The sequence below is a fragment of the Lepus europaeus genome, chromosome 5 (genome assembly GCF_033115175.1).
Source record: "Lepus europaeus isolate LE1 chromosome 5, mLepTim1.pri, whole genome shotgun sequence".
Classification (NCBI taxonomy): Eukaryota; Metazoa; Chordata; class Mammalia; order Lagomorpha; family Leporidae; genus Lepus; species Lepus europaeus.
The window spans coordinates 99,502,122-99,646,300 of NC_084831.1; the positions used below are offsets into that span (position 1 = coordinate 99,502,122).

Below are 144,179 nucleotides of genomic sequence, written 5' to 3' on the forward strand. Positions count from 1 at the left end.
TATTTTTTTTTTTCTTTTGAAAGGCAGAGTTAGACAGTGAGAGAGAGAGAGACAGAGAGAAAGGTCTTCCTTTCCGTTGGTTCACCCCCCAAATGGCTGCTAAAGCCAGCGCGCTACGCCAATCCGAAACCAAGAGCCAGGTGCTTCCTCCTGGTCTACTATGCGGGTGCAGGGCCCAAGCACTTGGGCCATCCTCCACTGCCCTCCCGGGGCACAGCAGAGAGCTGGACTGGAAAAGGAGCAACCAGACAGAATCTGGCGCCTCAACCGGGACTAGAACCCAGGATGCTGGCATCGCAGGTGGATGATTAGCCAGGTGAGCCATGGCGGTGGACGGCCTACTGATTATAAAATTTAAAATATTCTTGTCAGTTAGACGGGCAGAGTAAGACATAAATGGCATAATGTCCAGGGTTTACATTAAATATTACAGGTAATAAGAACTTTAAACTTGTGTAGCTGTTGTGGTGACATGAAGGAGAGATGGGTAAATAGTAAGATTACCAAAACACTTGTAATTGCTGAAGCTGGATGATGGGTAACTGGGAACTCATCATTTTATATATGTTGCAATACATTTTAAAAGTTTCACAGTAAAAAGAGACAAATAACTCTCAGTAACTATATTTTCCAGATATCAAAGTATTTATTGAAATATTACCTAATATAAAATCCCTGGGAAATAATCATTATTCTAAGATACTTTCCTTTTAGAGAATTATTAAATTCAATAAAGAAAATAACTTAGTAAATTTATAATTTAAAAATAGATTTTGTTGCTTAAAATGTAAATGATGCCTTGGCATTTGGTACAGTGGTTAAGATGTCTCTTGAGAAACCTGTATTCCATCTCAGAGTGCCTGAGTTTCAGTTGCCCCACTGCTTCCAATCCAGCTTAAGGATAATGTACATCTTGTACATCTGGTAACAGGTGATGGTTCAAGTACTTCGGTCCCTGCCACCCACATGGGAGACCTGGATGGAATACTGGGCTCCTGGTTTTGATCTAATTATAGCTGTTTCTCAAGGTAGTTGGGGGCATAAACCAGTAGATAATGGCCCATTCCCTCTTTCCGTCTATCTCTCTCTCTCCCTGATTCTGTCACTCTGCCTTTCATATAAATACAAATAAATAAATATAACTTTTTAAAAACTCAGAAAATAAAAAATAAGATTATTAGAATGGAATGGGAAGGGTTTGGTAAGGAAAACAAATCATAATTACACAAGTCATTTAAATTGTGTTAATGGGAATTAAAATATTATTAAATTAAAGTGTTAATTTAATGATCACAGAGACAGAAGGATAATGCATAATTTTTATATCTAATAGAAAAGAACATCAAGTAGAATTGAAAGAAGGAATAACAGAAAAAATATTAATTGCATTGATCTGGATGGAACACAAAAGGAAAGGATTAAACTTTAAACATGGTAAGGGAAAATAAGAAAGCCAAAATGAATAGAGATGTTTCACAAATTACAATAAAAATGAATAGGATAAATGCACAACTTAAATACAGAATTTCCAATTGAAAAAAAATTCAGAGTCAATTTACAACACACAAACCTAGAAAGAAAGTACACAGATGTTTTGAAAGTAATGGTGCGAGAGAGACATACCAAAACAACTTCTAGGATCTGCCAATTTTATATAAATAACCTATGAAAAATTAATCTACTTTGCAGTATATGTTACAAGAGATAATAATCTGCAATCAGAATCCACTTGTATTACTTTCTGTAAAATCTCTGGTTCATTGAGAATTTAATTCTGTGCATTTTACTAGGAAGAAGAGGTTTCCACGTGTGCCCAATTTTCCATCTGAAATTGAAAATGATTGAATCCATTATCAGGATTATTTTCTTTAATCTAAGTAGCATTTGAAGTGTATATTACTCTATAAGTTTCTACTCTCTTTCTTTCCCCTCCTCTCCTTTTCTGTGGACTCTTTTTCTCTCCCCTATTGTCTCTCCCCTGTCTTATCATCATCAAAATGTACTGCGAACCAATAAACACGGTAGACCAGCAATGTAATCAGAATCATATAGACACCGTTTATTCTAAAGTGTGACCTGACAATGTGGGCAGGAGGGAGGGTAGGTTGAAAGTATCAATATGTCCCTAAGTCTCTATAAATGAAATAAATGAAACTTGTATGACTTGAAAAAGATTTTTAAAATAAAAACTGCGACCTGGCTCCCTTTCTTTTGTTATTCTTCACTCCTCTCTCTTATTATTAGGGAAGGAGGCTCTGCAATAAAAATATTGGGACAAACATTTTCAAAGTTGAGAGGTATTTGCTTTTCATTTGACACTATAACTCTAAATTGACAAATTTGAAGACATAGGCTGCACCATGTTGTGCAATCATGGAGAGCTTTTCTTTTTTTCTTTTTTTGCATTTACATGTTTTATTTTATTTTTTTTTAATTTAGTAAATATAAATTTCCAAAGTACAGTTTATGGATTACCATGGCTTCCCCTCCCATAATTTCCCTCCCACTCGCACCCCTCCCATCTCCCGCTCCCTCTCTCATTCCATTCACATCAAGATTCATTTTCAATTATCTTTATATACAGAAGATCGATTTAGTATATATTAAGTAAAGATTTCAACAGTTTGCACCCACACAGAAACACAAAGTGTAAAATACTGTTTCAGTACTAGTTATAGCATTACTTCACATTGGACAACACATTAAGGACAGATCCCACCTGAGAAGTAAGTACACAGTGACTGCTATTGTTGACTTAATTTGATACTCTTGTTTATGGCGTCAGTAATCTCCCTAGGCTCTAGTCATGAGTTGCCTAGGCTATGGAAGCCTTTTGAGTTCGCCAACTTAGATCTTATTCCAACAGGGTCATAGTCAAAGTGGAAGTTCTCTTCTCCCTTCAGAGAAAGGTACCTCCTTCTTTGAGGGCCCCGTTCTTTCCACTGGGATCTCACTCGCAGAGACCTTTCATTTAGGACTTTTTTTTTTTTTTTTTTCCAGAGTGTCTTGGGTTTCCATGCCTAAAATACTCTCATGGGCTCTCAGCCATATCCGAATGCCTTAAGGGCTGATTCTGAGGCCAGAGAGCTATTTAGGACATCTGCCATTCTATGAGTCTGCTGTGTATCCCACTTCCCTTGATGGATCGTTCTCTCGCTTTTATGCTGAGTGAATTAAGCCAGTCCCAAAGGGACAAATATCATATGTTCTACCTGATCAGTGACACCTAACTGAGCACCAAAGGGGAAACTTGTTGAAGTGAAATGGACACTATGAGAAACAGTGACTTGATCAGCTCTTGTCCTGATTTTTGATGTACAATGTAATACTTTATCCATTTTAGTATTTTTTTTTGTTTTGCTCTAGTACTATTGGTTGAACTCTGTAATTAAGACACAATTATTCTTAGGTGTTTAAATTTTAACTTAAAAGTGATCCCTGTTAAATATAAGAGTGGGAATAAGAGAGGGAGGAGATGTACAATTTGGGACATGCTCAATCGGATTTTCCCCAAATGGTGGAGTTAGAAACGTGCCAGGGGATTCCAATACAATCCCATCAAGGTGGCATGTACCAATGCCATCTCACCAGTCCATGGAGAGCTTTTCTAAAGAGGCAATTCAATGGATTCATCCCTTGTGAGGTGAAAAAAATATATACTCCTTTAAATGCAACAACTGCATTAGTCAACTTTTCACTACTTCAACAAAATATCCAGGGAAACTATCTTAGTAATAAAAGATTTACTTAGCTCAAAGTTTTGGAGGTACAAGTCCAAGATTGAGTTGCCCCATTAGTTTGCTGTCTGATGAGAGTGATGTGTGCAATGGTAGAACTCTTGCAGATCAAAGATTACATGTCCAACACGGGATCATAGAGAGTGGTTGGGGCCTCACTGGCATTTATAGCCAGATCTCTTGAAAGAATTACCTTTGAAGAACATGCCCCCAACGACCTAAGGGCCTCCCACTAGACATACCCCCTAAACACCATAACTGGATTGTTTCTGCTCTCTTATTCCAGCTAACTTATACTTCTGTGGATTATATTTCAGCATGGGTTTGGAAGTAAAATCATGTTTATACCATAATATTCGACCTCTGGATCCCCAAAACACATGTTTTTCCTCACAGCATAAAATCATTCTATTCCAAATCGTTCAGAATTATTAATTCAAAAGTCCAGAGTCTCATGTGAGGCTCAAGGCAAATGTTTTCCACAGTAAGTCTGTAAAATCCAAGCTACATACTTCTCAGATACAATAATGGATCAGGCACAAGGTACATATCCCTATTACAGAACAGGGTAACACTTAGACTAAAGCAATACCAAAACCCAGCAGAGCAAACATTAAACCCTAAAGCTTTGTGGCTGGTATCTGGGAAATACTATAGTGGAGTCTGGCCTTCTACAGACTTAAGCAGTCCCAGTCCTATGATTTTGCTAATCCCAGCCCATATAGTTGTTCTCTTAGATTGTTTTCCACACTGTTATTTGTGGCTTTCCATGGCTTGAGTGGCACCTTAATTGTAGCTTCCCTCAGTGGTGTATAATGTGTGAGGAGCAAAAACATTTAGTTCAGTTTCAAAGTAAAGTGTTCAGCTGTGAGTAGAAAATTACTAACAACTAGCTAGCATAACAGCTTGCTGATGTGCGGAGAGTTACAAGTAGCTAGCTAGCATAACAGGTTACAAAACGCAAAATACAAGCACCTGGGAAGTCCTGAAGCAAACAGGGTACTGAACAAACAGAACATTATGGGTGGTTAACTTAGCAAAACTAAAACAGATGAAGATAATAAATCTTAGGCGACATCTGGGAAGATGGTAACCCCCTAGTAGTCAGCCAGTGAGGATCTAGAGGAGGGACCTGGATGCTAGGGTATGAATATCTGTAACTGCTGAGTGTGCCTTCCTACCAGATGCCTGATCTTGCAAGACTGCTATTAAAGTCTCACCTTTGCTACACTTCCCAAGTCCAAGTCCATCCTTTGAATGTGCAGGTGAGGATATTTCCCAAATAATGTTGCTGGTAACTGACATTCTGGAGTTCCCACTGTAACTTCTATCCCATAGCTCCATTAACTCTTACTCCATCAGAGGTTCCATATAGTGGCTCTGCCTCTGTAGCACCACTCTGCCTGGGCACCATTGTGCCTGGCTTTTTCTGAACTGTCAGTGGAAGTCACCATGACCTCATAACGCTTGCATTCTATATTCAGCAAAACCAGCAACATGTGAACGAACCCAAGCTCTGTCACCTGGGCCTGCTGGAACCACAGCTCCAGAAGCCTGGGAGCTCTTCATCAGCCAGTCAGGGTCCAGAGCTAGCCCTGGTCAAGCAGAGTACCCCAGGGCTCTCTCCTGAAAGAATTCAGCCCTGGAAAATCTTTGAAAGAAATTTATGCTTCAAAACCCCTGATCCTATGATGGTAGAAGTAGTCTTAGAGATTTCAGACATCATTCAAATACTTCCCCCACCATTTTCTATTAGCACATGTATCATTTTACTTGCACTTGTCGTCATAGCAAGTAGTCCCTCCATCAAAACTTTGGTAGAGAATTTTCCTGTCTCAATTATGTGTTTTTGTATTATTTCTCTGCACAGGGTGCAAATTTTCTAAATATTTCAATTTTCCCATTTTTGCTCTTAATTCTTAATGTGAGCCTTATTTATATTAGCTAAGAACAACTATTTCACAACCTGAACATTTTGGTGATTTGAAATATCTTTTTCCAAATAAAAGAGTTTATCATCTTTAAGTTTGTCCTCCCACAAAGTATCATGGACTGGATATGATAAAGACAGGTTCTTTTCCATGGCATAACAGGTGGCCTTTTTAGTCAGTTACCAGTATAATCCTCACTTCCATCTAAAACTTCATCATCATACTGTCCACACTTCTGTCAACCTTCTAGTCTTTTAAACTTTCACAGGAATCGCTCATGAACCTCCACTAAAATATTCTAGCTTTCTCTAGTTTGCTGCTCCTGCATTTTTCAAATTTTCTGGTAAATCAATTCCAAAGGGTCCTTCACATCTTCACGTATCATTACAGTAATTATCCCCTTCCTCAAATACCAGCTTTCTGTACTAGCCAACTTTTCATTACTACAATGAAATACTTGAGACAACTAACTTTACAAAAGGAAGAGGCTTGTTCGGTTCATAGTTTTGGTGGGTCAGGTCCAAAATTGGGTGGTTACATTGGTTGGGCATCTGGTGAGGGTGGTAGATGCCAATATCAAAGTACATGCAGTGGGAAACAGTGAGCCAGGAAACAGAGTGAAGTGGTCCACCTTGATTTTTATAATCAACCCTCTCAGGAGAACTATCTTTTGAGGATTTGCTCCCAATAACCAAAGAATCTCTCAGGAGGCCAATTTCTAAGCACCATCATTGGATTAAATTTATACCCTCTTGCTCCTATTAAGGACTCAGCCTGAGTTGATAAGCCAAATCACAAAACAGATCAAATCATAGCAATAACGTTCTGCTTCTTATAACGCATAAGGAAATGGCACATTTTCTTCCTAAATATTTTTTAAACTGAAGCAGAGGGACAGAGAAAGATGTTCAAGGAGAAAGTGCTCGTTCACTGGCTTACTCCCCATCTGGCCACAATGACTGGGGCTGGTCCAGGGCCAGGCTGAAGCCCGGAAGTGAGAATGCAATCAAGGTCTCCTACAGCTGTTGCAGGCACTCAATTTTTGAGTCATCACCACTGCCCTCTAGGATCTGCATTGGTAGGATGTTGAAGTCAGGAAACAGAGCTGGAAATTGAACAAAGGCATTTCAATGCAGGGGACAAATGTCTTAGTCACTGGGCTAAATGCCAACTCTCCATATCGATCTTTTTATTATTTAGTTTCAATATTTAACAATTATTTAACATTTTGCCACATTTCCTTAAAATGTAGACATCATAATACACATTTATTTTTCTTAAAAAGCAGAGATATTAATGTCACAAAGTGAGGGACTGACGACAATATTCATTACATGGAGAAAGAAGGGTATATTGTCATATACGTATTACGATTCAGTGAAGCAATATTTATATCTATTTCTCACTCAAGATATTTCCCTAAGAAATCATGGCACTAGGTGTGAATCTAGTATATTATGTCTAATTTGTAATTATTTAAATAGCCTTTTGTCCATCTGTCCTTGATTTCTCCTATACTATTTTAATTAGTTTAAATGTCATTTGTTCTCTACCTAAGTTTAATAAACTTGAAGCCTTCTTCTGTTTCTTTAACATAGATTAAGTAAGAAAAGCAGCTAAGCAATTCCAAAGTCTCCCAGTTTATAGTAATTCTTCTAGAACTAACATCACCAAAGATTTAATAATATTAATTTAATAGTACTGAATATTTAAATCGCATTGCTTTATTAACTAATATTTATTAGGAGCACATTTTATACCAGGCATTTTGCTAAGCACTTAACGTACATTAATCTAATTTAAACTTTACAATAATCCTACAATTATCATTACCTTCCTTTCAAAGATGAGGACATTGAGCTGATAGGTAATTAACTTGCCTCAGGCTACTCAGGTTAAAAGTGGTAGAGCCAAGCTTTGAATTTGGACAGAGTAAGATTATTCTGCATTCTAAGATGGCTTGTGTTATCTTCTTAAAATAAATTAGCAGGCTATTTAACATATAGCAGAACCCTCTGATGCTAGAATGACTAAAATCTAATTTATGTAAGATTTTTGAAAATATTTTACTGTAAAAAATGGAATTATGCATGTGTATTTAAAATAGAATTAAAATGTTTTCTCTGGCTAATGCCCTTTGAAATAATTGGATCATGCTTAAGCCAAAATTTCTAATAACAAAATTGAAACACCTAATACTGAACAAGTTAGGAAATTTAAAAAAAATAAAATTATATATAAATATATATAAATGACCTTGCCTTTTAAAATTTATAGATATACAACTTGTTTATGCATGTCAATCATGTTTTTCCACCTTAAGTAATTTTTAGTTCTATTTTGTAGTGAATTCTAATAATTATACACACATATATATATATATATATACGAATGACCATGCCATCAGTAAAAAAAAAAAGATATTCTTAATTTACTTTTTAAGAAAAAAAAATTAAAGAATTATTTTATTTATGTGAAAGGCAGAGCTAGAAAGAGAGGCAGAGACGGAGAGAGAGCGAGATCTTCTATCTGCTGGTTTACTCCCCAAATGGCCACCACAGCAGCAGTTGGGCCAGACCAAAACCAGGAGCCAGGAAATTTCTCCAGTTCTCCCACACAGGGGCAGGGGCCCAAGCACTTGGTCTATTTTCAACTGATTTCCTAGGTGCATTAGCAAAGAGCTGGATGAAAAGTGGTGCAATCAGTTTGACTGGCACCCATATGGGATTTTGCCATGGCAGGCAGCAACTTAATCCACTGCCCTGTGTTAATTCTTTAGTTCTAATCTGGGTGAAAAAATTATTTTTTCTCACCTAGTTACCATGGTTGTAATTTTTAGTGCAATGTCAAATAACAGTGGCAAGAGTGGGCATTCTGTGTTTTTTTTTTTTTCTGATTTTTAGACAGAAAACATCTAATTTTTCTACATTAAGTATAATATTAGATATGAGGTATTGTGTACATTCTACTTACTCCACTTACTGTTTTAAAATCCTGCTTATTTTTAATCTTTGCCTATTTTTGTCTTGAAAAGATATGGAGTATTAAGATATTAAGAGTATTAAGTGTTAACATCAATTAATATTGTGTTATTGTTGTTTTCATTCCACTATATATTTTATTAATTTATAAAACGGTTTTCTATATGCTACTGAGTACCATTTGCTAGCCTTTTTTTGGTAGAAGATTTTGAAATACAAAATTTATGTAAAACAATACACAAAGCAGCAATTAGTAGGTACTTCAAAATTTTACTACTTTTTTCAATATTAGTCTCCACTAAGTTAAATCTTCATTATATCTTTTAAAATATTAAAATAATCTTCTGTATATTTATTCTCCCAGTCTAAATTTTCATCACCAATCTTTTTTTCTTTCTAAAATGTAAATATTATTTTACTAGTGATATAGTAGTCCAAGACACAGCTTATCAATAATGCACTAAATTTTAATAGCATACTGTTGTTGTTTCAGAAATTAGATCAATTTCTAGGAAATGGAAACAAAATTTGGTCTCACAAAATCCTAATTCTTGGCCCTTCCACTTAACAGAACTGAGGCTTTTTAAAGCCAATTGATATGTCAAATGATGCAAATATCATTATGAAAGATGATGAGGCTCTGCTTTGTCATTCCATTACTTGTTAGAAAAGATTTATTTATTTATTAGAAAACCAGAGCATCAGAGAGAAAGAAATAGAGTGAGAGAAGGAGAGAAAAAGAGAGAAGTGGAATAGGGGGTGCTTCTGTTCACTAGTTCACTCCACAGGTGACTGAAACAGACAGGGGTGGAGCAGGCCAAAGCAGGATCCAGGAACTCTACCCAGGTCTCCCACATGAGTGACAGAGGCACAGGCACTGGGACCATCACCTGCTGATTTCCCATATATAATAACAGGAAACTGCATGGGAAGCAGAACAGTAGGGATTCCGATAGGCACTCTGACATGCAATGTAGGTGCTATATTTGTCAGCTTAATCTGCAGTAGATAAGTCTCCCATCTAACATCTTTTGCTTTTTAATTCTATTAGACAGTGCTTGTGTCAAGCAGAAAGCACAATTGGATTTCTTCTACTCTACTGAGAATCCATGTATGATATCAAAATATACTGTTTGTTTTTACTGGTAGCACCTCCTCCAAAAGCATTTGAAGGACAGGCATTTGGCACAGGGCTTGAGACACTGCTTTGGATGCCTGTATTCCATATCACAGTGCTTGGATTCATGTGCTAACTCCACTTCTGATTCCAGCTTCCTGCTAATGTGCACTATGAGAGGTAGCTGGTAAAGGCTAAGGTACTTGGGTCCTTACCGTCCACACGGGAGATGCCGGTTGGGTTCCTAGCTACTGTATTCAGCCTAGCCCAGGACCATCTATTGCTATCTGGGGAATGAACTAGCAAGTGGATCTCTCTTCTTGTCTCTTACTCTCATCTCTCTTTCAAAGAAACAAAAATAACTAACATTTAAAATTCATTTGAAAAGTGTAACTCATTGACTACAGTGTAAAACATATTCAGATATTTACTTTAGGGTTTTAAAAAACCAAAGAATAAAAGTAATACAATACAAAACATATTTTAAAAAAATTATAACAAAAGCTGAGGGGATTGTAGCACAGAGCACTAAGCCATCACTTGGAAAACTTGAATCCTAGGCTTAAGTCTGAGCTCCTCCATTTGTGACCCAGCATTTTGCTAATGCTGCTGAAAAAGCAGGAAAAAATGGTGCAAGTACTTGTATCCCTGCCACTCACATGAAAGAGCCAGATAGAGCTCATGGTTCTTGACTTCAGCTTAGACCAGTCCTAGCGATTCCAACTATTTGAGGAGTGAACCAGTGGATGGAGATCTCTCCGTCAGTCTCTCAAATGAATATGTAAATAAATCTGTAAACATTATAACGGCGATTATATATTGATGATTAAATTATGAATAATTTGATGTTATTCTCTTAATATTTTTTAGAATGGCTGATATGTTGTTTGTAATTTTTTAGAATGACTGATATATTGTTTGTACTCTCAAAGATTATATTGTATTTTTTGGAAAAGTAACTAAGGAAAATTTTTTAAGACTTATTTATTTATTTGAAAAATTTATTTATTCCTTTATTTAGACTCATTCATTTATTTAAAAGGTTGAGTTACAGAGAGAAAGGATAAGGCATGAAGAGCAATCTTCCACCTGTCTGTTCACTCCCCAAATAGCTGCAAAGGCCAGGGCTGGGACCAGCCAAAGCCAGGAGCCAGATGCTTCTTCCAGATCTCCCACGTGGATGGCAGGAGCCCAAGCACTCGGACCATCTTTCACTGCTTTTCCTAGGCCATTAGCAGGGAACTAGATTAAAAGTGGAGCAGTGAGGCCTGGAACTGGTCTCCATATGGAATGCAGGTGGCAGCTTACCCTACTACACAACAACAATAGTCCTGAAAATTCTTATTTAGCTAAGTCCCTGTCAGCTTTTTGAATCAAAATGTAAATGACATTTCTTACAAAAATCCTCCAAGAAAAAAGTAAACATTAATCTGATGGCACACTTTGTTCTAGTGCTAAATGCTGAGAAAATGTCAATAGAACTCTGGAAATCCAGAGAAAAAAATTAAAGTTTAACTTATTCAAGTCAGTCTTTGTGTATATAAAAGTCAATAGTTCTGAGAAGCTAAGTTGGTGGATGAGGGCAATTGTAATCAACACTCAAAACATACTTTGAGCTAAAGATACTTGAGAAACAGCAGACACAGGAAAATCTCTCTACCATCCTTCTTCCTGCACAGAAGCAGAGTATAAATTTCTCTTGATGAATGTTTCTTTCCCCTTTCCTCTACTAAGAGGAGTAAAACAAGCTATAATACTGGAGACTGAAAGTTGATACTCAGTTGTCCCTGTACAAACAACCCTTACTAAAACAACCCATATTCCACTTGTTTTTCTTATATATTTATCTTTCCTCAACTTACTCCAGAAAGCCATAACCTTTTTTCTTTGTCTTGTCATTTCACTCCCAATTTAACAGGCTTGAATTAAACAGTATCTTATGGCCCAATTCTAAAGGTTCCTTTGAGGGCCCTACGTTAGGGCATTGCAGAATGAGCCTTGGCTTGTGACACTGATGTCCCATTTCAGAGTCCTGACTACTCCTCTTCCAATCCACCTCCTGGCTACTACATGCAGAGAAACAACAGATGATGGCAAAGTGCTTGGGCCCCTGTCACACATGTGGGAGACCTGGTTGGAGTTCCAAGCTCCTGGCTTCAGCCTGGCTCAGCCCTGCCATTGCAGCCATTTAGGAAGTGAACCAGAAGATGAAGATTGAAGACTCTCTCTCTCTCTCTCTCTCTCTAATTCTCCCTTTTGCATAAATAAATAAATCTCTTTAAAACAATACCATTTGAGTTATGTATCACTGAGTTCTCTGTATTTTTTGTTCTATTAGTCTGTAATTTATTGGTTTGACTTGTAGGTCCCAACCACTGAAATAGAGTGATAGAAGGGTTACCTTCTCCTATATTCATGGGGTTTGAGTTAGACCAGACCTGTATTCAATTTCCAAACCTACTGCCTATAGGCCTTGTAAGTTTGGAAAAGTAATAAAGCCTTTGACACTCAGTTTCCTTATCTGAAAGTGGATATTATAATAACTAATAAGATTGTTGGAAGAATTAATAGAGATAATGTTTTTAACACAGTCCCTATTATGGAGTAGGCATTTAATTAATTTTAACATTTATTACTTTGTTTGAAAGCAAGAGAAGTCTATTCTTTATCAATGACGTGAAAAAAATACTATCAGTTAAAAAAATGAAGTCAACCTCAAGCACATAGAGAAGTTAATTAATGTTAGATCTTAAGAATGAGAAAATTGCATTATAAAGTTGCAGTAATTCTCATTGAAATCAATTTTATGTGTTCCATAAATATTTTTAAATGAATAAATTAATTGCTGGTTAAAAACTGTTATAATATATGAAGTAGAAAATGTTCTTCTAAGATATTTAAAATGTTCTAAGTATTACTGTAGAAATCTTTTAGTTGGTAAGAAAAGATCAATTTTCCTTTTCCCTTCTTATTGATGTTGTACTTGTAGCCATATTTAAGAAGGATCTGGATAGTTTAGTCAATCAACATATTTTTTATTTACTGATTGTCATTGTCTCAGTACCTGCTGGGTAAAACAATATATATCAACTAGAATAAAGGGGAGGATTTTGTTTGTTTGATTGTTTTTAATTTCATTGGGAGAACTGGTTTTTCTCCATTTTCCTAGAGATGAACAAAGAAGTACCCAAGTCAAGCATTCAGTTTGGAGGATTCAGAGCAGAGAAATGAAATCAAGCCTTTTGTTGATGACACCATAAAGCTGCCAATATACATAGAGGCTGAAATACTCCTGAACTTACCAATATATGAGATGCTCCTTATTTTGCTAATGAAAAAAACTGAAGTTTTGTGCTGACAGAGTAAAGATAAATATTCTATAATAATAATATGGTTCTTAAAAACTTAGATAACAAATATTATTAAAATATCTTTAAAAACCTCATTTAAGAGAAAGTGTTGATCAAACATAATTGATGATCTTGGGATATTTTTAAAGTTGGTATTCTTATATAAAATTTGTAGAATTATAGATGATTTAAAAACTTAAAGAAACAAACACATGCATATTACACAAACTCTCCAAAATCATGATCAAAAAGGATATGTGCTGGGGCCGATGCTGTGACGTAGTGGTGAAGTCGTTGCGTGCAGTCCTGGCATCCCACATGGGCGCCAGTTCATGTCCCAGCTGCTCCACTTCCAATCCAGCTCTCTGCTATGACCTGTGAAAGCAGTAGAAGATGGCCCAAGTCCTTGGGCCCCTGTACCCACATGGGAGACCAAGAAGAAGCTCCGAGCTCGTGGCTTCAGTTCAGCACAGCACAGCACTGTGGTCAACTGGGGTGTGAACCAGTGGGATGCAGGACCTCTCTCTCCTTCTCTCTGTCTCTCCTTCTCTCTCTGTAAATCAGGAGAGGGGAGGGTTGCGGGTGGGAGGGAAATTATGGGAAGGGGAAGCCATTGTAATCCATAAGCTGTATACTGGAAATTTATATTCATTAAATAAAAGTTAAAAAAAATAAAAGAAAATGAAAAAAAAAATAAAATAAAATAAATAAATCTTTTTTTTTTTTTTATCTTTGGACAGGCAGAGTGGACAGTGAGAGAGAGAGAGACAGAGAGAAAGGTCTTCCTTTTCCGTTGGTTCATCCTCCAATGGCCGCTGTGGCCGGCGCATAGCAGCCAGTGCACCACACTGATCTGAAGCCAGGAGCCAGGTGCTTCTCCTGGTCTCCCATGTGGGTGCAGGGCCCAAGCACTTGGGCCATCCTCCACTGCACTCCTGGGCCACAACAGAGAACTGGACTGGAAGAGGAGCAACCGACTGGGACCAGAACCCAGGGTGCCAGCGCCGCAGGTGGAGGATTAGCCTATTGAGTCATGGTGCCGGCCAAAAATAAATAAATCTTATTAAAAAAGGATATGTGCCAAATAATTTTGTGAAATCATCAGTCCCCTAAAATACAAAACTATCAAATTCACTTTCCTCTAAAGTCAAAGCTAAGCTCATTTATAAATAAAGGTCTAAAAATCCAAATAAGATGATAATGTATTAAATCAATATCACATTAAATATGAGTAAATGAGACACTTTAAGACAATCCAATATTGGAGTGCCTAGGTTCAACTCTTGAATCTGGCTCCTGATTCCAGCTTCCTATTAATGTGGACCTTGGGAAACAGCTGTGATAGTTCAAATAGTTGTCATTCTTGAGGAATATCAGAACTGGGTTTCCAAATCTGGTTTTGGCCTTAGCCACTGTTCATTGTAGGCATTTGGGGTGTATTTAAAAACTGGGATCTCTCTTTCCTTTCTCTCTCTCTCATTCTCTCTCTCTTTCTCTTTCTCCTTGCCTCCCTCTCTGCCTCTCAAATAAATAAGTTTCAATTAGAAAATAAAAATGAACAAATGTATTATATGATAGATATTAAATATGGTTGAATATTTTCTTTAATTTCTGGGAAAATCTCAGTCACCTTTATAACCCCATTCTAGCTCTAGGCATGAAGATGATTATGTCTGTCAACGTAAGTAACCATTTCAGAAGATTATGGTAGAGCAAGAAAATACCCACAATTTGTTTAAAAATACAATTCTCAAATCTGCCTTTGGAAGTGCTAATTTAATAGTTCTGGTAAAAATATGTTATGCACATTTTTAACAACTAACCTAGACAATTTTGATGAAGATTCATGGCATAAGATGAATATGCTTGTCTGAAATAGGAAGAAAACATTTCATACCTGCCTCTTACCTCCGTCTATGACAGCCTGTTAGAATTTTTAACAAGACAATAGAAAAATATTGAGAGTAATACATAGGAAATAATGGTATCACCTAGATTTACATCAAGAAACATCTAAATGGGGGGGCGGAGCCAAGATGGCGGATAGTGAGGACGTGCGCCTAGGTTTGGGAAAATAAAGTTTCATAAAAGTGGAATTACTGTAGCCTCAGGAAAAGACTCAAGAAAAAAACTGCAGAGGAAACGCTTCCAGATCTAGTGGATGTGACACAGAGGACTTACAGGGAGCCCACCGCGTGGAAAACCAACCGAGATGAGCCGAGCGGCGGGAGACGAGCCAGAACCACAGAATCTCGCCAGCGCGGGAACCGAGGAGGGTAAGACAAAGACCTCAGAAACCCGAGACATTGGGGGGGGGGAGAAGCCTCTCCCTTCACTCACCAAGCAAAACAAAGAGCACCGTGATTTTACATATGTAAAGCGCAGCCAAACTCAGTAACTTTAGCGAAACTCGAGAACACATTGAGGGCTGCATAAACTCTGTGTGTGGTCCCAGGGGTAGATCAAACGAATACTCACAGAGGCCAGATTTCAACTACCCTCAACTCCACTCCCAACTGAGTGAAAAAAAAAAAAAAAAGAGAGAGAGCGATCCAGCAAGGAGCAAGGGAGTGAGCAATCTGGGAGAGTCGCTCTTTGCACAGCCTTAAACCTGAAGAATCAAGCATAGCTCTCTGGCCACACCCATCACAGCCCCTAAGAATCCAACAAAGCAGACAGCTCACTTAGAGGCATAGTATAACAAGAAAAAAAACACCACAGCGGAAAAAAAAAAAAAACCCATAAATTATCTCCAACATGCCAAACAACAAACATAGAAGCCGAAGTAACAAGAGCAAGGAAGACACTACGACGCCCCCAAGTGAACAAGACACGCCAATGCAAGATTATGAAGATGAAGAGATAGAGGAAATGCAAGAAGCAGATCTCAAAAAATTGATAAGAACATTAAGAAGTTCTCAAAAACAAGTTCTTGAACTACAGAAATCCTTAATGGACAAGATAGAAAATCTCTCCCGTGAAAATGAAATATTAAGGAGGAATCAAAATGAAATGAAACAACTAGTAGAACAGGAAACTGAGATAGTGACAAAAAACCACAATGAAATGAAGAACTCAACAGATCAAATGGCAAACACATTAGAGAGCCTTAAAAACAGAATGGGTGAAGCAGAAGAGAGAATATTGGAATTAGAGAACAGGAAAGGAAACAGTCAAATCAAAGAAAAGAAGAAGAAATCAGAAATCTAAAAAATACTGTCAGGAATCTACAGGATACTATTAAAAAACCCAACATTTGGATTCTAGGAGTTCCTGAAGGCATGGAGAGGGAGAAAGGATTAGAAGGCCTTTTTAGTGAGATACTAGCAGAAAATTTCCCAGGTTTGGAGAAGGACAGAGACATCCTAGTACAGGAAGCTCATAGAACCCCTAATAAACATGATCAAAAGAGATCCTCACCACTACACGTCGTAATCAAACTCACCACAGTGAAACACAAAGAAAAGATCCTAAAATGTGCAAGAGAGAAACTTCAGATTACTCTCAGAGGATCTCCAATTAGACTTACAGCTGACTTCTCATCAGAAACCCTACAAGCCAGGAGAGAATGGCGAGATATAGCCCAGGTACTAAGAGAGAAAAACTGCCAGCCCAGAATATTATATCCTGCAAAGCTCTCATTTGTGAATGAAGGTGAAATAAAGACCTTTCACAGCAAACAGAAACTGAAAGAATTTGTCACCACTCGTCCAGCCCTGCAAAAGATGCTTAAAGATGTGTTACATACAGAAACACAGAAACACGGTCACCAATAGGAAAGAAGGTAAAGGAAAGAAACCTCACAGCAAAAGATCACAGGAATCTCAAACCAGATATTAGAAAATATCTTTGGCAAATGGCAGGGCAAAGTTACTCCTTCTCAATAGTCACATTGAATGTTAATGACTTGAACTGTCCAGTTAAAAGTCACCAATTGGCTGATTGGGATAAGGAACAAAACCCATCTTTTTGCTGCTTACAAGAAACTCATCTTTCCAGCAATGATCCATACAGACTGAAAGTGAAAGGCTGGAAAAAGATATACCATGCCAACAGAAATGAAAAAAGAGCAGGCGTAGCCATCTTAATATCGGACAACATAAACTTTACCACAAAAACTGTCAGGAGAGACAAAGAGGGGTACTATTTAATGATTAAGGGATCCATTCAACAGGAAGATATAACGATTATCAATGTATATGCACCTAATCACAGGGCACCAGCTTATTTAAAAGACTTGTTAAGGGACTTAAAGGGAGACTTAGACCCCAATACAATAGTACTGGGGGACTTCAATACTCCACTCTCAGAGATAGACAGATCAACAGGACAGAAGATCAACAAGCAGACAGTAGATTTAAATGACACTATAGCCCAAATGGATCTAACAGATATCTACAGAACATTTCATCCTACATCTAAGGACTTTACATTCTTCTCAGCAGTACATGGAACCTTCTCTAGGATTGACCACATACTAGGCCATAAAGCAAGTCTCAGCAAATTCAGAAGAATTAGAATCATACCATGCAAATTCTTAGACAACAAAGGAATGAAATTGGAAATTAGCAACTCGGGAATCCCCAGAGCACGTGCAAACACATGGAGATTGAACAACATGCTCCTGAATGAACAATGGGTCATAGAAGAAATTAAAAGAGAAATCAAAAATTTTCTGGAAGTAAATGAGGATAACAGCACAACATACCAAAACCTATGGGATACAACAAAAGCAGTGTTAAGAGGAAAATTTATATCAATAGGTGCCTACATCAAGAAATTGGAGAGGCACCAAATAGATGAGCTTTCAAGTCATCTCAAGGATCTAGAAAATCTGCAGCAAACCAAACCCAAACCCAGTAGAAGAAGGGAAATAATTAAAATCACAGAAGAAATCAACAGGATTGAATTCAAAAAAAACATTACAAAAAATCAGCCAAACAAGGAGTTGGTTTTTTGAAAAAATAAACAAAATTGACACCCCATTGGCCCAACTAACTAAAAAAAGAAGAGAAAAGACCCAAATCAACAGGATCAGAGATGAAAAAGGAAACATAACAACAGACACCACAGAAATAAAAAGAATCATCAGAAATTACTACAAGGACTTGTATGCCAGCAAACAGGGAAATCTATCAGAAATGGACAGATTCTTGGACACATACAACCTACCTAAATTGAGCCAGGAAGACATAGAAAACCTAAACAGACCCATAACTGACACAGAAATTGAAACAGTAATAAAGGCCCACCCAACAAAGAAAAGCCCAGGACCAGATGAATTCACTGCTGAGTTCTACCAGACATTTAGAGAAGAACTAACTCCAATTCTTCTCAAACTATTCAGAACAATCGATAAAGAGGGAATCCTCCCAAATTCTTTCTATGAAGCCAGCATCACCTTAATTCCTAAGCCAGAAAAAGATGCAGCATTGAAAGAGAATTACAGACCAATATCCCTGATGAACATAGACGCAAAAATACTCAATAAAATTCTGGCCAATAGAATGCAACAACACATCAGAAAGATCATCCACCCAGACCAAGTGGGATTTATCCCTGGTATGCAGGGATGGTTCAACATTCGCAAAACAACCAATGTGATACACCACATTAACAAACTGCAGAAGGAAAACCATATGATTATCTCAATAATGCAGAGAAAACATTTGATAAAATACAACACACTTTCATGATGAAAACTCTAAGCAAACTGGGTATGGAAGGAACATCCCTTAATACAACCAAAGCAATATATGAAAAACCCATGGCCAACATCCTATTGAATGGGGAAAAGTTGGAAGCATTTCTGCTGAGATCTGGTACCAGACAGGGATGCCCACTCTCACCACTGCTATTCAATATAGTTCTGGAAGTTTTAGCCAGAGCTATTAGGCAAGAAAAAGAAATTAAAGGGATACAAATCGGGAAGGACGAACTCAAACTATCCCTCTTTGCAGATGATATGATTCTTTATTTAGGGGACCCAAAGAACTCTACCAAGAGACTACTGGAACTCATCGAAGAGTTTGGCAAAGTAGCAGGATATAAAATCAATGCACAAAAATCAACAGCCTTTGTATACACAGGCAATGCCACGGCTGAGGAAGAACTTCTAAGATCAATCTCATTCACAATAGCTACAAAAACAATCAAATACCTTGGAATAAACTTAACCAAGGACATTAAAGATCTCTACGATGAAAACTACAAAAACTTAAAGAAAGAAATAGAAGAGGATACCAAAAAATGGAGAAATCTTCCATGCTCATGGATTGGAAGAATCAATATCATCAAAATGTATATTCTCCCAAAAGCAATTTATACATTCAATGCAATACCAATCAAGATACTGAAGACATTCTTCTCAGATCTGGAAAAAATAATGCTGAAATTCATATGGAGACACAGTAGACCTCGAATAGCCAAAGCAATCTTGTACAACAAAAACAAAGCCGGAGGCATCACAATCCCAGATTTCAGGGCATACTACAGGGCAGTTGTTATCAAAACAGCATGGTACTGGTACAGAAACAGATGGATAGACCAATGGAACAGAATAGAAACACCAGAAATCAATCCAAACATCTACAGCCAACATATATTTGATCAAAGACCCAAAACTAATCCCTGGAATAAGGACAGCCTATTCAATAAATGGTGCTGGGAAAATTGGATTTCCATGTGCAGAAGCTTGAAGCAAGACCCATATCTTTCTCCTTACAAAAAAATTCACTCAACGTGGATTAAAGACTTAAATCTACAACCTGAAACCATCAAATTATTAGAGAGCATTGGAGAAACCCTGCAAGATATAGGTATAGACAAAGACTTCTTGGAAAAGACCCCAGGAGCACAGGCAGTCAAAACCAAAATTAACATTTGGGATTGCATCAAATTGAGAAGTTTCTGTACTTCAAAAGAAACAGTCAGGAAAGTGAAGAGGCAACCGACAGAATGGGAAAAAATATTTGCAAACTATACTACAGATAAAGGGTTGATAACCAGAATCTACAAAGAAATCAAGAAACTCCACAACATCAAAACAAACAACCCACTGAAGAGATGGGCCAAGGACCTCAATAGACATTTTTCAAAAGAGGAAATCCAAATGGCCAACAGACACATGAAAAAATGTTCAAGATCACTAGCAATCAGAGAAATGCAAATCAAAACCACAATGAGGTTTCACCTCACCCCGGTTAGAATGGCTCACATCCAGAAATCTACCAACAACAGATGCTGGAGAGGATGTGGGGAAAAAGGGACACTAACCCACTGTTGGTGGGAATGCAAACTGGTTAGGCCACTATGGAAGTCAATCTGGAGATTCCTCAGAAACCTGAACATAACCCTACCATACAACCCAGCCATCCCACTCCTTGGAATTTACCCAAAGGAAATTAATTTGGCTAATAAAAAAGCCATCTGCACATTAATGTTTATTGCAGCCCAATTCACAATAGCTAAGACCTGGAACCAACCCAAATGCCCATCAACAGTAGACTGGAAAAGAAATTATGGGACATGTACTCCATAGAATACTATACAGCAGTAAGGAACAATGAAACCCAGTCATTTGCAACAAGATGGAGGGATCTGGAAAGCATCATCCTGAGTGAATTAAGCCAGTCCCAAAGAGACAAATATCATTTGTTTTCCCTGATCGGTGACAACTGAGCACCAAAGGGGAAACCTGTTGAAGTGAAATGGACACTATAAGAAACAATGACCTGATCAGCTTTTGTCCTGACTCTAGATATACAATGTAATACTTTATCCTTTTTAGTATTTGTTGTTGTTGTTGTTGTTGTTCTAGTACTAGTGGTTGAACTCTGTAATTAACACACAATTATTCTTAGGTGTTTAAATTTTAACTGAAAAGTGATCCCTGTTAAATTTCAGAGTGGAAAAAGAGAGGGAGGAGATGCACAATTTGGGACATGCACAATCAGTCTTGCCCCAAATGATGGAGTTAGAAATGTGCCAGGGGATTCCAATACAATCCCATCAAGGTGGCATGTACCAATGCTATCTCACTAGTCCAAGTGATCAATTTCAGTTCACATTCGATGGCTTGGATAGGTCTAAGAAACAAAGGGATCACACAAACAAGATAAGTGTCTGCTAATACTAACTGATAGAATCAAAAAGGGAGAGAAAGATCCAGCATGGGAAGTGGGATACACAGCAGACTCATAGAATGGCAGATGTCCTAAATAGCTCTCTGGCCTCAGAATCAGCCCTTAAGACATTCAGATCTGGCTGAAGAGCCTATGAGAGTATTGTAGGCATGGAAAGCCAAGACACCATGGAAAAGAAAAAAAGAAGAAGACCTAAATGAAAGATCTCTGTTAGTGAGATCCCAGTGGAAAGAACGGGGCCATCAAAGAAGGAGGTACCTTTCTCCGAAGGGAGGAGAGAACTTCCACTTTGACTGTGACCCTATCGGAATAAGATCAAAGTCAGCGAACCCTAAAGGCTTCCATAGCCCTGGCAACTCATGACTAGAGCCTAGGGAGATTACTGACGCCATGAACAGGAGTGTCAAATTGTTAACTCAGCAACAGGAGACACTGTGTACTTACATCCCATGTGGGATCTGTCCTTAATGTGTTATCTAATGAGTAGTGATGCTATAACTAGTACTGAAACAGTATTTTTACACTTTGTGTTTCTGCGTGGGTACAAACTGATGAGATCTTTACTAATTATATACTGAATCGATCTTCTGTATATAAAGATAATTGGAAATGAAAAAAAAACCTGGTGTTAAATTGGAAATGGCATAGAAAATTAATTAATTTTTAAAAAAATATTATGTAGGATCTCTGCCTTTAATGTGCTGTACACTCTTATTTAATGCTATAACTAGTACTCCAACAATATTTTTTTTTCACTTTGTGTTGCTATATGGGGGCAAACTGTTGCAATCGTTACCTAATTTATACTAAACTGATCTTTTGTATATAAAGAGAATTGAAAATGAATCATGATGTGATTGGAAGAGGAGAGGGAGCGGGAAAGGGGAGGGTTGTGGGTGGGAGGGAAGTTTTGGGAGGGGGAAGCCATTGTAACCCATAAGCTGTACTTTGGAAATTTATATTCATTAAATAAAAGTTTAATATAAAAAAAAGAAACATCTAAATGAAATTTTATAGACATAATTATAGAAAGGATGGTGGGAGGTAAAGAAAGAGAGAGACAGAATATGACACCACTAAAAATAATTCAGATACTCTGACTCAAAAAGTCCAACAGGGAGATGAAACTGCATAGAGGGAACATAGTGTTCAGGCATACAGAAGACTTCAGATTTGGGTCCAAGAAAAAAATATATATATAATATATATACTTTTTTAGGATAAGTAAATAGATTCAGACATTTGAGGAAATTTAGAAACATCTTAGAGACAGGTTTTTATCATCTAGTCAAATGATGCAAAACACTGACTTTGCACTATACATGGTTGTAGAGAAAAAATGCAAAAAATGTGCATTTGTGCATTTGCAAATATTAATGCTTTAAAATCAATTTTACCAAGACATAATGTACTTAGGTTAAATAAAATGCATCTTAAAAGCCCTCTTCATAAATATTGGCAAAGGCACACACCTATCCAACTATCACCATGATCAAGATAAAGCAAATTTCCTTCATCCTGAAGAATTTCTTTTTTGGCCTTTCCCTGTCAACCATACATCCTTATAGGATCCCACACACTAGATAATTTCCTTAATGGAAGTATATATTGGATTTTTATTTTCTAGAGATTCCTAGAAATCAAGTAAAACATATTTAAAAATAAAATGATGGTATTAGAAGAAATCCAAATGCTCATGAAATACAAACAAATCTCTTATTCTGAGCATCATGATGTATATTACATGACACAATATGAATGCATTAAAATTCAGGAGTGGTAATGTGAACCATCCCATATATTATAAACAGAAAGTAATTTTAAATATGAGATTATAAATTTACAAACTTGTTGGAAGGGCAGAAGGCACATGTTCTAGCTTAATCTGATTTTAGTGTTTCTTAAAAAAATAAATTATTCTCCGCTTCATGTTTCCCAGCTCTAAAACCAGCCATGTTGTTCTAGGTCTGAGAATAATAGCACAGATATAGCAGACTCCAGGCAAAGAGGACACCAAAGCTGGCAACTGAGAGTCATATAAAGAAGCCAGATCTACTTTCCCTGTTTCTTGGGAGACAGAAAGCTGCTTAATATATAATAGGATTTCATGCAGAAAATAATAACTTCCTTCAGTAGCAGCAATGTCTGCAGCCGCTAGAAGATGGTATTTCCCTTATAAATACCTTAAAATACTCAGATGTATATGCAAGTAAATTTGTAGGTCTTTTTTTCCTACCAATGCTGTGTTGAGAAAGCGTGAGCAGTGGGAGTGGTGGAGTGGGAATAGGAATGATAGAAAATATGCAGCAAATCTAACATCTCAAATCCTTCCCATTAAATATGTGTTCCATGTTATAGCCCCAAAGAATGTCCCTACAAACATCCAAAGTGATCTCTAGTTAGTGATGCTACTACTGCTGAATACCACTGGTTTATAATGTAAACTGGTCATGATAGTGACATTTGTAAAAAATTTTTGCTTGAGTTTTCTTAGTATTATATACATGAATCTGATGTTGTAATATACCTTTTTTATCCTATGAAACAACAAAAGTGGGGCAAATGAAAGACATGAAAATGAGAGAAATAATTTGTCCAATATGATAAATGAAGTAAGTCATAAAATAACCCTTGTTGCAGCTGTTGAAAAATAAATTAGGACTCCAACAAGGAATCTCAGCGGTTCCTGGCCTAAAATAAACAAAATAAAGATGGCCTTGTAGAAGACAAATAGAGCCTTGCATGATTTAGGAATGTTATAGTCTTCTCAGCAAAATAAAAATGTGAAGGAATATTTATTTATCTGGTGTTCCATTGGAGGGAGAAAGAGAAAGCTTTGATCATCAAAAACAGTTCATTCTATCATGTCAAAAATACTATTTTCGTATTTTATTATTCAATGTTGGCTAAAAGTAACACATTTAGTTGTTATAAGTTAAAATTGTGATCTTTTTTTCTTTCCTTTTTCCCATGCTAATAAGTACTGCAACTGATGTTGGTTAATTTGCCAGAATTCCATGGAGAGGAACTTCCACATGAGAAACTGATGCAGATGGGAAAAGTGAAATTGAGTAAGGAGAAATAACCTACCCAACTAATAATGCCAGAAGCATTGCCAAGAGACATACCACAGTCTCTTTCTATTTAAATGTTTGCTATTTTCAAACATTGTTTAATTGTCCTCCAGAAATGCACAGAATGTTTGAAAATCAAGTGAGTTTTATGTTTAGAAATTTTAATAAAATTTCGACTATTCTTATGCAATAAAATGAGGTCTTTTTCTTCTCTATCTTATGGCTACTCTTTAAATTACTCTTTGGATAATTTTAGTAGTTTGTTGTTAAAAAATTCCAAATGTAATGAATATTTAATATTTGATTAATTTATTTTAGTAATTTGTATGAATACCTCAAAATTTTAAAAATGTGTGTATTATGAGGGCCTCATTTAACCAAAGAATTTTACAGGGAAATAATCAGGACCAAAACATAATTTAGTAGCTTACAAAAGGACATAGATCTTAGTAATGATAAAATTAAGACAAGAAGTCATCATTCTTCCTTTGTGCTAAAAGGTGCATTTCATTCTTTTCACTACTTATCCAAGTATTAAGACTCAGAATCTTCCTGCTTGTACTACTAGCTTATAAGTACTGGAAGACTTTTTTTTCTAATAAGAATATATGAATTTCTTCCTGGCCAGCCTATAAGTAGAATGAATTTATATGCATTCACTTCTCAGTGTCCATAGGAGATTGACTCTAAGACTCCTGAAAGTGTCAAAATCAGTAGATATTCAATATGAAATGCCATAGTATTTGCATATATCCTCCACACATCCTTCCTTATATATTAAATCATCTTGGCATTACTTAAGATACTGAATAAAATGGATGTGCAGTGTAAATAGTTGTTATGCTATATAGTACAGGGAGTAATTAAAAGTACATGTTAAGTTCAGACACAATTTAAAAAATATTTTCAGTAGATGGTTGGTTGAATTCAGAGATATAGACCCCATGAATGCACAAGGCTGACTGTAAACATGCAAATACACATTAACTTTGTTTTTTGTAAACATGTAATCATGCAATAAAAATAAAAGTTAACTGAAGTTCTATTCCTTTCAAAAAAAGGTGATAGTGTAATTATGTTTTATTTTTCAACCAAAGCATATATTTCAGCAAAAGAGGACTTAAGTAAAAGAAGTAATATATCAATTCTGGCCTATTATATCATAAAATGGTTTGATAATCCCCATAACAGCTAAGAAGAACCAGAAATGGAGGCTTCACAGCCACCAGAGTATCAGAAATTACACCACAGAGTTATTGCTATGGAAACATGGTTGCTATTTTATGTAAGAATGAAATCATTATTTTTATTGTTAACATAATTAATTCTTGGCCTAAAACTATAACTAAAAATGTAACTTCTAAAAGCTGAATACAGCAACTTCTATTGCTGCAGCAAATCCTTTGATGTCTCTTTCAATGCCAGCAACTGATTGCAGTTAAGATGGCATAGCTGAACTCTCAAGGCAAAAGAGGACAAGGAAGTGAACACAGGTTCTCAGGAATAAAAGAGACTCATGCAGAGGGACGTCCTGAAACACTGAGGGTAGATATGGCTATTCCACAGATGTGGTAATCTGAAATGGAGATGATGACTAATACTTACCTGTGAGGGGCATGGAGAAGCCATTGGCGTGTTAGTGACCTAGCAAAAACTACTTTGTGTAGAAAGTTCTAGAGAGCGAAGAAAACGAGATCCTGTAGGGAGTAGGTAAAAATGTGACAACCTAAACTCAGAACAAAGAACTGGAAACTTGTTCAAATATCTTAGAGATTAAAAACCATATATATAAAACACATATAGAACATATACATATTTTTCATGATATTCCTAAATTGCACTGTTAGTAAATGTATATTAGACCAATATATAAACTATGTTATGTGGTTGATTACTTGAAGCCTATTGATAATTGAAAATAAAAAATAACAAAGAAAATGAAATATCATAATAAAATTACAAAATATTATAGGAAAAAAAGGTGGATGCTTTTGTCACCCACCTTCCATTACCAGAGAAATTCAAAACATATGAAAAGAAGAAAGTTAAGCAAAGGATGAAAGTGAGAGAAAAAAAGCCAAACTTTGAAAGTCCCTGATTCTCACTCAAGGTCATATGAAAAAGAACTATCCTCCACCCATAAAAATAAAAGATAATTTCTCCCAAAAGATAACAAATGTACACCACCTCATGCTAATACTGATTCCCTTAAAAATGGTACCTGCATTCAAAGTTTACTTGTAAATGGACTTTGGAGAAGACATAAGTGACCAAGAATGGAGAAATAGATTTGTTTCTGCTGATAGTTCTTAACTGAAATATGTATAGGTAGGTAAGATTGCATAAACTAAAGTAATTGAGTGAGAATCTCTCAGGAAGAGGGAAACTTGCATTGCTGTTTCTCAAAGTTATTACTCAATTTAAACAATGAAGATCATAGTAATATATTACAATCTCTATATTATTAACAAAAATGAGAAGCACCTAATTTCTACCATTTAAGTATAATAAAATCACAGTATTTGACCCAAGCAAAATAAGCTCCTTTTTAAACATAACATTTGTGCATCATTTAATAAATGCTAAAAAGTATCCTTTTTTTTTTTTTTTTTTTTTTGACAGGCAGGGTGGACAGTGAGAGAGACAGAGAGAAAGGTCTTCCTTTTCCATTGGTTCACCCCCCTCAATGGTCGCTGAGGCCGGCAGGCTGTGGCTGGTGCACCGCGCTGATCCGAAGCCAGGAGCCAGGTGGCCAGGTGCTTCTCCTTGTCTCCCATGACGGTGCAGGGCCCAAGGACTTGGGCCATCCTCTACTGCACTCCTGGGCCACAGCAGAGAGCTGGCCTGGAAGAGGGGCAACCGGGACAGAATTCCACACCCTGATCTGAACTAGAACCCGGTGTGCCAGTGCCGCAGTCGGAGGATTAGCCTATTGAGCTGCAGCCCCAGCCAAAACTATCCTTTCTGATTCTAGAACAGATACTTTTAATGCCGTTGAAAATGGTTGTCTGAGGGCCGGCCCTGTGGCATAGCAGGTAAAGTCGCCACCTGCAGTGCCAGCATCCCATAAGAGCGCTGTTTCAAGTTCCAGCTACTCTATTTCCAATCCAGCTCTCTGCTATGTCCTGGGAAATCAACAGAAGATGGCCCAAGTCCTTGGGCCCCTGGACTCACTTGGGAAGACCTGGAGGAAGCTCCTGGCTCCTGGCTTCAGATTGGTGCAGCTCCGGCTGCTGCGGCCATCTGGGGAGTGAACCAGCAGATGGAAGTCCTATCTCTGCCATTCCTTCTTTCTCTGTGTAACTCTGACTTTCAAATAAATAAATAATTTTTTTAAAAAAAGAAAATGGTTGTCTGAAAAATAATTCTGGAGACAGCTATGAATTTTATATTAAGTAGAAATTTGAGTGAGTAAAAACACACTTCTGGAGTCCAACTATGAGACAAAAATGAATACTGAATATAGATGAATGTAAAAAAGTTGTCTTGGGGTATAAAAATAGTTTGCAAGGGGAAAAAAGAGACAATGTTAATTTTGATAGTGTTTTATCCATTTTCACAGATGCTTTTATACAACTACTCATCAATTACAAGTGATATATCTGCACAGATGTCTTTATTCAAAAGATAAAAGTAACTTTAATAATTCCATCAAAGTGTCCCCTCAAAATTCATGAAAAAGAGGTTCAGCGTACTTTATACTCTAATATAGCAGAAACTGCACTGGGTGAGAAAACAAGAAGGTCACATCACTGCAGAAGGCACAATGACATCATTCACAAATGAAAAATAGGAGGTCAAAGATACACCAAGAAAATGGATTATAATGGACTTAGAAATTTAGATTAAAAAAAAGAATGTTTATATTTAGCCAAACACTCCTGAAGAGCAAGATTAATAAATAATAGAGATAGAACCATTTATTTTCTTCATTTTTAAAACTTGTTAAAAATGAAAACAAAACTGAGAGAAACAAAAGAAGATACTGAATACCAGGTGGTCTGAAGCAAATCTTTGAACATGAAAGAAGAAAATCGAACATAGTTCTCTTGTTCACTAAGAGCGAACAGCATTAAAGTGAGCACATCAACACTAATGACAGAGAAGAGGAAACCTTTCACTGTACTGGCAACTGAAACACTGGTTCACAATGGACACTGGAACAAAGAAAATCATAGGAGTTAACAATTACTGAAAGATTAAGGATATGCAAATCAAAAATATGTATTTATTATTCGTTATATGAACATTTTAAATAGCTGCTTCTGCTGCTCTCTTGGTGGTGGTGCTGGTGTTTTAATACTTGAAGCTCAAGTAAGAAAATTCTTACATGCTGAAAAGGGAAAGTACAAAACTGAATATTGAATCAAAAATCCTATTTTGACGTTCTTGCTAGTGGACATAATAGGAAAAAATATGTTTTGTGTGAGTCGTCCTTAGTTTCCAAAGCCTATAATGTCTTTGCAACTTTCTTCAGATCGAAGCTAAGCCTGACATGTTTAAGTGTTCAGAATGCTGAGGGGTAACATCCTGTAGCTTTAGCATAGCCTGTCTTACAGTCTTCTATGAGATCTACTTCTGTCTCTTTTGTATTCTTAACTGTATAAAATATGATCTAAACTATCCCATATAATTTGTTATATTATCTTCCCTAAATGACAAGAGTTGCTCTTCTCTTACTATATAAGAGGCCATGCCTATCAACTTTTGAACACATTAAAACATTCAAGTTAAAAACTATGGTGAGAAATACTTGGGGACAATGTTATTACTAGAAATTATAGGACAGAGACAGATAGTAGAGGAATTTTGATTAATTGCAAATATTAAAGGAGTCATTTATACTTTTTAAAAAAGTTTATTTATTTGAAAGGTAGAATTACAGAGAGGCAGAACTAGAGACAGAGAGAGAGGTTTTCCATCAATTAATTCACCCCTCACATGTCCACAAATGCCAGAACTGGGCAGATCCGTAGCTAATAGCCTGGAGCTTCTTCTAGGTCTCCCACATGGGTGCAGGGGCCCATGGACTTGGACCATCTTCTGCTGCTTTCCCAGACACATTAGCAAGGAGCTGGATAGGAACTGGAGCAGCCAGATCATGAACTGGTGCCTATATTGGATGCCAGCACTGCAGGTGGCGGCCTTACCCACTATGCCATAGCACCACCCCATCATTTATACTTTTAAGTTAAATTCACAAATACTCACTTGTAAGAAATATCAATATATGAATTCAGTCTAACAGAATAGGCCATTTTTCTCATTGGAATTCTGTCAGGATTGAGTTGTAGTTTAACGTTGTTCATACATCACATCATTCCATTTGAAATACGTAAATCAAAAATAAAAATGAAATGAAATTGAGCACTGATAAAATTAATCTTAACTTTGCTTAAACAGTGTGTCACCATAAAGAAATGATAAACATTTGAGGAGGTTGATTACAAAGCCCAATTTGAGCATTATACAACGTACACAGATGTCAAAACCTCACCTTATAGCCCATAAATATTTAAAGTTCTTGTGTCCATTTAATTAAAATATTCATAATTATTTTATTTGACCTAAGCAAAGATTACAGTAGAAATATTAAACTGAAAAAATATTCTTAATGACCTTTTTCTCTGTACTTTAAGACTGCATGTTCAGCACTAACTATAGAGCAGCTGTAAGACTTCTGCAACTGATTCTCATACAGTTGCAAGATGCAACTTAAATAAATTGTTTCCCAAATCACAATCTCAGAGCAAAGGAATTTACAATTCTATACCTGACACTGAAATAAAAATGAATACTAGGGAAACTCACATTATCTCATCAAATTAGAATTTCCATTAGTTTGATTAAGAAATATTTTAGATAGAAATCCTTAACCTTATCTTCAATGTGAAAATGAACAAAAACATAGGATCAACAAAATCCATAGATTCTTGAGATTTAAGCACCAGCTTCATAAGGACGTAGGAAGGGAGATTATTTTCAGGGCCCATTAAAAATTTATATTTGGTTATACATACATGTGTAGAATAAACTCTGTAGTGTTGGCCTTTAAAAAAATGTCTGTTCTTATTTATTGTTGCTGATGTAGATGGTCTTCCAGAATGGAACCTAGAATCCATAAAGTTGGAATATAATTGTAAAAGATATAAAATGAAAAATCACTATTAAGTAGGAAAATTTAAAAATACATTGAAAATGGTTGGCGCCGCGGCTCACTAGGCTAATCCTCCACCTTGCAGCGCCAGCACACCGGGCTCTAGTCCCGGTCGGGGCACCGGATTCTGTCCCGGTTGCCCCTCTTCCAGGCCAGCTCTCTGCTGTGGCCAGGGAGTGCAGTGGAGGATGGCCCAAGTGCTTGGGCCCTGCACCCCATGGGAGACCAGGAGAAGCACCTGGCTCCTGCCATCGGATCAGCACGGTGCGCTGGCCGCAGCGCGCCAGCCGCGGCAGCCTTTGGAGGGTGAACCAACGGCAAAGGAAGACCTTTCTCTCTGTCTCTCTCTCACTGTCCACTCTGCCCGTCAAAAAAAAAAAAAAAAAAAAAAAACATTGAAAATATGAACAAGGAATAATCAATTCAAAGAAAAACATTCTTTTTTGTTTTATTTATTTGAAAGATAGACAGAATAAGAGAGACAAATCCAAAGAGATCTCTCCTGCACTAATTGTCCAAATGCCTGCTGTGTCTGGGACTGGGCCAGGATCAAGGCCAGCTGTGGAAACTCAAGCTAGGGCCCTCACATGAGTGTCAGGAAACCAGCTACTTGAGTTACCACTTTTGGACTCTCTGATCTGCATTAACATGAAGCTGAATTCAGGAGCTGGAGCAGGAACTCAAGCCCAGGCTCTCTGATGTGGGGATGCAGGCGTCCCAGTTGGCAAAAAATTGCTCAGACACCTGTCCTGCAACAAAATTTCATGAAATCATGAAAGTATTTGCCAACTAAAAATTTATTAAGGTCATACAAACCAAGCCAATATTAAAATATCACTACTTGTCCACTGTAAAAACAAAGATAACCTACTGGAAGAAATATAACTCAAAAGTGGTTTTTGAAAACAGTTTGTCAGCAATTGTCAGAATGTAAAGAGCATATTCTCTTACATGCAAAAATAAATATTTAGCCTTTTCTTTTTTTTTCTTTTTTTCTTTTTTTTTCTTTTATTTTTTTGACAGGCAGAGTGGACAGTGAGAGAGAGACAGAGAGAAAGGTCTTCCTTTTGCCGTTGGTTCACCCTCCAATGGCCGCCGCGGTAGGCGTGCTGCGGCCGGCGCACCGCGCTGATCCGATGGCAGGAGCCAGGTGCTTCTCCTGGTCTCCCATGGGGTGCAGGGCCCAAGGACTTGGGCCATCCTCCACTGCACTCCTGGGCCACAGCAGAGAGCTGGCCTGGAAGAGGGGCAACTGGGACGGGATCGGTGCCCCAATCAGGACTAGAACCCGGTGTGCCGGCGCAGCAAGGCGGAGGATTAGCCTAGTGAGCCGCGGCTCAGGCCAGCCTTTTCTTATTACAAGAATTTAATAAATATTTATGTCTTCCACAGAAAGCATGACTTCTTCAAAATTTGTGTGAAAAAAGAAACAAATTGAAGGCTCTTTGTATATGTACATTCCATTGGATTAAAAATACGAATATTTTTAATTTAATATGGTTTTGTTGTGACTGCATAAGTGCTATGGACCCTTGAAACATCTCTATTTACATTTACACAGGAGATTGTTTTAAATAACTAAATTTGAAATAAGTTCCATGCTATGTAGATATTTAATAGGCATGAATTTTAAACTCAAAACCAAATTTAAATGCTGAAATATAAAATAATATGTAACTTGCTAATAAATAAGGATTAAAAAACAAAATATTACATGTAATATAACAATTAATTAATTGTTAATTAATATAACAATTAATTAATTAATATAACAATTAATTAAACATTACACTTACTCAATTAACATTGGGATCTTGTAATAGAATTGAAAAAAATACAGTAAATACTTTTAAAAATTAAAGACTCATAAACCAGTTTTCTGCATTTAGGCTTGCATGTAGAGTTCAACCTCAGATTGTATGTTATGGGAAACTAAGGCAAACTAAAAAGGAGTTCATATTGTTTGGCAGAATCATGTTTTGATATCCTCTTTCACATTATTTTCCTCAGATTTCGAAAACACAGCACAGCGTTAACTAAGTTAAACCGAGATGAGTTTATTGACTGTGTGTCAAAATGTAAAATAAAAAATCATTTGTGAATGTCAAATGGTCTTTCAGTTCTCCACCTTGAGATTCATGTCTCTATTCTTTCTCCGTATTTCATGTCTGCTTGTTCTTTCAACCCCCTTGGAGTGTAGCCAGACACTGCAGCCCACAGTGTGAATATGCCTGCTATATTCCTGTTTGATCTTCTTCTCTTGATCTGTCAGTTTCTTTGTGGGCTGCCTACTTGTCAAATCATTTTTATTCTTCAAAACTTTATACGTATTTTTAAATAAGCTGTGTGGATCTCAGGACATTTGATGAATTTTTCAAAAGTTAATCACACCAAAATAGCATTCACACTGTTGCTTATGTGTTTAATATTGTAAGGAAAGATATATATTTACTCAACTGCAACCAATTATATGCAAAGTACTCAAATTACAGGTTAAAGAAAGCAGTTTGTGACACTCTTTCAAATAGTAAAATAAGCAGGTTTAAGAAACTACCTAAAAAAAAAATTTGTAAGCATAGAAAAGGAGGAATTCCTTTGAGTATTTAGCTAAGAATGCAAAAAGGAAATTCAACACATATTATTTAATAGATTATTCTGCCAAGGTGTAAAAAATCTTAATTCTTATGCTGTCTGATTATTGAGCAGTCCTAATTCATTTCAGCCAGATGAAAATGTATGCCTTGACCTTAGTGAGGCTTTCATTTATTAAAAAGAAGATACCATATATCAGAAATGTTTTACAAAATCTGGCACTTGTCATATGGGAGAAAATGACCTTTAGCTCTGTGGCTCAGCCAACCTGAGGCATGAGGTAATTGTCTAGAAATGGAATACCTGTTGTGTCTTGGAGCTTAAATCCATTCACTTCAATGTTTCTATAAAGTTGTAATGAAAATATACTTATCAACTGGAAGAAATTTATTTTTAAAAATGTACTCAGCAGATTATCAATAATGTTACTCTTGAGAAATTATATTCAGAAAGAGAAAGTCATCCTAGGCTTAAAAAATACGGAATTCTATGACTTAGACCAGAATAATCCATCTTAACCAAGGCTAGTAAAGGTCAAATAAAAGAGAATTTAAGTAAACTGTACACTTTTATAAGATATTGTTAAGGTCAACCTCAAGTTAATATTTTTTTGTCCTAGAGTAGTAATAGAAATAAAGGGCATGAATGTCTAGGAAAGATAAATAAAAATATTTTTATCATAATTCAGAATACAATTTGTTTTCATTCTCAAAGATATTTACCATTGAGAGTTTAACCTCATTCTTCCAGATATTTAGGTTATTAAAATTATTTCAAAACAATAAAGATATGAGTAACAGATTTGCAAACCACTTCTATAAAGATATGAGACTCATAACCCCAAACCAACACACATGAGGAAAAGCTGTAAAAGTTACTGAAAATCAAGCTGATGTGTATAAAGATAATGAAAGAAGATGCATGCAACTGTAGATTTCAGATATAATCAGCACAGGATATATTGTCTAAAGTAATGATACTTCATAAGAAGCAAAAGCAAAAAATCAGAAGTATCATCTTCAAAACAATGAGAAAAGTATCTGAGAGCTGATTAGAGGAAATACTCAGAACTTCATAGAAAAATGTATGCAGAACTAACTTTCATGGCAGTTGCCATTTAGAGAAGAAGCATGGAAAAGGATAGTAAATCACTGTTAGACCAACAACTGCTGATCTGTGTTATTTGGAGGCGACTGTTAAATAACTGTCTGCCCCTACACAGTTGACATCCATAAACAACAAGCGCAAGACACACACACACACCCCAAAGAGACTATATGAAACTTCACGTTAATTGGCTTAAATTAGCAAATCAGTTTTGGTTCGAGATTGCTGTGGCTCTTCTTTGAAATAATTAGCCTAATCTACTTTTTTTCCTGTACTGTTTCTCCTTACATTAGTATGATCTCAGTCATATGTTTTTTTAATATCATTTATGATGCAATGATTCTCACTTTGTATCTAGCTGTTATCTCTCTCTGGAAATGAACTTTTTATATCCAAGTATTTGGTTCATCAGTGAAAATAAAAAATACACCCACATTTAACATGTCCTAAAGCAAGCTCATTTCCCTTCTATAAAACCTCTTCCGTTCCAGCATTTCTCTTATCAGGAAATAACTACCTTTTTCCACTTACAACAAAAACTTTGACTAATTCTTAACATCCTTTTCTCTCACCTTCGTTTCATCATAAAAGCCTACAAACTCTATGTTAATAAAGTATTCAGAATTCAATTTTTCTCATGACATCAGCCCATAATAGGAAATTTGCAATATTAATGTTTCTTTCTTCCTTTCTTGCCTCTCAAAAATATTTTTCACAACTAACACTAAAAAAGCTTTAAAAATATACCTCTAAACAACTAATTCCTGTTCTTAAAATTTTCCAATAGCTTTTCTTCCAATTAATAATAAACTTGAAAGTCCTGACATAGATTTATACATTCCAACATAATCTTTCTCATCATTAACTGCATGCCTTCATCTCCTAACATGCTGCCACTTGAGAGTATTTGTCTATCAAAAGTTGTTTCTTGGAATGAGCATAGTGGTGCAGTGGGTTAACTGCCACTTGGGACATCTGCATACCATATCAGTGTGCTTAGGATAAAGTCCAACCTCTGCTCCCAATCCACCATCTCCTAATGTGTATCCTAGGAAGGTGGCAGATAATGACTCAAGTTCTTGACATCCTGGCACTTACGGGAGAAACCTGAATGAAATTCTTGGCTCTTAGCTTCAGCCTGTCCTAGCTACGACTGAGGTTGGCACTTGGAACTGAACCAGAATATTGAAGATCTCTGTTTCAATCTCTCTCTCCTTCTCTTTCTTACGTTGTCTCTCTCTCTCTTTGTTTTTGTCATTTGCACTGCTTTTAGAATAAATTAAAATAAATAAATAAACATTAAAATTAAAAGTTGTTTCTATATTATTCTGAAACTCCTATGTAATGTTTAAACACTTTCATATAACTGTTTTCTTTATTTTTTTTAACTTTTATTTAATGAATATAAATTTCCAAAGTACAGCTTATGGGTTACAATTGCTTCCCCCCTCCCATAACATCCCTCCCACCCGCAACCCTCCCCTTTCCCGCTCCCTCTCCCCTTCCAATCACATCAAGATTCATTTTCAATTCTCTTTATATACAGAAGATCAGTTTAGTATATATTAAGTAAAGATTTCAACAGTTTGCCCCCATATAGCAACATAAAGTGAAAAAAAATACTGTTGGAGTACTAGTTATAGCATTAAATAACAGTATAATATTTTTCTCACAGACATATATAGTATTAACACTTTTTTAAAAATGGCAGCAATATTTCTCAAAAGAATTTTTCAGAGAGCCCTTCCCTAAGGACTTGTTAAAAAAAATCAATATCACCTTTCACTTTCTAAATCCCTACTGTTCTTTATTTCCCTACATAGAATTAACACAATCTCACCTATGTTTAATTGCTTGTTTTGTTGTTTTTCTCCTCTTAATCAAGTAATAAGATCCATGAAAGAATTTTTTTCATTCTTTGTTTTATGTATTCCAGTTTCTCACAACACATAGTGAAGATTTATTTCCTATAAGGAATTTGTTCATGTGACAACAATAAGAGGACTTCTGGGCTGCTATCTGTAAGCTGAGGACACGAGAAAAGTGATGGTATCATTTAGTCCAAATCTGAAGGCCTGGGAACCAGAAACACCAATGGTGTTGATGCAGCCCAAGGGCAGAAGATGAAATGAGACACCCCTGGCCAGTAATGAGGCAGGAAAAAAAAACACTATGCATGCATCTGTTTTCGTTTTGTTCTAGTCAGGCCTTCATTGGATCAGATGATGTCTATCCACATTACAGAGGTCAAGCTATTTCACTGAGTCTACCCATTCCAATGCTAATCCCATCCCCAAACACCTGCACAGGCATACATAGTAACAATGTTTAAATGGGCTTGTACAATACAGCCAAATTAAGCATAAAATTAATTATGACAAATCCATCTCCAACAGCATGAAATTCATACAGATTTTCTTAAACCATATTTAATCTTCAAATAAAGAAAGTAACAAAGACATAGCTCTACTTAATATAATATCCTAAGTGCAACTGAAATGCACCATCATCTTACTCAGAGGAAGAGACCATCCTTGACTCATGTATACTCTACTTCTTGATCTCTAAAATTTAAAATATAATGTAAAATCAATATAAAAATATGTAAATGCTATGATATAAACTCAGTACACCTTATGCTACATGAAAAACTATAAAATATAAGAAAGTAATAAGGTATTATCATTGTTATATGTATATGTATCATAAATTATATATATAGATATATAGATGATTTATCTCAGATGAATACTGTGGTAGGAAAGAAAATAATGATTTCCTTTTTATATTTCAGAGACAGATGGATTTATCACAAATCATATTCCTAACCTTCTTCTATCCTGTATTCCTGCTTGCCTTCAGCAAGCACCTCATCTAGGCAATTGTCCGTACTTGGTGGAGTGATCTAAATTTGAAATTCTGGAATCATTTAGCCACCAAAGTCCTAACTATTTCACATTGTTGGTTTCTACTTATCTTAATCAAAAAGCATAGTAAAATAAGACGCCCTGTAAGGAATCCTATGAATTCTAATATACCCTTCCTTACAACCACTGTGAAATCATAGACCAATTTGCGTTTGTTAGCCAGGATAAATCACTCCAGCTAGCACAATAACTCCTTTCACAAGGAGCCTAAGTGGTCAAGTGGCACTTCTAATGTCCATTAAAATGGAATTATTATTGAGTCTGTTGAATGAAAAATTTCTTTCTCTGGAACTATGACCTTGAGGTCAGCAGAGCATGAAGTCATAGAAATGGGAGGCAAACATATTGCAAATGGATCACTAGGGGTAATGATAAGCAATGCCTTTCTAGTTTCCACCCTTTGTTTACTGGACCTGAAATACCACTTGTTTAAGCTTACAGTAGCCCTCTATCATTCTCTGAGATACATCTGCTTCCTTCCCTGGCAAATCCTTCCCTGGCAAACAGAATAAGTGAATGGGGACATCATGGCAATCAATATATTTGTCTCTTTAGAGTCCATAGTGGAAGCCTTAATCTCTGAAATCCCTCCAGTCAGGTAGTATTGCTTGTGCTTTATGATATTTCTAGGAGACATCATTGTAGCAACTTTCTTTTGAATTTTCCCTTAATAGTGGCTCTTGCTCCAAATGAAAACAAACCAATGTAAGGATTCTGCCAGCTGCTGAGTATACCCAAACAACTTATGCCTTGGAGAACTGGGAAAACACCAAAGGATGAGCTTTGTGGTCCGCTGGACTCACCGAGGGAAAGGATTGAGCTAAAACTGCATTCATCTGTCTGACTTGCATAAGGCCATACTCTAATTGGAAACCAACAGCAGTATTTGGGCTGTTCTAAAATTAATGTAAGAAATACAAATTCGGAGTCAGTGTTCAATAGTTCCCAAAAGGTTTGGTTCCTTCATCGCAATTCTCAGGTGTTTTTCCTGCGTTCAATGTTTGAGAAAACTGGGAGAAAATCACCACTATAAATTTTTAAATTTTATTTATTTATTTTTGTGACAGGCAGAGTGGACAGTGAGAGAGAGAGACAGAGAGAAAGGTCTTCCTTTTCCATTGGTTCATCCTCCAGAGGCCGCTGTGGCCTGCACGCTACGGCCGGCACACTGCGCTGATCCAAAGCCAGGAGCCAAGTGCTTCCTCCTTGTCTCCCATGCGGGTGCAGGGTCCAAGGACTTGGGCCATCCTCCACTGCACTCCCGGGCCATAGCAGAGAGCTGGACTGGAAGAGGAGCAACTGGGACAGAATCTTGAACCCCGACCGAGACTAGAACCCTGTGTGCCAGCACCGCAGGCGGAGGATTAGCCTATTGAGCTGCAGCGCCAGCCACCAGTATAAATTTTTAATAGTGCACCAAGGTCTTTTCTCAAGGTGACCTGGCCTACCTTTCACCCATGAAATTCTATGTCAGTAAAATGACTCAAGTCAGGAAACTGGTTAAGAGGCCCTGATCCCAAGATTTTAAGATTCAGGATAGATTTTGTTTATTTCACCTAAAACCTTCCTACATATATATCAAGTTGAAAATGGTAGGCTTCCTATTCATTTTACTTTTAGGAGCACTGTGATCAATTAGCCAGTAACAAAGTTCCATGTGTTCCAATTGCTGGGATTGATTTAGGATGCCTGGATTCCATATTGGAGACCTGGGTTCAAGTTCTGGCTTTGTTTACAATTCCAGATTTCTGTTAATGTACATCCTGAGAGGCAATAGGTGAAGGTCAGTGGTTGGGTCAATGCTACACATGTGGGAGACTTGAATTAACTTCTAGACTGTCAGCTTTGACCTGACCAAGCCCCAGTTGTTGCAGTATTTGGGGTATGAACCAGTGGATGGGAAATATTTCTCTCTTTCTCTCTCTCTCTCTCTCTCTCTCTCTCTCTTTTTCCCTCTGTCCCTCATCTACACCTATATATTTATCTCTCTATATATATCTATATATGTAACCCACATAAATTAAATAACAATTTTTAATAAAAATAATCATATGTAATTGTAGATGTTAAATATTTCAATGCATGGGGTCAGTGCTATAGCACAATGGGTTAAACCAGTGCCTGCAGTGCTGACATCCCATATGGGTGCAAGTTCCAGTCTTGGCTGCTCCACTTCCAATTCAACTCCCTGCTAAAGTCCCTGAGCAAGCAATGGAAGACTGTTCAAGGCCCCTGCACTGTTTTTGGGAGACCCGATGAAATTCCTGGCTCCTGGCTCCTGGCTCGTGGCTCCTGGCTCTGGCCTGGCCCAGCCCAGGCTGATGGAGTCATTGGGAACTGAGCCAGCAAATAGAAAATCTGTCTCTGTCTTTTCCTCTCTCTCTACCTTTCAATAAAATATATAAATCTTTAAAAAAAAGATTCCCATATGCATAAAGAAAGGGATTTCAAAATGCTCAGAAAATGCATATTTTCTATGCATTTTATATCTAATATAAAATATTTATATCTAATATATCTAATACATATTATATCTATGCATAAATATATCTATTTCAACTTTCCATGGACTTAAAATTACTATCATAGAATCTTTAATGTGTGTCTCCATGAGTATATTTATTCCAGAACTGCATACTCCTAGAACATATTTAACAAAGCTTTGTTCTGTATACCCATACTCCAATAAAAAATTCCAAAGTTGAATCATTGATAAAATTTTAAAACCAAATCATATTGAGTTATATTTATAATCAGTTTGTTAAATTCATCTAAATATGTATCAGGATCCAAAGATTATTGTAATATTATTCCACATGTATAAATTATATCTGCTTCAATATGGAAATTTATATATATTCTTTAAAAACTAATATTAATGTTCTTTCAAGTAGTTATTTTACCTCAAACTCATAAAGCAAAATGTGTGATTATAAGTTTAGTAGTATGGTTTAAAACATTTCCTTATCTGCTCACAATATTACCAAGTGAGAATTAATCACTGCATATAAATCAATAAATATAATTTATTTTATATACATTCAATAAATACAATCTATTTTATATAAATTCATAACTACAGTCATTGATTTCTTTCATTTATATTGTTATTGTTTGCTCTATTGAAATCATGCAAGAGTTTCATCCCTCAAATTATACATTAATAATCCAAACTTTAAAAATGGAAATTATGCTTCTCATTCTTAAGGGGAGTTTTCTACATAAATTATTTGAAACATTTTAAATGGTAGATACGTTGCATCTCTCCATTTCTCTCCTTTACAATCATGTATAGATTATATGGATATTTATATTGTACTTTTAATTAAAATCCAATTATTTTCTATTTATGTTATTGTTCAAATTGTTCTGGCTATGGAAATAAAACCACAAGTATGTACTTGTGTTTTAGCTAAGTATGTCTACATGTAACTGTATTAGTCAGATTTTCATCACTATAACTAAAAATACCTGGGAGAAGCCCCTCAGGAAGGAAGATTTATTTAAGCTCCCAGCTTTTAGGCTCACAGTCTAAAACCAGAAACTCAGGGATCATGCTCTTTCTTCAAGTCCATGTGCCTGTCTTTATAGTGTCATGATGTAATCACGGAGCTCCACCCTACCTCCGTAATTCAATTCAATCACTCCCATTCCTGTAGACCTTACATTCAACATCATAATTTGATCAGGTCTTCACTCTTAATCCTTTAACTCTTAACATTAATCCATTAAACATGAACATAAGACTTGGAGTGAAATCCTCAATACATTCATCTTTGAAAGGAACCCTCTTTTTCAAACTATAACATTCCTCTCTTGGCCCCAAAAATGCATGTCCACTCACAATGCAAATCACATTCATTTTATCTCAAGAAAGTTCCAAATTCAAAATTCTCTAGCATCCCTTAAAAGTCCAAAATTCAAAGTCTCATCTGAGTCTCAAGGTAAATTTCCTTGGCTGTGAATCCCTGTATAATCAAAAGTGAGTTACAAACTTCAAGACACAGTGGCAGAATAAGCGCAAGGTCAATATTCCCACTAGGAAAGAGGGATATAGGAAAATTGACAGGATTACCTGAACCAAAACAAGACGAAAACCTAGCAGGGCAAACATTAAATCCTAAAGCTCCATGTGCAGCCTCATGGGCACTCGTAGTGAGGGTTAATCCCCAAAAGATTGGGAAGATCTGCCTGTACTGCTTTGCTGGTCCCAGCCCATGCTTCAGTTTCCTGTGCTTCCTTCAGAGGTTGGCATCTCTTCTTTGTAGTTCTACTAGTCATTAACCAGGTGAGAATCAGCAGCAATACTGACCCCACATTTCCACTTGGCTTGGCATTCTGCAGGAGCTCCACAGTTTGTGACCAATGGCCTTAGATTGTCCAAAAACATCCTTTGAAATCAAGCCTGAGTGTCTCCATGGCTCTGATATCCTCTCTAATGCTGTACTTGATGTCTGCAGCTTTCCCAAACTTCCTGCCATGCTACCTATAATTTTCTTCAGCAGGAGTCTCACACAGCTGAGAGCTCCGTGTTTCTGGCTCCCACATTACAGTTTCATTCTCACAACTTCAATATTCACTGCTCTATGCAGGGATTCCAGTCCTTCAGCATACCTCTGCCTGGTCTGTCAGGTTTTCTTTTGAAATCTCAGCAAAACCTGCCACAATACTATAACTCTTCTATTCTGTACACCTGCAAAACTAGCATTGCATCAATAATACCACTAGCAGGTGTCATGCCTGTGCTCATTTGGACCGTGGCTTGAGCAGTTCTGGAGCACACTACCGGCAAACCAGAATCTGGAGCTGATCCAGGGAAAGCAAGATACCCTAGGGCTCTTTCCTGAAAGGATTCTTCCTTGGGAGATCTTTGAAAGAAGCTTTCACTTCTAAAGAGACTCTGATGGGAGGGGCTGCCTGATAGATCTGTGACATGCCTTTAGGGAATGTCTCCTATTGTTTTGCAAATTTAGGCATAGCTCCCTTTTACTAGAACTAATTTCTTTGGGAAGTACTTTTTCCACCTCTCTTTGCTTTCCCTGAGTCTTTCTTATATTCCCTGCGAATTCTCTAAATCTTTCTGCTCTGCTTCCTTTTTTTTTTTTTTAATTCTCACTGTAAAACTTACAACAGCCAATAATGTTATGCTACACCCTGAACTTTTTTTTTTTTTTAAGATTTTGTTTATTTGAGCATTAGAATTACAGACAGAGAGAGGAAAAGATACAGCAAAGGTCATCCATCCACTGGTTCACTCACTCCCCAAATGACCACAATGGCTGAAGCTGGGCAGATCTGAAACCAGGAGCCAGGAGCTTCTTCGGATCTCCCATGCAGGTGCAGGGGCCCAAGCACTTGGCCCATCTTCTATTGCTTTCCTAGGCCATGGCAGAGAGCTGGGTCAGAAGTGGAGCAGCCATTCCCGATCCACCTCCCATATAGGATACAATAATCGAAAGCTGAGTCTTAGCCTACTGTGCCACAGTGCCAATGAAGTAGGCAGGCATACAGGCTAAAATTGATTAGATTTGTGAACTGGAAGACCATGCCTTCCCCATGCCCCAGTGGAGGCTTGATGCAGCCCTGTGCCTCCAGGGCACTTGGCCTTTGGGCCCTAGGCTTCCTGGCCTAGATACTCTTCCACGCGCCCTGGAGACACAGGGCTGCAGCAAGCCTCCTCCTGGCAAGAGGCCAGGGAAAAGAGAAGGGCCATGCCACACTGTGTCCAGCTTTTAACCCACTTCCAAAGGGGAGTGGTTAATTAACCTGATTGGATGGTGGGCACCCAGGTGTGGCCAGGTAGGGAGATGAGGTCACACAGGGGCATGGTTAAGGTATCAGGTAGGGCGTGAAGTCAAACAAACTAATCCAATATTTTTAAGTTTAGCCTTGCACAGTGTCATAGGTTATGGACACAGAAAAGGCAGTTCTTTGTCACCATGTTACAAGGGTAGCCTTTAACTAATTCTCAGTAAAATTCTCATTTGTATACACAGACCTCATAAGCAAAGTCTTTTACAATCCACACGTCTACCAGCATTCACATCTTCTATGCCTTTATCAGAATCAGCCAAAGAGCTCAAATTTCAGCATTCTTGGTAGTTAAAAATGATACTACTTCTCGTACCAATATTTTGCTTTAGTCAAAAATGGACCAAGTTGAAGTCAGAGGCCTGAAAATCAGTTCAGCTCTCTGTTGTGGCCTGGGGAAGCAGTAGAGGATGGCCCAAGTCCTTGGGCCCCTGCACCCACATGGGAGACCTGAAAGAAGTTCCCGGCTCCTGTCTTTGGATCGGCACAACTCCAGCTGATCACTCTGGGGAGTGAATCAGCAGATGGAAGACCTCTTTCTCTGTCTCTGCCTCTCTCTGTAACACTTTCAAATAAATAAAATAAATTTAAAAAAAAATAGCTCATGTCTCTATATGAGTGGCAGGAGCCCATTTACTTTCGCAAAGCCTGCTGCACACTATTGTGTGCAGGAAGCTGGAATCAGAAACAGAGATAGACTAAAATCAAGGTACTACAATATAGGATGGGGGAAAATTGTATCCTCCTTGCTGTGCAAAATTCTCATCTGTAAGATTGTCACAAAACACACCAAACATCAGAGTAAGTGAAAGGGTTTATTGGGGGAAAACCCAGCAGACCGGAGGAAAGGGGTAAAGAAGGAAAAAGAGAGTAAGAGAGAGAGGAGAGAGAAGAGAGTGAGCGAGCCCAGAGAAGAGAGGAGCAAAGAGGGGGAGCAAGAGAGGGTGAGGAGAGAAGAAGAACCACGTGTTCAGGCACAGGTCCTTTTAAAACTTTGCCGAAGGGCAGGCAGGGAAGCAGGAGCAGAGAATCCCATTAGGATGAGGGTGGAGCTTGACAATGGTGGTTGGGCCATGTGCCCACCTGGCTTCCAGCAAGGGCGGTGGGGGCTAGAGCCTAAGATGGTGTCAGGGTGCAGATTGTGCCATAGATAAGACTGCGCCATTTTCCTACCACCATCCCTAGTTTTATGAGTTCTAACAAACAACATCAGGTATTTACCAGTATAGTATCATGTAGGATAATTTAATAACTAAAATAGAACACAAAAGCCTGTGCTTTAGTTATTAAATTTTGTCACCCAACTGTCAACCATTTATTTTTTATTCTCTACATAATTTTCTGCTTTCCAGGATATCATACAATTATAATCATACTGTAGATAACCATTTTACCTTTGCTTCTTTCAGTTAGCAATTTGTATTAAAGTTCAACAGTATTTTTCCATGACTTGATGGATCATGTATTATAATTATTATTGAATAATGCTATAATATAATGGTAAAATGTATGGAAATGCCAATGCTTCTTTATGCTTTGTGCTACATTGAAGATTTATATTTTGTATATTTCCATTTTTGGAGAATTACAAAAAAAAATCCCCTGTTGTCATCACAGACAGCATTTTGTGTGCCTACAAATTTTAAAATCATGTATTACCTAAGAGTGCAATTGATACATAAAACAAATGTGTTTAGCTTTATAGAAACTGCCAATTTTCTTCCACAATGGCTGTATCATTTTGCATTACATAAGAAATGAATTAGAGCTCCTGTTGTTCTACATCCTTCCTATCATGAGGTATTTCTGGCAGTTTTTGTTTTGTTTTAGCAATTCAAATAAGTTTGTAATAATACCTGATTGTGGTTTTAATTTGCAATTCCATAATGACAAGTAATGCTCAGCAGCTTTTAATATGCTTAATTTCCTTTTGTATATATTCTTAGATGCAATATCTCTTCAGTTCTATTATTCATGTTTATATTTTATTGCTGAATTTTCATACATTTGTACACATTCAGATGTATCCTTTATCAGACATCGAAGTGTTTTCTGTGATTTGTCATTTCATCCTCCAAATAGTGACATTTTTAGAACAAAATATTTTAATTTTTAAAGATTATTTATTTTATTTAAAAGGAATAGTGACTGAGAGGGAGAGAGAGAGAGACATTTTCTTTATTCACCAGTTCACTTCCCCAAATGCCCATAACAACTGGGGCTGGACCAGGAATCTGGAACTCTATCTAGGTCTCACACGTACCTGTCAGAAAATGAAGTACTTGGGCTATGAGCTGCCATCTCCCAGGCACATTCAAAGGAAATTGAATCTGAAATATGGAGTCGCAAGGATGTGCATCAGGCACTTGATATGAAACGAAGGCATCAAAATGGTAGCTTTTTTAGCTTCAGCACACCCACCCCTAAATTTTAATATATCTGAAATATCATTGTTCATTATTATATTATTCGTTTTTCTATCAGAACCAAGTTAAAGGTCATCTAGATTTTTCCCTGTGGTTTTTTTTCCAGTTTTATGATTTTCAATTTTATAGTTAGATATGTGATTTATTTAGAGATAATTTTTGCAAGTCATAAGAGCTAAATCTCAATACATTTAATTTTTAAGAATATGTATGTCAATTTTTCTATTGTTATCTGATAAAAAGATCATCTTTTGTCAATTGAGTTGCCTTTTCTCCATTGTCAAAAATCAATTGACTGCATTTCCCTGGTGTATTTCTGAGCACTTTGTCACATTCCACTGAACTGTTTATTCTTTAACCAGTATCTCAGCCTCTCATTTGCTGTAGCATTATATTAATCATTTTAATGTTTCAACTTTGCTCTTCTTTCTTAGAGTTGTATTGGGTGTTCTAGGTCTTTTGTCTTTTCCATATAAATTTAGTGTCTGCTTCTAAATAACTTTCTCATGGTTTTCTTTTGTATTAATGTCCTTATATTGCCTTTATGCTGGGCTTATACAATGAATTATGTTTCTGTTGCCTGATCAGAGATTATAGAGAATTGATATCATTTATTATTAAATATGTGATGGAATTCACCAGTGAAGACATATTTTGCTGGTGTTTTCTGTTATTGGAAATGTTTCACATTATTGGCTTAATACTATTTCATTAATAAATAAAGCTTATTGACAATATTATCTATTTCACCTTGCTTGAGTTTTGTAAATTTGTCTCCTTCAGGCAATTGGCAGATTTTATTTGCTATCAAACTATATAGAATAAAGTTATTCACAGTATCATTTTACTATGCATTTAATATACGTAAGATCAATAGTGATGACTCATTCACACCTGTTGTTGGTATTTGTGACACTTTTCCCCACTTTAAGTTGGCTAGAGATTTATCAATAAAATTTGTCCATTTAACAAATCATATTGTATCTTTTTATCTATCATCTTTCTGTTTTTAATTTAGTTGATTTCTGCTCTAATATAAATAATTTGCTTTCTTCAGGTAGATTCAGTGAATAACTTGATTTCTTTAGCTTCATGAAGAGAAATCTAGATTATTTAATTTGGATATTTCTTCTCCAATATATGCATTTCATGCTGTAAATTTCTCTCTAGGTACTGTTTTACCTGCACAAAACAAATTTTGGTGTTTTGTTTTCATTTTTATTTATTTCAAGTTATTTTAATTTCTATTGAGACTTTTCCTTAGGCTATGATGTTATTCAAAATGTTTTGTGGAATCTCCAAATATTAAATGATTTTTGTTATCTTTATCCTACTGATACTTATAATTCCAATTGTGGACTAAGAATATACTTTGTGTGATTTTTATTGTTTTATAGGAACCAAGAGTAGTTTATCTTTTCTTAATTTATTTATTTGTTTTGAAATTCAGAGTTATAGAGGAAGAGAGAGAGAGAGAGAGAGAGAGAGAGAATCTTCCATCTTCTGGTTCACTCCCCACATAGCCACAATGACTGGGCCATGCCAAAGTCAAAGTCAGCAGCCTAGAGCTTCATCTGGCTCTCCCATGTGATGGCAAGGGCTCAAACATTTGGGAAATCTTCTTCTGCTTTTCTAGGCCATTAATAAGGAGTTGGGTAGGAAGTGGAGCCACTGAAACACAAACTGGGGCCCATATGGCATGCCAGTCTTGCAGGCAGCGACTTTACCCATTGTGCTACAATGCTGGCCACAGGTGTAATCTATCTTGATGAACGTGCTATGTGAAATTGAAAGGAAAGTTTATTCTGCTTCTGTTGTTTGAAGTATTCCATACATGCCATTTAGGTTAAATGGATTAAAAAGCTGATAACATCAATTATTGTTACTTATTTCCTGCCTACTTGATGTATCAATTACCAAAAGAAGGATTATGATATTTTCAACAGTAATAGAGGTCGTGTCTATTTCTCCTTTCATTACTAGACCCACTATTTTTAATATTTATACACAAATATTAAGTATTATTACAATATTTTGGGTTTGTTTTTGATTTGCTGCTGTTGGAATAAGAAGTGCCTAATTGTAAATTATTTCATGTTTATGTTGCTTGATGTTTTTTGAAACTTTAGTATCTCTGGTTTAATGCTTATCATTAACCTTGGTTAATTTTAGGTCACTATTAATTCAAATATTTCTTTTATTTTCACCATCTTCTCTTTCTACTATTCAAATTACATATGCTACATACTGTGAAATTGTCTTATTTCTTTCAGATGTTCTTTTTCCTTTTCAATTTTTTTCTTTGAATTTCAGTTTGAGAGTTCTATTGATATGTCTTCAAGCCAACTGATTCTTTTTTTTTTAAGGATTTATTTTATTTACTTGAAAGGCAGAGTTACAGAGATGGGGGTAGGGGATGGAGTGAGAGAGAGAGACAGAGACAGAGACAGAGACAGAGACAGAAAGAGAGAATCTTGCATCTGCTGTTTCACTCCCCAAATGTCTGTAATGGCCAAGGCTGAGCTAGATCGAAGTCATGAGCCAAGAATTTCATCCGGGTCTCCCACATAGGTGGTAAGGGGACCAAGGACTTGGATCATCTTCCACCATCAGGGGCATTAGCAGGGAGAGCTGGATTGGAGGTGAAGTAGCTGGGACTTGAACCAGTGTCCAAATGGGATTCTGGCATTGTAGGCACTGCAGGTGGTGGATCAACCCTCTGCACCATAACGTTGGCCCCGATTATTTCTTCAAATATATATAGTCTACTGATGAGACAACCAAAATACTTCTTTTAAGTTCTTTTACAGTGTTTGACTTGATATTGGTTATTTCTTTCAGTTATTATTTCAACCTTATATAGCTTGATCTACATTGGTTTTCTAGTAATGCATTTTATTTCCTTCTTCCATTGGAAACATTAACGTTTATCCTAGTAATTTTATATTTCCTGTTTAATTGTTGCAACTTCTATGCCATATCTAACTTTAGTTCTGTTGCTTTATCTCCTCAAAATATATTTTATCTTTTCATTTACCCTGCTTTGTAATTTTTTTACTAGAAATCTCATATGGTATATTAAATAATAGATATTGAGGTTAAAGGTATTTACTGTGAGATTTTATAATAATATGTCTAGGAGATGAGCTGCTTTAGTGTTTGCTGTAGATAATAATGTCAGAGACCTCAAATTCTTCCAATGTCCTCGTTTTCATCAGCCCTATTATCTTTGGGCTGCTCTTGGTAGCTCTTTCAGATGTAATCCACACATGTTCTGAGTTCTTGGTGGGATTATTTCAGGGAAGAGAATATATTCTTTAGTTTTATTAATAAATTTTAGTCTCTCAGCTGGCCTGTTTTCTTGAAATGTGATAATTGTAAATATTTGGTAACATTATTTTCCCACTGTGTCAGAGACAGGAGGGCCAGACAAGGAGTTGTTTTGGGCCAGGGCTTTATTCACATAGTGGAGTAAGACTCTAATAGACTTGTTCCCTGAAGAATGAGGCTTTGTTAAACTGAATTAAACCACATTTCAAAAAAAAAAAAAAAATGAAGTTACTTTTCCCCTTCCCCAAGCTTTAACTAGAAGGGACCTTGTCTTTTCACTGTATCTGCTGAGGTTAAAGGAGGTAAAATCTACAAAGTGGGGAGCACCCTAAAATTGGTTCTAAGGAATTTCTTACTGCAGGGCTTGTTCAGGTTCAGGGTCCAGCAATTTGACAAAGCTATCATTTAAGTGTTCGTATTAGTTGATAGTTACACTGATTTGCACTCAGGTAAATGAAGTATCAGCTGGCTCTGATGATTTGTATATTACTTAACTCCATGGATTCCAAGGTGATTGTTTTCCCTGCAAGTTCAATTCATTGATGGGATCAAGGGAAGACTGATATCAATTTTTGTCAGCTTTTTTCTTATTGTGAGAACTAATGACTTTCAAGTTCTCTTCATATTACAGCTGAAACTAGAAGTCAATAGTTTTTAATAAAAAAAGTATATCAAATAATAGCAATCACCTTAAAGTGTTTTTATACTTCATTTGCTGCTTTGTATATTGATTACCCACAACAAAACTCTAAGGTGGGTGGCATTACTTTATATTTCTTTACTGCCTTTTCAGGATTAAAGTTTATTATCACATTCCATTTTTTAAAAATTTTCTGAAGGGGGTTTTAAAAATGGTAATTTCTAGTTCTATTGAATTGTGTAAAGAATGACATATTACTTCTGTTTTATAGTATTTAGTGATACTTTATTATGAGCTAACATGTGACTCACTTGTGAATATTCCACATGTTATTGAAAAGGAGGTATACAATATTTTTTTAATCAAGACACAGTATGGATATTTGTGTATATATCTACTTTATCGATTCTGTAACTTGAACATCTGTCTCTTTCCTAACATCTGCTTACTTGATTTATAATGGCCTAAAATGTATTAAATATCCAGTTATTTTTGCATTTTGTCTATGTTTACTGTATGGAAGGGAATTACAGCATAGATTATTATAGTATGTATTCTTTTCTGTTTACTCCTGAATTCTAAGTTCCTGATACAAGTTTTCTAACTCTTAGGATTTCAAAAAAATATATTTGTTTGAGAATCAGAGGGAGAGAGAGACAGACAACCGCTATCTCCTTGTCTACTTCTTGAAGACCTGCAATGGCCAGGGCTGGATCCAGATTCCATGCCAGGCACTAGGAAAACAATCTAAGTCTCCCACATGAGAGCAGGGACCCAACTACTTGAATCTTCACCTGCTCCCAAGCAGAGTCTGCCATGGGCGTGGAACTGAAATCAGCAATCAGAACCAGAAATTGAATTCAGGCACTGTAACATGGAATGTGAATATATTAGCCGAATGCCATCCCTAACTCTTGTGAGAGAGAGAGAGAGAGAGCCACCAGTTTACTACCTAAAAGCCTTCAAAAGGTGAGGCTGAGGCAGGATTAAACTAGGAGTTGGGAATTCAATCCAGGTCTCCTACATGCATGGCAGGAACTGTACTGTACTGTACTTACTGTACTACAGTACTGTAGTTATTACCTACTGTTTCCCAGGAAGTAGACTTGATGAAGAAGCCAGGAATTGACAATGGATACTGCAATATGGGATGCAGATATCTCCAGCAGCATCTTAATTTCTGCCGCTGGCACCATTATTTTTTGATATGTTTAGATTCTCTGCTATTATTTTAATAAAACAAATTGAATGTTTTAAAATATATTTCATTTACTTCATGTTTCATGTAGTTAATAAAATAAAGTTAAATATTTACTTAAGATTAAAATAATAAATGTGAACAAAATTAGCATCATGCTTGTAAATCACATATTTAATGTAACAATTTGCTCATAAATATGATAGTTATATATTTATTATTATAACTATTATTAGCATAAAATGACAATATTTCTTCCACTGAATGATTTTTTTTTGCTTAATTCTGTTGTTTCTGATATTAATACAGGAAATGCTGATTCTATAGTAGTCTTTACTAGAACATTAGTTCACTCAAGTGTCTAAATGTATGTTAACTCTAAGTATGGAATAATGGCTATAACAGAAAAATTTTTTGCCACTGTGATTACATTCAGTGGAAAATTTCCTATTTCTTTATTATTTCTACTATACTTTTGCTTTTAGGATCGAAGTTTGGTGCAAACATAAAGTCACTGCTTAATGTATATCTCATGAAGCACTAAATGAAAATTTAAATACATGGGTCCTGCTACCCATGTGAGACACCTAGATGGAGTTTCAGGTGCTGATTTAATTCAACCCCAGCCCTAGTTGTTGTGGGCATTTGGTGTACGAACCAATGACTGGAAGATCTCTGTCCATCTGTCTCTCTGTCTCTCTCATTCAATATTTCCTATTTTTCAAATGACAATAAATAAATAATGTGTACTTCTTAAATATTTTCTACAATGACAAAAATCAAAAACTTTCTAGTTAGTTCTTATTTAGGTTTGTCAAGAGTTTTACATGATTCTCTATTTCCGCATGAATTCTTGCTTTTCATTTTAGAATGCTTTCTTCACTCTGAATGGATCAGTGAGAATTACAAGTTGCCAACAACAAAAATGGAGTCTGGCTAACTTAAGAAAATTCATTTATTGGAAGTAGTCTACTCCTATAGAAAATGAAAATACAGTGATATGCCAGCACTGGAAACAAGCAAGAAAGGAGGAAGAGCAGCCAATAGGAACACTGAGCCAAAGTCCTTTTAGAGGAACATCCTGTTTTGTGTAGCCCAGTGGGCTCTATGGTTAACAAGACTGTGGCATCACTTTTTAGTTAAAAATAATTACTCATGCCTCCTCTCATTTTTCACTCACTTCCTCAAAGCTTAAAATCTTGAACAGATGCATCTCTTTGACAGAGCCAAGGGATTGATATACTCACTAACAGTGTAGATAGAAGTACCTGACACCTTGTAGTTTGTGATTGATGGGGGTGTGTGATTCTAAGTGGCATAATTATGAATTCCCACAAAAATAGAAAGGATACTTTGTTTCTAGTTAGCAAAACATTGGCAAATGCCTACTACATTGAAAAATTATTTTACATGATTTTAACTTTTAATTTAAAATATATATACGTATATATATATCTATACTCACATATACATGTAAGGATACCTTTGAGATAAAAATTGGTTCAAAAATTATAGCTTGGAATTTTTTTTCTATTATACTAAAAACTCTATTTAGAAAAACACAAAAACAGCAAAAGGAGGGGAAGAAATGGACCATTAATGATACTATATGATTTTAGAGCTTGGTTATAAGATTAAAATAATTTGTATTTTCTTCTGAATCACTCATGATTCAGTTGTCATTAACAAATACTAATATAGTTATTATAAGCAACAGCTTAATACAGAGGGTTCAATTATTTAAAAATTGCTGGATGGTTATAAGCATATACACTATGAGAGATCCCTAGAATGATAAACTCAGGAAAATCTATCACAGTTGGAAAGCTAGAGAATCAAGAAATTAACATGTCAAATGTCAGTTCTTTTGTTATACTTCCCTTATAATGATTTGTATATTAAGATGCTGTACAATTGTTGACTACAATAACATACTGCCTGTTGTACTAGAAAATTGATCAGATTCACATGGGCAAAATAGATGCCTTTATTTCTATTGAAAATATTTCTATTTTGTTTTATATAATTGTGACTTAACAAGAATTTTCTGTATTAGTTTGCTTGATATTGTAAATGTATTGTGTTTAATAACTGATGTTAAAGGGGATAATTATTATGTTAATTTTGAATACAATAATGAATGATATGTCTTCCAAATGTTTGATATTAAATATACATTCACAAGAAGGCATTTCTACCCTGGAGAGGAATAGCTTACTATTCACTTTAGCTGAATATTAGAGCATTTCAGAAAGTTTGCAGAAAAGTTAAATTAAAGGTAAAGGTTACTTTGATGCAAATGTAATTTTGAAATCAACTGTTTTCATGCATAGTTTTTAATGCATTTTCTATGAACTATTTCTGAAGATTCATCATACACTTAGATTTCAAAAACTTTTGCAGCAAAATAAATTTTTAATACCACTTCCATAAACTTCTTGAAATATCCTCATATTTAGAGTTTTAGATAAATGGTTGTTTTATGTCAAGTATTTCTGAGAATGGCCAGCATGTGGCACAGCAGTTTAACCTGCCATTTACAAGGCCATATCCCATATTGGAATGCTAGCTTGAAACCCAGCTACTCCACACTCTATTTAGCTCTCTGCTACTGTACCTGGGAAAGCAGCAAAAAATGGTCTAAGTGCTTGGGCCCTTGTCACCCATTTGGGAGACCTGATTGGAGTTCCTGACTTCTGGCTTCAGCCTGTCATAGCCCCAGCTATTGAACCCATTTGAGGAGTGAACCTGCAAATGAAAGATCTCTTTCTCTCCCTCTCTGTCATTTTCCCTTTCAAATGACTACGTATTTTTAAAAATCATCTCTAAGAAACATTTTAAATGATTTATTAACTAGTATTTAGGACAGAAATTATTTTACATTATAGTTAGCTATCTGTGCACAGTATCCATAATTTTGAGAACCATAAAAGACCAAGTTTATCACTAAACATTTGTAGAACAAAATACATAGCCAGTTTTAAAAATTTTGTTCTTCAACTATTACTATAAATTCCTAGCAATTGGCCCCTCATTCTGGTCAAAAACTCTATCCTATGAAGTCAAATATTGTATCTTTGAATCATACTGGCAATGGGATACTAACTAAATAAACAGCATATTAAGAGAAGTGTCACATTCGACAATTATTATCCTTCATAATCAATCATTATCTTGTAAGGTACTTGCCCGGGACAAACAGCAAAACCCTCACAAGTTACAGAAATAAACATTCAAAGCAAGCTTCCAGTTGGTATTATTTCTCAATAAGAGTGATATGATTAATGAAGAGACTGAGAAAGTTACAAATCCTCTCATCCCATTGTTAAATTCCATTAGGGTTCGAAAGCTGACAATGGAAGGGTGAAGAGCAAACAAACAAGAATATGAAGTATGACATAACTTAAGGGCAGAGTCATCACACTGGATTGACGCTGCCTGGAATGGCTTTCAAGTCTGAAAAGGAAATCTGTTGGTGATTATATTTTACTTTCACATGACAGTAATATTCTGTGAGTTGTTATGCTGGTTACACGACTTAACACAGAGCATAGAAATAAAAAGACTGCAAGTACCGACTGTACACAAGTGTAGTATCATCAGTCATTTGTACATTTTTCTTAACACATAAACCCTTAGCAAGGCCCATGAACTAAATAAGGGTGCTCCTGAGTGTCAGTTCTACAGTGATGTGTGTTGCTGTAGAGGAAGATTGGATGGAAATTTTCTTTACTATAGGATGCCAAAATTTATACTACTGGATCATGATAAAACGACACAGAAAAGAGCAGTGAATTTTTAAAAAAATCTACCTGCCTGATTCCAAAAAGTATGAGAATGTGTGAAAGTCAAATTCCATAGGTCATACTTAGTGTTTACTCCAGTTAACTACTATTTTATGATCCAAAGACAAATCTACTTCATGTACTCCAAAACTATCACACATACACACACACACACACATAATGGTGAATGTGAAGTAGGAATGGATACTTTTCTTTTATTTCTAAAATCCAATTTTTGGGCCTGAACTTTTTACCATAGCCATATACAGGCACTCACACATGCACACACACACACACACACCCACACCCACACACACTGTCATTATTCCTGGAATAAGGAGCTTTGCCACATAATAATGATAGTCACTATAGTGAGGTTGAACCTGAAGATGTATAGAGGAAACAGAAATGGGAATAAGGGACTTTCTGCTAGCAAGCCTAATAGTACGAATCAATATTGGGAATTACAAAGGCCTATGGACTAGAGCTGCATATAGAGACACTATAAAACATGTTAAAGAGAACATGGGAATTCCCCTAGAGAGCCTTCTTTTAAAGAAAGAAAAATCATAATGATTCCACTGTGTTTCAGCTTAGGAAATTAATAGAAGGAACATGGACTCCAGGGTCAGAAAAAAATCCAATTCATCCTTACTAAATATTTGTTTTAAGTAGAATTTCAATTTCCCTCTCATAGAGGTGTTCTTTAAAGATTCTGTAAGTCAACATACACAAATTGCCTCACTAAGTGCTCAATAAATGTGGTTTCTTTTCTCATTCTAAGAAGTAAATCTAATCATTGTTGTTATTTAGTTCTCATCACATAATTTCACAAAAGAACAGCATGAGTGCTGCATAAATGCAATAGTATTATACTTGGACTCTATCAAATAAAGTATATCTGTCCCTGAAGAATTCATCTGTGACTACAATTCTGAGAATAAACAAACCAAACCTTGCAACTTACACTCCTGTGATAGAATCTAAAAGATACTTGATCTTTGCTTCTAGTTCCTAGCACAGAGCCTTAAACACTGAGTTTCCTGAGTGATGGTACTATCTGTATCCTAATAATGTGACTCATGATAAAGCCCCTAGATATGTTTAGGATGGGTGCTGGTTACCAAAAGTGTAAACCACACAATCAGAGGACTGAAATGTCTCATACAACCCTCCTCAGCCATGTAGTGATGGGAGGAGGGATGGAGATTCAGTTCATCCCGTGAAGAATGATTTATTCAACCCTATCTGTATAGCAAAATCTTCCTGAAAATATGAACGATGAAGCATGGAGAGATTCTTAGCTAGGAACGTTTGAGGTAGGCTTTTTCTGACGTCAGGGGTAGAGGAGTCCTGTTCGTCTCCCACACAGAACTTGACATATTTGTCTATTCCATTTGTCTGATCTGGGTTGTTTCCTTTGTAATAATCCTGTAATTGGAAAATGAAAAAAGAGTATTTTCTGTGAGTTCTCTGAATCATTTTTACGCATGTCCCAGGAAACTCCTGAATTTCCAGCTAAGTGAGACAGATGTGTGACTCCTCATGACTGATATCTGAAGTAGGAACAATCTGGCTGGAGGACTGTAAAATCAACAACTTGTGTAGGCTAACATTAACTCTGCCTGGTTAGTGTTAGAAGTTAAGGATTTAACATATGAGTTATGATTCAGAAATGATTTGAGTTACAGGACATTTAGTTAACGGAAGGCACTTGGTTTTAGTAGATAGCTCTTCTATTTTTTCCATTCATAAAATAAATTTTAAAGTTGTCACAGATCATGAGAGCAATAATAGTATATAATGCTTAAAAATTTGACAAAGATTTAAAGCGGCAAATGGATGCACACAAGCGTTTCTCTCCTTTTTTGTATCTTTAAAGATTTTTAAATATTTTAGCTCCCACATATAAGGAAGAACATGTGGTATTTGTCTTTCTGTATTTGACTTATTTCACTCAACATGATGGCCTACAGTTACAAATCGTTTTATGCAAATGAAGAAATTTCATTTTTCATAGCTGAATAATATCACATTGTTTATATATATTTCTTTATTCATCTGATGAAGGACAACTCAGTTGAATCCATATTTTGGCTATTGTGAACAGTGATGCTATAACCAGGGTTGTGCAGGTATCTTTTTGATACAATATATTCATGTCTTTTGGGTATATATCTAGTAGTGGGATTGCTGGGTCATATGGCAAATCTATTTCTAGATTTTAAGAAATCTCCATTCTGTTTTCTGCAGTGGCTAATATACACTCCAACCAACACTGTGTAAGGAATGTAGCTCTATTTTATATGATCATATACTAACTTCCTTCAACTTTAAGTCCTTGTTGTTGCTCTCAATATTTTCACTTGTCAATGTCCTGCTATCATCTTTGGATGACTTCTATATATAAGTGAATAATCTTTCCTGATACCTCCTCAATGTTTTTTTTTTTAAATTACTCCTATATACACCACAACTATTTCATTTACCTCAGCTATTCACTTCTTTGTAAACCTCTAAATATTGTCATCACTAGAGACCACATTGCTACCCAAATCAGACATTTAAGAGTCCAATTATCTGAACAAAACCATATAGATCCTACGCTCTGCTTGGTAAAATAGCTAGCATAAAACCATTCTTTTTTATTCTGAAGTTTTTAAGAAAATTTTTATCTTCCTTCTACTGATTCACTTCTCAAATGTCAAAGTCAGGATCTGAGTCTCCTGCGTGAGGAACAGCAACACAACTATTTGAGACATTACCTGCTACCTCCAATGATGTACATACATAGGAAGCTGGACTGGAGAGAGGAGCCAGGACTTGAATCCAGGCACTCAGAAATGAGATGAGGGAATCTCAAGTGAAATTTTACTCTCCATTCCAAATGTCTGCCCCTGCACTACAACCTATGATAAGCTCCAATCAATTGATATACTCTTCTCTGAACCCACTAATCTTCTTAAGTTTCATTTAATTTAACTTATAGCCATAGCCCAAAGTTAAAATTTTCTCAGAAAGATCTATTCATCTCCATTCTTATTCCAATACATTCCCATAATATATCCACATCTTGGATAGATGAGTTTATAACATTCTTTTTCTATTTTACAGATAAATATTCATGAAGACAATAATACAACTGGGTTTATAAGTTGTATGATTATACATTATGATTATAAATTATAAATTAGTAACTGCCTATGTACTTTTGGACACAAGTACTAGCCAGTAATTTAGTTAGATATCATTCCTGGAGCCCCCTGCTATACTCTCTGAACTTACTATTTCTTATTTTCTACACTATTCTATGATAGTTCTTCCCAAGCACAACCAATACAAATGGATGGATTTGCTGAGATAATAGAAGACTTACCATTAATGAATCTACAAATCCTTTTTATATTTGTGCTTAAATTCTCTCCTTTCTGTGTCAACAAAGAAACTATTCCCCTTCCAGCAAAAACGAAGTAGAAGCCCTTCATCTGTATTAGGAAACAAAACAAAAATATCACCTCAATTACAATCTAATATGTGTAATATAGGTTTTGCTGTTTATAGATATGGCTCTGTGTTGAACATGAAGTTATTAAAATTGCAGAGCATTCAAAATAAACAAAGAATATGTTCACATTCCCCATGACTTTTGTGGTATTCTGTTTGCTTTAAGGATTATATTTAAGTAAAAGTTACCCACAGGATTCTTCCTTAGGCTCATTTTCTTTGTGGATGCCCTATGGTTGGCACCTTCTGAATTCACTTATTCCTGCTCTCACTGATACTCACTGAAAGTTGCAAAATAACTCATACATAACTCGCACTGCAACAGACTTGCACATCTGTCTATAGGATATCTCTCTTCGCAGTTCTAACTTCTCTCTTTACCTTTTGTGAACACAGCAGATGTCCTAACTGTTACCACAGCTCAATAAATGGTGCCACCATCTGTTGGAACCGTTTCTTACATGCTGTACTTTTCTATTTATCTTCCATCCTTTACAGGAGCGTGCATTATGTTTCCTTTTCTGTATCCTGGATGTTCTGGCATTTGGAGACCCTAAAGAAACAAGAAGAGACAGCCTCCTACCTTAAGCAGCTACTTCTTAATTATCCTAACATTTCTATAAGCATGCCTTTTATATACAAACTAGTCAATTCTGAGTCTGTAACCCCAGCTGCTTCTTTATTCAACTCGCTGCTGCTTTATCCAAACCATGGCAATATTTTCTAGCCTAATTCATCCAAAAGGCTGAACATGAGGAAGCTAAATACCTTCATAGCTCAAACTGCTTATAATTATTCAAGCTAGTCGGTATTAAACTGGTTGCTCTGTCTGGCCTTTCCCATGGAAAAATGAATAAAGGCTCTGGCCTAGGCTTTTTCCTCTTTCCAGCTTCTGCCCAGACTGATACATGCATGGTGCTTTACCACGTGGTTCTGCAATGTATGGCATACCCCTCCTCTAAATAAATCAAATTAATAAAATACTTTTACAACTATATTTATCATCTCCATATTATTCAGTCACCTATAGATACTAATACCCCATGGACACATATGGGACATCAGTTAGCCAATGGTCACATGTGAAAACTTGAGCATTGTATATATTCCTTCTTTTCTTTTTTTAAAATATAATACAATCATAGAGAGGGGTGCTTCTTTCATTTAAAGAAAATAGACTTCATGCATTCTAATAGGTAGAGTTCCAGGAAGACAACCATACTTCCATAACTCTACTGTCCCTATCCTTCATCTCCTTCCCTCCCTTCCTTCTCTTCAAAAATTTTTGCAAAGATATGACTTTAATCTATATTCATAGACATAATTCCCCATAATGATAATATTCAATAAGTAAAATGTTGGAAGACCACAGTTCCACAGGAGTATAAATAAATGCTAAAAATGGCAATCATATCTCCAAATGTCCATTTCATTCCTATACATTTTTTTGAATTCTACATTAACTGTCACATATCACATATATTATCTGTCATTTTGAGACTGGCTTGTTTCACTAAGCATAACGATTTTCAGTTGCATTCATTTTGTTGCAAAAGATAAGATTTCATTTTTAAGGGTTGTGTAGTGTTTCATAGTGCATGTATATCACCTTTTCTTTATCAAGTCTTCAGTTGATGGACATTTGGGTTAATCCCATATCTTGCCTATTGTGAATTCAGTTGCAAAAAACAGGGGGTACAAATAACTTTTGTTCACTGATTCCATTTCACTGGGGTAAATTCCCTGGAGTCAAATATCTGGTTCATATGGTAGATCTATTTTCAGATCTCTAAGGAATCTCCGTACTGTCTTCCATTATGGTTGTATGAGTTTACGTTCCCACCAACAGTCATTTAGGGTATCTTTTACTCCACATCCTCACCAGAATTTGTTATCTTTTCAAATTTTTGGATGATAGCCATTCTAACTGGGGTGAGGTGAAACCTCATTGTGGTTTTCAATTGTGTTTCTCTATTGGCTGATGATCCAGATAATTTTTTCATGTGTTTGTTAGCCACTTGTATTTTACCCTTTGAAAATTGCCTACTCATGTCCTTTGCTCATTTCTAAACTGAATAGTTTTTTTTTGTATTGTTGAGTTTTTTGAGCTCTTTAATAACCATGATCTCATGGTTATTAGTCTTTTGCATAATTTGCGAATATTTTCTCCTATTGTGTTGGTTCCCTCTTCATTTTTCTGAGTGTTTCCTTTGCAGTGTAGAAGCTTCACAGCTTGATGTAATCCCATTTGTTTATTTTGACTTTGAATGCCTGTGCTTCTGGGTCTTTTCCAAGAAGCCTTTGCCTATATGAATGTCTTTCAGAGATTCCTCAGTATTCTCCTTAAGTATTTTGATGGTATCAGGTCATAAAATTAGATCATGGATCCATTTTGTGTGGATCTTTGTAAAAGGTGTGAGGTGGGGGACTTTTTTCATACTTATGCATACGGAGATCCGATTTTTCTAGCACCATTTGTTGAAGAGACTTATCTTTTCTCCAGGGATTGATTTTAACTCCTTTCTCAAAGCTAATTGGTTGTACATGTACAGATTGATTTCTGGAGTTTTTATTCTGTCTGTTTATCTACATGTCTATTTTTGTACCTGAACCAGATTGTTTTGATAATTTACTGCTCTTTAGTATGTCTTGAAATCTGATATTGTGATGCATCCAGATATGTTTGTATTGTTTACGATCACTTTAGCTTTCCAGGGTCTCTTGTGGTTCCATGTGAATTTTGACATTTTTTTTTCTAGACCTGAGAAGAATGTTGTTGGTATTTTGGTTGGGATAACATTGAGTCTCTAAATTGTTCTGGTTAATAGGGACATTTTGATGACATCAACACTTCCAATACACAAAAATGAAGATTTTTCCATTTTTTGTGTGTCTTCTACTATTTCTTCCTTTAATCCATAAAAAGGACTCTCATAACAAAGAAACATTGAGGAACAGATAGCTTCACTGCTAAAATTTACCAAACTTTTAAAGAACTAATTCAATTCTTCTGAAAATACTCAAAACAATTTAAAAGGAAGAAATCCTCCCAAACAACTTCTATGGTCAGATTTACTTTAATTCCAAAACCAGAGAAAATATACAACAAATAGAAAGAACTACAGACTAATATCCTATTATTTTAAGCTTCAAAAGTTCTCAACAAAATAATAGCTAATTGAACCCAATAACGCAACAGAAAGATCATTCACCAAGACCAAGTGGGATTTATCCCCGATATTCAAGGATGATTCAAAATACACAAATCAATGAATTTACATCCCAGTAGCCAATTAATGAATAAAAGCACTATGATCATCCCAACAGATATAGAGAAAGTATTTGATAAAATACAACACCCATTTTTTATGAAAACTAAGCAAATTGGGTTTAGAAGGAACATTCCTCAACACAATCAAGGCAATATATAACAAACCCTCAGCCAGCATCATATTGAATGAAAAAAGTAAGAAACATTTCTACTAAGATCTGGAATCAGACAAGGATGTCCACTTTCACCATTGCTATTCAATATTTTTCTGGAAATTTTAGCAGCAGCCATTAGGCAACGAAAAAAAAAAAATCAAAGTGATACTAATTGGAAAGGAAGAAGTCAATTTACCCTTGTTCGTAGATGAAATGATTCTGTATATTGAGGACCAATAGATTCCAATAAGAGACTTTTGGAACTCAGAGTGAGGTAAAGTCGTAAGATATAACATCAACACATGGGGCCAGCTCTGTGGCATAGCAGATAAAGCCACTGCCTGAAATGCCGGATTCCCATATGGGTGCCAGTTCGAATCCAGGCTGCTCCACTTCCAACCCAGCTCTTTGTTATAGTCAGGGAAATCAGTAGAAAATGGTCCAAGTCCTTGGCCCTTGTACCCACATGGGAGACCTGGAAGAAACTCCATGCTCCTGGCTTCAGGTCGTCCCAGCTCCGACCTTTGTGGCCATTTGGGGAGTGAATGACTGGATAGAAATCCTCTCTCTCCCTCTCTTTGCTTCTGCCTCTCTGTAACTCTGCATTTCAAATAAATAAACAATTTCTTTAAAAAATTCAACACACAAACATCAATAGCCTTTGTATACATGGAGAGTACTGTGGCTGGTAAAGAGTTTACAAGATCAGTCCCATTCACAATAGCTACAACAATTTTAAATGCCTTGTAATAAGTTTAACCAGGGTGTGAAAGATCTCTGAAATGAAAATTACGTAACATCCTTCTTTTCTTTTCTGTCTACTTTCTACATACTCACTGCAATTGCCTTCGCTCTGGCCAGCATCATGTCTTCACTAAATTATACCAAGAGCTAAACTGATGACTTTCTTGCCCTTGTCCCTATCTAACCTATTCCTTGCCTTGAGTGCAGAATGATGGTTTTAACATAAGCAAGATCACAAAATCTCTCAATAGCTTATCATATCCTGAAAGATACAGTGCAAACTACTAAACATAACCAGAAATAACCTCTAGCATCTGGAATATTTTTTCCAGACTTACCACAGTCTAGGCCCCCCATATTCTCCTTGTCATCCCTTCTTGGAATCATACAGTCTTCTAAAGGCATTATGTTCTGCTTCACTTTCATACCTTTTCCATATACTTTAATTCTTTTTGCAGTAATCTACCTCCCCTCATCTAGTGAACACCTTGTTATCCCTTAGACCTCAGAATCCACTGTGAATGTTTTCTTACTCCTCACTCTGTTGATTGGTCTTATGATTCCTTAAAAGCACATCTATCTTAGCACTTCAGTTTTTTTTTTTTTTTTTTTTTATTGAAATCATCTGTTAACCTGTCTATATTCTTTACTGGTAATGGGAAACCTGTGGACAGAATTTGAGTCTTAAGGACATAGTATATTACAGGACATCAAAAGCAGTGCTTGGCTCATGCTTGACATTTTATACTGTTCTGGATTTATTAATGGATTTTAATGTTCACATTTTGAAGTTGATCAACACTTTATTTAAATGGCACATTACTGAGAAATCTGCTTCATTTTATTTTATTAAAATAATTGTCCTATATCTAAGACTATACACCCATTTTATGTGTCTTCATATATGTGGATATATGTGGGTAGAGTTGGGGTGATTTGGACAAACAAAAATTCATTTTATTACTTGCTAATGGCCAATATGATTCCCACATAAATTGCATTTTATACTAATTCTTTCTGCTTGAGAACTTGGTCAATAATCTGTAGAATTATTAAGAGTTTAAATATGTATGCCTGAACAAGAATTTAGTTATTAACTCAATTCTCATTGGATAACAAACATTACATTTGTATATATATATTAATAGTTGCTTCTTAATTGATGATTGGTACTTCAAAAACTTTGACTTCTACTTTTTTTTTCCTGATATCAAGATTTTAAAGGAGAAGTCTCAATTTTTTTTTTAAGACTGTATTTATTTACATGATAGGCAGAGTTACAGACAGTGAGAGAGAGAGGCAAAGAGAAATGTCTTCCCTCCGCTGGTTTACGCCCCAAGTGGCCGCAATGGCCGGAGCTGCACCAATCCGAAGCCAGGAGCCAGGTACCTCCTCCTGGTCTCCAATGTGGGTGCAGGGGCCCAAGCACTTGAGCCATGCTCCCCTGCCTTCCCAAGCCACAGTAGAAAGCTGGACTGGAAGAGGAGCAACAGGGACAGAACCGGCGCCCCAACCAGGACTAGAACTCGGGGTACAGGCTCCATAGGTGGAGGATTAGCCTAGTGAGCCCTGGCACTGGCACCGGCCATCAATTTGTTTTTAATACAAAGTACACATTTGCATTTCATTGGTAGGCAGTTACTTTTTTCTGCATGATGTGACTTTCCCCAAATAATTCATATATAATTCACAAAGAATCAAGTTTTAATTTTAAAAAATGAATATTTGCTTTCCCTCACAATGTATGGATTATTTCTCATGATATTGATACCAAAATTAGGGACATTCCAGGCTTATAATACATGAAGTAAATGGACTCCTCCATTCATTTCTGGTTTTTTTAAGACTTATTTTTTTATTTGTATGTTAGAGTTAAAGAGAGAAAGGAAGAGAGAGAGAGAGAGAGAGAGAGAATCTTCCATCCACTGCTTAACCCCTCAGATATCTGCAATGGCTAGCTTTGGGCCAAGCTGAAGCCAGGGCCCAGGGTCTTCATCTAGTCTCCCAAAAGGGTAGCAGAGGCCGAAACACTCGGGCAGTCTTCCACTGCATTCCCAGATGCATTAGCAAGAAGCTGGATCAAAAGTGGAACTACCAGGACAGGAACCAGCACCCATAAGGGATGCTGGCATCACTACACCACAATGTAAGTTCTGGCTTCTATTTTTTAAGACGTTATTTACTAATTTATTTGAAAGGCAGAATACAGAGAGAGAGGGCAAGACAAGGAGAGAGGTCTTCCATCCACTGGTGCATTCCCAAATGGCTACAACAGCCAGGTGTCTGGGTCAGGTCAAAACCAGTAACCAGGAACTCCATCCTAGTCTCACACCTAGGTGGCAGAAGCCCAAGCACTTGGACTATCATGGGCTGCCTTCTCAGAGACATTATCAGAAGAGGAGCAGCTGGGACTAGACCTGCTGCTAGGATATAGGATACCAGTATTCCAAGTGGCACCTAAACACACCACACCATGGGCTCCTCATTTCGAAAATATTTTATGTACATCAAACTCTGAAGCAGAGGTACTAAGGATATTATTTTCACAGTGTAAAACTACAGATGCTTTGAAGAAGACAGATATATAAAAGAAAATTTTAAATATAGCATAGTATAGTAGAGCCAAATTCAAATACTTTCAGAAAATGAGAGGAAAGGACTACTTTGCCAGTAGAAGTTTTATTGATGTATTAAATAGTGGTCACTATCTTTTATTTATGGAAAATGGTTCTCAAATGTTTATAGAGTCTGAGAGGAGTTTTCTGAACATTGTAGTAATTTGAGTTTCTAGTTTCCTGCACAGGCTTCTCAGTTCTTTGTTCTCACTATGTCTTAGCTTAAAAAATCACATTTATTCTGAAAGTGAACTTTCTAGGTCTAAGTTAAAAAATTGCCAATATTATCTTGATTATAAGACATACAAAAGACACAAGTTATAAAATACTAAGTTTTAAAAGGCATTTTATCAATATTAGCTCATTTTTAGAATATCACAACCCAACCAGAAAAGCCAAAGTAAGTTTTATTCAAATTAAAATGCAATGTAATTGTGTGTTTTAAAAAATGTATTTCTAAGCCTGAATTTTACTCTACTAATGGCATTTACTAAAATCCTTCCTTGAATCATAGTTGTTGGAAGACAATTTTTTTAAAGATCTTACCATTTAGAATGGTCCAAGATGAAGATTGGTGCTGAGTACTGCAATTCACATATAGATATTGTCATGTGTCCATTTGTCTGGAAGACCTGCTACTGGTTGACAAGTTTTCTGCTTGCTAATATGGATTAGCAAGACCCAAGTGAGTTGATAAATAGAGAAAATCTGGGGGTCCAGAATATTATGGATCTAATTTAATCTTGTTTGTAAAGATTTATTTATTATTTCCTTGAAAGTCAGAGTTACACAGAGAGAGAAGGAGAGGCAGGGAGAGAGAGACAGAGAGAGAGAAAAAGGTCTTCTATCTGCTCGTTCACTTCCCAGATGACTGCAATGGCTGGAGCTGCACAGAACTGGAGCCTGGAGTTAGGAGCCTTTTCCAGGTCTCCCATGCAGGTACAGGGCCCAAGAACTTGGGCCATCTTCTACTGCTTCCTCAGGCCATTGCAGAGAGCGGGATCAGAAGTGGAGCAGCCGGGACACGAACTGGCGCCCATACGGGATGCCGGGTCTGCAGGTGGCAGTTTACCCACTATGCCACAGCGCTAGCCATGGAGCTGACTTAATCTTGTAGTGTGCACTAAGGCTTTCTACTCTAGAAAACTTAGGTGCCTAAGTCTAGGAAGAAACATTGGCAATAATAGGTAAAAAATAAACAAATAAAAGTAAGCCATTTGTAATATCTTAAAATGTAGATAGAATAATTATAGAAATTGCTTTAACTATGCTCAACTATATTATTTTTAATGTAGCAAATAAACTAGATATTTAGAAATCAAATGACAACAAACAAATGTAATTGTAAGAGAATATAAAAGTATTCAAGTATGGTTTGTGAAAATAAAAACTGGGTAAGTTGCATTCTAGTGCAGAATTATCTATATTTTTGATATTATACCTGGAATATTTGTCATTGTAGGTTTAGTTGATAATCATTCAAACCTTATCTTTAAAAGAAATATTTGCAGTTCATCAATAAATCATTTTCATCTGCTAGTATGTAGCATTGGTATTGCTAATAACTATAGCAATATTTAAATGTTTTATGCTTCTAAAATGCTAAAAATGATTTCCTTAAAAGATAACATATTTTTTAATTTACCCTGATTCACATATGTTAATGTGTTTAAATGTTTAGTAGTATTTTTCTGAATTTGATATTTTTTTTTAACTTTTCTTATTAGCCAATAGCAAAAATACCAAACATATTTTCTTGTGATAAAGTGAAAGATGTGATCATGTAATATATACAGGGCATGTATGTGTGTGTGTATGTGTGTGTGTGTATTAACATTTACATTTATAATTTCACTCTTGAAATTGATGGCCTAAAAGTAAAATGGAGAGAATTATCTCTAAAGATATAGACAAGTGCTATTTGATATATTTTTGCTTAGCCTATAGCCTTATAGACAGACTGTTAATCATTTAAAAAAAATTCTTAAAGAAAGAAAATAACTATGCCTATTTTTATGAGATAAAATAACAATTCCTTTAAAATAATAATAATTTAATTTGTTTACTGCTGTTATTCATTGAATTAAATGTATCCATGTTCAAGTACATTCTTTGAAGCCTAAATCTTAAAAATTCATAATATAAGCTTATTTGTAAAAGATAGTTCTTATACAGATTCCCAAGTTAAAATGAAACAATTCAGTGAACTTTAATCCAATGACCCATGCCCTTATGAAAAGGGAGAGTTTGGGAACAAATACACAAACACACATATTTTACATGTAAAGAGAGTTGGAGAGAGATAGCTCTCAATAAGCCAAGCAGAAAGCCCTAAACTGTATCTTTCTCTTACTACCCTAAGAAGAAAACTGCCAATACCTTGATTTCAAAATTCTGGCTATAACAGCAAATTTCCGTTACTTAAGGATGCCAAGTTGTGTTACTTTTCATACAACTCAAACAGATGAATGTAATCTATGGAATATATGCATTTAAAAAGAATGTAAAGGTTATTACTTATTTGGGACAGTGTAAATGCCCAATATGATCCTTTATATATTTTAGAAATTTTGATTCAGAATGTCGGCACAATAGAATTCACTTGCAGTGTCTAAAGTAATAATATATGTATGTATACTAAAATCACACAAATAGACCACTTAAGAAAATGTCACTCAGGATAATCTTTTTCTAAGTTTTTAAATATTTATGTATTTGTCTAATTTGAAAAGCGGGTAGATAGAGACTTTCCATCTGTTTGTTCACTTCCTAAATGCCCACGACAGTAAGGGAGGGTACAGGCTCAATGCTAGGCCTATAACTCCATCCAAGTTTTCCATGTAGGTGGCAGGGATCCAAGTACTTGAGTCATCAGCTGCCACCTCCATGGGTGCACATTGGCAGGAAGTTGGCATTGGGAGTGAAGTTGTGACACAAACCAAGGTACTCTGATGTGGAATGTGGGCATCCCAAGTGGCATCTTAAATTTTACACTAAATGCTTGCCTGGGGGCCATAATTTTCAAAATTTAATTTTGAAATTAACTATCACATTTGTTTAATGAAATCAAATACTTCAAAAGCGAAAATACCTGCCTGCTTTCTATAGATTGTCAAAGTGATCTTCTTAGAAGCATATGGTGTTTTCACCTACTGAGTTTCACAACTCAATAAATGAGGCAGATCTATTTTATTAGGAAAAATTACTGGAAAGCTGTTAGCTGTTAAGATAACCTTTATCACCATTGTGCATGCTAGAATAAATTAACAAATGCCATTTTAATAGATATCAGTCACCAATAAAATGAAATATATGCATATATTTAATGTTCAGGTCAAAGAAAGTACACACTGATAATTTAGCATTATACCATAGACAGAAAGACAAATTTTATTTTTAACGAATAGTTTTCTTAAGTCACTACAAAAATGATAGTGAAGTTTAAGAAAAAGGAAAAGATTAGTTGAATATTAAATAGTCTGAGATTATTTTTACCTAAATATCACATCTATCCTGTTATAATTGACCTCTGTGGGATGACTGTATGAGAGTGGGGAGACACCAAATTGATTTTCTTGCACCTGTTTCTTACCTGTGGTATATGACATGGTATATGACAAATCAAGCAGTTACTTTCCAAATTAAAGAGACAAGCTGCGACCCAGACCAAATTGTGCTCCTATTCAAAGGATTAGGTAAGGTGGAACTAATATTTTGTGTTTCTGCATGAAACATTTTAAGACTCATGCTTGCAATCATTTATTATTTAAACACTGATTCAAACATATTAAACTTATTTATTATACTGTGTTTAATCTACCAGACTTCTAAAATTAAATATTCATCCTCTAAATATTAAACTTAACTGATTTAGGAACAGAAGCAAATCATATCACAGACAAAACATAACAAAAATACAGATGCAAATAAAAACAAATCTTATGTTTCATATTAAAAATTCATATAAAGTATGATGTTAATATCTTTACCTTTCATTGTAAAAGCTATTGTGACTATAACACTCTAACTATGACTGATCTTAGTTATTCAAGATTTTAAATTGATAAGTTTCTGCCTTATGCTGGACGTAATCAACCTTGAAAAATACATATAATCCTGAGATTAAATTCAGAGTAAATTATTTGTGCTATTTTGGATATTATACATTTCTGCTTTTAATTTAATTTTCTAATTCTAAACAATATTTTCTCTATATTTTGTAATCTAGGTCCTCCAAAGAATTTTTTAAAAATAACCTTTTAGCAGCATGATTCTAAGAAGATGACACAGTAAGAAATACCAGAAATCTTTCTTCTCACTTAGATAACAATTATACAGGCAGAATTAACCTAGTGTGACTATTTTGGAACTCAAGATTGTGAAGAGCTTTTGCTGACCAAGGTAAAGATTACCAGTAAATTAAAATTAATTTTGCTCAAACTTAGCACAGCAGTTGTGCTATCCATTCCCTTCCTCACATCTGATGGCATGGAACCAGGCATGTACTCCTAGAGGAGGTTACTCGGTGACAAGGATCTTGTCCTTCAAATAATGGGGTTTGTGTACTCTTCATTTCTGCTTCTGATCACAGAGATTCAAAGAGGTAGGGAGCAATTTTTGCTCACATACAGCTCTCTTCCTTCCCTATAGTGAACTCTTCCTCTGTGGCTAAAGTGCAGAGGAGTTAAAGGGCTAATGTCTTTGCCTCCTTGATTTTACTCATTTTCTTTTCTTTTTTTAGAGCTAATCATTAAGGATGATGACTTGCAAAATGAATGACTGTACAAGGAATATTAGAAAATAACATGCATGCATATAGAAATTCAGCATCAGAGAAAACCTAAGGCATTACATTTATGCCTTAGGTTCATCTTTGGCATAGAGACAGACTACAACCTTCAGAAACTAAAATTAAAAACTAGAAATCCCTAGGGAATTATTATATTTCTGTAGTCACCACATTATTTTATTCAGATTTCCAAAAAATCACAAGACATACAAAGAAATGGAAAAATATGGGCCATCTAGAAGAAAAACAAAAATAAAAATGAAAAAAAAGAAGCTACCCATGAAAAAGACCAATGGCAGACTTAGTACACAAAGACTTTAAAACAATGGTCCTAAAAATGTTCAAAGAATTCAAGGAAAACAGGAAAAATGTCAAGAAACTAATATATGAATATGCGTGAATAGTATAGGAATATAAATAAAGGTAGAACCCAAAGGAAGTCATAAAGAATTCTACAGTTCAGAATTACACTAACCATATAACCAAATGGCTAGAAGGATTTAGAGGGTTATTTGAGTAGGCTGAAGAAAATGTCTGATAAGTTTAAGACAAAAAGATTGAAATGGTTAGTTTGAGGGATGGAATGAGAATGAAGAAAGTTTAGAGATCTGAGGACTCTGCCAAGAGGACCCACACATGTATTTATTGAGGGAGTGAACAAGAGAGAGGAGCAGAGAGATTTTTGAAGAAATAATGGACAGACATTTCCCAATGAAAGACATGAGTATCAACACTGGCAAAGGAAAACACATTCTAACATGGCTCTTTGGACCACTTGGGGAGTGCATGAGCAGGTCAATGATTCTCTCTCTTTCTGTCTCTCATTCTGGCTCCATTGTTCTGCCTTTCAAATCAATTAGTCAATCAAAAAAATGGCAGAAAAAAGCATAGATTTTTATTGCTTTATTGTGACTAAATGGAAAATATCCTGGTGAGACTAAACTTACAACTTGGATAAAATCTCTATGATTTACTGTTATTATTATTATTAAAACTAAGAGTAGTGAACTCTTTCCCTGCACTCAAAACTGCTGAGTTTTACAGACATTAGTTTATTTAACTTCATAACAATACATAAATACATCCATATCAAGACATTTAATCAAGTTGTTGAAAGACAAAGAGATTATCTTGAAAATAACAACAGTTTAGTGACATCACAATAAGATTATCAGCACATTTCTTATTTGAAGATGAGAATACAGTGGACTAAGGTTAACAAGTGCTAAAAGAAAAACTGTTAGTCTAGAATCTTATATGTATAAAATTATTATTCAATAATGATGGACAAATTAACATATTATTAGATAAATAAAATCTGAGGGATAGGGTGGCACTGTGGCATAATGGGTAAAGGCACCACCTGCAGTGCCAGCATTTCATATGGGCACTGGTTCCAGTCTCCGCTGCTCCACTTCCAATCCAGCTCTCTGCTATGGCCTGGGAAAGCAGCAGAAGATGGCCGAAGTCCTTAGGCCCTTGCGCCCATGTGGGAGAGCTGGAAGAAGCTCCTGGTTCCTGGTTTCAGATTGGCACAGCTCTGCCATTGTGGCTATTTGGGGAGTGAACCAGTGGATGGAAGATCCCGCTGTCTCTTTCTTTACCTCTGCTTCTCTGTAGCAGGGCCTTTCAAATAAATTAATAAATCTTTAAAAAGAAACTTGAGGGAGTATGTCACCACCAATTGTATGAAATCCTAAAGGGAACCCTGCAGGTAGAAGTGGAGGGATACTGGAAACTCAATGCCATGAGAATAAATAAATACTTCAATAGAGAAAAACATATGGGCAGTCATAAAAGCTAGTTTATTATAATAAAGATCCATAACTTAATTTTCTGTCTACATAAAGAGACTAATGCACTAAAATTTATTAACTGTTTTTTGGATACAAAATATACAAAATGTAATTCTGTTACATCAAAACTTGAAAAGGGTAGGTAGAATTGTAAATAAGGAGAGCTTTAGAGCAGTAATAAAAATAAGTTGGTATAAACTCACATTAGAGTTTTTATAACTTTAAAATGTTAATTGAAATTTTCATAGTAACAAAAAAGAAAGAGAATATACATAGAAAGTAATGAGAAAGGAATTCGAGTGTTTTTCTGCAAAAATAAATCAATTAGAAACAAAAGAGAGATTAAGAAAAGCTATAGGTTGGGGCAGACATTGCGACACAACAGGTTAAGCTGCTATTTGTGAGTTCAAGTTCCAGTTACCCTGCTTTTGATCCAGATTTCTGCTGATGTGTCCTCAGAGGCAATGAATGATGGATGGGTCAAGTGCCTCAGCCCCTGCAACTCACATAGGAGACCTTGATGGAGTTCCTGGTTCTGGGTTTCAGCCTGGCACAGTTCTGGTTATTGTAGGCATTTGAAGAATGAACCAGTGGATGAACAATATCTCTTTCTCTCTCCCTCTCTCTCTCTCTCTCTCTCCCTCTTTCTCTCTCTCTGTCTCTGTCTCTCTCTCTCTCCTCTCTGTGTTTATGTGTTTGACTCTACCTTTAAAATACACGTCTTCTTAAGTAGCTATGGGAGAATTTTCCATTATAGATTATATTTTCAGCCACAAATTGATTCCTGATAGATTTTGAAAGTTAATTTCAAATCCTGACTCTACCATTGTCTTCTATCTTTCCATGAATAATTTTTAATGTCTAAACATTCATTTTCCATATGTAAAATGGAGAGAAAAGTCCTATTTATTAATAGAGTGGTTATGAAGTTAAATAAACCAATATACGTAAAACTCATAGAAGTTTTGAGCTCACAACTCTTAGCTTCTAATAGTGTAAATAATAACAGTAAATCATAGAGATTTTAGCCAAGTACTAGGTTGAAACATATATTTTCCATTTAGTATATTTTCCATTTAATCAAATAAAACAATAAAAATCTACAGCTTTTTCTGCCTTGTTATTTTTTTTAACTTTTATTTAATATAAATTTCCAATGTACAGCTTATGGATTACAATGGCTTCCCCCCCCCCATAACTTCCCTCCCACCCGCAACCCTCTTCTCTCCCACTCTCTCTCCCCTTCCATCTGCATCAAGATTCATTTTCAATTCTCTTTATATACAGAAGATCAATTTAGTATAAAGATTTCAACAGTTTGCACCCACATAGAAACACAAAGTGAAACATACTGTTTGAGTACTAGTTATAGCATTAAATCACAATGTACAGCACATTAAGGACAGAGATCCCACATGAGGAGCAAGTGCACAGTGGCTCCTGTTGTTGACCCAACAAATTGACACTCTAGTTTATGGCGCCAGGAACCATCCTAGGCTGTCATCATGAGTTGCCAAGGCTATGGAAGCCTTCCAAATTTACCGACTCTGATCATATTTAGACAAGGTCATAAAAGACAGAGTGAGGATAGTAACCAATGATCCTAAGAGTGGCATTTACCAGGTTTGAACAATTATACAGCATTAAGTGGGGAAGAGGACCATCAGTACACACAGGTTGGGAGGAGAGCCATTGGTAGTAGAGTAGAGGTTATGATTACAAAGGAATGAGGCCCAAGTGCACTAGACAGGGCCTAGAACAAAGGACAGAGTCATTATTAGAGGAGCTAAGAAAGGTGCTGTCTAAGCTACAATTAAGTTTTCTGATTGAGAGGCAAATAGAACCTGATAGAAGGGGCTTGATAATAATCTGGTGGGCTTTAGGCCTTGTAAATTCAGAGGCCCAGACCTATCTATCTCTTCACATGGGGTATATCCTAAGGGAGGTGTGAACCTCCTAGGGGAAGGCACTCTGTTGACTTTCATTACTTGGCTGGCCTGGGAGGAGAGCTGGCCAGGTAAAGGCAGGGGGCATCTCTAACAAGAAATTGACAGTTCTGCCTGCAATGTTGCTGACCCTACTTGACCATCCCCTCAGCTGCAGTGGTCACTTTGGAAGTTGGGCTGAGTGAAGGGCTTTTCAGCTTAGAGCCAATAAGATCTGTGGCTCTGACCTGGGCATCCTTCGACTCCAGGGCAGGTCCATTTCCAGTGATCCAACTCTTGGCAGAACTGCCAGGGCTCTTCACAAGCTGACTTCTGTTGAAGCCCAGGCTTACCACATTGAAAGCCACTGCAGTGGACTGGCCTGTTGGGTCCCCTTGAGGGCAGATCACTGTACAAATCAGCCATTAATAGGCCTGCCACCCTTTGCTTCTGATGCCTAGCTTTCTTTTCCTCCTGGTTTTTTTTTTTTTATCTTTTTAACTTTTATTTAATGAATATAAATTTCCAGTGTACAGCTTATGGAGCTGCCTTGTTATTTTTAAGATTGATTAACTGATTTGAAAGGCAGAACAAGGAGATAGAATGAAAGAAAGAGAGAAAAGATGTGTTCCATCCACTATTTCACTCCTCAAATGGCTGCAAAGCAGGAGCTGTGCCAATCTGAAGCCAGGAACAAGGAGCTTCTTCTGGGTCTCCCATGTGGGCCCATCTTCCACTGCTCTCCCAGTCCATAGTAGAGTGCTGGATCAGAAATGGAATACCAGGACTCAAACTGGCACCCACATGGGATGCTGGCAGCACTGACAATGGCCTCACCCTAGGCTGCACAGCAGCATCAGACCCTGCATTGTTTACTTTAAAAATAAGCCTGTTTTTGCTACACTAAAAAGACGGAGGAAGAAATGGCCAAATAGTAGCATGTAAGTCTATAATTCCAATACATGAACTGCATCCCCATTCTAATTGGGTTCCCCTGCATGATTCTTGATTCCTTGGACCAAAATACAATCCAAAGTAAGAAATATCTAAAGAGAAATTTATCTAGGAAGTTGTATACCTTGCTCTTTGCACTAAGAAGCTATGTTTCCTTTAATTTTAGTTCTTAATCTCATCAAAGCAATACATGCATATGATCATTAACTCAAAATATTCACCAAGACATCATTTATTAATTGGATTATTGTCTCTTTGTAACAATATTTTCACAAAGTTATGGCTTAAAACAAGGTACATTAATTATCGCATGCTTTCTGTGGATCAGGAGTCAGGTTGCAGCTTACCTGGATCGCTTCTGCATCTTACAAGGCTGCTGTGAAATTTTGTCTCAGGTTCTATTCTCCTCTGACGACTTCACCAAGGAATGACCCTCTTCTGATCTCATTTATTATTGACCACATTTACTTTCTCATTGACTTTTGGACTAATGGCCATGTCTTACTAGCCGTGCTGGGATGCTCTTATCCTCTTGTCTCTGGGCGCTCCCATCATTAGCTTTCCCTTTGCAAAGGAGAGTGCATGCCTCCCATGTAGACAGATTTAATATAAAATAAATTAACATTATATAACCTCGCTTTATTGGTTATAAGCATGCCTCAAGTCCTGCCCACACTCAGGGGAGATTACTCAAAGCCGTGAATACAAGGAGATGTACCCTCCCTGTCGTATTTCCCCCACACATAGTTTAAAATCAGCCTCCAAAGCTCCATGTCTGTGAACCAACAACTTCCTGCACTCTTATCTGCTCCTGAATTTTTTTAGAAAGTTTATGTCCATATATTTAAGGAATAGACCCATAAGACTTAATTTTTAAAATTATCAATTTTAGAAAAATTTTGATCTCCTGCTACGGATATAAGCTTTTATCCATGTGATATGTTGTACTGCAACACCAACACATTACACATGCACACTACTTTCAGAAACACCCATGTAGTATGTGAATATAGAATCCATAGATTTAAATAGCTACTTTATTGTTCTGTTTATTATTTTGCATTATATTGTATTGTTGTTTTATAGAGAATATTATTTATTGTTTACAAAAAGAATTCATAAATGTCTTTCCAGCTCTGCTGCATAGCATCCAATTATATATCCTGTTTGGAGCAACTAATTTTCCCTGAAATTAATAATTGACTTCTTTTTCATTTCCTTAGTCTCTCATATACTTAATCAAAATTCAATCAAAAATACTCTCTTCATGCAGTTATCTAAATCTCCTTTTATTTTTTTTTTATTTTTTTATTTTTTCTTTTTTTTTTTAATTTTTTTTTTTATTTTTTGACAGGCAGAGTGGACAGTGAGAGAGAGACAGAGAGAAAGGTCTTCCCTTGCCGTTGGTTCACCCTCCAATGGCCGCCGCGGTAGGCGCGCTGCGGCCGGCGCACCGCGCTGATCCGATGGCAGGAGCCAGGTGCTTCTCCTGGTCTCCCATGGGGTGCAGGGCCCAAGCACTTGGGCCATCCTCCACTGCACTCCCTGGCCACAGCAGAGAGCTGGCCTGGAAGAGGGGCAACCAGGACAGAATCCGGTGCCCTGACCGGGACTAGAACCCGGTGTGCCGGTGCCGCAAGGTGGAGGATTAGCCTAGTGAGCCGCGGCGCCGGCCTAAATCTCCTTTTAAAATATTGAAATATAAAAGGTATTTCTCAATGTCAGGTTCTTGGAGTCACTTTGTATCATCTAAAATGGTTTTCAGAGGAATATAACTTATTGTTGTTCCACAAATGCCATCCAAGAGTTTTAACTTTTGTTCCAGAGAAGTTTTTGAAATCTCCCTTGTAGTCCAGATCCTATAACCTCCTGTTTATACCCTAATTTTGTTAGAGTTTTATTGAGAAAGGATTCATTCAAGTAAAACGTGTGAGATCCCACATGTAAGATGGTATCTTCATTCTATCCTAATTAAGTGGTAATATGGCTGAATACAGAATTCTAGGTTAACAATCACCTAATTTTTTCAAAGCATTGTTCCATTATTTTATTGATTTTATTGCTACTTTTGACAAGTTGAACACATTTTTGATACTAGTCATTTCTTTTTTTTTTTTTTCTTATTGACAGGCAGAGTTAGACAGTGAGAGAGAGAGACAGAGAGAAAGGTCTTCCTTCCATTGGTTCACCCCCCAAATGGCTGCTATGGCCGGCGTACTGCACCAACCTGAAGCCAGGAGTCAGGTGCTTCCTCCTGGTCGCCCATGCGGGTGGAGGACCCAAGGACTTGGGCCATCCTCCACTGCCCTCCTGGGCCACAGCAGAGAGCTGGACTGGAAGAGGAGCAACCAGGACAGAATCCGGTGCCCCAACTGGGACTAGAACTCTGGGTGCCGGCACCGCAAGCGGAGGATTAGCCTAGTGAGCCACAGCGCCGGCCCCTAGTGATTTCAAGTAGACTTTCCTATTTGGTACTTTAGCATTTTATAGTTTAAAATTATGAAAATTGTTGATGGTACACATTGGGATAGTTCAACTTTTCTTTTTTCTTTTTTCTGGGTGCCGGCCAGAAAGGTCTTCCTTCCATTGGTTCACCCCCCAAATGGCCGATATAGCTGGCGCCCCAATCCAAAGCCAGGAGCCAGGTGCTTCTTCCTGGTCTCCCCATGCGGGTGCAGGGCCCAAGCACTTGGGCCATCCTCCACTGCCCTCCCGGGCCACAGCAGAGAGCTGGACTGGAAGAGGTGCAACTGGGACTAGAACCTGGTGCCTACATGGGATGCCGGCCCCGCAGGTAGAGGATTAACCAAGTGAACCTCAGCGCCTACCCTGGATAGTTCAATTTTAATAACTGTTCTTGGTACTTCACTGAATGGTTTCAAACTGGAAACCCACACTTCACAATTCCATGAGATATACTGCAGTTTTATTCGATGATTTTCATTTTTCTGGTGTTTTTTTTTCTTTTTGTGATTTCTAGTATCTTAATGTTATGTTCCATGCCCAAATTCCAATGTTTAAAATATTTTCCTCTAATTTTCCAAATGTATAAATGAGATATTCAAGGGAGATTTATCAAATTTACTTTTTAATTCTATAGTGATTCCAAATTTTGTTAATAAGATTTTAAAGACTGAAATTGCTTTAGTAAATTATATTTATTTCCTTTTTTTTTTTTTTTTTTGGCAGGCAGAGTTAGACAGTGAGAGAGAGAGAGACAGAGAAAGGTCTTCCTTCCTTTGGTTCATCCCCCAAATGGCAGCTACAGCCAGCGCACTGTGCTGATCCAAAGCCAGGAGCCAGATGCTTCCTCCTGGTCTCCTTTGAGCATGCAGGCCCAAGCACTTGGGCCATCCTCCACTGCCTTCCGGGGCCACAGCAGAGAGCTGGACTGGAAGAGGAGCAACTGGGACAGACCCCGGCACCCCAACTGGGACTAGAACCTGGGGTGCGGGCCCTGAAGGCAGCTCAGGCCATTGAAGCCATCTGGGGAGTCTCTCTGTCTTGCTTTCTGTAACTGTCACTGTCAAATAAATAAATAAAATCTTTTAAAAAATTATTCCAAGGATAAATATTTCCATTCTCCCTGTGGAATTTTATTCCCCAATGAGGTGTCATTTTCCAGTAATGTTTTGGTTATGATCTTCTGCACTTAGAGGTTTTCCTCAGTCTCTGGCTATTTTAAAATATCTTCTCACAATAAGGAGGGTAATACTAGCAGCTGAATGGAAACTACATCGAGACAATTGTTTTACTAACTATGAATTTCACTTTTGGATGAACTGATTGGAATTTTTGTGATGGGAATCACTGATGACATTATCTTTGTATCTTCATCCTTTGATCAGTTCAAATCCCTGGATATGGATTTTCTAGACTCTTCCCAAACAGTATTAGTCAACTGACTCAGGCCAAAAGCAGAAAGAACCAAAGAGGCCTCAGTATTTAAGAAATTCAATTTGTCTACATTTCTCTGTTTTACTATAGGATCTCATATAATATCTCTAGGAAAGGGTATCTTCTAACGTATCTCTAGTAAAGAAAATTTTTGTTTTTCCACCTATAGAGAATAAATTTCTAGTCTCTATATTCTTTTTGTGAATGTTTATGTATGTATTTTGGGAAATGTGCCTTTGTCTCACTCTCCGGAGAAGGACAAGGATTCTTTAGGAAGGGCAAGGATGATTCTGACAGTGTTGTTGAAAAACAAAACAACAAAACAAACAAACAAACACCAAAAAAAAGCCTTTCTACTAAATCCCCTATTTTGATGGTTCATTTTGATGTGGGATTCAGGTTACTTTTGCTGTTTCCCATGAATGGAATAGTATACAACTTTTTCTGGTCTGCTGATCCAGAGATGCATGTTTTGTTCCCATACTTTATGATTTCTGAACTGTGCTTCCTCTCCCTTTACTCCATTTCACTTGATTATTTTGTGTAGGAATTAAAATGCTGTATTATCCTTATAGTGGAAAGTCAAAAGAACTGGAATAAAAGGTGTATATTTAACTTTTTAAAATTATATTAAATATTATTAATTAATTATATTATATAATTATAATTATATTATTATATTAATTTAAGAGAGAGTGAGAGAGAAATCTTCCATTTGCTGGTTCACTTTCCAAAGGCTTGCAAGAGCTGGGGCTGGATCAGTCCAAAGCCAGGACCCTGGAAATCAATCTGGATTTCCCACATGGTTGGTAGGAACCCACGTACTTGAGCCATTTGGTATCTCTTAGAGTTCTCATTGTCAGGAAACTGAAATTGGAGGCAGGGGTAGGACTTGAACCCAGGCACTCTGACATGGGACGCAGGGGACCCAAACAACATCTTAAACACTGTTTCAAATGCTCACCCTTAAATGGTATACATTTATTCTGCTACCTTTCATCTGAATATAGGGGAGTCTTTTTATTCAGTAAAGAGACATTTTTTTTCAGTAAATTAATTGGAAAAAAATTATGTGATGAACAACAGTAGGTAATCATGAAAATAATTTGCACAGGGGCCGGCACCGTGGCTCACTTGACTAATCCTCTACCTGAGGCGCCGGCATCCCATATGGGTACCAGGTTCTAGTCCCAGCTGCTCCTCTTCCAGTCCAGCTCTCTGCTGTGGCCCAGGAGGGCAGTGGAGGATGGCCCAAGTGCTTGGGCGCCTGCACCCACGTGGGAGACCCCAGGAGGAGGCACCTGGCTCCTGGCTTCAGATCAGCATAGTTCTGGCCATAGCAGCCATATGGGGGGTGAACCCACGGAAGGAAGACCTTTCTCTGTCTCTCTCTCTCACTGTCTAACTCTATCTGTCAAATAAAAAACAAGAAAATAATTTGCACAATGATAGCTATAACAGTGTCTTGAAGCTACTGTAAGAAATTATCACTAATCAAGGGGCTGAAGACAACAAAAACAGCTTCCCTCACTGTGCTGGAGGTTAGGATTCCAATAATGAGGTCTTGGGAGAGATGAATCTGAGAAGCTCTGGGAAAGCATCTGTTCCATGCCACTCTCCTAGATTCTGAGGGCAATGAGCTAGCCATGGCATTTCTTGGTTTGCTGCCATACCACTGCAATCTCTTTCTCCGTTTTTAAAGCAGCTTCCTTTTTCCTCTGTGCTTTATCTGTTCTATCTGCCCCTAGTCATGTTTTTCCAAATAAAGTGAGGTCCACAGAATCCAAATATTTGTATTTGGAGATAAATATAAACACCCCATTTAATAATCTAAACATTTGATTCAATAGATTATGATAGCATTATTTGTTTAAAAATAAATTAGGTGTTTTTTTCCTCAAATTTAAGCATCTTTCCAAATGCAGAACATAAAGTTGGGCATTTTTTTAAAAAAATATGTTTAGTATGTCATTTGATATGCACATATAATGTATAATTTGTTTAGTGCTTTCAAATTTCAATTTATACTAACAAATATAAAAAGAATAGATGGACAAACTAAGCTACAAAACTGAGTTTCCTACTCAATAATGCATGACAAAATAAGAGTGTTACTAGACCAAGCATCTCAGGACAGATGATATTCATTGTGTGTGCAGTGTGGCAACACATAATATGAGGTATGAACTGACATAGTGCTGTACTTATCAGAAATGGTTCACAGAGCACATACTGCTAAGACTTGACATCTAAAATAAGTAAAAATGTATTCCTTCAAAAATGCAAAAACAAGATCATGTTCTATGTGATCTGTTGATTCAATAACTTAAATTCCTCTAATGCTATTAGAAAATAATTGGGCTTGATCAGTGACTGTGTAACTTTGCTTCTTTTTAGAAATATGAAATAATCTGCAGTGAAATGTTAAGTAAAACTTGAGACTGTTGATACCTAGTCAGGCTCATGAAGAAAGAACAATAAAAATGGATATCATTTTTTAGTAACCTAAATGAAATATTGTTAGTCTGTGTTTTAAATTGAGTTCTCAAAGATCTTTTACTTATTTTGGCATCCCCAATTTTTAATATTATGTAAGTAAGACATAAACTTGAGTGTATATGTGACAAATTTAAAGTGCTAATATTTATGGCAGCTAAGATTTGCTGATTCAAAAACCCATTACAATTCTAATTAAATTCATTACAATATTATTCTAGGAGCAAAATCTATTTTCTTATAATACTGACATATTGATGTCTGACTGTTGGCTTAATTACAGCTAAGCTATTAATAGAACATCAACTCTGCATTGTCTTTCTCGATAACTTGACTTTTCCAGATTTCTATAGTTTGCCAATTCAACTGGGTAAAGTCTGCTACCAGCGAATAAGATTGCTGAATGGACAATCGAATTCATCCATTAAAAAGAAACTCATTGTGCAATTAACATAGGTCGTTCCCTTTTATAATGACCAAGCCAGCTTGGTTAGGGATTTATCCAAAAGCTATTAAGAGAAAACTAATAAAATGATAATTTAAATAAATTAAAGGTTATTTTTCATTTACATTTAAAAAGTTATTATTTAGGCAGCGTAGAGACTGACATCTTTCTTCTTTGAGGCACTTTTTTTTTTAAAAAGACTTATTTATTTGTTTGAGTTACACAGATAGAGAAGGAAAAGCAGAGAGAGAAAGAGGTCTTCCATCCACTGGTTCAGTCCCCAGTTGGCTGCAATGGCTAGAGCTATGCCGATCCAAAGCCAGGTGCCAGGAGCTTCCTCTGGGTCTTCCATGCAGGTGCAGGGGCCCAAGGACTTGAGCCATTTTCTACTGCTTTCCCAGGCCGCAGCAGAGAACAGGATCAGAAGTGAAGCAGCCAGGTCTTTAACCAATGCCCATATGGGATGCCAACACTGCAGGTGGCAGCTTTACCCACTACCCCACTGCGCCAGGTCCTCTATCTGTTCTTAGAGGTTGCACTTATTTGGTTGTGTTTTAGAAACACAGTGGTGCAGGATCAAGCAGAAACAGTCCATGAAACCCCCTGGTGTGTTTTCCTATACAGTGTCTTTGCTAGAAATGCTACACTCTATTAACTAAAGACATACCACATCTTGCCACACAGCTAGCCCTTGAGCAAGGAAGTCTGTGTGTAGTAGGGCGAATAGTGGCTCCCTGTAGACATATGTCTTAATCTCAAGAATTTTAATTTATTACCTAATCTGACAAAAGATTCTTTGCAGATGAAATTGTTAAAGATCTTCAGATAAGGAGATTAACCTGCTGGGGGAGACGGGCAAGGAGAAGCTCCCGCGCTACTACAAGAACATTGGGCTGGGCTTCAAGACGCCCAAGGAGGCCATCGAGGGCACCTACATCGATAAGAAATGCCCGTTCACCGGAAACGTCTCCATCCGGGGCAGGATCCTGTCTGGCGTGGTGACCAAGATGAAGATGCAGAGAACCATCGTCATCCGCCGCGACTACCTGCACTACATCCGCAAGTACAACCGCTTCGAGAAGCGCCACAAGAACATGTCGGTGCACCTGTCACCCTGCTTCCGGGACGTCCAGATCGGCGACAACGTCACGGTGGGCGAGTGCCGGCCGCTCAGCAAGACCGTGCGCTTCAACGTGCTCAAGGTCACCAAGGCCGCCGGCACCAAGAAGCAGTTCCAGAAGTTCTGAGGCCCGCGCCCGCCCGCTCCCCAGACAAATAAAGCGATTTTCCCACTCAAAAAAAAAAAAAATTGTTAAAGATCTTCAGATAAGGAGATTAACCTGGACTACTGGGATAAATACAAATCAATCACAAACCCTTACAAGTCAAGAATCCTACCCCTGTGTGTCAGAGATCTGCCCATGAAAAGCAAGTTACATGACATAAGAAGGAATCAACTTGCAATAGTTTTGAAGATAGAGAAAAGGGATCATGAGGCAAGGAATGTGACAGGCATATAGAAGCTGGAGTGGTTAAAGAAAATTAAGTTCCCTTAGAACCTGAAGAAAGGAACTCAGGGTGCTGCTGCTTTTGAGATTAGGCTGCTGAGACCTGCACCAATATTGCGACCTACACTGTTGTAAAATAATGTATGCTGAGTTTAAGCCACTAAATTCATGGTAGTTTACTATCACACAGAAAACAGATACACTGAGAAATATTTTTAAACATTTATTTGTGCAAAAGGAAGGTACTTTGGCAACCATGTGCCTTTCCAGGCACAATTGGCAAGGAGTTGGATTGGAAGCAGAGAAGTCAAGACAAACTAGCACTCTAATATGGGATGCTGGTATCACAAGGTGTGGTATAACCCAAGGACCACAAAAGTGGCTACACGAATTTTGTTTTTAAGTGGGGAGAATCAGTGTTCTTAAGTATTTAGGCAAAGAAGACATAGAGAATGAGTATTAGGTAGCGATATTCTATTTGTATCAATCTCCCTTCAACCTATTTTCTCTACCTGCCTCCACTGAAAACTGAGTAATTAGAATAAACTATTATCCCACTCAATTTGGAATCCAATTTATCTAATAGTTTAAAAGTTCAACTCTAGATAATATAAGAAGTATTATTAAACATTCTAAGAATGACTTCTTAGTATGCATTTCTTAATGCTGTGAAGAAGTGAAATTCTTCATTAAAATTACTGAGACAAATGTTGCTTCATATTCTTACAACTGACACTCTCTTCCCTGGGACCTTATATGTCTCACCTCCAGCATTTTTGAGGTCTCAGCTTAAATAATTCCTTTTCCAAGAAACTTCCCTTGAACCATCCTTCATGCTATAATCATTACCTCTGTTTCCATTTCTCTCTCTACTGTACCACTAAATATATTTCCCATTACTGAGGTTAACTTGTTGATTGAGCATTTTACTTGAATATTTTCCTATCAGCCCTATAAGAATATGACTTTATCCAGCTATATTTATTATTTATCTTGTACACTCCTGAGCATCAAATATTAGAAGAGTGTCTGACACATATCATGGATTTAGTAAGATTTCTTTGAAGTACTAAGAGCCCAGAGTGCTTTGGACTCAATGAATGAATGAATTTTTATTAGTTAAGGAACATCAAACCATATACTTGAAGAAGCTGTATTAGAAATTGAAAAATATTTAAGGACTATTACAGAAATGTAAGCTAAAATTATCAGAAGTTTTAAGCAACATTGACAATGTTGTAGTTCACATTGCATCTAAAAGTTGACAAGAACATATTGGGTTGTCCATTTTAGGAAAAGCAAAATTATATGAAAAAGAAATCATCTTGCAATAGACTAAAGGAGTAATCCTTTAGTGTTAGGGCTTATTTGGATCATATGGGGTTTTTAAAAATGAATATTCCTGATTCCTAAACATAGGGGTTTTAGGAAATCAGACCCTACTGAAAACCTGAACATGAAAAAAGTAATAAGTAATTAAAAATACAATAGATTTACTAAATACTTTGTGGTTTATTCTTAAATATAAGGAGAATTAAATGTGTAAATATTTCAAGTGAGCATTATTGAAAAATGAATTAAGGAAGTTATTGAGTAAAGAGGGCAGAGCTCAGACACATTTCTTAAGTAAAATCAATGGAACTGATGACCAGTTTGGATGGAGAGAAAGGTACAGTACTGAGGTTGCTGCCAGTTTCCTCTGAGAACAGTCATTATTGTTACCTGTGTGGCGAAGGAGTCTCAGACATGCACCGGAAGAGAAAAGCCCAGTCATCTCAGAATCCCAACTGATTCCAAACCTTGGCTAACCAATGTGTTAAGTGAAGAGGAGTAGATCATAGCAATACCAGAAGCACTGCCCCACAGAGCTCAGACCTAATCGCAGAACCACAAACAAATAAAATGTTTCTTGAGTCAACCACTTAATTCGGGGGTGTTTTTTTAAATCCATCATCATGTCAAAATCTAAGGGTAAAGAAAATAAGAAAATAAGAGCATGTTACAAAAACAGAGTCAAAGCCAGAGACACAGATTTTGGATACACCAACGTGTAGAGAAAAACTAATGCCATTTTAGGAATAAAATGGTCCATGGTAGGATCCAGAAAAGAAAAATTTTAATGCAGAATGATATGTGTACCCAACTTTTAAGATCTAAGCAAACAGAAATGATTCACCATAATGTGGAACAGTCAATAGTTGAGTCATGGAGGCCCAGATGAAAATTTCTGTGTTGAGTGTGGAGTGGTGAATTCTTAAGTATTATTAAGTGTTAGAGAAAAATCAAATGTAATTTTAGTTTTAAGTCTACTAATTTTGCAATGAAGAGATCATCAGTGCCTTCCACAGTAGTAATTTCATTCAAGTGTTATGGTTGAGAAGAAAATAAAAAGAAGTAGAAATAAACTATGTGTGTGTCTTTGTGTAGGCAGATGTGGGTTGCATAGGGACTTGGTCATATTTTAGTCTGACACTAAATAAATAGACAAAAAAATAAGTAGATTGGATTTCCAGGAAATGGGAGGATCAAATGATAACCAATTAATTGTGGTCATATAGTTATTGAAATTTTCCCTTCCCTTCTTGGAGGGGAAAATGAGGAAGCACACATTTCTTACCGAGAGTGAAAGGAAAGATTTTAGAAGTGATGATTTATGTAGGATCTCTGTCTTTAATGTGCTGTACACTCTTACTTAATGCTATAACTAGTACTCCAACAGTATTTTTTTTCACTTTGTGTTGCTATATGGGGGCAAACTGTTGAAATCGTTACCTAATATATACTAAACTGATCTTCTGAATATAAAGAGAATTGAAAATGAATCATGATGTGATTGGAAGGGGAGAGGGAGTGGGAAAGAGGAGGGTTGTGGGTGGAAGGGAAGTTTTGGGAGGGGGAAGCCATTGTAATCCATAAGCTGTACTTTGGAAATTGATATTCATTAAATAAAAGTTTAATAAAAAAAAAAGAAAGAAAATGAATCTTGAAAAAAAAAAGAAGTGATGATATACACTACTTTTAGAGAAATGTAAAAAAAATATAGGTTGCTGGTAAATATAAAAAGATGTGCTCTATGCTTTTTTAAACTAGAGAGAAAAACCAGGCTTTGATTTTTTTTAATCATTTCAGTCCTATATACACAGAGCAAAGTAATTTTGTGTAGTTTTTAATGATGGGAGGAAAACCATATGATTTGTAGAATCATTTGATACCATGTGTCCTTTTAATCCAAAACAGGATACTTAATTCTTTTGTATTACTTTATACATAAATATTTATTCATAAATATATATAAAATAGGGGTGGAGGGATTACCAAGGCTGCTCTTTGGGGCACCAATAGGGAGAGCCCAGAGTGGGGGTGGCACCCTCTTCTTGCCCTGCTGCAGGCTGCGGTGCGGGATCTAGACGAGGAGGTGTTTGGTAAGAATATACTCAGCTTCTTCAGAAGCTCTGACCGGAGTTTTTTCCTGGCTTCTTCTGCATCTAGGCAGTCAACACTGAATCCGCAATTGATGTTGTGTTGAGTAGGATGCCTTATTGATGGACATGAATTCCTTCAGCCCTATGATGCCAACATCCCCTTTATCAGTAATAAACAAATCAAGTTTGAAGATGAGCCAGATTTAAAGGATCTCCTCATTACTGTCGATGAACCTGAAAGCCACATTACTACAATGGAAACTTTTATTACTTATAGAATCATTAGTAAGATGTTTTGTGGGGAATTTGACTCCAGACGACTTCATTGAGACACGAAGGAAGCCATTACATAGATTTTTGAACCAAATTGCTGATCACCCAACTTTAACATTTAATGAGGACTTGAAAAAAACTTTTTAAGATTTATTTATTTATTTGAAATTCAGAGTTACACCGAGAGAGGAGAGGCAGAGAGAGAGAGAGAGAGAGAGAGATCTTCCATCTGATGGTTCACTCCCCAGTTGGCCGCGACGGCTGGAGCTGTGCCTATCTGAAGCCAGGAGCCAGGAGCCTCTTCTGGGTCTCCCACCCGGGTGCAGGGGCCCAAGGACTTGACCCATCTCCTACTGCTATCCCAGGACACAGCAGAGAGCTGGATTGGAAGAGGAGCAGCTGAGACACGAACCATATGGGATGCCAGAGCTTCAGGCCAGGGCATTAACCTGCTGTGCCACAGCACCAGCCCCTACTTGAAAGTGTTTTTTTTTTTTTTTTTTTTTTTTTTTTTTTTTTACTGCACAAGCATGGGAACTGTCTTCTCACAAGCAGCAAGGGCCCACATCGCTCAGCAGGATGGAACAAGTGGTCAGAGCAGTAGCGTCTTCCGTGAGAGGAGTTAGAAACCGCCCCCCAGGAGTTCATGGAAATGAATAACTTTATTGAAACATTTAGCCAGAAAATAAACTTAGTAGATAAAATATCTTGAAGAATTTACAAAGAAGAAAGGGAATATTTTGATGAAAGAATATGGCCCAATTCATGTTCTGTGGTCAGCGTCAGAAAACGATTTGGTTGACACTATTAAAGGTGTAGTTGGCTGTATCAACAAATGATGTGAGGCCACTGGAAAACGGATATTTAGACTCTCAGACGCCCGGTTTCCTGCTGTACATGAGTAAGTGCTATAGACTGAAATGCTAATAGGTGTTATGAACAGAAGAGACCAAATACAAGCAGAACTGGACTCCAGAGTCGAGGATTTTGCCCATAAAAAGGCCAATATTGCCGGCGCTGTGGCTCACTTGGCTGATCCTCTGCCTGCGAGGCCGGTACCCCATGTTCTAGTCCTGGTTGGGGAACCGGGTTCTGTCCCGGTTGCTCCTCTTCCAGTCCAGCTCTCTGCTGTGGCCGGAAAGGCAGTGGAGGATGGCCCAGGTGCTTGGGTGAGACCAGGAGGAAGCACCTGCCTCCTGGCTTCTGATCCCTGCAGCATGTCAGCCACAGTGCTCTGGCCATGGCGGCCATTTTGGGGATAAACCAACGGAAAAAGGAAGACCTTTCTCTCTGTCTCTCTCTCTTTCTTTCTCACTAACTCTGCCTTTCAAAAAAAAAAAAAATGATCTGGACAAGGGAGACGGCGGAGGGCAGATTATACTGGTGTTCCCGGCAAGATCAAACATTTCCTGTTGATGAGCTTACAGAAGAGACTGGAAAACTTGAAGATAAAACGGAATGTGCAAATAATTCACTGAAAGCAGATTGGGAAAATGTAAACAAAATATGTGAATGATATCCAGTCAGCATTTACAGATATGGCTGATGAGAATATCCACTATTATGAACAGGGCCTTGACACATGCGAGTCATTCCTTGCATCATGGACCGACCTCCACTTAGAAGACTCTGAAGTTAAACTTCATCCCTATTGACGACTTCTGTTTGATCTTTGGGGACTGCATCTATCAACCAAACTTATTTTTTCTAGATTAGCTGTGTGCTTTACTAAATGGATGAGAAATGTTTGACACTCTGGAAAACCAACAACTTGAAAACTCAGGTATTCCAGGTATTGACATGAATTCAGAGACATGTACATCTACCTATATAGATATGTCTATATAGATAGATTTAGTTTAGTTTTACTTGTGTTCTTAAATTTGTGTGCCAAAAAATGCATATAGAAAAATTCTCCCTTAACTACTTGACTGTGGAACATGACATTTTAAATATGATGGACTCAGTTTTAATGAAAGTTTAATATGAAAACAATATCTCTCTATATATAATAGTTGAGTAATTACAATTTTGTGGCCAGGATTTTATTTTTTGTGAGCCATGTTAACATTTGTCATTATTCAACTTTTATTTTCTCTTAAATAGAAGGAAAGCTTTTGGTAATTGTTGTTCAAGCATTCAGATCTGAATAGAATATTTTGGAAGTCTACACATAAAAATACTAAACAGTCACATGTTTAAATTTTAAAAAAAATGGATCAAATAAAATAAAAGATGGCAGAATATTCCAGTAAATTCCCATTAATATTTCCATAAACTTTAGAAGAAAATTGAGGAAATAAAATATCATATAATGTCTATTATTTTTTTCTGAACAATATATGTGTTAAGTACAAATCCCTGATTTTCTTACTCAGACCAGTGAATGTATTCTAAATAGCAAAAAAAGGTGTTAAACCTTACAGTTAAAAAGCCAAAATTATATATTTTTATCTCAATCATACTAATTTACATTTATTAGTCAGAAGAAAAATTCAAAATAATGTCATTCTTTAAATTTTCATTCAATAAAAGAGCATAATTATGGGGCTAACATTGCGGCACAGCAGTTTAAGTTACTGCTTGTGACACCAACATCCCATATCAGTGATGGTTTTAATTCTAGTTTCTAACTAATGCTCCTGGGAGGGTAGTAGATGATGGCCCAATACCTGGGCACCTGCCACCTGTGTGGGAGCCCAGGACAGTGTTCCTAACTCTTGGCTTTAGTGTGGCACAGCCCTGGTTGTTGCAGTCATTTGAGGAGTGAACCAGTGGATGGAACATTTCTCTCTCTCTCTCTCTCTCTCTCTCTCTCTCTCACCAATTACTGGAACAACAGCTAAGATATGTGGGATAACTTAATTCACAGATATACATACCTTGTACTTGATGATTTCACTTCCAAATCTATAATCTTAAGAAATATTTACACATATGCATAGAGACATGTCTATGAATGTTTATGATAAATCCATAATCTTGAGAAATATTTACACATATGTGTAGACATGTCTATGAATGTTTACCATAGCATCATTTGTAAAATGCTTAGAAAGCAGTAATTTAAACATTAACCAATAGAAAATGAAAAAATAAATTATAAGAGCCAGCTTTATTAAGTGATAGGTAAAACATCACTTCACAAAAAACATAGACTTCAAGACTAGCCTGGAGCCGGCTCTGTGGTTAGTAGCTAAGCCTCCACCTGTGGTGCCTGCATCCCATATAGGCGCCGGTTCAAGTCCTGGCTACTCCGCTTCTGATCCAGCTCTCTGCTTATGGCCTCAGAAAGCAGTCAAATATGGCTCAAGTACTTGAGCCACTGCACCCACACGGTGGGCAGGGAAGAAAATCCTACCTCCTAACTTCAGACCAGCTCAACTCCGACCATTGTGGACAAATGGAGAGTGAACTAGTGGATAGAAGACCTTTCTCTCTGTCTCCCCCTCTGTCTGTAACTCTGCCTCTCAAGTAAATAACTTTTTTAAAAAAGAAAAAAAAAAAAAAGACTAGCCTGAATCTGACTAGAAAAATTGCAAAAAGATATTTAAAGAATAATATTATTTATACAAAGTTCATACATTAAAAGTGATGCAATATATGTGCCTACACCAGTAAAAAAAATTGAAAACATACCTAGGAATGACAAACACAAAGTTAATGAAATTAGAAACAGTTGGCATATATAGAAAAATGCACAAGAGAGACCGTGATAAGTAGAGATAATAGTGTAAAATAAATAAATTTTGAAGCAAATAGAATCAATCATAAAGGAATGAGAAACTTGGTTTCTAAATGGATGTTTTTTTCCTTGTATGATTTCCTGTACTTAACTATTTGAAATTAAACTAATAATGATTAGAAAAATGATAATAGTAATAGCCATCATAAACAATATGAAACAATAGAGATAAATTGCTGTGGACTCATAGAAGTTTTGCATATGTCATAACTTCTAACACGAGACTCAAATTAAAAGCATTTATACCTGAGATAGACACTTTCTTAAATATTTCTTTATATGGAAATAGTGATAATTTTTATATTGAAAATATACTTGGCAGTATATAGGATTTGCCCCACTACAGCATTTTAAATGTACTCAGACCAGAATCTAATAACAATATGTAGAAAAATATCATGCTATGTAATCATCTATAAACTGTTAGGATATTCTGAGATCATTGTTAAACTTCCAAAAGAAAAATGACCTCCCATAATGTAAAGAATGAGCTTAAAACTCAAGTGCAATTTGAAAGACTGATTTAGGGAGAGCAAAGAATTAAAACTCATTCATATGAAAACTATGAATAAATATGCTGTGTCACAGGCAATATCATATTCACAAAAAAAGACTAAAAATTTTCTATGTATTTTGTAGCAACCATTTTCATGAGAACTTACCTTACAAAAACTTCACAGCCTTTAAATTTAAAGAGTGAATATTACAGTAATCAAGACTAAATCTGAAAATAAATTAAAATAGTGTGGTAGACAATAGAATTGAAAGCAGGAACAAATTTGCAAGATAGATATCAATATAGATAAATCTGTGTTGGAAGAAGCGTGGGTTAATTAATGCACACAGTTGTCAATTTTGAATGTATACCATTGGGAACATAATCCTTGCGGAATAAAAAGATTTTAGCTGTCACATTTGTTAATCAAAATATTATCATATTGGAAAATTTCTTGGAAAGACAGATTATCTCAAGTTGAAGAATTTAGCATCTCCATGTTAGCAGTTCATAAGATATCAAATATATTTTTGAAAGAGTTAAGGTTAGTATTAAAAATATCTTATTCTTGAGAAAATTAAATGTTGTAACTTCAAAGATCAAATGTACTTTTTTCATCCATCCTTCCTTAAAATTAATTCTGTTTCCTTGATTATTATACATTTTAATTTACTTATCATGTTATACTTTAATAGATCATTTAATTCATTTGGAAATAAATCAATTAATAAAATAAAATGGAGATGATCTTTTCAAGTTCCTGAGACAATAAAATGATAATTCTTTTAAAAAAGAAAAATAACAGTTATTGTAACAATATAAAATAAGGACATGCCAAATATTTTATTTAACTAGATCAAGAATGAAGGAACACAAAAGATGTCATAAGAAGGTTCAAAAAAATCATCTAATTTTCATATCCATATATAGGCAATTAGGAATGCTAGCATAAATATAATACTTGCACAGGCAAAATTCAGCAAAATTGACAATATTCACAAGAGAATGAATGAAGTGTACTTTATTTGACCATTGACCAACATTCTTTTTCTTTTCTCTGGAAAAGAATTATTTACATTACTATCAATTTCACAAAGTATATCAAATTGTAAAATAGCTCAATGAATATACAAGATACATACTATCATAGAGTCAAATAACCTGATTTAATTTTCCCATTTCAAACTCGTGTATATTTTTCCTATATAAACCTAAAAATAACAGAAAAACATGTATAGACACACCTTAAGAACTTCTATTAATTTCCTGAAGCGAAGGAAGCAATGGAAAAATGCATTTGCTTCAGTGGAGTGTCATTTGACTGAGGAGTATACATTCCTACATGCTTTTTCACCTAAATCCCACTTATAGAGAGCTGGACTGGGGGGAGGGATTTTGATTGGACACTCTTCTTGTGTCTCCTGTTCTTGCAACCCCCAGTCAATCACTCACAATATCCACAGTATTCATTGCTAGGTTCAATTGACTCAGTACTTTATATTTTTTCAATCAAGACTTCATTATGCAGTTGGTATACAATTGTATGTGAGAAACCAGTGAGCGGTAAAATGGGAAATGATTGAAGTTACAAGAATTATGACAACGATGTTATAAGAGAAGAAACAAACAAAAATAAAATTATTTCAGATAATTCTAAAGCAATTCTGACAGCATTTTCACTACACTGCTGCCCTGTAATAATGTCAAATCTCTAAGAAAACAATAAAATATCTGGTAACCTAACTTCTTCCAATTTTTTTCAGAAAAAAATACTTAATGTTCTTTTAATAGTAAGTTACTAATAATTTAATATTTGTTAACTTCTATTTTAACAGTGTGGGAACTATGAATTAAAGTGTTATTTATAGGGGCTGGCATTGTGGCATAATGGGTAAAGCTGCCACCTTGAGTGTGGCATCTAATATGAGCACCAGTTCGAATAATGGCTGCTCCACTTTTGATCTAACTCTCTGCTAATGTGCCTGGAAAATCAGCAGAGGATGGTCCAAGTGCTTGGGCTCCTGCTACTCATGTGGGAGATCTGGAAAAAGTTCTTGACTTCTGACTTCAGCCTGGCTTATCCCTGGCCATTGCAATCATTTGGGGAATGAACCAGTTGATGAAGGATCTCTCTCTCTCTCTGTCTCCTCACCCCCTTCTCTGTAACTCTGCCTTTCAGATAAATAAAATAAATATATTTTTATAAAAATTTCATTTATGGATACATACTCTGAAATATCTATTTTAATAAAAAGTTTCTATATATATACACAATGTATATATATATTCTATAGTATATATAAAACTTTCTTTTTTATAAATAGTATCTCTGGCACTTCAATAACTATATTGGAAATGTACTGGGAATTATTATCCATATTTAAATGATTAATAATTTGAAACAAAAACTTATTCACTTGATAATGGAAAGGGCACTTACAAGGAAGTGGGAAAAGAAAACATATTTATGAATATTTTGATATTCATTTTTTTTGACAGCCAGAGTGGACAGTGAGAGAGAGACAGAGGGAAAGGTCTTCCTTTTCCATTGGTTCACACCCAATGGCTGCTGCAGCCGGTGTGCTGAGGCCAGAGCACTGCGCTAATCTGAAGCCAGGAGCCAGGTGCCTCTCCATGCGGGTGCAGGGCCCAAGCACTAGGGCCATCCTCCACTGCACTCCCGGGCCACAGCAGAGAACTAGCCTGGAAGAGGTGCAACTGGTACAGAATCCGGCGCCCTGACCGAGACTAGAACCCAGGCTGCCAGTGCCGCAGGTGGGTTAGCCTAGTGAGCCGTGATGCGGGCAGATATTTATTTCTGAACACAGTTATCTTCATTGATGTATCTAAGCACTGCTGAGGCAACGCAGCGCTCTAACTGCCCTATGTGAAAAGCTCTTCTATTTTCTCCTCCTGTACTGCCACCGTCATAGCATCTTCATTTTCTTCTTCTCCTTCTTCTTTCTTTCTCTTTTTATGCTTCTTCTTTTCCTTTCCCTATCCTCTTCCTCCTCCACCTGATTTTCTCCTATCTCCATTAACTTCTCCCATTCCCTCCACCCTTCTCCCCCTTTTCTCCTGAGTTCTACACGGGTTTCTCCATTACTTTTGAAACTATCTCCACCTGGTCAAACAAAACTCTTAATTCATAACTACATCTAAATGAGTCTGAGCTTATATTACATAATATTGTGGTTTTGCAATGCCAGGCGTGGCTCTCATGATGACTTTGCCCAGGTACATGTGGAGGCACAATCACGTTAAGTAGCAGGTTTGTTCTCACTGTAGCTTTCATGGGTACATTTTTAAAGGCCACTATCAAAGGTATGGATTCCTAGCCCTTACAATTTTAATATATATGCATATGTAAATGTACATAATTTAAAATTGCCTTGAAACATTGTATTCAGATGTTATGGGAAATTTAAGATACTAAACAGTATCCTTTATACTCATTATAATTAACTATGTAAAGGAATATACAATATAAATATCTCACTAGTAACTGTACATATGGGTGTATTTAAGAAGAGATGTATTTTCTGTTTCTGTATAAACATATACTGTGATAAATGCATATCTGTAAAATGAAAAATAGTATAGATTCTGTAAGCAATGAAGTTCATTTTTGAATCTATTTTTGTTAGGGTTTAGATAGAAATTAGAAGAAGTTAGGATATAAATGAATGAACCCATGTCTATCTCAAAATTTTTACACTAATCCATTACATACCTGAAGTCAAAGAACAAGAAAGACAGCCAGAAAGAAGTCCTAGTTGTAGGCTGATTGATGATCTTAGGCAACTCTGCCCCCTTGTGGCACAAAACCAATCTCCTACAGGTTATAAATTCAGAAAATTCTCAAGTGCTGTTCACTGTCGCCAAAACATGAAAATCAAATGCCTAGAAAATACTGTGATTTTTATGGGCCCAGGAGTAATGGGATGGAACATATAAGTATTTTTTATTTGAGTGAAACAATCAAAGCTTCACACATTAGACTTTTTTTCTCAGTGTAGGTGTTTGGTGGGTAGCCTACCATGAGTGATGCAGCTTCTCATTTTTCTTTGTGTTGTGATCAAATTCTTCTCTTGTGTCTTTCAATCTTCTGCTGTAGGATCAATCTAGCTTAGCTTGGAAATTAAAAAATAGAGAGTTGTATAGAAGGTTGTTTGATGTTCACCTTGCAAGTGTCATGTGTCATTTCCATCCACATTCCAAGTCCAGAATCCAGGCCCATAGTCATATCTAAATAAATAGTTGCAGAAAATTTAACCTAATTTGACCAAAAGAGAGATAAGTTTGGATAACAAGTGACCAGTGTCCCCTTTTTCTATTACATGTGTTAAATATGTGCAGATCGCACTGACAGATTCAAGACTCCGAAAGAAATGTAAATGAAGGTAAAAACTATTTCCTAAGAGAAAAATCACCAGAAAAGGTGCCAAAGGTCAACAGATTAGACCAGACTAAACAGCGTTATGCAGATACCAAAACCAGAAGTAATAAGCTTTGATTGCATAGGGTCACCTTCCTCATGTTCTGCATCTCTATTCTGTTCCATTAAGGGATTTTTCTGGAAAGGCCAGAGGTCTCTGGAGTTCACCGATCTCAATTAATGGTATCCCAGAAGGCCTAATTACTTAGTAGAAATACAATATTGATATGTTCCAGAAAGTATGTCAATATAATGTAGCACAATTAATAAAAGTAAGGTAGAACAAAATAAAGTCTTGTCTGAGAAAAAAATGCATTCTTGCCTAAAATATAGGATAGGTTATTTTGATACCAAATCTACTGCTCACAGAAATAGTTTGCCATTGAGTCAACCCCATCCCATTTATTTTGGAATGAGAAACACAAATTAAAGGCAAAATCCTCTTACGTGCCACCGACATTATGGTAGAACGTATAGCTGCAATAGGGAAGATACTGAAGTATCCTGAAGCCTGAAGGAAGATACTGAGCATTCTGTGGTCTCCAGTTGAAAATGTTCTCTTTGAGGACTGGAGCACAGGTTCAGGAGGGAGAAACATATTTTCTCTCCTGTTTTCCTTTCTGCTGAGCTATCTTGTCTTTGCATGGTTTATCTTAGGTCCTCTTCTGTGATGAGCATCATATGTTTGTCGTGCTCTTACAGGCCTCCTCCTGTTGGTCTTAGATGCTTTTGTGTTTAATGCATCTCAGCTGTGATTTTGCTCTGTGTGGCATGCATTTGATTCCTGAATTACTTGTGAGGTCTTGCTTTTACACTCCTGGGTTGTTCACTTTATAATCTCTTCCTCTGAGTTCCTTTCCATTAGCAAATTGCCTTCTTTATTGCATTTATTTATTAAAAATTTTAATGTATAAAACCTGTAAAATTGGATATATTTATGGTGTACCATGTAATGTTTTGATACATGTATACACTGTGCAGTGTCTAAGAAGTATAAACATATGGGTATTTTCTCCATGAAGAAATATTAAATGCAAATAATCTTGAGCTAAGATTGCAGGGAAGAATAGGAGAAGAGTCTATAGCCCAATCATCATTAGCAACAGCCATTCAACTTCAGGAAATTTGTGCAAAGTCATCTCACTAATCACGGGACGTAGGTGGTCATACCACTATCCACATCTGTGTGACCTCTCTCATGTCCATTATGTTTCTTTGAAACCATCTTCCTAGTTCTTCAGCTCTCAGCTTGCAGAGGATAAGCACATCTCAAATAAAAGATGTCACCAACTCTTGACTAATTTGGAGAAGAGACATTTGTTTACCTCTCAAACAATATAGAAAATGAGGCACAGGTATCACACCAAACGTTTTGTCATCATTAAAAGGAAAGCAAGAGATTATGCCCTTCAAAATGGATGGATCGAAGACATGCCTGCATTTCAGCTGGAGCCAGAGAGTGATTTAATTTTCTTCATTCAAATAGGGGAAGTAAACATTGATGTTTTTAAGCCATTAAATTTGTAATCATTTTTACAGTAACAATAGGTAACCAGATTCTCTTGTTAACTTGAATACTAGAGATGACTGAAGTTCCATGAAACAGATGAGCACAATCTCTGATGGTATACATCAAAAGACTGAACATATTTGAGAAACTTGCTATTCGGGTCAACAATAGGTTGCACAGTTAGCTCCATTTTCCACATCTAAGTATTACTACACGACATTTTCTTATAATCACTGCTGTTCAAATATAAACAATGTGGTATGCCTTTAAAAGCCATTTGTTAAGTCTAGATTTTTTTCTGCTTTGTTTTTGCTTTTCCAATGTTTCTAATCACAAATGCCTCAATAAATTTCTTTCTTCCACAAAAAAAAAAAAAAGGAAAGCAAGATAAAAATCATGGAAAGTCTTGTTATTCCACTTTATCTTCAAGGAAAAGTTTTGATCAGTCCATTTTCATATCATGTGCACACATTCATGGATCTATAGATATGTATTATAATTTTCTAGGCTGTGACACATGGTCAGACACATAAGGTATACCAATTGGATGCTCCAAAAGAATCATGAAAAGAAAGTGGTACTTTGCAAAAGTCGCACTCTTATCAAATGAAAAAAAATTATCTTGAAGACACCAAAGGATACCTGTTAACATAAAAATAGAAGAACATTAAGTGTACATGTTACATGTTAAATGTGCACATGTGATGCACACAATTTTCTATCTCACAGAGTCATATAATTACAAGGATGAAAGTTTAATAGAAGACTCAGCGTCTTATAAAATGAGATATATTTCATATCCTTGCCTAAATTTACTGTTAATTTATTGTATAGTCTTAGGAAAATCTTGTTCTGTGATTATTTTTCTTTCTAGAAAATCAAGATTTGGACTGAATCAGAAGCTAAACACAATTGCCTAAGAGTTCCAGGAACAACTGTGGTCCAAATGAATGACATAAGGAAAATCACAACTTTCCCTCTAAGCCCTGTTTATTTGAATATTGAACAGAAGAAAAGTAACAGAACAGAAAAGTTCTCTGTCTTGTTTGTTTAAATTGTATAATACCCTAGCTACATTTTCCACTTTGTAAACTTTTAGAATTTGACAAGCTATCTGTACTGTAAATATTCTCGTTCCCTCTTCCACACTATGGGGTTGCAGGAGCTGCCCAGGGAGGGATGCAATTCTCCAGTCCCTCTTACATCTAAATGGGATGTGAGTCTTGTGTTGGCTGCAAGGATGTGAGGAGAATTGATATGCCTCATTTCCAGCCCATGAAATTGCATAGTTGCAGAAGCACCATAAAGCTATGCAATTTATATTCTTTTACTTTCTCTCCATTAGGTGGTCATTGAAAATCTTGAAGTATAAGAAGATATAAAATACAAGACAAGAAGATGGGTTCCCAATTCACTACTTGGAAGAGCATACTCAGTAAAATGTAACAAAAAGAGAAATCAAATTATGTTACATGAAGTCATTGAACATTTTGTCATGTCTTTTTTCTAGAAATTTTACCTACTAAAATTAAGATAAAAATAAAAAGGGATGAGAGAAAATCTCTGTACTTTGAACATCATAAGTGTGCCAGTCTGGAGATGCATAGCAGAAAGACACTTGACTCATGCTTTAGACATCACAGTGAAGAGGGAAACAACCATGAGAAAAGATGTTTATTTTCAGTTGTTCACACAGGAGTATGAGTTGCAGTCATTGTGAGATTGTTTTCTATTTTGTTTATTTTAATTACCTGAGCAACTACAGGAACATAAAATAGGCCACCCATAAGTATTACTTTGAATTAAAAAAATGAAAAAAAATCTTATATAAAAGAAGTTGGTGCTGAAAATTGTAGTGATTTATTTTCATTAATTAATGCAGATTCTCTGTTTTTTTCTTTTCTTTTCTTTTTATTTAGTAAATATAAATTTCCAAAGTACAGTTTATGGATTACAATGGCTCCCCCCCCATAATTTCCCTCCCACTCACACCCCTCCCATCTCCCGCTCCCTCTCCCATTCCATTCACATCAAGATTCATTTTCAATTATCTTTATATACAGAAGATTGATTTAGTATATATTAAGTAAAGATTTCATCAGTTTGCACCCACACAGAAACACAAAGTGTAAAATACTGTTTCAGTACTAGTTATAGCATTACTTCACATTGAACAACACATTAAGGACGGATCCCACATGAGAAGTAAGTACACAGTGACTCCTGTTGTTGATTGAACAATTGACACTCTTGTTTATGGCATCAGTAATCTCCCTAGGCTCCAGTCATGAGTTGCCAAGGCTCTCTGTCGTCAGATATATTTTTAATTTTTTAAGAGAAGCTGTAAATGTACATATATGTTGATTCAAAACAGTCAATAACACTGCATAGACAGGAAATCATTTCTCTGTGTTGGATTCAGACCACTGGCAGCCAGTCTATCATCCTCCATGGTTCTCAAACCTGAAAGAACAGAATGCTCTAAAGCATCCCTTTGGGAGCTTTCTGTGTTTTTATTTATTTTTTTCAAAAACACTTGTTTCTCCTTGAGACCTGTTCATTAGGACTTGCAGGAGGGAATATTCTATATACATATGTTTAACATTTTATTTATTTATATATTTGAAAGGCAAAGTGATAGTCACAGAGAGAGGGAGACAAATGGATACACACACACACATACACACACACATATGCCCAGAGAAAAAGAGAGAGAGAACTTCCATATTCTGATGGTCACAATAGCCGTGTCTGGGCCAGGATAAGGCAGGAGCCAGGAATTCCATCCTGGTCTCCCACATGGGCAGCAGGGAGCCAAGTATTTAGGCAATCTTCCAGTACCTTCCCAGGCATATCAGCAGTGAGCTGGATCAGATGTGGAGGAGCCAAGACTTGAATTAGCACAACAATATGGGATGGTGGAGTTCCACCAGCAACTTAAGCTGTTGTAGCACAACAGCCCCAAGAGATTTTTACAAAGTGCCTCAGGTGGCGGGCTAGCATTGTGACACAGTGAGTTCAGCTACTGCTTGCATGCCAGCATTCCATATTAGTATGTCCCTTAGTGTCTACTTCCCATCCAACTCCCTGCTAATGCACCTGACATAGGAGTGAAAGGTGGCCCAAGGACTTGAATGGAGTTCTGGGATCCTAGTTTCAGCTTGACCCAAGAACTGCCTGTTGTGGCCCTCCGGGAAGTGAATTAGTGGATGGAAGATTCTCTCTCTCTCTGTCTCTGTCTCTCTGTCTCTATCTCTGCCCATCTCTCTCTCTCTTTCTCCTGGCCTCTTTCCTTCTTTATCAATGTCCTGTTCTTCTGCAATTCAAACAAATGATAACTAACTCTTAGAAAGTTCCTCAGGTGAATTTCATATCACCAGCCCAGACTTAACAATTGAATAACACTGGGAATTATTGTATTAAATAACTCAAACTTTTAAGTCAGAATTCATGTTTTCTACTATAAAATTTCATAAACATAAAAGAATACTACAATAGAATTATAGAACCCTAATAATTTGGATAATAAACATATATTTAATATAATTTATTTAATGATTTGCTTTGTCTCACTTCGTATTTTTGTCATACTATAACAGGAGAGAATTTTAAAAAGATCATGCATGGGGCAAAATTGTGACTCATGGGCTAAATTGCCACTTGCAATACTGGAATCCCATGTTTGAGCACCAGTTTGAGTCCTAGCTTCTCCCTTATCAAGCATCAAATATTTACTTGAAATTTGTCATTAAGTTTTGTGAAATATAATTAGACTTGGATTAAGAATAATCAACTAACACTTTCTCTCTGATTAAGAATCAAGTATTAAATTATGTAATATCAACTTATTACCTATCTTCATTTAAAACATAATGAAATTCATGAGTTTTGATAAATTGATTCACACCTTTGATCCATTTTGAGTTGATTTTTTATAAGGTATATTGTAGGTGTCTTTAATATCTTTGTATGAAGAGATCCAGTTTTCCCAGAACATTTATTGAACAGACTGTACTTTCTCTAGAGATTGATTGTTAGGTTGTTTGCCAAAGATTAGTTATTTGTAGATACATGGATTAATTTTTGAGATTTCTAGTCTGCTCCATTGGTCTACATAATTTATTTTAGTGCCAGTGCCAGATTGTTTCAGTTATGACTGCCCTGTAGTTTGTCTTGAAATTTGGTATTGTAATGCTTCCAGCTTTGTTTTTCTGTATAATATTGCTTTAGCTATTCTGGATCTTTTGTATTTCCCTATGAATTGTAGCACCATTTTTTCGAGATCTGAGAAGAATGCTGTTGTTTTTTGTTTGAGATCAAATTGAGTTTGAAAATTTCTTTGAGTAGGATGAATATTTTGATGACATTAATTTTTTTTCAATCCATGAACATGGAAGATATTTCCTTTTTGTGTCTTCTTCTATTTCTCTCTTCAATGTTTTATAATTTTCATTGAAGATATATTTCACACTTTTGGTTAAATTTATTACAAAACATTTAAACATTTTTGTTGCTATTGTGAAAATACAACTGATCTTTTTTAAAATTTTATTTAATAAATATAAATGTCCAAAGTACAGCTTTTGGATTACAGTGGCTCCCCCCCCCCCCCATAACCTCTCTCCAACCAGCAACCTTCCCATCTCCTGCTCAATTTAGTGTATACTAAGTAAAGATTTCAACAGTTTGCACCCACACAGAAACACAAAGTGTAAATAAAGTACTGTTTAAGTACTAGTTATAACATTAATTTACATAGTACAAGACATTAAGGACAGAGATCCTACATGGGGAGTAAGTGCACAGTGACTCCTGTTGTTGATTGAACAATTGACAATCTTGTTTATGGCATCAGTTGCCAAGGCTATGGAAGCCAACTCCGATCTAATTTGGACAAGGCCATAGTCAAAGTGGAAGTTCTCTCCTCCCTTCAGAGAAAGGTACCTCCTTCTTTGAAGGCCCATTCTTTCTTCGGGAATCTCACTCACAGAGATCTTTCATTTAGGGTTTTTTTGTTTTGTTTTGTTTTGTTTTGTTTTGTTTTGTTTTGTTTTCAGAGTGTCTTGGCTTTCCATGCCTGAAATACTCTCAAGGGCCTTTTAGGCAGAATCAGCCTTAAGGGCTGATTCTGAGGCCAGAGTGCTGTTTAGGACATCTGCAATTCTATGAGTCTGCTGTGCATCCCACTTCCCATGTTGAATCATTCTCTCTTCTTTAATTCTTTTTTTTTAAACTTTTACTTAATGAATATAAATTTCCAAAGTACATCTTATGGATTACAATGGCTCCCCCCCCATAACTTCCCTCCCACCCGCAACCCTCCCCTCTCCCTCTCCCTCTCCCCTTCCATTCACATCAAGATTCATTTTCAATTCTCTTTATATACAGAAGGTCAGTTTAGTATATATTAAGTAAAGATTTCAACAATTTGCCCTCACATAGCAACACAAAGTGAAAAATACTGTTAGAGTACTAGTTATAGCATTAAATCACAATGTACAGCACATTAAGGACAGAGATCCTACATGATATTTTTTTAAGAATTGATTAATTTTCTATGCAAATTCCAATTTAAAACCAAGGTTTTTTTTTCAATTTCAATTATTTTTATATACAGAAGATCAATTCAGTATATACTAAATAAATATTTCATCAGTTTGCACCCACAGAGAAACACAAGGTGTAAAAATACTGTTTCAGTACTAGTTATAGTATTACTTCACATTGGACAACACATTGAGGACAGATCCTACATAAGACGTAAGTACACAGTGACTCCTGTTGTTGACTTAACAATTTGTCACTCTTCTTTATAGCGTCAGGTATCTCCCTAGGCTCTACTCATGAGTGCCGAGGCTATGGAAGCCTTTAGAGTTCACCAACTTCGATCTTATTCCAACAGGATCATAGTCAAAGTGGAAGTACTCTCCTCCCTTCAGAGAAAGGTACCTCCTTCTTTGATGGCCTCGTTCTTTCCACTGGGATCATACTAGCAGAGATCTTTCATTTAGGTCTTCTTTTTTTTTTTTTTTTTTCCAGAGTGTCTTGGCTTTCCATGCCTAAAATACTCTCATGGGCTCTTGAGCCAGATCCGAATGCCTTAAGGGCTGATTCTGAGGCCAGAGTGTTATTTAGGACATCTGCCATTCTATGAGTCTGCTGGGTCTCCCACTTCCCATGTTGTATCGTTCTCGCCCTTTTTGGTTCTATCAGTTAGTATTAGCAGACACTAGTCTTGTTTGTGTGATCCCTTTGACTCTTAGACCTATCAGTATGATCAATTGTGAACTGAAATTGATCACTTGGACTAGTGAGATGGCATTAGTACATGCCACCTTGATGGGATTGTATTGGAATCCCCTGGCACATTTCTAACTCAACCATTTGGGGCAAGTCCGATTGAGCATGTCCCAAATTGTACATCTTCTCCCTCTCTTTTTCCCACTCTTATATTTAACAGGGATCACTTTTCAGTTAAAATTTAAACACCTAAGAATAATTGTGTGTTAATTACAGAGTTCAACCACTAGTACTAGAACAAAAAAAATATTAAAATGGATAAAGTTTTACATTGTACATCAACAGTCAGGACAAGAGATGGTCAAGTCACTGTTTCCATAGTGCCCATTTCACTTCAACAGGTTTCCCCTTTGGTGCTCAGTTAGTTGTCGCCAATAAGGGAAAACAAATGATATTTGTCCCTTTTGGACTGGCTTAATTCACTCAGCATGATGTTTTCCAGATTCCTCCATTTTGTTGCAAATGACTGGATTTCATTGTTTTTTAACTGCTGTATAGTATTCTATAGAGTACATGTCCCACAATTTCTTTATCTAGTCTACTGTTGATGGGCATTTGGGTTGGTTTTAGGTCTTAGCTATTGTGAATTGAACTGCAATAAACATTAAGGTGCAGAACGCTTTTTTGTTTCCCAATTTAATTTCCTTTGGGTAAATTCCAAGGAGTTGTATGGCTGGGTTGTATGGTAGGGTTATATTCAGGTTTCTGAGGAATCTCCAGACTGACTTCCACAGTGGCTTAACCAACTTGCATTCCCACCAACAGTGGGTTAGTCTCCCTTTTTCCCCACATCCTCTGCAGCATCTGTTGTTGGTAGATTTCTGAATGTGAGCCATTCTCACCGGGGTGAGATGGAACCTCATTGTGGTTTTGATTTGCATTTCTCTGATTGCTAGTGATCTTGAACATTTTTTCATGTGTCTGTTGGCCATTTGGATTTCCTCTTTGGAAAAGTCTATTGAGGTCCTTGGCCCATCTCTTAAGTGGGTTGTTTGTTTTGATGTTGTGGAGTTTCTTGATTTCTTTGTAGATTCTGGTTATCAACCCTTTATCTGTTGCATACTTTGCAAATATTTTTTTCCCATTCTGTTGGTTGCCTATTCATTTTCCTGACTGTTTCTTTTGAAGTACAGAAGCTTCTCAATTTGATGCAATCCCAATAGTTAATTTTGGCTTTGACTGCCTGTGCTTCTGGGGTGTTTTCCAGGAAATCTTTGCCTATATCTTGCAGAGTTTCTCCAATGCTCTCTAATAATTTGATGGTGTTGGGTCATAGAATTAAGTCTTTAATCCATGTTGCGTGGATTTTTGTGTAGGGTGAAAGGTCTTGCTTCATGCTTCTGCACATGGAAATCCAGTTTTCCCAGCACCATTTATTAAATAACTGTCCTTACACCAGTGATTGGTTTTGGATATTCATCAAATATAAATTGGCTGTAGATGTTTGGATTGATTTCTGGTGTTTCTATTCTGTTCCATTGGTCTATCCATCTGTTTCTGTACCAATACCATGCTGTTTTGATTATAGCTGCCCTGTAGTATGTCCTGAAATCTCGTTTGTGATGCATCTGTCTTTGTTTTTGTTGTCCAAGATTGATTTAGTTATTCGAGGTCTCCTGTGTCTCCATGTGAATTTCAGCATCATTTTTTCCAGATCTGAGAAGAATGTCTTTAGTATTTTGATTGGTATTGCATTGAATCTCTATATCGCTTTTGGGAGAATGGACATTTTGATGATATTGATTCTTCCAATCCATGAGCATGGAAGATTTCTCCATTTTTTGGTATCCTCTTCTATTTCTTTCTTCAAGGTTTTGTAATTTTCATCGTAGACATCTTTAACGTCCTTGGTTAAGTTTATTCCAAAGTATTTGATTGTTTTTGTAGCTATTGTGAATGAGATTGATCTTAGAAGTTCTTCCTCAGCCGTGGCATTGCCTGTGTATACAAAGGCTGTTAACTTTTGTGCATTGATTTTATATCTTGCTACTTTGCCAAACTCTTCGATGAGTTCCAATAGTCTCTTAGTAGAGTTCTTTGGATCCCCTAAATAAAGAATCAGATCATCTGCAAAGAGGGATAGTTTGAGTTCATCCTTCTGAATTTGTATCCCTTTAATTTCTTTTTCTTGCCTAATAGCTCTGGCTAAAACTTCCAGAACTATATTGAATAGCAGTGGTGAGAGTGGGCATCCCTGTCTGGTACCAGATCTCAGTGGAAATGCTTCCAGCTTTTCCCCATTCAATAGGATGTTGGCCGTGGGTTTTTCATAAATTGCTTTAATTGTATTGAAGAATGTTCCTTCCATACCCAGTTTGCTTAGAGTTTTCATCATGAAAGGGTGCTGTATTTTATCAAATTCTTTCTTTGCATCTATTGAGAGAATCATATGGTTTTTCTTCTGCAATCTCTTAATGTGGTGTATCACATTGATTGTTTTGCGAGCGTTGAACCATCCCTGCATACCAGGGATTATCCCACTTGGTCTGGGTGGATGATCTTTCTGATGTGTTGTTGCATTCTATTGGCCAGAATTTTATTGAGGATTTTTGCATCTATGATCATCAGGGATATTGGTCTGTAATTCTCTTTCAATGCTGCATCTTTCTCCAGCTTAGGGATTAAGGTGATGTTGGCTTCATAGAAAGAATTTGGGAGGATTCCTTCTTTTTCGATTGTTCTCAATAGTTTGAGAAGAATTGGAGTTAGTTCTTCTTTAAATGTCTGTTAGAATTCAGCAGTGAATCCATCTGGTCCTGGGCTTTTCTTTGTTGGGAGGGCCTTTAATACTGTTTCAATTTCTGTCTCAGTTATGAGTCTGTTTAGGTTTTCTATGTCTTCCTGGTTCAATTTAGGTAGGTTGTATGTGCCCAGGAATCTATCCATTTCTAATAGATTTCCCTAAACATTCTGCAATTGCAACCTTCATTTAAGGGGAATTTTTGGCAGTTTGAAGATGATAGAGTTTGTAAATTGTACAATGAAAGTCAAAGATAGGAAAGGAGTGAAGATTCCATACATTCTATCTAGAAAGTTTTTCAAGAAGCTGTCATTTGAATGGATTATAATCTCAGAGTTGAAAGAATAGCACCAAAAAGAAGTTCATACTCTCAGATAAATTGTATACTCACAAAAGCTAATGAATAAAATAAAAATCTTTAAAACAATATAAACAAAAACTAACTTTTACTGAGCAAACAGTATTACTCAACTTTTACCACATACCCAAATAAATACATTTTTCTTGATGATGTCTTATATAATATTTAAATTGCTTTTTCAAACTAGTATTATTATCAGAGTTTAAATGATTTAGGTCCATAAATATTTACCGAAAGAACTAAAGTAACACATTAGTGAAAACTGTTTAAGCAAAGCCTCATCCAATACAAAGTTCATGGCTGACATCCCTATAAAAAAAGTATATTAATAAAGAAGTATAAAAATGTATGTAATAAGTATGTGACATAGCAGCCTTTATAAATGAAGACTCAAATATTCAGCAAATACAGTGTTTTATGGAGATTCATGTAGAAGTATTAGGAAAAAATAAGTATGATCTAATGGTAATAAGGCAGAGATGAGGGCACTTAGCAAAGCCTATTTATGCAGATTTTTTGACCTTTGAGTAGAGGGCGAGACCCTTCTGTAATAAAAGTCTTATGTCCTATATTCAATGGAGTAGGAAGAAGAAAATCAAAGAATATTATTTCTGCAGCTGCAGTTTTTCAATGTCCTTCAGCTTCAAATATTTAGTATGCCAAGGTGCCATATTTTGTGCATAATATTCTGAGCCCCAACACATGGCCATGGTTAAACTTAGATTATATTATATTTCATTCTATCCATCATGCATTTGTTGGGTGAAATAAATCAGACACAAAAAAGTTCGAATACAAGACTGCTGTTGTGATGAGACGGTTAAGCCACAACTTGCCATGCTGTCATCCCATATTGGAGCACTGACTCAAGTTCTAGCTGATCCACTTCTGATCCAGCTCCCTGTTTTGGGCTTGGGAAAGGAGTGGGAGATGGCCCGAGTGCATGGGATCCTGTCACTTATATGGGAGACCTGGATGGAGTTCATGGTTCCTGACTTCACCCTGGCACAGCCCTGACCATTGTAGCAATTTTATAAGTGAATTGGCTGGTGGTGGAACTCTCTTTTTTTCTCTCTGTCATTCTGCATTTCAAACAAATAAATCGTTTATAAAAAGAGTTCAAATTGCAAAATCCCATTTTTCTTTAATAAAATGAAAACTAATGTATAATAAATGAAAGCAAACCTGTGGTTGGGACTAAAAAGGGAAATTGATTGCAAAGAAAATGACAAAAATTCTGTGGATGATAAAAATATGTTTACCCTGGTTGTGATGATGATTTCACGGGTGTATACATCTATCAAAACTCATGAAACTGTACTATGACTTCACATAACTCTCCAAATAATCGTATATAAATTATGTCTCAATAAAAATGAATAATTTTAGCTAGCTATAAAAATATGGTATGTTGTTACACTGAAATTGCAAAAAAATAAGATAATGATAAAAATCATCAAGGAGCTATTTATAACTAATGAGTTTTGTTCTTTTCTGCTACACACAAAGATGCATGTATATCATGGATCATCAACAGTTCATGGAAAACCAAACAAAAAATGCCTGGGTTTCTAAATCATTCTGCATCAAAGTAACTTTTTTTTTTTAATTTTACTTTTCCACAAACTTTTTGAAGTCCCTTTGCATTTATATAAAACTTTATAGGAAGACACTCGACATTACGTTTCAACAACTTTTGCTTCTGTGCACAATTTTAAAAGAAGAGCTGGCTGGCGCCACGGCTCACTAGGCTAATCCTCCGCCTGCAGCGCCGGCACACCGGGTTCTAGTCCCGGTCGGGGCACCGATCCTGTCCCGGTTGCCCCTCTTCCAGGCCAGCTCTCTGCTGTGGCCAGGGAGTGCAGTGGAGGATGGCCCAAGTGCTTGGGCCCTGCACCCCATGGGAGACGAGGAGAAGCACCTGGCTCCTGCCATCGGATCAGTGCAGTGCACCTGTCGCAGCGCGCCAGCCGCGGCGGCCATTGGAGGGTGAACCAACGGCAAAAGGAAGACCTTTCTCTCTGTCTGTCTCTCTCTCACTGTCCACTCTGCCTGTCAAAAAAAAAAAAGAAGAAGAGCTACAAGCAATTTAAACTTTGCAGAAAATATTTGAAAGAAAGACGGAATCAAACTGTTAGTAGAATGAAAATCAGTGCAACTATTATGTAAAACTCTTTGAAAGTTCTTCAAAATATTAAATATGGTATTATGTGATTTAGCAATTTCTCTTCTGGATTTTAACCCATAATATTTGAAATCTATGTATTAAGGGATTTTTGCACACCTATATTTATTGCAGCACTGTTCATAATAGGAATCAATGTTAAGTTTCTCTCCACAGATTATGGATGAAGACAATGTGATACAAACACATACAATGGAATAATATTCAGCATTAGAAAAAGATTCTGGGGGTAGCACTGTGGCATAGTAGGCTAAGCTTCTACCTGTGGTGCTGGTATCCCATATGGGTGCTGGTTGGAGTCTCAACTGCTTCTCTTCCGATCTAGTTCTTGTCTATGGCCTGGGAAAGCAGTAGAAGTTGACCCAAGAACTTGGACCCCTGCACTGTCTTGGGCAACCCGGAGATAGCTCCTGGTTCCTGACTTCAGATTGGCCTATCTCCAGCCATTGCAGTCTTTTGGAGAGTGAACCACCGGATGGAAGATCTTTTTGTCTCTCCCCCTCTCTCTGTTTGTGGCTCTATCTATCAAATAAATAAATTAAATCTGTTATTTGCAATAACATGGATGGATTTGGATAATGTTAATTGAAATAGCTTCAGCAGAAAAAAATGACTATAACTTGTTCTCACTTGTATGTGAAATCTAAAATAATTGAACTAAAGGAAGTAGAGAGTAGAATGGTGACTAGAGATTCTAGAAAATGGAGAGAATGAAGAGGTATGGTCAAATTTTGCACAATATTAAGGAGGGAAGATACTTGTCTTCTTTGAGATATATCGCATAGCATGGTGAGTATAGTAAACAATAATGTGTATTTCATAATTGCTAATAGAGCAGATATCTAATGTTTTCACCATAAAAAATGGTAGGTATGTGAAGTGATATACAGACATCTGTAAGAGCTTGATTTAATTATTCTATAGTGTATCCATTAATCATAAAGTCATTTTTTAATATAGAAAAATATGATTGTAATTGTCAGTTCATAATTTTAAAAAAGAATAAAATCATATACAATAATAAGGGATATTAAGGAAGCAATCATTATTTAATAACTTCAGGGGATTGAATCCGGGACCCAACACTTTTACTAAAATCTGTGGTTGCTTAAATCTCTTATATAAAATGAACGGTATTTGCATGTAGCCTACTCACATCCTCTTATAAATTTTGAATACTCAATAGATTACATGCACTAATACAATATAAATGTTTGTAATTATACATTGCTTAAGGAATTAAAAAGTTGATATATGTTCAGTGAAGATGCATTTTTTAACATTTTTCAAGGCTGATTTATTTATTTGAAAAGCAGAATTAGAGAGAGACAATGGGAGCCTCTATCTGCTGATTCACTCCCCACATGCCTGAAACAGACAAGCTTAGGCCAGGCTAAAGCCTAGAGCCAGGAAGTCCTTCTGTTTCCCCCACAAGGGTGGCAGAGACTTGAAGTATCATCACAGGCTTCCCGGGCACATTAGCAGGGAGCTAAATTGGGAGCTAATAAATTTCTGTCTTTAATAAATTACCTAGTGCCAGGTATTCTGTTATAGAAAGAGAAAAAGGAGTAAAAAATATACAAATGTACAATTTATTCAATGAAAAATTCTTTAAAACAAATAAAATACTTTTATATTGGGCTCAAAGAAACATAATCCACAAATGGGGATTCAGATGATTTAGTAACATTTTACGGATGGATGAATTTTGAAGGAAAAACTGAATTTTATGATTAAAATGTGCCATACATTTAATAGATCAGATATAATATTTGAAGGCATCCTCATAGAAAAAATGGGATTGTGTTTAATGAGATACAAATTGCTGCATATGACTAAAACTTAACATAGAAAGGGGCAAGTAGAAATAGATGAGGGTAAAGTTTCAGGGAGTTGTCAACTCAGAGAGGGATGCAAATGTAAAAATAATGCTGTCTTCCTTTGAAAATAATACAAAAATTTGTAGAAATTTAGTTAGGGGATATAACCATACTAGTATTTTGATATCTGTGAAATGATAACATAATAACCTTGGCATTTTGGCAAAGATGCCATAGCAGGTTATCTGGCAATGTTGTTTGAGCCTTAGATGGGTGAAGATTAGAGGCAAATACTGGGCTATTGTCATAACATAAGTGAAAGATAATGGAGGTTTGACTGAGTCCTCAATGGAATGGATAAAAAAGATTTATTTATTTGTTGAAAAGGCAGAATGACAGAGTGAGGTAGAGACAAGCGAAGGAAGTCTTCCATCCAATGCTTCACTCCCCAGATGACTACAATAGCCTGATCTAGGCAAGACCAAAGCATGAACCAGTAATTGCATCCGATTTTCCCACATGGGTAACAGGTGCCCAAGTACTTGGACTATTTTCTGCTGCTTTCTCAGGCATGCCCTGTATATATTTATATACATGTATATCTCGTATGTATAAATAACACCAGATAGCTTGTCCTGCATATTACTTTGGTTGAATGATTCAGGGGTAGCACAAATATACAGTCTCCACATTCTTTGGCATCTGACTAGGGCCGGCTGGTACTAGGGCAGGGAGCTGACTGACCTTCCCTGCTGTCCTCCTGTCCTTTATCACAACCTGCCCCTGCCTAGTGCGTCCTGGCACTAAAGATTAAATCTCCTAGTAGGTGATGTTGCTGCACACATGCTTCCTGGCTGGGCAGACATGGCAATCTTAAAAAAAAAAAAAAATCAGCCAGCTAAAGAAAATTAGAAAAGGGTAAATGGGCGCTTTTCTCCCGTGCAAATCAAACTTCACCACAAATTTGATCTTTGTCCTCCAACTGTAGACCTTCCAGTAGTGACTCTTTTCAGAAAGATATCATATTCGTGTCAATATCTCAAACTAGGTTCTGTTCAGACATGTTGTATCAACTTAGTACAAATTTATTTTGGTACTTTTTAAGCTGTGCATAGTTTTTACACAATATACATTTTCCATGATCTTTATGAAATCCCATCCTATGCTTGCATTTCAAATATTATTACCAAGTTATATTTTGATTCTAATTTATACAGATCTTTTGAAATACTTTTTGCACCTGTGTGTGCAGGTGGTCTGTATTCATTTGTTCAATATTCACACAAAATACTGATTAGGTAGCATAATTCTCCTCAATTTATGGATGGGAAAACTATGGAGACTTTAACTATTCTGACAGATTTCCTGGCTAGAAAGTTCTGGGACTAGAACACGAGGCCCTATTTTGGGTCCAGAGTCATTACTCAGAAACTGTAACATATTGCCTTACTTTATAGAGATATATTGGACAAAGAGCAAAAAACACAGAGTTCCTTCACTATTTAGAATGGATTATAAAGATAAGGGACAATTTGTCACTGCATTTAGTTTGTAGAAGGAAATATACCAACTACATATTTGAAGGAAAAATCTATTTTATTAAGACCTTCATCAGGATCTGAATCTTTCTGGTGGCAATTTGTTCCAACTCTTCAAAGAATATATATGTTTAAAGAAATTATTCAAAGGATTGTTTTACAAAGAGGGGCAACCTGGACAGAATCCGGCGCCCTGATCGGGACTAGAACCCGGTGTGCCGGCGCCTCAAGGCAGAGGATTAGCCTAGTGAGCCGCGGAGCCGGCCAGGATAAATCATTTAAATAACATCTTACAAGGAAATTTGATCCTTCCCAGCTTGGTTACCAAGGTTCAGCTAAAGTTAGTAGGTCTAAGTGGGTTAAGAATTTTTGGTAGTATCTAAGCATGTTTTCAATTAATTTTGCAATTTGTCAAACTATTGAAAATTATGACAAAAGAGAAACATCTCTACTCTTACTAACAAAAAATGTTAGCTCTAACTTTATATTTGCTTTTTGGTATCTGTTTAATTTGGTTGAGTTAAACTAAAACAATTATAGAAAACCTGTGGATAACAAATATTTCGATAAGAAAAATGCTAGTTATTAAGGGAGAAAGTAACTGCTATTCATGTAAAAATGTTAATATATGCTATCCTTTATTTTAAAAATGCACGTGGTTGTTATTATGCTTATTTTTATATCAATGTGTTTGGGTCAAGGTAACTAGACAGTTGGTCAAAAATATTCTGGATGTGCTTGTGAAAGTGATTGGGAATGAGATGAACATTTAAGTCAGTGATTCTTTTAGTACATATCATCCTCTATAATGTGAATCAATCTCACTAGACCAGTTAAAAACTAATAAACAAAGACTTTCCTCTGAGTTAGAAGGAATTCTATAGCAGACTTCCTGTGTGCTCTGCTGAAGCTCATCCCTAAGTCTTTGCCCAACCAAGCTCTAATTTTCTACCTTCATTCCCTCTCTCCTCCTGTTTTTAAACACACACACACACACACACTGCTGCTGCTGCTTCTGTTTCTCTGGGGGCGGGGGGGGGGGGGGGACAACTGAATAAAACCACTCTACTTTTGCAATGACTTTTAGCAAATAAGAAATGGAGGCTGTAAAAGTGGAACACATTTTCTAAACGTGAATTGAAAATCATGTAACATGGGGCCAGCGATGTGGTATAGGTGGTAAAGCAGCTGCTTGTAATGCCAGCATCCCATATTGGTGCCAGTTCAAGTCCCAGCTGCTCGACTTCTGATCCAGCTCTCTGCTATGGCCTGACAAAGCAGTTCTTGGACCCCTGCACCCACATGGGAGACCTGGAAGAAGTTCCTGGCTCCTGGCTTTGGATTGGCTCAGCCCCAGCCGTTATGGCCATTTGTGGAGTGAATCAGTGGATAGAAGATCTCTCTCTCTGCCTCTCTGTAAAAATGCATTTAAAATAAATAAATAAATAAATCTTTTTTGAAAAAGCTACTGGTTGGAAAAAAAAGAAATCATGCAATGTGAGTATATCTAAAAATATATATAAATACCCTAGTCCATGTGTCAGATTGTATATTCTGAGTATTATAATTAAAGGGCATCTAAGTGGATTTTATTTTTGTTCATAAAGAAGTTTGTCAGGCCGGCGCAGTGGCTCAGTAGGCTAATCCTCCGCCTTGCAGCGCCAGCACACCGGGTTCTAGTCCCGGTCGGGGCGCCGGATTCTGTCCAGGTTGCCCCTCTTCCAGGCCAGCTCTCTGCTGTGGCCCGGGAGTGCAGAGGAGGATGGCCCAAGTCCTTGGGCCCTGCACCCCATGGGAGACCAGGAGAAGCACCTGGCTCCTGCCATCGGATCAGCGCGGTGCGCCAGCCGCAGCGCGCTGGCTGCAGCGGCCATTGGAAGGTGAACAAACGGTAAAGGAAGACCTTTCTCTCTGTCTCTCTCTCTCTCACTGTCCACTCTGCCTGTCAAAAAATAAAATAAAATAAAAAAAGAAGTTTGTCATTATTTTGAAGAGGTTGCATTCAAGAAAATGCTCTTATTTTCAGTATTTAGAAGATTAAACAATTAAATTAGTAAGAAGAAGAGAGACATGAAGCAGAAGATGCAGTATTTGCAGTTTGAGAATGGTGAGGGAGGATCTATGGCCAAGCTTATCTGGGAAGCAAGCAGGGGAGCAGTTGAATTTGCTTAGCTTACATACCAACCAATGATTAAACAAATCTTTTTCTTTTTTCCTTTAGGCCTCTCACCTATTCAGCACTGAGCACACTTGTAGTCTAAGATGTTAATGATAGACAGATTGCAGTTATCCTGGCTTTTAGTTTCATTCAACCCTTTCTAATTGGAGCCCCAGGCGTGGATCACTCACAACCACTGCCCGTCCAACACTGCTCTGATAGATAAATAAGTAGAAAAAAATAAAGCAAGAACGGCAGACTGGTATGAGGAGACAGGCAGCGAGAGCGCGACATCCACATAGCCTCAAGCTCCTGACTGTGATGAAGGCTGTGAAGAGGTGATAATGCACCTTGTTCTTTGTGGCAGACAGATTTAGACAGGTCCTAAAGGCCAGAAGGTAGAATAGAAATTAAATGGCAAGCAGTTACTACCAGCAAGAAAGTAGTGTTCACTGTACCTCTCTGCGTAGAGTGTTGATAACACAGGTACCTCTACTCTGGGGCTCTGAAATAAACTGAATTAGGCAGAGAAAATTCAGTGTAAGCAGGTAGGCAAGGGAAAATAACAAGCAGATCTGAGACTGTGGGAAGGAAAAGGTGGCAACCAGCACAGAGAAGCTGTTCTCAGGAAATTTGGGTCAGCCCATACGTAGAATTTAGAATCAGAGGACCCGTGAGAACAGATTATGATATCATTGCTTATAGCATAGAAGACAGTTGTACAAATATCTCCTTTCTTGTTCTCAAATTATTTTAAGGATTTTAGCATTAATTTTGAATCTCTCTATAGCTGTGATACATAAGAAGTTTTGTACTTCTGTGAAGTTCACAGTATTTGCTGTGATCCTGCCTAGTTGTAGGTGATGAAAATGTCTAACATTAGCACCTTCGACTATGACACAAAATCTCTGAGAACATCAGCTATCAGAACACTAATCTGAAATGTCTCTCTACCCTGTTTGTAGACAAAAAATAATTTCAAGAAAAAAAAAAAAACTACACACCTTCTGCAGAGGCTACCTGTTCATGAGTCATTGAGTGGGTAACAATAGTGAAATTGATGTTTTGCATTTTTGAGACATTTCTCTAGGAATCAACAGATACTTGATTTTAAAGAAGTAAGTTATTTTCATTGTTTTGATGAAAATTCATCAAGTGCTATTGTCAGGCAAAGATGATATTTACTGCCACTTATTGGTTTTAATTTGTAAAACAATCCGGCCGGCTCCGCGGCTCACTAGGCTAATCCTCCGCCTGCAGCGCCAGCACACCGGGTTCTAGTCCTGGTCGGGGCACCGATCCTGTCCTGGTTGCCCCTCTTCCAGGCCAGCTCTCTGCTGTGGCCAGGGAGTGCAGTGGAGGATGGCCCAAGTCCTTGGACCCTGCACCCCATGGGAGACCAGGAGAAGCACCTGGCTCCTGCCATTGCATCAGTGCGCTGCGCTGGCCGCAGTGCGCCAGCCGCGGCGGCCATTGGAGGGTGAACCAATGGCAAAGGAAGACCTTTCTCTCTGTCTCTCTCTCACTGTCCACTCTGCCTGTCAAAAAAAAACAAAACAAACAAAAAAAAACCAAATAATTTATCCTTGCTCATTTTCTTGAAAGGGGAAAAGGAGCATAGAACAGTGAGGAGGTAGGATGCAAGATCGCTACCAAAACTAATTTATTTGAGAAGAAAAATAATTCGCAGAAGTGTTTGGCCAACTGCCAGCATGCATACTGACAGAACTTGTGTCGGAGGGCTCATTCCTCCAGGGGGCTGGGCATCAAATATCTCAGGGTGGGCTAAGGAGGGAGTAGGAGGCAGTAGTCCCAGGTGTACTTCTTTGTACAGGTTTTTCAGGTTTTGGGGGAGCTTACAAACCTGGAAAAGAATGCAGAGTGTGGGTGTGGAAAGTGCAGGGTATGGGGTTGAGCTTGTCTCTTGAAAGAATGCAGGGGTAAGAGGGGAAAGGGAATTTTACCAACTTTCATGCAAGGAGCTAAAATGGCTAAGGCTTATGTCCTTGTTCCATCAATCCTGACTCTGAGTATAGATAAGGAAATGGGGGTGCTGTTTCTTTCTGCCTACTTCCTGCTGATACGAGGTTTTGGAATGGGGTGGGATATCTATACTCTGGATCTGATTGGTTAAAGAAGAAAAGCAATCTGGTGTTGTTCCTATGTGCTGGCTTGGGATATAGCAGTCATTTGTTCCTGTAAGAACTTTGGAAACATGTTAATTATGCACAGTAGGAATAGGAGCATTGTGATCATGAGGATAGAAGGAGATTTAGAGACATTGCCCATGGTGGAAAGTATAACCAAAATGAGGAGGACCAAGGAGGAAATTGGCAGGCAAGAGTACAAGTCCCCGTCCAGGTAGTAGGAAGATACCTATGTGCCTGGTTGCTGCAGAGAAAGAACGCTCCTGTTTTGTTTAATATGTGCATGCTGGCAAGGATCTGTGGGATACGGTTAATCTTGCCTGCTTCTAGTCCTGGGCTTCTTCATTTCCTCCCTTTGCTTATGGAAATTTTAGCTGCTGTCAAGGGTTAGGGAAAGGACTGCTCTGACTTCTTAGAACGAAGTAGGGACCTGTGGTCAAGACAGGGTTCCAGCAGAAGGTGATCTTTCAAGGGGGCCATGGTGTCAGCTCACAGAAACTATCTCCATTCGAAGGTCCATGTTCAAGGCCATCTAAAATTTCATTGCTTCAAGTCTGGAGGAAATAGATCTAAAAGGCAGATTAAATATAAATACACAGAATACAAAACAAAGGATGAATCATTATTAAAGGACATAGAAAAGGTATTACCCAAACCAGAAGGGAGTTTACCCATTGAGAGGCAAATAGAAACTGAAGTGGACTGGGAAAGGGGAGGAGCTTGATTATAACCATTGGACATTAAGGCCTGGCCAGGTATATGTGAGGTTCAGACCTATCCATCTCTTCACATGGGGTACTAGAAGATACATCATAAGGGAGGTATATACCTCCTCAGGGAAGATACCCTGTTGATTCATTAGTTAGCTGGCCTGGGAGCAGAGCTGGCCTGAATAGGAGGTTAGTATTGAATACGTGGCATCTCTAAAAGGGAATTTCCAGTTCTGCCTGCAATGTTACTGACCCTAAGCTGTCCCCTCAACAGCAGTGGTTTCTTTGGAAGCTGGGCAGAGTGACGGGCTTTTTTGACCTCGAGAGGGCAACAGGCTCTTGCAGCGCTGACCTGGGAGTCCTTTAATTACAGGGCAGTTCTGTTTCCAGTGGCGCAGCTCTAGGCAGAACTGACAGGACTCTGAATTCAGAGGGTGGCTTCTGTCATGACTGCTGTTTATCCAGTGCCCTGGCTTTCCACATCTAAAATCAATGCCATTTGGGGGTCGACTGGCCTTGTTCGGGCTCCTTGATGGCAGATCACTGTGTAAAGCTATTGTTAATTGGCCTACCACCTATCCTTACAATTCTCCTGTTGTCCGGCTTGCTCTTTTTCCTCCTAGTCTCTGTTAAAGTAGACCACAGAGGCAGCCTTTAGGATGTCAGCCAGGGGGTACTCAGTCCCATTCCTAATCTTTGGTGGCCTGAACTAGAATTCTATGGTCACAGACATGTTCTAACAGTGTTTCTTTCTATGAGTTAAGATAATGCCCATGAGGAGAGCTATTCCTTCAAAGTAAGATCAAAACATAATGATCACTTTATCCAATTTTAAAGTTACTAAGACTTTTTGGTTTGAAAAGGGAGGTTTTGCCTGTTTACTGTGTCCATGGCAAAATAAATCTAGCTATAAAATTATATAACAATGTAAGCTCTTATTTATGCTATGCAATTTGTTCTTCTACATGCGGCCAACCTATTTGGTCTTTTATATGCGCTCAAGATTTTTAGAGAACAATGTTAGACATTCTTTTTATAAGGTATGAAGATCAAACTGTACATTTTGGAGAGTCCTTTAGAATAATGTTTCCCATAGTGACTATAAATTTCTTACCATAATTTAATGAATTTATACAAAAAGAGCACTTATTACCTAAATTTATCTTACATTTTTAAATAAAACTTTTAGACCTCAGTTTATGTTCTGCTAAAATAAAGACATTGGAAGGATCACACCTGAGGTCCCTTATATGCTCAATGTCCTATGCTTCCTTTTCTTAAACATTGTTAAAACTCAGATCAAACTAGAAGGAAAATCTATGATTAAGTTAGATGTGTATTTTTATAATAGCTGCTGTTTATTAAGGACATTAATAAATGATCTATTTTCATATATCTGATAGTTTATTAAGCAAATTGATGTATATATTTCCCCTATACAGTGGAGGACACAGAGATATCATTGTCACTCAGCTAATATTTGTAAGGGTAAAATCATAGTATCATAACCCAGTTAGGTAGATCCTATCACCAATATTATTAAACCTACAAAGACTCAGTTATTCTGACAGTTACTTGTTTATATAAACACTTCTCTCAATTCTTTCTATCTTGAATATTTTAGAGATTGCCAATCTAAGTGATTGCTCTCTATGGTTGCTAACTTGATCAAATTATGAAGAAATATTATTCTCAGCTTTTCTCAAAGGGATTAATCACTACTGCCTATTCAAGATTTTTAAAAATATAACATTACAATGTATCATTTTTCCATATGTCTGATGTGGTCAGAAGGCTGATCTCTAAAAGAATTAAGAAATATTAAGGTCACTATTTGTAAAAAAAAATTGACTGTAATGAAATACACTATAATTGACTTTTACTTGAAGGCTCATGTCACTTGGAAGTATAAGGAATGTAGGAGATTCAAGACAGTTGAATTGTGAGAAATCACATTGACATGAGAAAAACAAAGGGAGGACCACATTTCCAGGGACTGACTGACAGAAATTTTCTATGGACAAATGCTAAAACAGAATAGAGACTCCAAATGACAGTAAGGAAAGAGAACAGACGTGCTTCTGTGACTGGACATGCGGCACATCAGGCTGCCAGCTGGTAAACATCTTCTTCCCAAGTTAAGACAGGAAGAAGTTGCCATGCACCCCACCCCCAGCAGCTTTAACTGAGGGAAAATTCCACTGTCCTCCATTGACCTTTTTTTTTTTTATTAAACTTTTATTTAATGAATATAAATTTCCAAAGTACAGCTTATGGATTACAATGGCTTCCCCCCTCCCACAACCTCCCTCCCACCCGCAACCCTCCCCTTTCCCGCTCCCTCTCCTCTTCCATTCACATCAAGATTCATTTTCAATTCTCTTTATATACAGACGATCAGTTTAGTATATATTAAGTAAAGATTCCTCCATTGACTTTAACTCCAACCTGGGGTCTGACTGGCGTCCAAGTGACTATATAACTCCAAAGTGGGAAGCCACATTGCCTATGTCCCCTCTTCACCCCCCAAAAGTACCAGACTCAATGGACTATGCAGAGTTGTGCAGCTGATATCTGCTTGGCTGTAACCAGAAGCGACAAGAGCCAGAGGCAGGGAAACTTGCAGGGTAGAGAGCACACACCCTTGCATTCTGAACTGTGGGAGTTCTGAGTATAAGCCTGGGAGCTGTGAACAGTCACTTCACATGATCCAGGTGGTTCCTCTAAGCTGATGAGCTCTAGCAACAGGCTATAAAATCTGGACCCAACCTGAGGAAGTTCCTCACAACTCCTAGCTCATGGTGCTGGGATGCCCAGGCACAAACCCCACAATCATCTTTGCATAATTTGTCAGAACTTGGGGCAGTTTCATCATGCCTTTCAGAACCAGGATTGTTGATGTTGGTAGTACAATCTTTGAAGTAATTTGCACTCACTTGTTGTATCTAGAGTGCTCTGTGTGCATCATTCTGTCTTAGACAGCTGGTTATCACTATCCCCAACACTTGGCTCCCATCCTGGGAGATCTGGGGTAAATATCTCACTGTATGCTGCAACATCAGGACTGTATCAATCAGCATTAATTTCCTCAAACCCAATGGAATCTACCCAATGGGACATAAGGGAGAACATAAATGCATGCATCCTCTTTGGTTCCACACTTGACAATGCAAAATCTCATGTACATCTTGTAGTCACATTGTAAGACCAGAGCAGGTTAGACTTCACATCTTCCCAGTCCCAGGACTAGGGAGGGAAGTTGCTGTTATACACAAGTTGAACTCTCTTAGAAGGACCTTGGAAAGGGCCCATCCACATCACACAGTCCTACAGACACAGCTATTGGTGCCACATGCTCCAGCATTATTCATAATTGCCAGTGGGGTAAGGGACAGCTCCTTTTGTGACATTCAACATCAAGAACAAGGCACTGGGTATCAAAAAACCTAGTGTAAGTAACAGCAAACTCTCTAGGAAATGAGGATACTCAGCCTAGGAAGCCGACATTCACCTCAACCTCAACTTCTACCACTACAGACTGAAGCAGGCTACATAATTGTGTTAATCACTGACATAGCTGACATGCAAAAGCAACAACCCAAGTATACCTTATATTCCAACTAAACCATAAACTAATTTTCAATAAAATTATGATTAAGAGGGGACTATTGCACCAGATGTGCAAAGTCAACATAGGGACACAGGAAATGTAAAGAAGCAAGCTGCCATGGCTTCTCCAATAGAACAAGAGTTCTCCATAATTAGATCTGAAAAAAATGATGAAATCTCAGAAAATAAATTTAAGATAATGATTCAAGGAATCTCAATGCAATGCAAAAGAATACAGAGAGATAACATAAGAAATGAGGAAATCAATAGGTGATATGAATTAAAAATTCACTAAGGAGATAGAAATCCTTAAGAAGAATGCTATAGAAATTTTGGAGATGAAAACTTCAATAAGTGAAATTAAAAAAAAAAAAGATTTGTGAACTTCAAGAGCAGAATAGAGCAAGTGGAGAAAAGGATTTCTGATGTAGTGGACAAGAATTCAAGAATTCAGAAATTGCCCAAACAAAAATTAAAAGAAATGAAGAAAGAATAAAGTATATGTGAAAAATGGGGTACCATTGAATGATGATTCAAATAATAGATATTCTTGTAGAAGATAAAGAAGAAGGTTTTGTGAACCTGCTAATGAAATAATAGTTGAAAATTTCCCAAGTTTTGAAAGAGATATGAACGTGAATATACAGAAAGCTTAAAGGACCTTGAGTAGACTCATCCAAAAAAATATATTTTCAAATGTACACTGCACTCAAATTGTCAAAAGTTAAGGACAAGAAGAGAATTCTAAAGACAGTAGTAGAAAGTGTCAAGTAGCATATAAAGAAAAAGCAATTAGAAACTACTATGAAAAACTACATGCTAACAAACTTAAAAACCTCAAAGAAATATATACATTCCTGGGCACATATGACCTACCAAGATTAAATCAAGAGATACAGAAAATCTAAGATCTACAAGAAGCAATAGTTGCAAAGTGATCAAAAGTCTTCTTGGGGCCTGAGCTGTGGTGTAACAGTTAAAGCCACCATCTTCAGCACTGGCATCTCATATTTGCATTGTTTCCTGTCACAGCTGCTCTTCTTCCAACCCAACTCTCTTTTATAGCCTGGGAAAGCAGCGGAACATGGCCCAAGTCCTTGGGCCCCTGCACCCTAGTGGGAGGCACAGAAGAAACTCTTGACTCCTGGCTTTGGATTGGCACAGATCTGGCTGTTGCGAACAACTGGGCAGTGAACCAGTGGATGGAAGACATCTCTCTCTTCCTCTCTCTCTCTACCTCTCTACCTCTTTCTCTCTGTGTGTAATTCTGACTTTTAAATAAATAAATAAATTTTTTTTAAAAAAAGTCTTCTATCAAGGAACAGTCCAATGCCTTATCTTATGATTTTATTACTGAATTCTACAAAATATTTAGAGAAGAATTAACCACAACACTTTTCAAACTATTCAAATTATTAGTATGAAATTATGCCAAACTCTTTTTATGATGCCAAGATGACTGACAGCAAAACCAAACAAAGACACAACAAGAAAGCTATTGACCTATTCCTTTGATGAACATAGATACAAAAATTTTTCAATAAAATACCAGGAAAGTGAATCCATAATAACATCAAAAAGATCAAACATCACACTCAAATGGGATTTTTTTCTCAGAGAAACAATTGTGCTTCAACATTTGCAAATTAATAAATGGCATATGTCACATCAACAGAAGGAAAAACACAAACCCTATGGTCACTTCAATGGATGAGGAGAAAGCTGTTAATAAAATTCAATATCCTTCATGATAAAAAAGAAAAACCTACAATTTATGTAGAAAAGGAACGTAACTCAAAAGTATAAAGGCTATATATGATAAACCAATAGTCAATATAATACCAAACAAGGAAAAACTGAAAGCATTTCCCCTCAGATCTGAATAAGTCAAGGATGTTCCCTTCCCCACTCTTATTCAGTAGAGTTCTGGAAGAATTAGCAAGAGAGATTAGGCAGGAGAAAGAAATAAAGTGTATCGCCAGCTCCGTGGCTCAACAGGCTAATCCTCCGCCTTGCGGCGCCAGCACACCGGGTTCTAGTTCTGGTTGGGGCCCCGGATTCTGTCCCGGTTGCCCCTCTTCCAGGCCAGCTCTCTGCTGTGGCCAGGGAGTGCAGTGGAGGATGGCCCAAGTGCTTGGGCCCTGCACCTCATGGGAGACCAGGATAAGCACCTGGCTCCTGGCTTCAGACCAGCGTGGTACACCGGCCACAGTGCACCGGCCACGGCGGCCATTGGAGGGTGAACCAACGGCAAAAGGAAGACCTTTCTCTTTGTCTCTCTTTCTCACTGTCCACTCTGCCTGTAAAAAAAAAAAAAAAAAAAAAAAAAAAAAAAAAAAAAAAAAAAAAGGAAAAGAAAAGAAATAAAGGGCATCAAATTTGGAAAGGAGAAAGCCAAAATACCCATGTTTGCAAATGAAAAAAAACCTAAACACTACACCAAAAAGCTCTTAGAACTGAAAACCCAATTCAGTAAACTTACAAGTTACAAAACCAACATTCAATAAACAATACCTTTTTAAACACTAATGATGACCTCACTGAAAGAAAAATCAAGGGAGAAATCCCATTTATGGTAGCCACAAAAATAAAATACTTAGGAATAAATTAAAATGTAAAAGTGAAAGATCTCTACATGAAATTTATGGAACATGATGAAAGAAATCATCAAGGACATAAAAAAATGGAAAAATATTCCTTGTTTCATGGATTGGAAAAATAAATCATTAAGATGTCTATACTACCTAAGGAAATCTAGATTGAATGCAATCTCTACCAAAATATCAATGATGTTCTTCACAGAATTATAAAAAAAAATCCTAAAATGTATATGGAATCACAAATCACCCAGGATATCCAGAGTGATCCTGAACAAAAGAAAAATCAAGTTGGAGGCATCACGATATCTGACTTCAAAACATTCTACATAGTTACAGAAATTTAAACAGCATGATACTGTCATATAAACTGAAACATAGATCAATGGAAATGAATAGTGAACCCAGAAATCAATCCATGTACATATAATCAATTGATTTTTGGATAAAAGGGCCAAGAATATACATTGTATACTCTTGGAATTATTTCTTCAGTATGATGCTGGCAAAATTGGAAATATATGAGTAAAAGACTGAAATTATATATCTACCTCTCACCATGCACAAAAATCAACTCAAGATGGATCAAATAAATAAATTTAAGACATGAGACTTTGTTCCTGGAAGAAAACATTGGGGAAGCAATTAAAATCATTGAAGTAGGCGATGACTTCTTGGAAGACTCCCAAAACACAGGCTACAAAAGCAAAACTAAACAAATGAATTATATCAAACTCAGAAGCTTGTACACAGCAAAGGAAACAATCAATAGAGTGAAGAAAAATCCTATAGACATGAAAAAATTATTTTTAAGCTACCTATCCAATAAAGAATTAATATCCAGAAAATATCTGCAATTCAAATAAGTCAACAACACAAAAACAACTACTACTGTTAAGAAATGGGAAACAACCTCAATACAGTTCTCAAAAGAAGAAATACCAATAGGTAACAAATGTGTGAATAAACATGGTTAGTCTTTAGGGAAATGCAAATCACAACAGCATAGTCAGAATGTCTATTATCCAAATCACAGAAAATAACAAATGAGGTGAGGGTCTAGATAAAGAACTTCCACTTACCATTGATGAGAATGTAAATTAGTGCAACCACTATTGAAAGCAATATGAAGATTACTTAAAAAACTAGAAACAGACTTTGCAAATGATATAGTAATCCCACTACTGGGTATATACCCAAAGGAAATGAACTCATTATATCTAAGAGATACCTGCACCACCATGTTTACAGTAACTCTGTTTACAATAGCCAAAATATGAAATCAGCCAAGGTACCCATCATCAGATGAATGGATAAAGACTATTATCCAGTTATATAAAAGAATGAAATTCTACCATTTGCATCAAAATGGATGCAACTACAGGATATCATACCTAGTGAAATAAGCTGGACCCAGAAAGACAAATACTACACGTTCTGCCTTAAATTTGGGAGCTAAAATTAAGAAGAAAAAAAAAAGAAAGACGTGCCTGGGTGCATCAGTTTTGCTACAAGTATAGTTTTATTAAATTTTATTTTTTATCTTTGTCAAACCAATGGTGAAGAATAATATCCTACTATTATTTTAATGATCTGTATTATCTTAAAATTTACTGTATGTGAGTTAAACGGTCATCTTTTCATTTGATTATTTTTTTATTTTATTTTTGACAGGCAGAGTGGACAGTGAGAGAGAGAGACAGAGAGAAAGGTCTTCCTTTTGCCGTTGGTTCACCCTCCAATGGCCGCCGCGGTAGGCGCGCTGCGGCTGGCGCACCGCGCTGATCCAATGGCAGGAGCCAGGTGCTTCTCCTGGTCTCCCATGGGGTACAGGGCCCAAGCACTTGGGCCATCCTCCACTGCACTCCCTGACCACAGCAGAGAGCTGGCCTGGAAGAGGGGCAACCGGGACAGGATCGGTGCTCTGACCGGGACTAGAACCCAGTGTGCCGGCGCTGCAAGGTGGAGGATTAGCCTATTGAGCTGCGGCGCCGGCCTCATTTGATTATTTTTTTATAACTGTAACTTACATTCCTGTGGAATTATGATATTTTCATTTTATACTTGTTGTAGTCTTTATTTAGTGGAGCATTAAACCTTTGACTATAATTCAACTTAAAAATATTATCTCAAAAATTAAGAAATTAAAGAAGGAAGAAAGAAGAGTAGAGGGGAGATGGAGAGAGAGAGAGGAAGTAAAGCCCATTATATCCTTAAAATTGTATCTAAGAGCTATGTTAAATGTTATGTTAGTATTAGTATAACTATGTTATAAGCTATGTTCTGTTAGTATTAATTTAACATTAACATGAGAATTAATAATGATTGTGTTGTCCTGATTATCAAGTATTTGCTGTTACGTGGAGAATCCAATGTATTAAGAAATAAACAGAAGTATAAGAAAGAAATGAGGTTTTAAAATAATTATTCAAATAAATTATTACTTAATTGCAAAGAGTTCTGCAACAATTTGAGCATTCATTTGCAATCACATCAATAAATTATAATTGGATAACTTATTTTGGAAAGTGACAGTATTTTCTTCAAGGAAATGTTCATTAACGCCTTTTATATTTTTTCGAAACTGTATATCATAAGATATCTACATTATTTTTCCTTGTTTCTCCATCAATTATAACTCTTCTCCTAAAACATTATTAGATTTATATTTTCTTACAAGTATAGGACAACAGAAATATGAGAACTAGATACTTCCTGAAATCTGGGATTTAAAGATCAAAATATAACAAATATTAATTAAAACACATATTGTCTTAAGTAAAAAAATCTATTTATCATAAATGATTTTTCCAATACCAAAGCACTTCTATTGACTCAAAATCACTAGCTGTTGTCCTGAATCTGAGACTCAGAGTTTATGTGCTCTTGGAAACCCCAAACTCTTAATAGCACTCACAGACCCTGTTCTTATTCACAAATTTAAATTGCTGAAGAGCATCTAAACTATTCCAATAGCATTCAGATTAATGGAACGTCCAATAATCTCAGATCATCAATTATCCTGTGGTCAGAAACTTTAAGTTTTACACAAACTCAATCTCCTACTATTCTCTGACTTCATCTCCTCCAGACTGAAGGTTCTAGTCTCAGATCACTAAAAAATCTCCTTTCTTGATAATTTTCTCACTGATGTTTCATTCACCTTCTTTTAAGTGATAAAATATGGTTAAATCCACTTTCAACCACCTTTGTTATTCGCCTTTTTCTTTCCCACTTCCAGGTTCACAATGCTCCTGGAGAAAGGAATATGGTCACTTGATTGCCACTTCCTGATGGTTATTTTCAAGGTATCCTAAAACTATTCCATTCACCTGACATTCAAAATAAACAATATTATCCATTATTTTGCAGTCATTTACAAACTACTACTTCAATTATTATTTCTTCAGTGAAGTAGCATCTACTTTACTTATTTATTTTTTCCCTCCAAGCACCATGCATTTTTTGGTGATTTTAGAATTCTGGTAAATGATGCTTTTCATGCCTTCCAGTTTCCCAACTACTCACTCTAGTGAAGCACCTCTAAATGATTTGTAACCACCAACATGTTTACTCCATGGACTGCATCAATTTACCAGTAACTCTAACTTCTCCGTTTACCTCACCCAACCTTTTTTTTTTTTTAATTTATTTTTTGACAGGCAGAGTGGACAGTGAGAGACAGAGACAGAGAGAAAGGTCTTCCTTTACCATTGGTTCACCCTCCAATGGCCACCACGGCCGGCGACCGGCACACCGCGCTGATCCGATGGCAGGAGCCAGGTGCTTCTCCTGGTCTCCCATGGGGTGCAGGGCCCAAGCACTTGGGCCATCCTCCACTGCACTCCCCGGCCACAGCAGAGACCTGGCCTGGAAGAGGGGCAATTGGGACAGAATCCGGTGTGCCGGCGTCGCAAGGCGGAGGATTAGCCTAGTGAGCCGCGGTGCCGGCTTACCTCACCCAATCTTAATCTTATCGGGTTATACTGAATGGATAACTTCTTTAATCATGCCATACATTGATCTTCATATTTCTGGACATTTTCTTTTGTTAATAACTGGAAAATTCTGAGTCTAACTATCTCATATCTTCTATATATCAAATTACATTGATAATATAAAATTATGCATATCAAAAATAATGTCAAATTGGTCATTGATGTATAACAAAATTATTGTTAGCAAATGTTGATTAACAAGACTGTTTTAGCTATCCAATTACCTCTCTTGATCACCTGAATGAACATTTTGTTAACTCTTTTCTCTTAAGACTTCAAGTTCTGTTTTTCACTTATCTTTCAAGTAATGATCCCATTTTCAACGGCCAAATAGCTATCAGAAAAGAATATTCAACAATCTCACCAACAAAATTATCAACTCTTCAAGTCCTAAATTCCTATATTATTCAAAGGCTAAGTAGCCAGCATTTCTATCTGGAGATACACCCTGTTTTTGTGCACTAGATTCCCCTTTCTCTTACATATTCATGCAGTCCTTCTGAAATTGCTTTGTGACCTGAATCATTATTTTCTCCGACAGTATAAAATATATTTCCTGTTGTTCTCAGCGTCTCATTGTGCTTTTCACAGAACTGTTAAGCTGGAATAAATACATAATCATTTATTCTATTAAGTTGCTCAATTTAGACAGATTAACCTGTATTTTACCCTAAAATTTAGTATCTCATAAAATCACAACACTATTTTGCCTGCTGTCCATGTCCAAATCCTGACTTCTCTCTGTCACATTCCCCATCAAAGTCATCAGTAAAATTATTGTTTCTGATTTCATGAATATCTGAAATCCGATAATGCCACACCAGTGCAACTACTATTATGCAACTTTAAGCTATCATTATTTCTCATCTAGATTTTTACAATAATCTTCTGTATCTGCTATTTCCTTCTACAATTCAGTCAAGAAAAATAACTCATTACAGCTGGAGGTAGATTATGACATTTTCTCCTTGAAATAATATAAGCTTCTCCTCTCATGCAGACTACAATTCAAACCTCTGTGAGCTCTTTCTGATACTTCATTATCTCTTTGACCTCACTTCCTACTCTCTCCTTCCAGCCATGCTGATTGCTTTTCTATTCCAAGAAGATACTAATAAAGACATGGTCCACCTCAAAATTCTTACATTTTTCTCTCTGGTTGAATTGCTCTCCTATTAAATGGGAATTCTACTTCCTCACTTTATTCCAAACTTTACTAAAAATGTATTAATAAATCAAGAAACCTTCAATTGCAGCCCTATCTAAAACAGTACCACACTCAAAAGTGTATGTTGTCCATTGCCCTCTAACACTCCATGAAGAATATACACCTGGGAAGAGTACCTTCTTTTTTTTTTTTTTTTTTTTTTTTTTCATACCAAATGTTCAAGAGTTTTGCAGCACTAGTAAATAAACAATGAATGAATTTGTTGAAAAACATTTTGAGGACAATTTTAATTTAGTAAAAAATGTTGTGAAGGATTAGAAATATTTGGCAGCACAATGTCAGTTGGCCCTTAAAAATATTTTAAAGGATTAAGAATGGAACTTGTTTTGAGTATAGAAAGTATATTAAAAGTGATCAATGTTTCAAGTGAACCAAGAGGTCAGTTAAGTTGTATTATTATTTGTAGTCCATATAAGAAATGGTAGTCAGTTTTACTGTACTAGAACAGTGAGTAGGGATTGGTGAAATAAAAATGGACCAGGTCAGAACAGTTTCATGGCTTATGCCTGCACTTGATTCAATGCCAATGCATTTAGGAAGTATAATTCTAGATAATCACAGGAACCCCTTTTACACAGTCAATCACTCTTTCTAATTAGGGTGGATTAAAGGTTGTTCAGTTAATTGTCAGTATATATAATGTATTTTAATATTTTTGGGGCCTAATATAGGAATTTCCCATTCAAAGTCCTATGAATGTAGGGAAATTCTGTGTCCTATTATTTTATGTGACAAACATACATACAAAAAACATACCAATTATTCTGATGAGAATGATTAAGCTTTTTGTTCCTATAATTAAAAATGTGTAGCATTCTCGGTAATGGGTTTTCATGATGATGGCTAATTGCATCCATCTGCTAATTTTAATGAATTTGATGGCATGTATGCAGGAATTAATTTATAATAAAACATATAAATTTATTAGCAAAATCTAATTAAACTCTATTAGTCAAATGAGTTTAATATGCAAATATATTTAAATCAAGTTAATAATGACTATTTTACCTCATTCAACTAAACATTTCAAGGTAATATTTATTAAGGAAAAATTACATTGTTAATAATTGTAACTTTAAAAGCATGTAATGGCAAGAAGGTAATTAACACATTAAAAATTGGTCAATCTTACTAGCACGAAGGAGACACAAAGTAAAATAATGATAAGATACACTCATACATTACTAGTAGGAGAGTATATTGCATAATTTGGGCAATATACTAAGTGGAACCACCATGCATATGATATGCCCATGAGTCTGGTGGAAGTCTTGTCAGTTTGAAAGCACATCAATACTTTAAAATGTCCCCATTGTTAGACTAGAACTTCCAGTCAGAAATATATCCAATGACATACTTGTTAAAGGTTGTTTTGTTGAAGAAACATTTTTATAGAAAATATAAAACACATTTCAATTACTCATTAACAAAGAAATAATCGCATAAGGTATTCTGGTACACATATACTAGAAATGTATTTAAAAACAAATGTTTTAGGTAATCTGAAATTTAAGTAAATGAAATATTTACTGTGGACATTTTCTTTTAGATAATCTAAAACATGAAAAATAGACTTATGATAGGAATGTTTGATTTTTGTAGACTGAGGAGATACAAAGTTGTATATACAACCATACACTGGATGTGTGATTATAGTTGAAAAGTATATTACCAGAAAAACTACATGAGTTTCAGATTTTTCTATCAAACAAAAATCCATTTTAATTCCATTCCTACATAATTTTAGAAGTATCTTCTTATATTTGATATATTTATACATTGACAAAGTTTTATTGATTGGTCATATACAGCTTTTAAAATCATGTTGTATTAATATTTAAAAATATTCTAAATTTATTAATTGCTTAGGAGGATTTTAAATGTTACAATCACCTTATAAGAGTAATTGAAATAAAAATAGCAGAATGTTCTCAAGTATATAAGATTTAAGTTTAAATTAATGATTATAGTTTAATATGATTACTATATCACTTATTCACCACTCAATAAAAATATTTATTTAGGATTTATGTGCTCAATATCCTTTTTAAAATTATTTATTTATTTGACAGATAGAGTTAGACAGTGAGAGAGAAACAGAGACAAAGGTCTTCCTTCCATTGGTTCACTCCCCAAATGGCCACCACGGCCGGAGCTACCCCAATCTGAAGCCAGAAGCCAGAAGCCAGGTGCTTCTTCCTGGTCTCCCACGCGGGTGCAGGGGCCCAAGGACTTGGGCCATCCTCCACTGCCCTCCTAGGCCACAGCAGAGAGCTGGACTGGAAGAGGAGCAACCGGGACCAGAACCCGGCGCAAAAATGGGATGCCAGCGCGGCAGGTGGAGGATTAACCAAGTGAGCCACAATGCTGGCCCCCATTATCCTTTCAAGTAATGTTGTAACCAAGTGGTGGATGAGGTTCTTCTACTTATGAAATTTCTTTCTTACATACATAATTATGAATGTAGTAAAATTTTATTTCAAGAATATATGGTTTGCTGCTATATTATGCTATTATGAATCCTTAAGAAATTTCCAATACCAGCAGACATTGCAATAATATTTACAATATATTTACAAGTAATAATTTAGAAATATCTAGATTTGAGTGTCGAAAATTTTCTGTAAGGTTTGTTTATAAATAAATACTGAAGCAAAAAGGAGAGGAAAAATGCATTTAGAAACAGCTCACATAGGAAATAAATACAATAAGAATTTTAATAATTAGAAGACACACTGTGTGGGTGCAAACTGTTGAAATCTTTACTTAGTATATACTAAGTTGATCTTTAAAGTAATTAAAAATGAATCTTAGTGAAGAATGGGATGGGAGAGGGAGTAGGAGATGAGATGGCTTGCAGGTGGGAGGGTGGTTATGAGGGGGAAACCGCTATAATCCAAAAGTTGTACTTTTGAAATTTATATTTATCAAAAAAAAAGTTTTCTAAAAAAATTAGAAGACAGAAAGCCATAATCAGAAAAAAAAAACACTTAGTAAATAACTCATTAAATAAGAAAGAATGAAATAAAGTTAATGCATTAGGGAATTCAAATGTACAAAAATAAAATAAAATAAATTATCACCTCCATATAATCAGGGAAAAAACTGTAATGAGGTAGGAAGGAAAGAAGGGAGGGAAGAAGGTGGGAAAGGAAGAAAGAAAGAAAAACAGGAAGAATAAGAGGGAGGGAGGAAGAGGGGAGGATAAGAAGGGGTGAAGGAGAAAGGAAGAAGAGAGATAAAGAGACAGAATCAAAGATATGACCCTGCGTACAGGAAGAAATGATAACATTATTAAATAAATTGAAGAATTTCTTAAAACAACATGATTTCCAGCATACTCTGAAAATTATATTCTAAATTTTGTAGATATAGCTAGATAATTAAAGGTTAAGGGGAGTATTTTAAAAATGAGAGAAAACAATTGAAAGAAACTAAAGATGCTAAAAGTTATTAAAAAAGTGTAAGAACTATCTATATATTTTTGTGTAATAATGAGTAATTTGAGTTAAATATGATTTGAGTTAATACAGATGAACTGGCATTGGAGATAAAGCAATAAGAATTTTAGGTGGGAAAGTAATGTAATTTATTCTGTCACTAGGTCAGGTGAATATCAATACATATCTTCATAAAAGTTAATAGAGGGGCCAGCACTGTGGCGTACAGGGCAAAGCTGCTGAATGCAGTGTCCGCATCCCATATGGGCACTGGTTCAAGTCTCTGATGCTCCACTTCTGATCTGGCTCTCTCCTATGGGCTGGGATAACAGTAGAAGATGGCCCAAGCCCTTATGCTCCTGTACCCCCGTGGGAGATTGGAGGAAGCTCTTGGCTCTTAGCTTTGGTAATCAGCCCAGCTCTGGTAGCTGAAGCCATTTGGGGAGTGAACCAGCAGATGGACAACTCTCTGCCTCTTCCTCTGCCTCTCTGTAACGCTGACTTTCAAGTTAAATAAATAAATCTTTTAAAAAAATTAATAGGTTATTTGAAATACCTCAACATTTGTGATTAAAATAAAATGTTTAGAACTCAATGAAGCTTCCATATTTGATATTTTTTTCTTTCAAATCATACACAATATATTACTCAATGGTGACACACTACTCAAGATTCATATTAAACTTGGAATCAAGTCAAAATAAACTCTTCATGGGGCTGGTGTTTGGTTCTCTGGTTGTTGGTGGTGGATGCACACAGCCCAAGTTGGAGGGGCTGAGTTTTAGTCTCTGTTCTGCTTCCAATGTCAGCTTCCTGAGAGTCAGCAGTGATGGCTCCCACTGCTGGGTCCCTGTTACACACGCCAGGGATCTAGACTGAGTTCTTAGGTCCTAGCCCAGCTCTGGCAGGTGTGGGCAGTTTGGGAGTGAATCAGTGAGTGGGAGATCTCTCTCTCTGTCTCTTTGCCTTTCAAATAATTAAAATAAAGTAAATAAAAATTTGAAAGACAACTGTTTTAAAAATAATAGCATCGTAAGGCCAGTGCCGTGGCTCAACAGGCTAATCCTCTGCCTTGCGGCGCCGGCAAACCGGGTTCTAGTCCCGGTTGGGGCGCCGGATTCTGTCCCGGTTGCCCCTCTTCCAGGCCAGCTCTCTGCTATGGCCCGGGAAGGCAGTGGAGGATGGCCCAAGTACTTGGGCCCTGCACCCCATGGGAGACCAGGAGAAGCACTTGGCTCCTGCCTTCGGATCAGCGAGGTGCGCCGGCTACAGCGCGCTGGCCATGACAGCCATTGGAGGGTGAACCAATGGCAAAGGAAGACCTTTCTCTCTGTCTCTCTCTCTCACTATCCACTCTGCCTGTCAAAAAAATTAAAATAAAAAAAAAATAGTAGCATCGCTTCTCAGCCTTTTGGCTAGGATCAAGTTTAAAAATAATAGCAATTTTCACATTGTTTTCTAGAAAATATAAGTAAACAGAATTAACAAATATCTCTATACACACACATACACACATGCAGAATGAATGATTCTGGGTATGAATATATGAGATAAAATTGTCATAACTTGAAAATGATTTCACAGTTATCCTGGAAAAAAATCTGTTACAAAAAATTTCAAAGATGTAAGAGTTCAAGATGACCACTAGTTTCAAAATGAATCCTCATATGTCAAAATGAGTAACTCCAATATTGTAGTAAGTCTCTGTTATATTATAGTATACATTTTTCCTTGTTAAGCATAAGAAAAATAAAACTGAATGGAAATAAAATTATCCAGAAAAATTAATAAACAAAATGAACAAAACTATAAAATTTTGCTGAGATGCATAAATATAAATTTGACAAAATAACAGATGTATAAGCCTATCCTGGATTTAAAGAATCAATGTATTAAAGTATTATTGTATTTTAAATAAATTTCCAAATACATTACATGATTGACAGAATTCATAGCAGGTTACAAGATTTGATATAGTTTCCATACAGAGTTTTTCTGTATTGAAAAAAATAGTTGAGATATTTTCACAAAAATAAGAATGAGTTGCATTGCAAAATAGCAATATGTGCTATAATACCACAATAATGAAAATATTTTAATATATAATGTTTACAGTAAAGAGAAAAGAAATAAATACGTGTAAAGAAATCAATGAGTGAATACATTCTGGCATAACTGATTGGATAATTTTCAAATATTTAGAGTACAGAATTACATTTCACATAGACAGTCTTAAAATCATACAGATTGTAGGATAATATACCAAAACTTAAAAAAGAAGGTAGAGGATGTAATAATTTAGCCTAGAAGTTAAGACATCTATATTCCACATAAGAGTACTTGAGTTCAGTTCCCATCTCTGATTTCCATTGCAGCTTCTTGCTTAGATACATTCTGGGAGGCAGCATTGATAGCTCAGGTACTTCAGTACTAGCCACCCATATGGGACACTTAGATTGAATTCCCAGTCTGGTGTGGATCTTCGCAGTAGTCCAGCCTGTTCTGGCATTTGGGAAGTGAACCAGTAGAGGAGAACTCAGACTTTCTGTTTCCCTCTGCCTCTCAGATAAATCAGAAGATGAATTTAAAAATGAATTATAAAATTATAATAATTTAATGCTTTACCTCATATAAGCCTTATTACAAATTTATTGATTATTGTATTCCCATGAAAATTCATTTGCAGAGATCATTCATTTAGGTCTTTTTTTTTTTTTTCCATGATATCTTGGCTTTCCATGCCTGCTATACTCTCATGGGCTCTTCAGCCAGATCTGAATGCCTTGAGGGCTGATTCTGAGGCCAGAGTGTTGTTTAGGACATCTGCCATCCTATGAGTCTGCTGTGTATCCCACTTCCCATGTTGGATCTTTCTCTCCCTTTTTGATTCTATCAGTTAGTATTAGCAGATACTTGTCTTGTTTGTGTGATCTCTTTGACTCTTAGACCTATCAGAGCTATCAATTCTGAGCTGAAATTGATCACTTGGACTAGTGCGATGGCATTGGTACATGCCATCTTGATGGGAAAAAAGACCTAAATGAATGATCTCTGTGAGTGAGATCCCAGTGGAAAGAACGGGGCCATCAAAGAAGGAGGTACCCTTCTCCGAAGGGAGGAGAGAACTTCCACTTTGACTATAACCCTATCGGAATAAGATCAAAGTCAGCGAACTCTAAAGGCTTCCATAGCCCTGGCAACTCATGACTAGAGCCTAGGGAGATTACTGACGCCATGAACAGGAGTGTCAAATTGTTAAATCAGCAACAGGAGTCACTGTGTACTTACACCCCATGTGGGATCTGTCCCTAATGTGTCGTCTAAATCGAAGTAATGCTATAACTAGTACTGAAACAGTATTTTTATACTTTGCGTTTCTGTGTGGGCACAAACTGATGAGGTCTTTACTAATTATATACTGAAGTGATCTTCTGTATATAAAGAGAATTGGAAATGAAAAAAAAAAAAAAAAACCTGGTGTTAAAATGGAAATGGCATAGAAAATTAATTAATTTGAAAAAAAATTATGTAGGATCTCTGTCTTTAATGTGCTGTACATTGCTATTTAATGCTATAATTAGTAATCCAATGGTAGTTTTTTCACTTTATGTTGCTATATGGGCAAAATGTTGAAATCTTTACCTAATATATACTAAACTGATCTTCTGTATACAAAGAGAATTGAAAATGAATCTTTACATGAATGGAAGGGGAAAGGGAGCGGGAAAGGGGAGGGTTGCGGGCGGGAGGGAAGTTATGGGAGGGGGGAAGCCATTGTAACCCATAAGCTATACTTTGGAAATTTATATTCATTAAATAAAAGTTTAATAAAAAAAAAGAAACAAGTGGAAAAACAAAAAAAAAAGAAAAAAAAAGAAAATTCATTTGCAGAAAACTATTATATAAAAATGACTTTGCAGCACTTTAACACAGTTTTTATCAGCATTTTCATAATGATTACTCATTATCTGTGGAATATTTGTTCACTTTTATGTTGTATAGTTTTACTTTATTTTTGAAATTTTTACTACATGTATAAAACTTGATAATTAAAACAGTGCAATAGGCTGGTGCTGCGGCTCACTTGGCTAACCCTCCGCCTGCAGCACTGGCACCCCATCTTTAACTGCTTTCACAGCCCATAAGAGAGCTAGATTGGAAGTGGAGCAGCTGGGTCTCGAACTAGCACCCATATGGGATGCCAAAACTGCAGGCAGCAGCTTTATCTGTTACGCCACAGCGCCAGCCCCTACTATGTTATATTTGTAGTAAACCTTGTTATATAATGCATATGTAAACTGATCAATCTACAGCTGGTCTTTCACAAGGGATCTTCAGAAAGTTTACAGAAAATTTGTAGTATGAATACAACTCTATTCAAATTTGGTGGTTTCCCAAATTCTCTTATACAACATTTAGTTCAGTTTTCCATGATATTTTTAAAATATTCACAGATTTATTATCTGATTCATATAATAGATGAGAAGATAAAAATACTGACAAGTTTCTCCAAAATAAACATATCTCCTCAGGTACTTAATATCTCCCCACACTAGAGTCAAGGACTGTTTTGGCTTAATGTTTTATTTATTGTTTGATGTCCATAAAATCTAAGAATGTGAACAGTTTACAAGGGGAAGTTGTGTATCTTACAATAGGGGCAGGATTTGATGAAGCTTGTGTTAGAAATATCAAATAACAAATGAAAACCTAGTAGACTTAGACAATTTCAAAAAAACTTCAGAGATGAGACAGAAAACAATTCAGAATACATATGAATAGAGAAAAAAGGATGCTTGAGAAAAAAATAATTTTTAAAGCAAAAAAATTAGTTTTAATTATTATTCTCTGGATATGAACACTGAAACTATTTTCATGAATTTGTAAAACTTTGTGTTTGCTGAGACCTAAACACGCATTTACTTTTCCTTACAATAATGCATTTTAATTTTTTTTTCTAAATTATCTGATAAAGATATATTTTCAGTACTCTAAACTTCTTGGATGTAGTAGAATCAAATCTTGTTCATGGATTGGAAGAATTAATATCCTCAAAATATACATTCTACCCAAAGCAATTTACAGATTCAATATGACCTCAAACAAAATACCAAAATATTTGGCCTGCGCCGTGGCTTAACAGGCTAATCCTCCGCCTTGCGGCACCGGCACACCAGGTTCTATTCCCGGTTGGGGCGCCGGATTCTATCCCGGTTGCCCCTCGTCCAGGCCAGCTCTCTGCTATGGCCCGGGAAGGCAGTAGAGGGTGGCCCAAGTCCCTGGGCCCTGTACCCGCATGGGAGACCAGGAGAAGCACCTGGCTCCCGGTTTCAGATCAGCACAATGTGCCGGCCGCAGCAGCCATTGGAGGGTGAACCAAAGGGGCAAAAAGGAAGACCTTTCTCTCTGTCTCTCTCTCTCTCACAATCCACTCTACCTGTCAAAAAAAAAAAATTAAAAAAAAATATTCATCAAGGATCTGGAAAAAATGACCCTTTAATTCATATAGAATCACAACATCTCAAAAACCTAAGGTAATCCTAAACAATAAAAAAAACTGGGCCGGCGCCGCAGCTCAATGGGCTAATCCTCCGCCTTGCAGCGCCGGCACACTGGGTTCTAGTTCTGGTCGGGGCGCTGGACTCTGTCCTGGTTGCCCCTCTTCCAGGCCAGCTCTCTGCTTTGGCCAGGGAGTGCAGTGGAGAATGGCCCAGGTGCTTGGGCCCTGCACCCCATGGGAGACCAGGAGAAGCACCTGGCTCCTGCCTTCAGCGGTGGCCAGTGGAGGGCGAACCAACGGCAAAGGAAGACCTTTCTCTCTGTCTCTCACTCTCACTGTGCACTCTGCCTGTCAAAAAAGTTAAATAAATAAATAAATAAATAAAACTGGACACATTGCAGTACCAGACATATTACAGAGTAGTTATAATCAAAACAGCCTGGTACTAACACAAGAATGAAAACATCAACTAATGGAAGAGACTAGAGGACCCAGAAATTAATTGACACATCTACAACCAATTAATCTTAGACAAATAAGCTAAAATTATTCCCTGGAGAAAGGACAGACTTTTCAACAAATGGTGTTGGAAAAACTGAATCTCTGCATGTGAAAATATGAAGCAAGACCCTGATATTACACCCTCTATATTCACAATGGATCACGGATCTAAATCTAAGACCTGAAACCATTGAAGTATTGGAGGAGGAAATATGGGAAACTCTGTGAGACTTCGTCATAGACAAAGGCTTTTTAGATAAGACACCAGAGCACAGGTAATAAAAGCAAAAATAGACAAATACAATTACATCAAACTACGAAGCTTCTACATAGCAAAGGAAAATTTCAACCAAGAGGCAACTGACAGAATGGGGGAAAATATTTTCAAATTATACATCCAATAAAGGATTAATATCCAGAATATATAAAGAACTCAATAAACTCAACTACAAAGCAAGCAATGCTATCAAGAATTGGACTAAGGGTATAAACAGGCATTTTTTTCAAAGAATCTAATACAAATGGCTAACAGACACATAGACAGATGCTCAGGACCACTATCCATCAGGGAAATGCAAATGAAAACCACAATGAGATTCTCACTCTAGTTAGAATGGCAGCCATCCAAAAATTAAAAAAAAAAAATCAAATGCAGGTGATGATGTGGGGAAAAAGGTACTTTAATCCATTGTAGGTGGGAATGTAAACTAGTACAACCATTAGAGAAGATAAAGTATGGAGATTACTTAGAAATCCAAAATAATTCTATCATATGACCCAGCAATTCCACTCCTGGGAATTTTCTCAAAGGAAGTGAAATCAGCATAGGAAAGAGTTGTCTGTCCCTGCTCTGTTTATAGCACCTCAATTCACAATAAATATATGAAATCAACACAGATGTCCATCCGCTGATGACTGGACTAGTACTGAAACAGTATTTTTATACTTTGCGTTTCTGTGTGGGCACAAACTGATGAGGTCTTTACTAATTATATACTGAAGTGATCTTCTGTATATAAAGAGAATTGGAAATGAAAAAAAAAAAAAACAACCTGGTGTTAAAATGGAAATGGCATAGAAAATTAATTAATTTGAAAAAAAATTATGTAGGATCTCTGTCTTTAATGTGCTGTACATTGCTATTTAATGCTATAATTAGTAATCCAATGTAGTTTTTTCACTTTATGTTGCTATATGGGCAAAATGTTGAAATCTTTACCTAATATATACTAAACTGATCTTCTGTATACAAAGAGAATTGAAAATGAATCTTTACATGAATGGAAGGGGAAAGGGAGCGGGAAAGGGGAGGGTTGCGGGCGGGAGGGAAGTTATGGGAGGGGGGAAGCCATGGTAACCCATAAGCTATACTTTGGAAATTTATATTCATTAAATAAAAGTTTAATAAAAAAAAAGAAAAAAAAAGAAAAAAAAAAAGAATGTTGCACTGAAAAAAAAAATAAATAAATAAAATAAAAAAAAGAAATTATGGTATGCATAAATGATGGAATACTGCTCAGCTATAAAAAATGAGGGGGCAGGCATTGTGGTACAGCAGGTTTAGCCCCAGCCTGAAGCACCAGCATCCCATATGGCTGCCGGTTCTAGTCCCAGCTGCTCCTCTTCCAATCCAGCTCTCTGCTATGGCCTGGGGAAGCAGAAGATGGCCCAAATTCTTGGACTCCTGCACCCAAGTGGGAGACCTGTAAGAAGCTCCTGGCCCCTGACTTTGAATAGGCACAGCTCCGGCCAGTGTAGTCATCTGGGGAGTAAACCAGCGGATAGAAGACTCTTTCTGTCCCTACATCTCTCTTTAATTCTGTCTCTCAAATAAATAAAAATAAATCTTTTAAAACAAATGAAATCCTGTCTTTCACAACTAAGTGGATGCAACTGAAAACCATTATGCTTAGTGAAATACGCCAGTCCAAAAAAACAAAAAAATCATAAGTTTTCCCTGATTTCTGGTATAGAAAAAAAGTAACCCATATGAGAGAAACTGACACTTTGCAATTTGATTATTTTTATATCCCTTGTCTATACTCCTGAGAAACACTGTTTTTCCTAATTACTTCTTGTTGAATTCTGTATTCAGTGGAGAGTTAAACTTGTGACTATAAAGAAAACTGAAATTATGTCATTGTAAAAATTAAAAGAAAAATAAGAAAAGAAGGAGGAGGGTAATTGTGAGGCAGGGAGGATAGGATGGAAGATATAATTTTGCTTTTAAAACTGTATATAAATGACACATGAAATTTATACCCTTTTTACAAGTAAAACATTTTTTAAAAATTTTAAAGTCCTTTAGTCACCCCTTTCCTATATTATATATATTTAGACACCTGAGTCTTCAGTATTTGCATGAAAGTAAACCAATGTTTTAATTCCATTTTTTCCAAGAAAATTTTGAAATATTCCTGTACATTTTATAATATCTTGTTTTAAGAATTTTCTTGCCAAGTGTTATTCATATTTTTTGTCACACAGCACACATTTAGTAATAAAAAATAAGCCACAAAAGTCACATTGCACTGGAACATCAAAATGCCAAAGTCCATAGCAGTATGAAGGTCATACTTCATTTAACATCTGTTATAGATTTTTTTCCCATTCTTCACCTTTCTTTCAAAAATAGACTTGGTGGCTCTCTACTAAAGACACACATATTCTCCAAAGACTGCCTGTTTTTTGTTACCATCTGAAATGTATCAGCAAAAAAATAAATATTTAAATTGGTTAAATTTATAAAGAGAATTTCTTCCTCTCTTTGGATCTGAAGGACATTTTGAGATCCAAAATACGAGTGAGGGATATAAGTTTAATTTATTTCAAATATCAAAGTTTCTTCTAGAGCCATTGCAATGTTCCCCTGAAAAGTATCTTACCAGTAAGAATGATTAAAGAAGTGACAACCTATATTTTTAGCTTCTTACAATTTATAGCGTATTTTAATAAATACTATTCCATTTCCAAGTTTAGAACTGAAGCTTACACACTAACTGACTGAAGGGCATAGAGTAACACCAAATTCAATGCCCTAACCCTTAGAGTATGATTCAAAAATCAATTGTGTATTGTGGTTCTCTGGATTTTAATATGCTATTTCACTTAATGTGTGGGCTACTTATACATTAATTGCCTGTTATCTTCGCAACCAACTTTTTGACTGATGGAGAATAATGCTGGAAGTTTCTCCAAAGGTCTCCATGCCACAAGGCACTATGTTAAGCCATATAAGAAGAATCTTAGAAAGATGGAAGAGGAGGGCAAGACTTCTTGGTGCCATGGTGTTTCACTTGCTACATTTATAGAGTATGCTTTCCCTAGCATTTGGCTTCTGACTCTGCACAGTTTTCTTCATCTGTCCAACTCTTGGCACATAAGAGTTCATGATTTTCCCCCTTACTAGATTCTTTTTCTGTGTCTGTGAAGTTAAAAGATGTTTATGTTGAGAGAAAAAAATTTTTGAAAATCAGGCATACTTTTTTTCATAGTATGCATTTTATTTTTTTTTATTTTCAGTTTTAATTAGTTTTTAACAATTTCAATGTGACTAGAAGATACAACTCTGTGTGTATTATGGCACAGCTGGTTAAATTGCCTGTTGCTGTGCCTGTATTTCATATGATTGTGCTTGATTTCAGTTAAAGAAAGTCCATGTTTCTGATCTGTCTTCCTTTGAAAGTACCTGAAAGGTAGCAGATTATTCCCAAATAATTTGGGTCATTCCATGTTGGAGACTGAGATGAAATGCCTATCTCTTAGCTTTGGCCTGGGCTTGCCCTATTTGAATTGAAACAGTAGATAATAGATTCTCTCTCTCTCTCTCTCTCTCTCTCTCTCTCTCTCTCTCTGTCTCTCTGTCTCTCTTTCTCCCCAACCCATCACACTGATTTTCCAAGTAAATAAATAAATCTTTTATAAAAACAATGTGATCCTGATGGAGGAATTCCAAGACAGCAGAATAGGGAGGAACTTACTTCTCTAGTCTAGGGAAATCTCAGGGAAGAGTTAAGGAAGAAATGGCTTTGGAAACTCCATGGAACTTACAGATACACTGTAGATCTATGTGAAGGGTATTGGGCACACAGCATGAGCACAGACACAACACCAGACCCCAACTGCTAAGAGCCTCAGCACTAGCATTAGAGAGTTTCGTGAGATCAAGACAGCAGTAGCTCAAGCCACTGGTGATAAAGTTGTGGGGAAAGTCTGTCCTGAGTCTGGCATAGAGCCCTATGGGGGATGGTGCACCTGCCAACCTAGAGGGAAAAAGTGGGCATATTTTATTTTTCTCTCCTCAACACCCCAACAATGGCACCCTGCAATTAGTTGAGAGGAAGATGCCATTTTCAACAAATGTAACAGCTCTACCAGCTGATGTCTGCATGCCCAGCAATCGGTCAGGAGGAGATGCCTAAATCTGGTTGTGAGGATTGACAAGGGGCTGGGTACCCATGTAGAACTGTGAGGTGTCCCCAGCCTCCCAGCACATCACAGGCTCTGGGGCTTGGGCTGCCTGGGCAGAGTACCCACGGGCAGCTGGCTTTAAGAGTCTGTCTGTCTCTCTGCGGATGAGTGGACTGGTAAGGCAGAGCAGATCCTCGATGCCCTGTGACTGTGGGAATATTGTGTGCTGGGACTGTGGAAACACTGTGGTTGCACAAGATGTGACTGGGTCTCTGGGTAGTCTCTGTGGGCGGCTCCACATGCTCAGGATTCTTTTATTGGCTTGAGTGGATCATTGAGGTAGGATCCATGTTCATACTGAGGATTGTACAGATACTTTGAGTTGTTCTTGAACAGCACAGATGATGGTGCCCCAGCATTGGTTGATTGGGAGGAGATGAGGTGAGCATGAGACTATGCCAACAGAGCTAATCAAAACCATCCTCTGACAAAAAAAAAAAAAAAAGAAAAGAAAGGAAGAAAGAAAGAAAGAAAGAAAGGGAGAAAGAAAGAAAGAAAGAAAGAAAGAAAGAAAGAAAGAAAGAAAGAAAGAAAGAAAGAAAGAAAGAAAGAAAGAAAGAAAGAAAAAAGAGATTTACCATGCCCAACTTGGGTGACACCTTGGATACTCCCCTCATCCTAGAGCATTGAACAGAGCTCCCTGGTCACACACAGCACACACACCTGGGTATTCACTGAAAGAACAAACACTCCACTAAGCCACAGAAGCAAGTCCAAAGATAAAAGCCATTGGCTGGGAGACGAACAATAAGTATCTCCAAAAATTCCTTAAAATAAATGCGGAAATTCAAGAATAAGGAAGATAGCAGAATGCCTCCAAAGGAACACAGCAACATTTTAATACTAGAATGTGAAAAGGAGGAGACTGATGCAATGCCAGAAAAAAGAACTCAAAAAGTTTATCATGGAATTACCCAAAAGCATATCCACAAATTAAAGAAATACATACATAATGTGAATGAAAAATTTTCCCATGAAATTGAGATTTTAAAGAGAAATCAAAATGAAATATTAGAAATGAAGAATCCAATAGACCACATAAAAATGTAGTGGAAAGCCTTAACAGCAGATTCAGTGAGGCAGAAGAAGAATATCCAAGTTAGAAGACAAATCTCTGGGAGTTTTACAGTTAGACCATTAAAAAAAAAAGAAATTAGAAAAATTAAAAACTGTGTTGGAGATTCATGGAATACTATTTAACAACCCAATAAACCAGTCTTAGGAGTTCCTGAAGGTGTGGAAAGCCTTTTTAGTGAAATAATTACATAAAACTTCCCCAATCTAAAGAAAGGGACATCCAAGTACAGGAAGCACATAGAAATAATAGACATGACCAGAAAAGATCCTCAGCACAACACATTGTAGTCAAACTTTCCACAGAAAGACATAAAGAAAATATTCTAAAATATATGATTACTTTCAGAGGATGTGCAATTAGTCTCACAGTGGGCTTCTCATCAGAAACCCTACGGGGGCCAGTGCTGAGGCTCACTTGGCTAATCTTCCACCTGTGATGCCGGAATCTCACATGGGCTCTGGGGTCTAGTCCCAGTTGATCCTCTTCCAGTCCTGCTCTCTGCTGTGGCCTGGGAAGGCAGAGGAGGATGGCCCAAGTGCTGGGGCACCTGCACTCGCGTGGGAGACCAGGAGACCAGGAAGAATCACCTGGCTCCTGGCTTTGGATCAGTGTAGCTCCGGCCGTAGTGGCCATTTTTGGGGGGTAAACCAATGGAAGCAAGACCTTTCTCTCTCTCTCTCTCTCTCTCTCTCTCTCCCTCATTGTCTAATTCTATCTGAAAAAACAACAACAACAACAAAAAAGGAAACCCTACAGTCTGGGAGAGAATGGTGAGATATATTTCAAGTCTTAAAGGAAAAAAAAAAAGAAAAAACTATCAACCCAGAATACTGTACCCTGCAAACCTCTCATTTATGAATTAAGGTGAAATAAAGACCTTCCATAAAAGTAATATGATACTGTAACTTGGAATAGAGATATCTGATTTGAAAACACACACAGATACACACACACACACACTCAAAGAGTTTTACAGTATCTATAGTGTGAATAGTTCCATCAAAGTTTATCTTAAGCAATCAACATGAAGTCCCTGAAAGTAGAGCTGGAAAGTGTTCTATATAATCAGCACCCTCAAGTTGGAATGAACATCTTTTGTGTATCACTGATTCCACTCCAACCATATATTTAGACTCACAGAGTTTACCTCAGTCACATAGTAACTAGATGATTTCTCTAAATATGTACTGAGTTCCATGGTTATATATGCATAATCACATAAAATGTTGTTGAATAGAAGAGTAAAAGGAGCATTCAATATAATAAAGAAAATTTGCTAAAGTAAAGGCTTATAGAATTTTGATAAATCACTAAAACTATGAGAGAACCAGCTGCTTGATAATTGACCAGAATCCGTAATGTTTGTAATAGTTTTAGTTTACATTTTTACTAGAGGTTTGATTTTATTCAATCTACAGGTCAGGCAGACATAAAAAGTGGACACTGACATATGGGCAGACTGTCAGTCTAAGTATGAAATAGAAGATAATATATTATGAACAAAGATGA

General features: G+C 36.6%; 1 protein-coding gene and 1 pseudogene across 1 annotated transcript; both read left to right on the forward strand.

The window, feature by feature from the left end:
- Positions 1-323: 323 nt before the first annotated feature.
- LOC133759160 (small ribosomal subunit protein uS17-like) lies at positions 324-82,207 on the forward strand. Its single transcript, XM_062190114.1, has 2 exons — positions 324-385; positions 81,716-82,207. Exons 1-2 carry the CDS (start codon positions 324-326, stop codon positions 82,143-82,145), a joined length of 492 nt encoding a protein of 163 aa, XP_062046098.1. The 3' UTR covers positions 82,146-82,207.
- A 3,741-nt stretch (positions 82,208-85,948) lies between these two features.
- On the forward strand, positions 85,949-87,756 carry LOC133759161 (sorting nexin-7-like; annotated as a pseudogene).
- The last annotated feature ends 56,423 nt before the right edge of the window (positions 87,757-144,179 follow it).

Excerpts from the sequence above, each read along its gene's own strand:
- LOC133759160 (XM_062190114.1), top strand. The coding sequence starts at position 324 with ATGGCGGTGGACGGCCTACTGATTATAAAATTTAAAATATTCTTGTCA. Across the intron at positions 386-81,715 it reads TTGTCAGTTAGACGGGCAGA|ATCTTCAGATAAGGAGATTA; the intron begins GTAAGACATAAA and ends AAATTGTTAAAG.